This window comes from Apostichopus japonicus, chromosome 6 (genome assembly GCF_037975245.1).
Source record: "Apostichopus japonicus isolate 1M-3 chromosome 6, ASM3797524v1, whole genome shotgun sequence".
NCBI classification, from domain to species: domain Eukaryota; kingdom Metazoa; phylum Echinodermata; class Holothuroidea; order Aspidochirotida; family Stichopodidae; genus Apostichopus; species Apostichopus japonicus.
In genome coordinates this window covers 8,415,729-8,529,644 of record NC_092566.1, presented here as the reverse complement: position 1 = coordinate 8,529,644, position 113,916 = coordinate 8,415,729, and the positions used below count along the sequence as shown (strand labels likewise).

The 113,916-nt window shown below is 37.8% G+C and overlaps 4 protein-coding genes and 2 long non-coding RNA genes across 14 annotated transcripts; 2 read left to right on the top strand and 4 right to left on the bottom strand.

The window, feature by feature from the left end:
* Positions 1-6,978: 6,978 nt before the first annotated feature.
* Positions 6,979-17,527, bottom strand: LOC139968889 (uncharacterized). Of its 2 annotated transcripts, none has more exons than XM_071973500.1 (3): positions 16,699-17,527; positions 12,580-12,928; positions 6,979-11,900 (listed from the first exon to the last, which is right to left on the bottom strand). In XM_071973500.1, the coding sequence occupies exons 2-3, from the start codon at positions 12,582-12,584 to the stop codon at positions 9,782-9,784; spliced, it is 2,124 nt and encodes a 707-aa protein (XP_071829601.1). In that variant the 5' UTR covers positions 12,585-12,928; positions 16,699-17,527; the 3' UTR covers positions 6,979-9,781. The 2 variants fall into 2 exon arrangements, with proteins under 2 accessions (XP_071829601.1, XP_071829600.1); XM_071973499.1 differs by lacking the exon at positions 16,699-17,527 and adding an exon at positions 16,398-16,691.
* Positions 17,528-17,657: 130 nt separating this feature from the next.
* LOC139968893 (heparan sulfate 2-O-sulfotransferase 1-like) lies at positions 17,658-78,920 on the bottom strand. 6 transcript variants are annotated; one of them, XM_071973507.1, is made up of 5 exons: positions 78,906-78,920; positions 78,552-78,662; positions 77,959-78,330; positions 62,075-62,369; positions 17,658-19,277 (listed from the first exon to the last, which is right to left on the bottom strand). In XM_071973507.1, exon 5 carries the CDS (start codon positions 19,203-19,205, stop codon positions 18,216-18,218), a length of 990 nt encoding a protein of 329 aa, XP_071829608.1. In that variant the 5' UTR covers positions 19,206-19,277; positions 62,075-62,369; positions 77,959-78,330; positions 78,552-78,662; positions 78,906-78,920; the 3' UTR covers positions 17,658-18,215. The 6 variants fall into 6 exon arrangements, with proteins under 6 accessions (XP_071829608.1, XP_071829607.1, XP_071829609.1 ...); XM_071973506.1 differs by lacking the exon at positions 78,906-78,920 and having other exon boundaries at positions 78,552-78,820; XM_071973512.1 differs by lacking the exons at positions 17,658-19,277; positions 78,906-78,920 and adding an exon at positions 53,466-55,055 and having other exon boundaries at positions 78,552-78,820.
* On the top strand, positions 21,839-25,930 carry LOC139968900 (uncharacterized). The gene is made up of 2 exons (XR_011793573.1): positions 21,839-22,449; positions 23,383-25,930. It is a non-coding gene; the product is annotated as an uncharacterized lncRNA (long non-coding RNA).
* On the top strand, positions 35,399-45,114 carry LOC139968901 (uncharacterized). The gene is made up of 3 exons (XR_011793574.1): positions 35,399-36,065; positions 36,870-37,084; positions 39,007-45,114. It is a non-coding gene; the product is annotated as an uncharacterized lncRNA (long non-coding RNA).
* On the bottom strand, positions 44,854-53,250 carry LOC139968878 (uncharacterized). 2 transcript variants are annotated; one of them, XM_071973482.1, is made up of 3 exons: positions 52,435-53,250; positions 48,319-48,667; positions 44,854-47,639 (listed from the first exon to the last, which is right to left on the bottom strand). In XM_071973482.1, exons 2-3 carry the CDS (start codon positions 48,646-48,648, stop codon positions 45,480-45,482), a joined length of 2,490 nt encoding a protein of 829 aa, XP_071829583.1. In that variant the 5' UTR covers positions 48,649-48,667; positions 52,435-53,250; the 3' UTR covers positions 44,854-45,479. The 2 variants fall into 2 exon arrangements, with proteins under 2 accessions (XP_071829583.1, XP_071829582.1); XM_071973481.1 differs by lacking the exon at positions 52,435-53,250 and adding an exon at positions 52,130-52,357.
* A 10,691-nt stretch (positions 78,921-89,611) lies between the features above and the next one.
* On the bottom strand, positions 89,612-107,283 carry LOC139968879 (uncharacterized). 2 transcript variants are annotated; one of them, XM_071973483.1, is made up of 3 exons: positions 107,142-107,283; positions 92,942-93,290; positions 89,612-92,348 (listed from the first exon to the last, which is right to left on the bottom strand). In XM_071973483.1, exons 2-3 carry the CDS (start codon positions 93,269-93,271, stop codon positions 90,246-90,248), a joined length of 2,433 nt encoding a protein of 810 aa, XP_071829584.1. In that variant the 5' UTR covers positions 93,272-93,290; positions 107,142-107,283; the 3' UTR covers positions 89,612-90,245. The 2 variants fall into 2 exon arrangements, with proteins under 2 accessions (XP_071829584.1, XP_071829585.1); XM_071973484.1 differs by lacking the exon at positions 107,142-107,283 and adding an exon at positions 106,829-107,088.
* Positions 107,284-113,916: the final 6,633 nt, after the last annotated feature.

Genomic DNA, 113,916 nt, shown 5'->3' with positions numbered 1-113,916 from the left:
TATTCATTGGTTATCACACATTGAACACATGAACACATGAAGCTCATCGACGAATGAATATGTAATGGTGGCGCGATTTCAAACTTAAACACAAACCCAACCGCCATCATTTGGTCTATGTGATATGTATAGATAAGTGCCAGGAACAACTTTCACAAACAGCTTATGTAATTTGGAAGATATTTTACACCTAAGAACTAAGACCCGATCAAGTCTAAATATGACCTCATCGAGTCACATGTGCTTCAGTTTTCGTATGTTTTTTTCTGTTATTTATTAAACTGTATATTTTCTGTAATGTAACATTGGGGAGAGGGGGGGGGGGTGTATAGTAAATTCTGTATCTAAATATTGAAGCACTCTACATGTTTACACCTAACCGTGAAAATATGGAGAAGAAATAAATATAAAAAAATAAAACACAAACGTTTTCAGATGATGGCACTATGACATAACAGGCTTATATATACAATATAATAACTTCCCTGCAGATAGAATCTCTCAAAAATACGGAACGGAGCAAATCGTTTCTTAGCTGTTTGGGGAATTTTCTTCACAGTAATCTTTATCATACAAACTAAAAATGGTGTTAGGGTTTGTGTCTCCTATAATAATTCAAAGTCGTTCGAGATAACCCGTTAGCTCGCTAAACATATCAATTACTTGAACCACGCCCCCCCCCCCCCTCCCCCGATGTATTTTAGAGAGCTGCGGCAATTGGATACGAAAGATTATGAACATCCGTTTATGTTTTTTCCACCAACAACACTTGGCAAGGATGCGAGGAGTACATCGTGAAGTCGTCCCCTGCCCCCCCCCCCCCTACCTGGCCTCTCCAACTAAGACGAAAGGTGGACAGTTGTTTGACACAATTTAAACCAAGTTTTTTACTTTAACGTTACTTTATTTATCATTTCAAAAGGTAAAATTTGAAAGTTTTTGTTATCAATATCAAAATATCCAACCAAGCAGAATACCATTTTTTTCCTCCTTTCTAGGAAATATTGCATGCGTGTGTAATAGTATGATAAATTCCTGCTAAGAGGAACTTCATGCATCACAGACGCTAGTTACCCAAGCTATTCGTTCATCTTTCATGCACGAATGCAGGTTTTCCCTGACTGATTCGTAAAATAATAACTGTCCGACTCCATCAGTCAGGTTTAACAGATCATCCCTTCTACGAAAACTGATTGAATCAGTCAAAATGACGCCCACACGCCTATATAGCAAAATAAATTACTTATTATTTTGTTTTCTTCTACAGATGGTTACCTCATTTCTCTCTTGTCTTTCTGTCTCAGAGCTGGTTGCATTTAGTCATTAAGTTTTGCTAAAATGTAACGAATTTCAACTACTATCTGGAATTTTCACGAATTTCACAAATCTCCTCTTCAAAATGGTTCAACTAATGCTACGGAATTTCGTCGACCTGATAATTGTTTATGTTAGGAACATACGCTACATTCATAAAGACAAACTGATCTGGCGAAAAGCAGATTATGCGCTTAACTTTAATCCTCTTCAAATCCGACTGGAACAAAACTACCTTATGAGCTTTTAGGAAGCTGTTGCTGGTTCGGTTCCATCAACTTTACTGGTATAGTTCTAAAATTCTAGTCTTAGATAAACGGGAATTGTTTAACATTTTTTGTTGTTGTAAATATCAATCTTTCAATTATTGATTTCAATTTTACAGTAAACAAAATAAAGAGGTTTGTTGCATGACAGGTTGTTTGGTTAAGGGTCAAAGGTCGTCTCCTCAGTGTGTGATGTACATGCAGGCTATACATAGGGAAGAGGAATAGCAAAACTTAGCGGCGCTATGGAGGGACAGAGGTTTGAAGGGACGGAGAATGGGGGTGCAGGAAGGAGGTTAAATTGTGAAAACTTAACCAGACGAAGTTGTGGGTACGAGGAAAATATAGAAGCCTATTCATCCATACATGCGCAAACACCTGTGGGGATGTATATGTTGATCCATTTTTGTCGTTTTGTGTAAGTTTTTTTTGGGTATGATCACATATAGGAATGTAGAGAAAAGGTGTTTCGACTCATACCAATCTATACGTGACAGGTTAAAGCGTGAAACGTTGGCAATTGTCTCAAATAATGAGATATGAAGAAAAAGCCACCCCCCCAACGCCATCCAAAAGAAAATATAATAATAATCCGACATATGCTTAAATCAATCAGGGAGAGGATTACTTCATGTAAATCTAGGTTATTGTTTTATATGACTAACGTATTTGATGGCTTAGGAAACACATGCATGTGAAAACCAGATGCTTCGGGTAGCTTCCATGACGTCCGTATTATTTAGCGTTGTATTATCTAAATGTGTCACGTGTTGTTTTTTCTTCTTCGTTTTTTGAAAAGGAAACCGTGAGAGGCATTCTTGTAATTATACTTTTCCAGGAAAAAACGTGAATTATTGCAGAATTATAGTTCTGATAACTTGATCTCATCGCTTTCCTTCCTGATAGTTTATTTGGTCGGATGCTTCTATTAGGCCTATTAAGTTTGATATTTATTTAATCGCGAAGGTATCTTGCCGTATTTTATCCAAAAAGAAAACTTGATCTTGATCTTGAATTACAACAATATACTATGATGGGATATTCCCTTTGCGAAGAAAAAAAAGGGTCTAACAGTGGTTGAGATATGTTTCTCTATATTCAATCATGACATTATGCTATAAGATTGACACTCGATTTAATTTTTTTTTTTTTACATTTTCAGAAAGTTGAAAGATTGAACACACATGTTTTACCATTGTTATCAAATAAGATATAAGTCACTGCGTATCAACGTAAGTCATTATTGGATAAGAATGTTTTCGTGATCTGATGTGATACATGACTGTTGTCTATATATAACAGTCGTAATGTACCGTGTTAGTATACAATGTACGAAAGAAACAGAAATCGGACTCCCCCCCCCCCCTCGGTGTCATAACTATGGAAACTTTAACGTGCCATCGAAATGTTAAATATTTATATTGGCAGTTTTGAGTAAAGGAATGAATCGGTGACTCATTTGCCAACCGACACTTTACTCGTTGAATATAATTGCTGCATGGCTACAGTTTAACATTTGGAGGAGGGAGAGGGGGGGGGGGGGCAATAAATGACAAGTTAATTGCTAATTTTCGGGTACTATGCAATTTAAATAATTCCTGCAAAACATTCACGTAATAATTCAGTTAAAATTGTAACCGAATATTAGATCAATTCCAGTCAAATTTTCAAGGTGACTTGAGGAAAGAAAAAAAAAATTGGTAGACACTGGTGCTATCAGGCTTGGTTGTATTTTCTTAATTAACTTTTCATAATGACTACCCTTTAAACACCTGAGGTTCATCAATTAAAGATGAAGTCAGGCAGACGTTTAGTCTTGATACATCATAATCCAGAAGAAAGAAAAGAGAAAGTTGTGTTAATAGTTTTGCTATAGCTACTCCGGTGTTCAAGACACCCCCATCCCCGCCCCACCATTAAAATATGTTAAATCTTTGGAATACTCCTTTAATCATCAATAATGATGACGTCAGCTCATCAGTGTATAGCCTAAATGTTAAAAAGTTAATCCACTGTTTTTTAATAAATTCTTATAACTTAACTTAAACATGTTTTTTTAAACTTCATATAAATAACAGACAACCATTGGATGGCATACAACACCAACTGTCCGTGAGCAATTATTATGGAATGCATTATTAAATTGTCTACGAAGCCATACCATTCTTATGCTTCCCTCCATTGTATTTTATGATGCATCAGAGAAACTAAGCTGGTGGTCTGTATATAATACTAGGCTGTTAATCCCAGTCAATTAAAATTAAAAGTTCCCTGCTCTTTAATGGAATTAATCCTAAAGAAAAGGAAAAATAATATTAGAAAGACATTAAAACTTGTATTGATAGCCGAGTTTTTATTAAATAGTCTACAACTTATGAAAATTAAGTTTGTGCGTGTAGTCATCTGTTATAACTGAACCAATGGGTGTAGCACACTTACCGTTACAATAGTTACTCATGCAGATATACACAACACAACACTCAATGACAGGCGCGTAGCCAGAAATTTGCCAAGGGAGGGGCGAAACTGTAGATTCCGCATTGCAAACTATCTAAGCGTAGCGCCACCATAATTGGCGCAAAGCGTACAAGAAAATTTTGGCTGATAATGCCTCCCAGATCGCTGGAAATGGCACTTCCCAGGCCTTGTAAGTTGCATCTATAGCATTTTCTCTTTTGAAAATAGTAGCGATATCATAAAAACATTAAAAAATATGCTCAAGGGGGGGGGGGCGGCTGCCCCCTTCGCCCCCCCCCTTGGCTACGCACCTGCTCAATGAAAGCAAAGGAGAAGACTTTTGGCAGCTCAAAAAAGCATGTTTACTATTCGTTACATATTTTCCAAGGGTACATACCTATTGTTGTGTGACACCCAACAATCTATAAAACGTTGGGCAAATATTTTAGCCAATATAACACTGCAGGGTACCAATATATCCAATTATAAACTTGGGTAAAGTTGCGCCCCAGAACATACAATTCGGAAAGATTAACCAATTTAATTTGCAAAAACTGATAAAAGTGGAATTTCAGTATGTTGATTGACGATTTTAATTTACGTTATTGCTAAACTTTCAAGAAATTGGCAAATAATTTGCGTATGGTTGGAAATGTTCCATATCTATAGCTGCATGAGTATTAATCAAAACAGAATCGTAACTGATCAAATTAAGACAAGATATTTTTCACGAAAATAAGACGCATTATTATTGATTCTAATCAATTCCCAACATTTCATCGCCCAGAAACCTTTTTCATGTTATCATTAACCTAATCACATTGGCAAGTTAGAAAGAATATATACTTCATTTAAAATCAAATAAAAAACTACGAAGCTCGATTGACCACGTTAATTGACAATTCACTGAGAGGGATTCTGCATCAAACAACATAGTAAAAATAGAACGTTCAAAATCTGCTTAGTTTGAGAAGCTGTTTGAAATAAAGAGAAAGCGCGCGAGAGGTGGAGAGATAACATATATGAGCATTCGCTAACGAATATGCAAATACACTTCACATACCTCCAAAGTAATTTACTCGCTTATATCGACACAAGATATAACACCAAATCTATCAATAATTTCAGCCCATATAAGCTATCGCGGGGGAAAGCTCATGTTGAATCGATCTTATGTACTTGTTTGGTTTCTTATATAATCCCAGGGTTTTCAAGTCGAAGGGAAAAGAGTGAATCATATACCTAAAAAAACAAACAATAACGGGAAGGAAACGTCAATGTCAAAATTCTTGGTAGAATACAGATAATCTATGACTCACTTGATATTTAGTAATGTTGCTTAAAATGGAAACAATCACGCCATTCTTCAAATCCAGAGGTTTGTGGGAAAGCTTATACCTTGTATAGTTCCTTTGAGATCATATCCCTTCATATACTCCAGCGGTAAATGTCATTATGGCTGGCTGGTGAAAGTCCGTCGTGGCGTTTTTGATACTTAGAGGTAACAACATATAAGGACTTATATAATATAAGGATAGTCATGAGGGGTATAAAAAAAATTGACCGACGAAATGGGAACAAATCCTGGTGAAATTTGCAGTCATTTCCTCCGCAACCTAAATGTACTCCCTGGTCCACCGCCTCTATATTTATAGTTTCGCTTTCATTTCTGGGAGTGACTTGCTTGATTTCGTACCTTGTAGGATTCTAGCCTAAGGGGAGTGTTTGGGTGTGTGTGTGGGGGGGGGGGGGGGGTAGTGGGGGAGTTCAACAGCTATTTCTGTTCAAATCGTGATATTTATAAGATTGTATGTGATCAAACTAAAACACGTTGCTCAATTTCTTCACCGAAGAGAATGTTACTGCACGAGTACTTAATAAATTTAATTCCCACCCTTAATAGTTCGTCGCCCGGAAACCTTTGTAAATTGGCTGTATTGGCGACGTGTTAATGGTTCATTGAAGCTAAAGCATCGTTAATGACGTAATTTTAGCCTAAAATGACTTCCATTTATGCAGGAATGTAATATTACAAGCTTCGAAATATTTCTGAAACTAATCCCATCCGCACCCCACTCAACCCCCCCCCCCCCCCAAAAAAAAAAAAAAAACGAAGAAAAAACAAGAAAGAAAGAAAGAAGATGGAAATAGAAATAGAAAAGAAAAAAGGAGAACAGGAAACGGATAAGAAAGGTTAAGGAAGAAGAAAAATATTCATAATAGATGGCGCTGTCTGTAAATACACAACTACTGTATTGGATTGGCCAGGGGTTGGTGTTAAATCTGTACAGTTAATATCTTTCATGATTCAGGACAGAGTTAGTCAACATCGAAATAATGAAGGTATATACGAGTGTTTGTTAAGTCTGACTGAAGGAGAAGGAGAAGGAGAATGAGAAGGAGAAGGAGAATGAGAAGGAGAAGGAGAAGGAGAAGGAGAAGGAGAAGGAGAAGGAGAAGGAGAAGGAGAAGGACTGTTTAAGTATATGGCGCTATGTTTAAATATGCAACTACTATAATATTAAATTGGCCAGGGATTACTTTTAAATATGGACCATTATAGAGTTTTCTTCATTCAGGACAGACATAGTCAACAACGAAGAATGAAGGTTTATACGAGTGTTTTTAAGTCTGACCAGGGATTTATAAGTCTCTTAAAACCCCCGATCTGATATATATATGTACTGAAATCGATCTAGTCTATAGTACAAGATTTGACATATTAAAATTAACAAATTAACCTGAACTGACTAATTAAACTTATCGGAAGGTCATTCTGGGGGAAAACATTATGTGAACTGAAACAGAAAGTACACTTGCCGGTCAATTACGTAAGTGCTTTGGGTACAAAACGATGATTTTCAAGTTAACACGGAAAGCCTTTTTCAAATGTACATAGCGCCATCATTTTTCTGTTTTCCAAAAGCAAACTGTTTACAATCTCATTTAATTGCTACAATTGAATATGCTGGTCTGTTTGCAATGTAGTCCAATAGAACCGAATCTTTGCCCTCTGAAGCCAGAAACAAAAGCCGAGTGAAAAGACATCAAGTCAGAAAATTCCGAGTTCATGAACAGTGATTTGGTCGAGTACATTGATAAGCGTACCAAGAACTTTCGCAAAATGTAAAGGCATTTTGGGATGCGAGTACCGAGTGTCAATGTTCGAGTACAGCTTCGGAAATCTAGTAGGACTCTTTCATCCGAATGCGAGTACTTTCTATTTATTCACTGTACAAGAACCTAATGTTTATTTTTGGTCTGTGATAGTCCCTGATATTACAATTGAATTTGACGACATTAATCGGATCTTGTTATTGTTCGCCGAATTCAGAATTCAGTCTCAATTTTATCAGATATCAGTTTATTATATTTACGGCACAAAAGTGATTGTGTCATGTTGTATAGACTGCTATCACTACTGTACTTCAATAACCCGTTTAACTTGTGAGAAATTACCCTTTAAAGAATAGGAGATTCACCAATTAGACCGGCTGGGCTACTTAGTCTAACATGTACGCATACCATTAGCCTTTGCCCCCGGCGACGAAATAGCTAGCTATACAGGAATCGCCACCAAACTAAGGGCTAGATATACTTCTATTGGTAGAGTGCTTACACTCTCTGGCACTCTGGCTCCATATTATCTCTCAGAACTCATTATTCCGGCGACATCAACTTACTCTACTCGATCCTCGTATGACAAACTCCTTCTCTTTATTCCAAAGACACGTATAGTAAACGATGATCTAGCTTTCAGATAGTTGTACCACGACGCTTTTGGAATGATCTTCCATGAAACATCATGGGAAGCCAAATCCATTCAAATATTCAATTCCCATCATAAAACTCACCTTCACCTTGATCATTTGTATATTTAGGATTCTACGCATATTAGGTGTGTATGTATTCTCAATGTCGTAGTATATCAATGTTCTTATTTTTGTATTGTGTATTTTAATTCGGTTTTTCTTGTATACAGCGCTGTGTTCTCTGATACGGCGCTAAAGAAATGCATGTTGGGTATTGTAATTGGTATCGAGCACTGGGTTTGTAATCCAGATGCCACTGGTTCGAATGCCGTTAATTCTAACCGTAAATTTCTATGCTCTTTGCCATTGTTTATAACTTCCCTTTCAGTTTTCCGTTGTTCATTTTACTTATGTCATACATTACATTTATTTATATTATATAAATAAATTATTTAATATGTGTACTGTTATGATGCAGCATGTTACTTTAAAGGTTTGCTACGCTAATTGCTGTTATATACGACTTAAATGGTTATGTATTATTATTATGGTAATTTGTACACGTAGAGCACAATCAGTGCAGTTCCAAGTTACGGTCGAGTAACCTTAGAGAATGTTATATAAATTAGTTTGCAAGGAGTGGCTCGCTCTCTTCTCCCAGTGGCACCAGCCTGCACGTCACGCCACGTAAAACAACTATGTCTGCCTAGCACTTACAAAGACCCACCTTTCCGTTCCGACCTTTCTGCACCATGCCAAGCAATCTGTGCCAAGCAATACTGTTTTGGACACCACCATGTTCGCGTTTTCTTCTGGAACTATTATTTACCTTACATGGTACTGATCTCTTAAGAGAATTCCGGAATTCCGGAACTGATATTTACTTAAAGCGCCTTCCTGAAGCTTCCAGACATAACCGCCCTGTCACTTGAGCGAACACCGACTTCCCTGGGACGTGACACCCCGACGAAGAGCCCAGCGGTAGCCGAGGTACCTTTGTCTTTAAGCTAACTTTAAGTATACCGGTATGTAATGCATTTATGCTAAGTTATATGTTTTTTACCAAGAGACACGGATTAGATTCATTTTAAAGACGATACCTCCCTTATCTTCTTTATAGTGTTCGTTTCCCCAATCCATAATATCTGGACTTCGTAACAATACATATATTATACATTAGGTCAGTTACTCAGTTACTCAGATACAACCTTACTAACTCAATAGGAAAACATATAACTTGTATGACCACAAATAGTATCTTTACGGCAATGCATTACATTCACTTGTTTAAGAATTTAAAACAATAGATTAAAGTTACCATTTAAACTTGCAAGAACCGACGTCATTTATTGAGCCTTAAAGGAGCATTCCAGAGTTTTAGCATAATATTAAAGGTGAAAATCTTAAAAACCAGATGGGCAATAGAAAAGTTACTAGAACTCAAATAATCTTTTTTCTTGGCATATTACATATCAAGAAACAGATTTTGCCTCAAGCCAATCTTTAATCTAGTCTTAACGTTTAGCCCTTAGTTGAAAACCATAATATTTGAAACATTTCTGATGACATTGTGTCATTTCAGTTAACGTAACTCGATTATACAATGTACCGAAAGTTACTTCTCAAGTTAATTTAAAGGGATATGCTGGTGGCAGAAAATGTAATTTAAAAGATTACAGGGCAGACGCTCGTCAAAATTTCACTGGCTTTGCTGTCAATGTTTCTTGCAGATTTTTTGGTTGTTATCATTTTTAGCTCAGGATCTCATTATGGTACCGAGAAACACAAACTGCTCAATTCGTCATAGTTACATCCGTCACCATATCGTTGTCAGATACATTCACAACGTATTACCAAATTTGAAAATATTATTTTCGCCGTAAAGAAATTAATGTTATGATGATTTTGGTTTTAACCTTCAGATGTACATACAAAACTTTAAGCAATTTGTTTAAGTATTGAAATTTAGCCTTTCGAATTTCCCTTTAAACTTTACAGGATCGGATCGGATCTTATTGACGAAGGCAGAACTTCGTACCGTGTAATAACGTTTTCTTCAACCAGGTAATCCATGAACTTCCTGTGTTCCCATTTATGACCCCTTCGTCCATTTCTGATCCCCCGTGCTATTCCAACTTTAAAATTTATCCCTAACGGATCGACTGACGTTGGAGCTGTCTTATGTAAGAATTCATCCAAATCAAGCAAGAAAACATCTTGTTCTTCTTTAGGCCACGTGACGTAAAATATCTGAGCTAGAGCACGCGAAAGTGTTCCTGCTACGTCTTGGTATCCATGCCACCTTGAGGTGATATTCCAGACCAGTGGTCCACCATACGGATCAATGTAAACCACGGCTTTCTTTTCATTACCTTTGTAACTCCAGAAGTCAACTAACGTTACTGCACCTTTAGATCCATTCTCTGCGTTGGCAGTTCCAAGACCTTCAGACCGCTTGGCAACACTACTTACTTTGTAATTGACATCGATGCTCCAAGAATCACAAGCCTCTTCTACCGCTCTTGCCAAAAATTGTGTCATTTTATGATAAGTGTCATGTAGAATTATTGCCACATCGTTCCAATTGATACCATGAACATCCCCTCCACCAATGGAACGCAAGATGTTCTTCAGTCTATGGACACCAACGCAACGGCAGCCGTAAAGCGACAAAGGGTCTTCGCCGGTTCGAAGACATTCGCAGGATGTTAATTCGTACCATATTGGGATTGGTCCATCAATGGCGTTACCGGGTTTTGTGATACTAAAAAGCCCATCACCTTTGAACTTTCTCACAGCCTGCACTAGCTTAAAGCCATTCCTTGATGTCCTCATACATTGCGTGAGGATACTTTTCTCGAATGAACCTGGAAGATGTTCATATAAACATGAGAAATCTTCACCCTTTTTCAACGCATATGAACAACATGAGATAGTCATCCACACAGTCATGGATGTATTGTCCTCGAGGAACGCTTCCAGATGATTCCAACCACCTTTAGATTTACCAATACAAAGTGGTAATTCATCGAGTAGGAAATGGACGGTATGTGAAGGATGCCTCTGAACAGTGATCCTAATAACTGCACACAAGAAATCCGGTGTCAGCTGAAAAGGAAGCTCTGGAAATTTAATACTTTCGCGGCTTTCAATGTCCTTAATGTGTTTGAGAAAGCATGTGATGTGTATCTCATTTTCCGCTCCTGTTCCGTCTTTACTCAACATATCTTTTAGAAAGTCCACACAGTTGTCCTCCTCTTCTCGTACCTTTCCAGTGCCATCAGAAACGGCTGCAAACGATATGACGTATACAATACCAGAGCTTGCCAAACTCTTGGCCTTCTTGATCACTAGTAGAGATTTCCCGGTTCCGAAGTCTCCAAGAAGAATGTTTAATGGCGGTGCATTTGTTAATATTTCTTCCTGTTCTGCAGTAAGCTTCAATTTGCTTACTTTGGATCCCACTTTACTGATGGCGTCTGAGCGTGTGCGATATTTAGCAGAAGAAGCGGGGCCAATATATCGACCAAAGAGGTCTCGATACTGTGAAGTTGTCATCGCAGGGTCTTCTCTTTGTAAATGTTCTTGTACATTGCTCATCCACCATTTGCTGAATGAATCGTCATTAGCTATTTGATCACTTCTTAAAATGATGCTATCATGTTCCGCACAGACATCAATAAGACATCCATTCGACAAATTTGGAACCGCAATAAACTTTAGCATTGGTAGCGATTCAACGAAAAGTAAATCCCGGTTCATTGTTTTCATGGCATGTATATCTTTGACTACTTGTTTGAAAGCACGTTTAAGTTGCGTGTGTTGCGTTGTTCGTTCAGACGATTCAGGTACTGATTTCACCTGAAAGAAAATTACGCCTAACTTTATGTTTATGACGACAATATCATGCTCACCATTGACGTCACATATTTCTTTACGTTCTAATGCCTCATATCTAGTATCTTCTTTTTTCTTCTTCTTCACGTGTTTCAAAAAGGAAGTAAACTTGAATTCACTCAAAACTAACATTGGTTCTTTAACTCTTTCCCCATAAACTAATAGCACGAGCAATCTTCTCCACTGCCTCTTTCTGACTTCTATCTGACAGAATCTAGAAGATAAACAAATAAATTGAATAATTAACTTTAGGAAATTAATAGTACTGACGAAGTCTCCCATTTCAAATGTCTTTCTTTTAATTCTGTGAGTTCTGTAATTTTTACATATTACTTTAGCTATAATGAATTAATGAATTTATTGCTTTTGAAACGCTCCTCTGAAGTAGAACATGAAAAGGTTTTCTGTTCAATAGGAAAACTAATATCCAAACCTGAAATAAATGGAATACAGTTAATCTATTAAAACAAAACGTGTGGTCAGATTGCCATCCCACTCCCTTGTGTCTTTCTTCTACTTTGAAATTCCTTTCCTTCCATTTATTTAGCAATGTCTTTTTCATAATTTTTTTTGCTGTCTGTGATCATTGAAAAAAATCAACTGCATCAAATTAGGGAAGGAATATGAGCTGTTTCATTCTATCATCTTTTTATTAGCGAATACCCATTTCCATTGTTGCCATCAGTAGAGTAGTTTCATTCACTATTTCTGCCCTCGAGGTGGGTCTAAATATTGGATACTTTTGGTTTGAAAGGGTTAGAAATACTGCATTACGTGTAATACACAATTATCCCTACCCATTACCCATCTCTCCCTAACCCACTCTCTCGCAGAATATATAGTTCAAGACTGATTACGATGATAATAACATTATCGCAATATTTTTACTACACCTCATCGGGGCTATTATGTCCCTTCAGACTCTGTTGAATCTCTTTTGACAGGTTTGGAACTTGTTCATCAACCACATAGTCCAGTCGTTCATCCTGTTGGTAAACAAATGCTGATGGAACCTTATAAGTATCGGTCTCCAGATTTGGGAAATGCTCGTCGATGTATCCTCGTGTAGCTTGGTCGAAAGATACATATTTTCCAGCTACTTCAACTACACATTCCGATAGTTTTATGGTTGGTAGTCTATTAATGTCGGACTCTAAGGGTGTTTTCGTTGCCGCACATAATATACACTTTCGACCAGGGTCAGCAACAACAGATGCAGCCATCTTGTAGAAATCCCCAAATCTATAAACAGACAAAGAAGAGGGAGGACAGGAGAATACAAACGCTTTGTTCTAGTTTAGTCTATGGTAATTCCCAGACAAGTTTGGAACAACCTACCGACGTCACTCAAAGAAGCTAAGTCTAAAACATCTTTTAAACGTAATGTAAAGAAATACCTTATCCAAATTAATGATATATACCTTAAATTTGTCAACCTGAGAGTATGTGTGTGTATGGACGGGGGGGGGGGGGGGCTGGTGTTATGGTTATATTTGTAAAGATAACTCCTCAACCATCTTCTTAATGTATTGCCATCATTTTTAATGTACATTGTCTATTGGTGCTGTCTCAGCTGCCGCGCGGGTGCTGCTTCGTGCAGCTTAATATCACCGTTTTTTTATCTCCATAAATTATTCGAGTTTTCATGAACATCGTGGATGTTGCCATTGGAGTCGAAACTTTGCTCGTTGTACTTCTTTGTGATTTCTCGTGTTTGTTTCACACATCATTTGATGTTTTTTCTGTTGTGGTTTCGTCTATTAGTGTGTTTCTGTACCATCGTTTCTATGACAATCCACGGAGACACTATTGTGTACAGTAGAACTAAGCTGCTGAAGTAGTAGGTCAAGGGTCTCTCCTTTGTGTCTTACAGGAGAACGGATTACTACGCTTTCGTGGTAAGCAATGCAGTTCTCATACCAAACGTGATGACAATACTATCTACCATAGTCAAATGCCTATTCAACTTGGTCTACCGAACTGCCGATCTGTCAGAAATAAACAACCACAATTTATGATTTTATTACAGACAGTTCCCATGACATAGCCGTCTTCACGGAGACATGGTTACAAGAAAGTGACTCTGTAATTGTAAACGAGATAACACCCTTTTTCAATTTTTAAACTATCCCGTTTCTGTAGAAGCTTTCGAGGTGGTGGGGTCGCCGTAGTCTGTTCCGCGGACTTAAGTCCAGTAATTGAACCATCTACTGCATACGTTGTGGGGGTGGGTTGTACTTTCAGATTGTATTCTATTTACCGTCCTGCCCCATCTCGGAACTTACGGTCTCACATTATCACTATTCCAACAAAGAATTTCACTATCTTCTCGAAAATATTTGCACAACAGAGGATACTATACTAATTTGTGGGGACTTCAATTTTCACGTCGAGAACCTCCAAGACTCGTCGGCTGCTAATTTTCTCCAAACTCTTAAGACATTCGATCTTCTACAAAATGTTGTTGATCCGACACATGTTGGTGGTCATTCACTTGACCTTCTTATCAATAGAAATGATCAAAATTTAATCAGTGGGATTTCAGTGCATGATTTCAATATCAGTGACCATCATGCTGTGCTTTTCCGACATTGGATTTATCCAAGCCCTCACCGAAAGAGACCTACATCATTTCTCGACGTTTTCGCAACTTTCCTATGGATGCCTTCAAATCCGAGCTCTTTTACCGTTCTCACTCCCGATAATGAGACATTGACAGTGAGGTTGTATACTATAACAATTCACTGAGTAAGCTCTTGGATAGTTATGCTCCATTCAAGAGACGCAGGATTGGTCGTCACCCCCCCCCCCCCTACCCCTCACCTCCTCCTACGGCCGTGTATCTGACGTAATAGTCTCCGAACGGAAATATGCTTTCCTGACAATGTACCAGAAACGGACTTACCGGAACAGTTTTGCTCATTACTTTGAGAAGAAAGTCGAATGTATCCGGGCGAATATTAGACCATCTTACTCTGGTTCTCACCACCATGGCAGTACTGCAGCTGAAGGTTTCTCTAACTTTCGTGAACTTTCTACAGACGAGGTGGTGAAAATAATTTCGGGACTTTCATCTAAACATTGTTGTCTTGACCCTGTATACCAACATGGTTGGTTAAGGATAGTAAATCTGAAATGATGTCTCTCCTTTGTTCAATTGTAAACAGATCCCTGGCCAGTGATGTTTTTCCTAGTCCATGCAAACAAGCTAGATATAGATAGATACCGGTATTAATTCATATACCTTGCATTATTTTCTTCTTCTCTTCTTATTTATTTGTTTGTTTTCTTTATTTTTTTTTTCACTCGGGAGTGATCGTTCTACTAGTTAAGCCTAATAAGGTTTTTTAGATCACTTCCTTCTCATTGTACAATGATTTTTGTTAATCAGTATTACTTTGTCACTATTTAAATTATGTTTTGTATACTGAGAAAAAAAAAACATGAATCATATGAAATGAAATGTTGTTCAATTTGACCCATCAGTGTCCAGGACTCTTGTCATGTCCGAAACAGAGTGACGTAATACGTGGTTGACAACACGTTAATGAGGAAGGTTTTAGTCATGGTTTTTCGTTTTTTTTTTAAACAAATTTGGTAAAGTAATTTTCAGTTTAACATTTGAAAAGGTTTCATTTCGAATTGGAAAGCCAGTATAAGTGTTTGCTAAATAAACATATTTTCAACGACAATATGCAGCTCAATTTATTGTATAATATTCGTATATATATATATATATATATATATATATATATATATCTATACAAGCACTGTACTGTGTACATACAACTTCCTTATATTGTAGACGTTTGAATACTGGTAATGTATATGAGACGGTGTTTTATCCAGGAATTCCCACACGTATTGCGCAGTACTGAGGCGACCGGACGTGACCTATCTGCATGAAATCCATATGTGAAAGTAAGAACGTTTATGGGCGTGGCTTATCGTTGGATAATTAGCCATTTTGTTGACGAAAATGTTCATCCTGTTTGCTTAAATGTGTAAGATTCGAGACGCTTTTTTTTTGGGCTCAAAGATAGGCTATGTTTGGTACATGTTTTGGAGTAGCGTAAGGATCACAATGCAGGCGTCACTTTCGGATGAGACTTAAACGCAACATTTCAATGAAATACTAAATATAAGAGAACCGTGAAAGCTGAGCGGCAAACATTCCACATGTAACTAGTTTGAATTCCAAATCAACAACGCATGTTATAGAAGGAACCTGAACGTTTTGAAGAACATTTGCCGATTTATGACACCACAGACTGCCTTCACTGATGTACGTGATCCATTCCAGGAAAGAATGGATGGTTTAGCCAGTCAAAATAGGTTTCAATCAATCAATTAACCATGACTTGAGTTATGGACAAGATATTGATTCAACTAACATTGTGAAATATTTTTCTTTTCCATATAACTTGTTGCCTGCTACTGGAAAATCCCTCTAAACTGTAATTCATACGAATTCATACGAATTAAAAAATCGGTTCACTGAGCAAACATGTTTCAGTACCAGGTGATTAGAACATCGTTGAATGTGATGGCCTATTTCTTTTTTAAGTTTTTTTTTATAGGTCAAAATCACAAACGCTCGTGTAATAAAATCGGATAATAATTATATAAACATTAAATGTAAATTTTGTTATGACAGCTTCGCGAGTGCATGTGGAAACACTACAACATATTGAACTAACGACATACATACCGTTATAGTATCATTTATATTGTAAAGCCGTCTATACGAAAGTAGTTCGTATCCGCCACTAACTGCTCAGTGTACGCCTAGCTTTCGAACTGACGTCAGCAGCAATTGAGTATCACGTTATATAGTCAAATGATGCGGAAACATTGACATTTCCCAAGAAAATCTCCGTTTTCCTCGTGGAAGCATAAATTTTGTTCACTTACTGGTACGAACAATATGAATAATTCTAAGCACCACAACAGTGTATATAGACCAATACGGACGTATGGATATAGAGATATTTAAATAGTTATTTACTCACCAAATAAAGACACTTGAGCTTTGCAAATAAAGGACGTTAGCGTCCAATGTAAACATATCATAAATGTATTGACAATGTATCGCGCCAACACAGCATATCTTATGACAATCTTATGACAAATGTCGCGTTAGTTGACCAGAATTCATTATGAGTGTATTGCCAGGAAATGGGATATCTTTTAACAGATTAATGTACAAACTTGACAGCAACGTCGATGCAACAAGGTGGCACCAGCAAGTTAGATTTTAAGGCATATTAAGCTTCCTTAACCGAACGAGGGTGTGACGGAGGGGCGGGGTGGTGTAGACATTTTCAATTTGATTTTGGTAGAAAGAAATCTGAGGGCGTTTTGTGGGGATATTGTGCGCCTATCTTGTTTGTTAATGTCCGTTGTAAAACACGAAATTTTGAGGTCAGCCATAATAATGTGTACAGTGCACAGTGATGGTAGCCTAACACTATATTAATGCTCCTTATGATACCTCGATTGATCGTTCTAGTGCATAACCATCTGAACTAAGCACATGACCGGAGTGTCCGCGTTTTCTCTTATAACTCCCCCCCCCCAACTACTCAGATGGAAATAACTGGTGCTCAAAGTCCAAGATAAGTTCGAATATATTGCTAACAGGCATAGCTGTAGAAATGTTGTATACGAAAACTCAAAAGATTTTTTGCATGACATATGACGACTAAACTCCTGCCTAAAATGTCACCCTTTGATTGTTACAGTAATATAACAAATACACGAGAAGAAATAGTATTTCAAACCGACTCGTATCGATGACAATGTACGATATCGTTGCATATACATATATAGTTATATATATATATATTTATATATATATACTTATATATATATAATTATATATATATAAATATAAATATATATATATAGATACATATAAATAAATATATATAAATATTAATATATATATATGTATATATGTATATACGTATATACGTATTTATATATATTTTAGAATACAAATATATCTTCATTTAAAATTTGGGAAATGAAGAATTTCATATTGTGTATTTACAATAACTACAATTTCCATGGAGCAAAATGGCATATGATCATGCAACGATATGTTTATCTCAGTTTAGAAAAAGAAAGAGAAGAACAGATTAGAAAAAGTAAAGTCGAATGTATATTTAGGCCTATAGATGTATGTCTATGGTCTGTTACCTAATTTAATCTGCGCTATTTGTATCCACTGATAGATTACATTCACTGCTATCAGGTAGTTGACAATTCCTTTCTACAACATACTCGGTTAATGCATGTAATGCAGGTCTTACGATGGGGGGGGGGGGGGTAACATTAAGGGGATATAGCTCGGGGGTCGGGTTCAACTACGGGGCCGGGAATATAGGATATAGAATTATACAGAACAATAATAATTTGTTTTTTATTAAGGAGTGATGAAGACTTCCAAGTGGTGGCGGGGGAAGGGGGGGGTGCGTTATATATTTGTCCTCGGGGTTCATACTGGCTCCCGACAACCCTGATGTCAAGCAGTAATACCCAACTTTTGCTTCAGATTTTCAAATTCCTGTTTGATAAAGTCGTAAAGTTCGTACTCCAAGTGGAGCTCCGCTCGAAGAGCCCTTTTAACCGCCTCTGACGGTCCAGTTTTATTTAATGTCTTTGTCAGTTTCCAGTAACTTCTACGTTTAAAATTTCGGTAAAATGCTGTAGCGCCATGAAACATATCTGGCAACAGTTTTTCTAAAACTTGGAGAAATCCGTCGTAATCCTCCGTGGTTCCGACAAACAAGTATTTGTCTTTAATATTCCGTTTAGCTCGCTGTAGACACGTTTTCATGGAAGGGTATGGATGCCCAGGTGGGACTCCGCAAAACTGTTGGACATTCTTCGATAAGACTGACTTGTCCACACAAATTCCACGTTTACTGTAGCAAGCGTCAAAGGGTTCCTTAGTGTAATTCATTTTCTCCATTTCTTCGCGGTACCTACTTTGGCCGGTAGAGTCCCCATAAACCTTAAAGTAATATAGCGACACCAATCTTTCTACTGGATCTCTTACTATGCTAAGTAATACCGGTTTACGTTGTAGTATATCGTAATACGGTAAATGAGAATAGATAAAGGTAGGTGTTGTATCGTTAAGAACACGTTCGATCTTATGTCGAACAGTCTCGTTTTCAAGAGCCATTGTGTTCTCCACTCTCATACCGTGATTAGTCGCGATATTAAGAGCCACGGTATTCAATGTTCTGCTACCAGTCTTAGGCAATGCGTTAAAAAGCACGTGCCTATTCCCCGTTATGGGTTGCTTTTCGTCGATATAAATACTGCCAGAGTTTTCCGAACTCTTGGATTGGTCGTGTTGCTGCCCTCTATTTGTTACTGTTTTTAGTCGATGTTCCCAAACCAATGCGAAGGAAGATAAGTTGATTAATTGATGAATTATAGTAGCGATTGATGCAAAGATGAGGAGAATCTGACAGAGTCTTCGCAGTGAGTTTGAAGCCATCATTTTGCCCCTCCTCACGTAGTCTTAGAGATTCATCTGTTTGAACACGAGGAGAAGGTTTGCCTACCGCCCGATCTAGGTATAAAGATATTGAGAAAGAAAAAAAAAACACTACGTTAAAAGACTGAATTAATTTTGATATCTTAAAGCGAGATTGCTTCCTAATCCAATAATGCCGAGTCCGGCTGCCTAAGTCGGAACTGAACCGAGTCAGACCAAAAGACATCAGGCTTGTGTCCGGAGCCGATAAAAGTCATTTCTGACAAAGGTATAAGAAAGAAAGAAAAAAAAAGAGGGGTGTGAGGATGTTATGCTGCACATGTATACCAAGGAGACAACTTGGACATCACAACAGTCTTTACAACAGTATTTCCAAAAAACAGGAATTGTCAGAACCATGTCATGATCAGGACGAACGGAGTGAAGGAGGGGGCGGTGTAGGGTCGGGGGGAGGGGTTATGGGGTGTGGAGGATATCCCAATAATTTTAGAGTTGTAATGTTGCATGTGATCAAGTCATGATTCGATAAATCATTCCAAATAAGATATTAACATCTTTGTAATCACTACCGGTTCTTCCCTTGTTAGCTAATAAGCCATGTATTGTACAGAACGTGTGTGCCTCATAAAATTAATGTATTAATGCATTGTTTTGTTTAATTTACAGAATGTTTCCATCTAATTTAATCGTTCCTGGTGTGATTTATGGGAATATTTATCAGTGATATGCTACTTTAATACGTGGATATATGGAATCAAATATGTATCAAATCAATTCCAATTAAAAATACAGGATTTAAATTCCGTCATATGCTTAAGCCTTGGTTTGTTTGATTTTGTTTTCCCCTATACGCCACCACATAAGCTTAGAGACCCATTATTGTGTCGCGATTCATTGCAGTGGAAAGCAAAAGTTTGCAGGCCACGTTCTGGTTATTATTCTTCTTTCTAACTTTTTTTTATCAACAAGAGGAGTATATCTAATTACATTGTTCTTTAATTAAATTTTCAACAGAAGTTACGGTAACTTTTTTATTGCAATAATAGAAAAGGAGAGTTGTCACTAACAAAAAGGGTCATTTTATGAGAAGGGCAACCTTTGAGGTTTATTTTCACGAAAATGGATAGGAAATTAGGAACTGTTCACATTTGCATACACAAGCATGATAAAAAAGGATTGTATATAGAGAAGTAGAATATTGTTCCAACTGGTCTTATTAATGGTCTAGTCATGTGATAGTCATGTGATAGTGTTATACGCGTAAGGGTATATATAAGAGATGTATACACGAAAAATATGCGAATGTCGAACTGAGCGTTACTCTCCGTATATTGTATTCACTATTCCATATTGTATCCGCTTCCAATCGTGCACCGCATTTATCTCTCTGCCCTCTGTTCTGACCGTTTAAATGCGGCAGATACAAAACAGATATTAAAGATACAAAGAGACATTTAAAGAATGCATAAAAACAACTGTAAGCAGGCAGATTGCATGAGAAGAGTTATATACCACTGATGAATGGCTGTAGATTCAACTTGTAACTATAGAATTAAATTATATTCCATTCCTGCTATTAAACATGGGCGTTTTTTTTTGGGGGGGGGCGGTTGCAAATTGATTAATGTACACTGAAAAAATAAACTAGTCAATATTGCCACGGACTAACGTTAAATTAGTCTGTAACGTTAGTTAATGCACACGGACTAGCAAAAATCTTCGTTTCATCGCTGCTTCTTAGTCAGTTTACACTGACTAAGGAAAATATAATCGCAGCTTGGTCGGTGGCGACGGACTAAGGTATTTTAACCCATGGACTAAGAACGATACGGACACCCGATTTACGCCATAATGGTAGCTTAGTCGGTGTCGACGGACTAATGTATTTTTACCCAATTCGATTCACTTCAATTTGGAAACCGAGAGGCAACGGCAGCTTGCTGGACTTGGCATAGTTTCATACGATCACTCTAAGCAACTTTCAACCGTAAATCACCCAAGAAGGTCTTTAGAAGAATGGAGGTATTAACTGCCATCATCGGCCTACCTGTTATTCCTTTAACTTGAAGGTAAAATTAAAGTTAATTGTTAGGCCACTGGCACTAGTACTGTATTATGGTTAGTGTAACGCTAACGTTGTCACGCTGGCGTTTCGCAATACACAAGTGCAATGACAGTGAGTAGCCTATAGGCTTCTACTGGGTACTGCAGTGCATTCTCAACACTAAAGTGTGCATTCTAAACACCAATTAACAATGTGTTATGTGTGTATTGGGCTAGATTGAACAGTGGCACATAATCTTCTTATTTATTCCCAAACAAATGCTGGAACTATAAGTCTCGATAGTTTATTTGAAGTCTACACTCATTTGGTAAAGATTTCCTGTAATTTCCCATGTGAATCTAAATGGTTAGGCTTTGTGATATTGAATAAGCAAGGCTAGACCTTCAAACGTACAGTCACAGTAGGCTGAACAAATTATGTTGGCTAGTCAACGGTATTATATGTTGCGAGCAGTCAGGATGCACGCTTCAGTTCTATTTAACCTTTTCATTTATCATTTTTTAGTATTTAATTTCCGGTCACGCCCAGTAAACAATTGCGACATTCCTTCACGGTCGACTTGTTTACTGTAAGAAGTATTAACCGTTTTTTCTCAGGAAAGCTTGATAGTCTGAAGTTATTATAACATCAGGGATGTAAGTCTTCCGTATTTTTACAGTAATCCGGGTTTTTTTTAATTCCAATAAAGTTCCACAAAATTGTACAAATATCAAAGACACAGCGCGGCAAAAATGCCTGGCCCGTTGCAGCAAGCTAACTTCAATTTTCACTCATCGATCAAGCAAAATACCATTTCCTGTTACACATCGCATTGCACTGTACAACATTGTGTGTGCCATGTGAACATCGTTGCGTACGTGCGAACTTCAAATCGCCATAGCTCATTTCTGTCGTTGAAAAACCTTGCCTAATTCACGTTGATTCGTAACTGCTGGTGCTCGACATAAGTTTCGGAATTAACGCTTGTGATATTTGTGAGCGGCTAAATCTACGGGATACGCATATGATAGTCGATATTCGTGATCGCTTTCAAATGTGAGACTGTTTTTTATTCCGGATTTCGCTGCGACGTATTCGTTACTTGGAGCTAGCCTAACATAACGATAGTGTGTAAGTAGTCAGAACAAGGGATAGGATGTGTTAGCGCTAATACTTTTGAGCTAGCCAACATAACGATAGTGCGTAAGTATTCAGAGCTAGGAGTAGGATGTGTTAGGACGGCATTCCCCCGGTTTCTCCGAATAGTTTTCCGGGGTTTTATTTTGGCTGCACTTACATCCCTGTAACATGTGCTTTTAGTATACTGCCAAAAGAGTAAGTTGTTGTATTTGTATTGATATTTTATGTAGAAGTAACGGAAAATTTAGTATGTTTAGTTTGGTCTAATTGCACGTTTTTTTCTGTCCAATGTAGTGCAGGGTTCACTTGCGCGAATTCAAATTATTCTGTTTATGTATATGTATATGCATCGATTCGTAGATTATGATGTTTTTTTGACATTTATTTGTAATTCAAGCATATCTGTTTAGTAGCAAAGTTTAAAGGTTAAGATTAATTAGTTTTTTTCTTTTCGGATCCTAGATTGAATGAAACTCATTGACGTAAATAATAGATCAGATGATACAGTTTAACGCAGTTGCTAAAACTCTGGGTATTCTCTAGTCTTCGCCGGTCCATTATATACTTTAGTACAACTAGTAAGACTAAATCAAACGACCGAAAGACAAACTTAGTGTAACAAAGTACTGATTCTCCTCTAGCCTAGGTCTAAACAGGCTTGTTATGTGAGCAAGCAAAATAACAACTAAAAACGATTAGGCCTATAAATAAGTTGGCTCAGTGCATTTCTGTTTCTAAAATTTTATACTTTTAAAGATCATAAAAACAAACAAAGATTTAGCCCATGTTTTATTATCTCTGTATTCTGGGCATTTGATTCTGGTTGCAATGGTGATGACACTCTCGTTCAAATTTTCAGCTTTATACAGTCTGCTTTAAACTTTGGGATTGTTTTTTTGAGACTATAGTGGAAGCAAATCTCACATAACTTTGTGGTGACAACTTTATTTAATTTTTTTTTCAAATGATGAATACTTTGCTGTTTCTTTATTCCAGCAGGAATTGAAAAGCCAAATATCTAAGTCAAGGGTGAGGTTTCCTGTGATGTACGACACCAGTGTGGAGGAAACAACAGAAGAGGAGAACTGTGTTATATATGGCTTAAAGACATGTTTTAAGATGATATATTGGTACCCTTCGCAGAACAAAAGAGTTTATCCAAGAGTCCAAAAAGCAAAGGAACAAGTACCATAGAGAAAAAAGATGGAAGAGTGAGTTTAACTTTTGTACCCAACTGTTTAATGATATTAAAGATACTTTTCATAACCTGTTTTAAAAAAAAAAACAGTCTAGTATATCATTTACGTGCAAGCTTCATAAGTTTGGTCAAATTTTCACTGATCTGTAGAGCGGGAGTCCAGAGGGTTTGGTTAGCTGGGAAGGTAACCAATTGCCTGGTACATCACAATGTTCACAATGCATTCCTGTATATGAAACCTGACGACTGGCAAACCGACTGTGGTGGGTGTGGCTGGGAGAGCAATTTTAAAGTCACCTAATAGCTAACCTAGATCAGCTTTCATGGTAACCACATCAAAGTAAGAACAATGTGTCAGGTATGGCCCCAAGAGCAACAAATGGCCATCGCCAGTAATTATTGGTGGTGGGTTACCCCTGCCAGTGATCAACAATTGACCCCTCACGGCTGACCTAGGTCAGCTCATGAGGTAACCACTTGAAACCTACTGGAAAATGTTGGTTAGGACTTCAGATACAACTGATGGGCATTGCCAGTAATTTTTATTGGTGGGGTACCCCTGCCAGTAGACCCCCAAAATGCCCATCCCCCATTGACCTAGATGAGCTCATGATGTAACCAGTTGAAAACTAATCTGGGTAAATGCTACGCTATTGGGCATTTGGGCCATATTTGGGGGCGTCTGGCGGGCCTTTAGCAGCAGAAAATTTGTCTGGCATAGGCCATTCAGTACTTTGTGGCATTCATGCATTAAGTTGACATTGGTTTCAAGTGGTACCTCGTTCGTTTGATCAGATGCATTTTTGGGCCCCCTTTAACCGGCCCCAGGGGCCACATGCAGCAGAGCGACCACGGCAGACATCCACTTTTGGATATACTGGGTTTTTCCACAAATGTTCCAATACTCAGATATTGGTACCTCGTTCGTTTGATCAAAGTGCACTGGGCTGCCGGTCTAGTAGGCTTCATTGTTATATTGTTCAATAGATCATGCTAGCTAGGCCTACTACTACGAGTACTACAAACTAAGGCAACTAATACACCGAGAGACATAGGCTAGTACAGTAGTAGTATAGTCAGTTTTGCGAAGTTTGGAACACTGCGAAGTTCAACACCCCTAAGAAATACGCGATTTCACGATGAGACAACCTAAAGCAAGTGCCAATTGCACGAAAAACTACGAAGCTACAGTTATTTTCTCTCCAAAATGACCCAACCATATCAAGTATAGTTTCAGGTGATTTATACCATGAGATATAGTTTTGGGGTGCATTCAGTGCGTTATGTATCCTTCTCCTTTCTGTAGTATTTAGCATTGATTTGCATGTTCATTCATAGTGTAAGTAAACTACATAATTGATGTCATCAAAGTTACAACTGTGTCATATTAAATAAGTAAATGATTGAAATATTGGTTTCACTACATACTTGATTGTACACTATTTGGCTTTCCATGATAGCAATATCTGATCTTTTTAATTACTGTAGCTTGTTCAGTCATACCAGTAGTTCTAATGTGACATTGATCTTGGGATATTTATTGTTGGTACAGAATAACTTGTCTTTATTTTGTATTGTGTGAGATCAATTTAACATAACATATATTGTGATGTCATAGAGTGTTGAAGAGGTACTCTAACTTGCAGCTAGTAGTGATAAAACAGTTCATTCAGTGCTCTCATGATAACCCCAGTTGGGCCCAGTGGCAGATGGAGATAGTGGCAGATGGAGATGTTTGAAATGCAGGGGACATTATAGGGTCTTTTGAAGTTTTGGCAAAGTTCTTTTGCATGTAAAGCTGCTATACTTATCATGGAGAAGTTCCACAATGGAGGCATGGCGTCTCCTAGCCTTATTTGGGTATATGTCCTTGCATTCCGTATTTGGAACACTGCCCTACTATTGTTTGTATTGCTTATTCTAAAGTTAGGTAAGTCAGTATTGTAACATGTTTTTATTTTTAACACATTGATTGCATCTGTACAGTTCTTACATTGAGTTCAACTATATAAAATAACCATGAGCAGGGAAAACTTACCACTATCTCACTTGCATTTCTTAATGTTCAAGTGACCATATTCATACTTTAACCAAAGCATTTCTTCCATATTAGATAGTGTTTATCCAGAGTAGGTTACAGGATATTTTCAAGGTGGGCTATGTAGTATTGTCCCCAGTTTAGCATGCTATAATTGCTAGAATATTTAATATGTTGCTAGAGGTCTTTACTTTCCAAATTGTTCTAAGGCATTCTAATTGAAAGCATAAGATGCCTGAATGTCCCAGTGAGGTAAATTTCCTGGAAGGTGGTAATAAAACCAGTTTCAAAACTTTGACCAAAGGTAACCATATTTGAATATCTGGTTTATTTGGGGCCAATACAGCATACTCTGGTCGAGAGTTGGCGTGGAAGCCACCATATGTTTGTAGTAATGCAGTAAAATGTAGTAAAGGCAGCAGGAGGAGTCCAGTTTACCCCTGCGCCGAAGGTCATTCATCTTTTAGGTTTCTTGGAGAACACTTTAACCTTCCCAACCACAGAGCTCCCAACTGACCCACAATTCGCGGGTTGGACCTACTACTCAATTTGTTGATGTTACACACAAGAAAATGCATATTTCTCAGAAAATTGTGGGTGACAAAAGCCTTTCTAGGTGCCACCATTTTACATGTAGGCATCACCAGGATTCCAAAAAAAAAATAAAAAAAGGGGAGGGAGACACCCCCCATATACCCCTCCCCCAGGACGGCAATTCGTGGCATGGATCAGCATTTGCCTTCTCAAGAGTTGGGAGCTATGCAACCATACCATTAACGACATGTGTCTATAGGCCCAGGGGATTGAATCCTTAGGTAGCCGTCCTGAGCTAATGCGAATCAGCAGAGAAAGGTTGTGGATGCCTTCGCACCATTCAACCTCATGGGCTCAACATTCAGAAAGGACATGACTAACTTTTCTTCATTCCCTCTCCTTCTCCCCTTGCCCCCCCCCCTCCCCTATTACTCCTTTTCTCATAGCTTTTTCCACTCCTTTCTTTCTCCACACTTTTCTGTCGTTGTCCTTCTCCAGTTTATTCCCTACCCCTTCCCTTAATCCTCTCTTTGTCCCTCCACTGTTTATCTCCTACCTATCCTCTTCCCCTGTTGGTTTTATCTTTCATTCTTCTCTCCATCCCTTGTCTACTTATCCCCTCTTTGTGTTCACCATGCTCATTAACCTGTCTGTATTATGTGCGTGTTTTTTCTACACAGGCTCTCTAGTGGATAAGCTGTTTGCTCACTGTTTTTTTTTTTTTTTTTTAACTCAAATATTGAAGAACGTTAGGCCAGAAGCAAGTCGTTTCGTCAAATAACAGTACATAAGCAGCACACATTCAGTCACATGTTTATAGAGAATTACACGACGAAACTATTCGCATTTTATTTCTTCAGCAATTTCTCCAACAAAAGTCGGCAGCACGAGATCATACGGGCCCATATGACTTTCCATAACAACTACAGGCTGCTACGAGCTGGTATAGCGTTTTCCCAGCAGTACAATATGCACTGTTCCATATAGCAAATCGAAAAATTGCGAAACTCGAACAGCAGCACACAGTACAATTACACAGTGTGCCTATAGGTTACGCAACACTGAGAGGCAGATTAGAATCTCGGAAATCTGATACCTTCGCGGTAACGGTACCCATTTGCGTATGCTGTTTATAGCTAAGGATGAGAATGCCATATTAAAGAAATGAATATGTTGCCGCTGTGAGAAGAGGGCAGCATTGTTTTTATTTTTTAATCGGGGAATACGTTGAGACAAGATTTTTGATTTTAGCAATTTCCTAGCTGAGAGTGTGCCTTTAAACGATCAGATGGGCAGATAGTGATTAAACTTTCCAACCTGGCAATCTCATTTACTAGATGGTATTCATACCTGTTACGCTCTTTCGCACGAATGGAAGAATAACGCATACTAATAGAACGGATGTTCACATTAACAGCTTCCCACTGAAGGGAATCATTCAAATAGGAATCACACGAAGCAGTTCTGTTAATAATATCAATAATAGAATCAGAATAGCACAATTCTTCTAAGAGTGAAACATTTAACTTCCAGTAGCCACGGCCCCTTGGCTCAATCTTACAATTAATAGTAAGAGTAACGCTAGAATGGTCGGACCTAAATAAAGAAACAATGTCAGCTGCACTCACAGTTTGAACAATGTGTCTAGAACACCAAAAGAAATCAAGTCGACAGTGAATAGAATTATCAGAAGAATGCCAGCTGAAAAGCCGGGCGTTAGGATTACGATCACGCCAAACATCAACGAGATCAAGATTTTCTGCTATCTGAAGCATAATTTGGCGGGCATTAAAATTAGTTCTTTGCAACCCTCCAAATTTATCATGAGTTAAATTACCTACAAAATTAATCACCACCCCAAATAATCGATGTACAATCAAATGCTGTCAAATGTTGTGCAATATTACTAAAGAAAAATGGGTCATCCTTGTTTGGACCATAAACATTAATTACAGTATAAATCTGATCGTAAACATTTAAATCAATATTAATATACCTTCCATTTTCATCGACCCTAGATCGTATAATAGTGATATTGAGTTTCGGGTTGAAAAATAAACCAACACCTCTACTGTTATTATCCCCATGGGAAAGAAAAAGATTACCACCCCATTCTTTTGACCAAGAGTTCACATCACAAGGAACAGAGTAGTACCTACTTGAACGGATCTCTATGGACAACGCAGAAATGTTCACCATAATTGAGACTGAGGTGAATTTGAAACTCGATATTAAGAATCTGAAATTCGTTACAACAATTTGACAATTTCTTCAATATGTTAAGTTTGCTTCAATTCCTTATTTCATTTTGGAGATATTACGGATTTAATGGTCGTTCACAGACAAGGTAGAAGTCTAAATATGACATCAAATCTACATGTGCTTCATTTTCTATGTAATTTTCTGTAATCAGGGGATTGGATTTTGCAAACGTTGACTATAAAATATTAACAAATACTGTTAACATTCCACGTTGAAAAATGTGAAAAACAATAGAAAAATTATTCAGATCGTAGTGGCACTATTACATCACAGACTTTACAAAGTGACGCGCATATACGACACCTGTGTCGGAGTTAAATATTAGTTAAAAAAGTAAACGTACCTTATACGATTAAGAGTGTGGCCGGCTGCCAAAGGCAAATATGTTGTTCTTCCATACGACACTGAGATATAATGGCTAGCGCACTATCAAACTAGAAGACAATTGTGAAAAGAAACTGTTCCAACTGATAATCACATGCACACGCAAAGAACGAGCAAAACGATATCCACAAAAGGAAGTCAATGAGATTATTGTATAAATACTTTTTTGTTAAAGGGACACGGTCATCCTGTTTCTCATGGTGTATACATATGTCACCGAGACGACGCTCAATGATGCTGAACAAGTAGTCGGAGGTTTTAACCCGTTTATTTGCACACGTGGCTCAACAGGAACACGGTGAAAACTATAAAGTAAAAGTATTAAACATTAATATACAAACGTTGGTGAAAAAAAAACACTTGAATTAGCACAAATCAATAATAACATAATACAGCATTGTTTTTCCCCCTTATTAATAATGCACAAAAGGAAGAAGTATAACAAATAACAGTTGGTAACATGAAACAAAATATAGAGTAAGATTGACAACAATTACATTCTTGATAATTATAACACCCAACTTACAATCGTTGCCGGGCAAACTAAACGCACGACAAACTGCATGCGGTGTACACTGAGGGGCTTACGATGCATGGCTTTCCGGGGTTTACTGCGGCTTTCTGTGGTTTACGGCGGCTCTCTGAAGAATGTATAAATATACGAACAAAATGATATCCTAAGGAGAATACTTAACAAAGACGATACTTTAAGTCAAGGTACTCTAACAAATAAGCAAATAAGCAAAACAACAAATACGCAAAAGGCAACGATCATAACAGGCACAAGCATATAGCAAAATCACATTAAAAGCAAATCTCAAGAATGTGATATTACAAATAAGTATACCTAGCCCCTTAATGCCTATATAAACATATATACTTACATTATTACTATGGATGTCTGATATGAGAGCACATGCGACGCCACTCTGAACCAGGAGAGGAATAAAGCATGTAACTCACATAATACGTAAGTATGCATCGATTACGTAAGTATGCAAAGCAAGGAGGCGGTTATAAAGGTCACACCCTAAACACCATTGGGTGAGGGCAGCATTGACCGTTACCCGACCTCGACCAAGCGGAAGTTTCCCTTTTGTCACGCTAAGGATAAAACACACATCGGCACCGATGACAATATGAAATACATACTAAAGAGTATTGATTACATCTTAAATACATATGCCGGAATGGGTACAATTTTTCAAATAGGGATGTACTCAACGGCAGTGAATATTGGTATAAGCATACATTGTCCCAGGCAATAAAGTTTTGCAGCACTTCATATACACTTACATTATTAACGTTATATTGTATTGATGGTTCGAGGTCATCATCAATAGCAACGCAACGTTAGTATATATTGTACATATAGATCTTTGAAAGAAACCAACATTCTTTTATTTGTGTGTGCTTCAATTTTATCAAACCAGAATTGCAATAGTACAGTATTATTCTACCCGTTTCTAAGTAATCAATATGCATTAGGGTATAAGCAAATTGTACATCTTTATCTTTCAAAGAAACTACTCTCAGCTATTGTGCTAATGTTGGAAGGTTGTTTGGGAGAGACTTTGTTGAAAGTAGCGGAATACATATTTTATGTGCATGAAGGAGAATTTAAGCCAATGGAAAAGTAACTATAGTGAGATGGCACAGTGGGTAGAGTTGTGGACTGGTAACCTCGTTGTTCCGGGCTCGAATCCATCTACAGTTCCTTTATGCAATACTTCTTTCACCCTTTCGCTTACTCATCTCTGACATAATTATATTAATTCAAACATTTATATATATATATATTACCAGCTGACGTGGTGGCCAACGTGATAGAGACTTGCTAAAGACCCAAGTCTTGTTGGTTTCAGGTAAATCGTGCTAGGGTTCAAGGCACACCGGAGTTCACAACGCTCCGGTGGTGGTATGGCACTTTTTGTGGCCTAGGATCCCGTGTCATATCTCCCTTGATGTCGCGAAAGAACCCGGGAGGATGCGAAGAGGGTCGGTCAAAAGTCGACCAGATTGCATGGCGTGCGTGAATCGTCGCCTCTTGCCAGAGGGTCAAAACACTCCCTTTTTGACCGGCATGTATGCAGCCACCGTCCACTGAATACGTGGCCTGATGAGGCGCTATTCTCTTTGCACGGATGCCTTTAAAAGACATAATAGTATTTCATGTAACAATAGCGTTGAGTTTTAAGCTAGCGCCATCACATTTCATGAAGCGTTGACACAGTGTATAGGTGGATTCAATGCAATTGAAAGGCATCCTTCATTGCTGGCTAAGCAAAAAGCAATAAAACTTTCACGGGTGCACAGGGATCTCCAGGAAGCTGATTAATATAATTTATAGTTGACTATTTTAATCCATAGAATACAACTAGTAGAAGGTTTATTGAGATTCCTTTATTAACTTCCTTTACAATAGTTTAATTAGAACAGTAAAACTCTCTGTCGATCAGATTGAGGGTTGTATATATTTTCGTAAGTATGCAGTCGACCTGTTGTTGTGCAGTGATGAAACCTTGATAATGACAGAATGTCCGCACTGAGTTCTGGTTTGCCATTGTATTATACCTACTCAAGTCAATGTGCATACATTCCGATAACCAAGGAAACGTTACCATTAATTGGAATGTCAATTGGCCCCGGTTATATAGCCAATACATAATGGGGCTCCAACACTCTTCGTCTGAAGAGTTTGATTATTAATTGGTATTTTATTCATTGCCACCTTTTCTTCAAACTGGAGAATTGAAGCAATGTATAACTAAAATGTTAGATTTTTACGAACGAGGTCGATTTCCTGTCATATCAAGTCATATTGTTCAGACGTGGCACCCGATACTCAATAGCTAGTACGGTAACTACTGTTCATGTTCCACAACCGTGCATCAGTAACTGCAAAGTTGTTACACTTTGAACTACGAGTCTGACAGGTGAAAATTTGCAGTAATTTAAAAAAAAAATTAAATAATTTTTTTTAATTTAAAATTTTTAAATTAAGTTTTTTTTTTTAATCTGCAGTAAGAAAAAACTTGCAGTAATTACTGTGCCACCTGTAACACATTTTACTGTGTTACGAACACAGCGCAGTAGTTACTGATGCACGGTTGTGGAACATGAACAGTATAGTTACTGTACTAGCTATGAGTATCAGGTGGACATGTACGACTGGAGTTTTTCGCTACGAGTTCTCCAAAACTCACACAGAAACGTTTACGTTAAAATGGCCTTCGGTAAGACTTTCCAATGTTGGCGAGAATTCAGGCAATAAACTTGGACATATTTAGTGCTTCTTTATTTGTAAGTTACTTTGTTCGAATATATTTACTTCTATTTGCTTAACAACTGCCAATTGTGTTGAATTTCTCGAAATGCAGCGATGCAAAATCCGGCCTCCGATGTCCCTAAAACATTACCGTGCCATGTAAATACGGATTAGTTAAAGTCTCAATAATGTGTGTTTGCCAAATTTTAACTTCGACCTTCCATCTTACTGCACTAAAAGCTCAGTGAAATTAACACCGTTCTATGCAATTTTCATATTAATAATCATTATTTTTATTGAGTTATATTTCGTTAACAATTTTGAGTTGAATCAAATTCGCCAGAATTTTTAAATATATAATCATAAAGGAATATAATCATAAAGGTATGCCTTTGATTCTATTCGATATTTTATTGCCCATACATTTTCAAATACAGTAGTATTAATTACACGTACAAAGCATATTTACAAAGTTTCTAAGTTTTCGTCTTGTTTTCTTAACTATTAGAAACAAAACATTTGCATCGGTTTGTTATGTTGCAGGTATTAAATAGTTTGAGAAATGCACCATAATCGACGCAAACTTTAAGGATGTCAATGTCTTTATCTGAGACCCTTCATTTTTCTTCTTTCCATAGTTTATGAAGGGCGAAAACACTTGGAGCATAGAACAAATATTTAAACTTCCTCTGCAGGATAGAGTTGTTTACTTTGCACCTTCATTATAGCGTTACCAAAACATTTAGTACCATTTCAATGGGTAATATATATATATATTTATGAACATATATATACATATACTCACGTGTAGAACAAACAGGCGTGTCCAATCACTGTAACTTGATCACCTATAGGCCATATTGATCGGTATCAATCGACTTCAAGCAGTTTATTAAATTAGGTCGTTTTTTTATTCATTCAAATATTTAACCCATACCGGTCCCATCAGATAGGCGACGCCCATAGTGTTTCATCTATATCTTGTCTGTGTCGTCAAGAATCTTATATATACATCTTATATATACATAGGCGTAGGAGCCTAATTTGACTTGGGGGGGGGGGGGGCTGTAACGACTTGCCCGAAAAATGTAACCAAAATTTTTCGCAAGCTCCGCGCGCGTTCAACATGTTAATGTGCATATCGTATAGGCATTGATCGGTTATTACATCACATGCCAATAACATACAATCATTCCATATTGGTTAGAATTATTGGGGAAAGTCGTTACAACAATAATGATCATAATAATATCAGTTAAACCATTGAAAAACACATTGCAAATTATTCTTCTTTCAGTAGGTGCCCGAAAAATTCTCAGCATGTTGCCCGAATTTTCACAAAAAAAAATTGAAAAACACATTGCAAATTATTCTTCTTTCAGTATAGGTGCCCGAAAATTCTCAGCATGTCGCCCGAATTTTCACCAAAAAAATGGTTGGGGGCTGCAGCCCCCCAGCCCCCTCCCCCGCCTCCTACGCCTATGTTGGTGTATATCTCGGTGCTATGCTAAAATCCCATTACCATGGAACATTCGACTGATCACACAATGAAAAAAAAAATGGAAAAATATCCGCCATTTTTTTTTAACCGTGGGAACGTTTTACAAAGTGATTACTAGACCTGTAATTCGTCGCTTATTAATTCTCAATTGCTGATTTTTTGTGTGTGTAAATATGTAACATACATCCACCATAGTAGCTCTCTGGTGTGTTCAATTGTAATATGATTTTTAGGTAAAACCCCATAGATTTTGGAAACCTGTCGAAACAAAATCGTCAAAAACTGCTTCAAAACAAGAGTCTTTTGTCAAATATTTTAACTTCCCCCTCTTCCTTCCTTTCCAATCCTTCCTATGATTCACATTATGAAAATAAACCAGTCCGGAGCTTTGTTACCTTTTGTGCACGAACAGTACTATAATGCATCGGAACATTTCGTTGCATGAAGAAATAAGTCTAACAATAGAAATCCTCCAAAAGACGAGAAGTGCACGGGTTATAACATTTTTTCAGCCGTTTTTGTTTAATTGGTACCGTAAAGAGGCACCAAAGTTACAAGAAAATCACATTAATCTTGTTTTTTTTTAATGCCGCAGTTTTTTATTTTTATTTTATTTTAAAGAAATTTTCGATAAAATCAATATTAAAGCCACGTGATTGAGGATAATCAAATTAGTATAACGCATTAAAACTGAATTAAGTAATAAATATTGACATTAAACATGATATAATAAATATATTCACAACAAAAGCAGAGCGGTATTAACTTAACAGCAGTAACATTTTCTCCCAGCAGAATAGCAACCATTTATTGAGACGCCTATATTTTCCGTGTCGCGAAACTAGTATATGGTATTAAACGTTGAACAAGGCTCAGATCTGTCGCAATGTTTGGAGCCAAATGAAAAAAGATCCTTAATATATAGCCCAGCTTAAACGCAATTTAGTTCAATGTGGTTGATAACAAGGTAAATGAACAATAGTTGATGAATTTTAACAATATTCTGCAACATTGGTAATAGTTTGTGTTATTATTGACACAATAATATCAATTGTAGTAAATCGATTTCCAAAGCAAACCCTAAATATAGAGCGAAAACAAACGAAAACATAATCAACGATTAATATCGTATATAGTCTAAGTATGTAGATCATAAATACGTTTTAATAAACATTTATGAATTCAAAGGCTTCAAGGTGGAATATTTGTAAACTATTTTCATCTCTAGTTCCCTCATGCAAACTACTGTCCCCTCCACCCCCCCCCCACCATGTGTACAAACGCTTACATGACATGAGTACTGTCCCCTACTTGAAGTGTTGGTGCACCCTCCCCCCCCCTCCCCCATCCTCTCCCTAAAACTCGGCATCCTGGCTATTCGAGCCGGATGTTTCCAAGCCATCTACACTGAAAAAATAAACTAGTCAATATTGCCACGGACTAACGTTAAATTAGTCTGTAACGTTAGTCAATGCACACGGACTAGCAAAAATCTTCGTTTCATCGCTGCTTCTTAGTTAGTTTACACTGACTAAGGAAAATATAATCGCAGCTTAGTCGGTGGCGACGGACTAAGGTATTTTAACCCATGGACTAAGAACGATACGGACACCCGATTTACGCCATAATCGTAGCTTAGTCGGTCTCGACAGACTAATGTATTTTAACCCAATTCGATTCACCTCCAATTTGGAAACCGAGAGGCAACGGCAGCTTGCTGGGCTTGGCATAGTTTCATACGATCACTCTAAGCAACTTTCAACCGTAAATCACCCAAGAAGGTCTTTAGAAGAATGGAGGTATTAACTGCATCATCGGCCTACCTGGTATTCCGTTAATTTGAAGGTAAAATTAAAGTTAATTGTTAGGCCACTGGCACTAGTACTGTATTATGGTTAGTGTAACGCTACCGTTGTCACGTTGGCGTTTCGCAATACACAAGTGCAATGACAGTGAGTAGCCTATAGGCTTCTACTGGGTACTGCAGTGCATTCTCAACACTAAAGTGTGCATCCTAAACACCAATTAACAATGTGTTATGTGTGTATTGGGCTAGATTGAACAGTGGCACATAATCTTCTTATTTATTCCCAAACAAATGCTGGAACTATAAGGCTCAATAGTTTATTTGAAGTCTACACTCATTTGGTAAAGATTTCCTGTAATTTCCCATGTGAATCTAAATGGGTAGGCTTTGTGATATTGAATAAGCAAGGCTAGACCTTCAAACGTACAGTCACAGTAGGCTGAACAAATTATGTTGGCTAGTCAACGGTATTATATGTTGCGAGCAGTCAGGATGCACGCTTCAGTTCTATTTAACCTTTTCATTTATCATTTTTTAGTATTTAATTTCCGGTCACGCCCAGGAAACAATTGCGACATTCCTTCACGGTCGACTTGCTTACTGTAAGAAGTATTAACCGTTTTTTCTCAGGAAAGCTTGATAGTCTGAAGTTATTATAACATGTGCTTTTAGTATACTGCCAAAAGAGTAAGTTGTTGTATTTGCATTGATATTTTATGTAGAAGTAACGGAAAATTGAGTATGTTTAGTTTGGTCTAATTGCACGTTTTTTTTTCTGTCCAATGTAGTGCAGGGTTCACTTGCGCGAATTCAAATTATTCTGTTTATGTATATGTACAGTATATGCATCGATTCTTAGATTATGATGTTTTTTTGACATTTATTTGTAATTCAACCATATCTGTTTAGTAGCAAAGTTTAAAGGTTAAGATTAATTAGTTTTCTCTTTTTGATCCTAGATTGAATGAAACTCATTGGCGTAAATAATAGATCAGATGATACAGTTTAACGCAGTTGCTAAAACTCTGGGTATTCTCTAGTCTTCGCCGGTCCATTATATACTTTAGTACTACTAGTAGACTATATCAAAACGACCGAAGACAAACTTAGTGTAACAAAGTACTGATTCTCCTCTAGCCTAGGTCTAAACAGGCTTGTTATGTGAGCAAGCAAAATAACAATTAAAAACGATTAGGCCTATAAATAAGTTGGCTCAGTGCATTTCTGTTTCTAAAATTTTATAATTTTAAAGATCATAAAAACAAACAAAGATTTAGCCCATGTTTTATTATCTCTGTATTCTGGGCATTTGATTCTGGTTGTAATGGTGATGACACTCTCGTTCAAATTTTCAGCTTTATACAGTCTGCTTCAAACTTTGGGATTGTTTTTTGAGACTATAGTGGAAGCAAATCTCACATAACTTTGTGGTGACAACTATATATATATTTTTTTTCAAATGATGAATACTTTGCTGTTTCTTTCTTCCAGCAGGAATTGAAAAGCCAAATATCTAAGTCAAGGGTGAGCTTTCCTGTGATGTACGACACCAGGGTGGAGGCAACAACAGAAGAGGAGAACTGTGTTATATATGGCTTAAAGACATGTTTTAAGATGATATATTGGTACCCTTCGCAGAACAAAAGAGTTTATCCAAGAGTCCAAAAAGCAAAGGAACAAGTACCATAGAGAAAAAAGATGGAAGAGTGAGTTTAACTATTGTACCCAACTGTTTAATGATATTTAAGATACTTTTCATAACCTGTTTTAAAAAAAACCCAGTCTAGTATATCATTAACGTGCAAGCTTCATAAGTTTGGTCAAATTTTCACTGATCTGTAGAGCGGGAGTCCAGAGGGTTTGGTTAGCTGGGAAGGTAACCAATTGCCTGGTACATCACAATGTTCACAATGCATTCCTGTATATGAAACCTGATGACTGGCAAACCGACTGTGGTGGATGTGGCTGGGAGAGCAATTTTAAAGTCACCTAATAGCTAACCTAGAGCAGCTTTCATGGTAACCACATCAAAGTAAGAACAATGTGTCAGGTATGGCCCCAAGAGCAACAAATGGCCATTGCCAGTAATTATTGGTGGTGGGGTACCCCTGCCAGTGATCTATAATTGACCCCTCACGGCTAACCTAGGTCAGCTCATGAGGTAACCACTTGAAACCTACTGGAAAATGTTGGTTAGGACTTCAGATACAAGGGATGGGCATTGCCAGTAAATTTTATTGGTGGGGTACCCCTGCTAGTAGACCCCCAATATGCCCATCCCCTCATTGACCTAGGTGAGCTCATGATTTGACCAGTTGAAACCTACAGGAAAATGATAGGTATCACTTCATATGTAAGGATGGGCATTTCCAGTATTTTATATTGGTGGGCCACCACTGCCAGAGTCCGCCCATCCCTTACATATAGAATCCTGTCAATAATTTTCCAGTAGTTTTCAACTGGTTAAATCATGAGCTGACCTAGATCAATGAGGGGGGGGGGGCTTTTTGGGGGTCTACTGGCAGGGGTACCCCACTAATATAAATTACTGGAAATGCCCATCCCTTACATATATATAGAGTCCTGCCAATCATTTTCCAGTAGCTTTCAACTGGTTACCTCATGAGCTAATCTAGGTCAATGGGGGATGGGCATTTTGGGGGTCTACTGACAGGGTTACCCCACCAATGTAAATGACTGGAAATGCCCATCCCTTACATATGAAGTGATACCTATCATTTTCCAGTAATTTTTCAACTGGTTATCTCATGAGCTGACCTAAGTCAATGAGGGAATGGGCATTTTGGGGGTCTACTGGCAGGGGTACCCCCCCCCCAATATAAATTACTGGAAATTCCCATCCCTTACATATGAAGTGATACCATTTTCCAGTAGTTTTCAACTGGTTACATCATGAGCTCATCTAGGTCAATGGGGGATGGGCATTTTGGGGGTCTACTGGCAGGGGTACCCCACCAATAAAAATTACTGGCAATACCCATCAGTTGTATCTGAAGTCCTAACCAACATTTTCCAGTAGGTTTCAAGTGGTTACCTCATGAGCTGACCTAGGTCAGCCTTGAGGGGTCAATTATAGATCACTGGCAGGGGTACCCCACCACCAATAATTACTGGCAATGGCCATTTGTTGCTCTTGGGGCCATACCTGACATATTGTACTTACTTTGATGTGTTACCATGAAAACTGATCTAGGTTAGCTATCAGGTGACTTTAAAATTGCTCTCCCAGCCACACCCACCACAGTCGGTTTGCCAGTCGTCAGGTTTCATATACAGGAATGCACTGTGAACATTGTGATGTACAAGGCAATTGGTTACCTTCCCAGCTAGCCAAACCCTCTGGGATCCCGGTCTATTGGGATCATTATTAACATGATTAACATAATTATTAAGCTTTGAGAAATAACTTGGTGTTATGCTGTGCAAAGCTAATAATAATTTGGTAAAGCTGCTATTCCTGGCTTATAATTTGAGGGACCTAGATTTAAATGTATAACTCCCAATATGTTATAAAATTTTAATGTAAATGTATGTTTATGATAATGTGAGTTACCATGTGCTATATCTGTATCTGTGCTTACACGTATATCATATTTTCTGTTCACAGGTCAATAATGGTGCAGATTTTGGCTTCCTGAAGACAAGTGGGAGGCCATTTGTAGTTAAGAGAAACACTCTTTGTTCGTGAAGACTTAACTGGTGTCGATTTGGGGTACCACTTTAAAACGAAAGTCATGAGGAACCCTTGCCCAAGACTCAACTTTGCATTATTGTGCAGTGCTATACTTTTGCGATTCATGTTTGATCCATTAACTTGTCTTAACTTTGTTGGAAAAAAAATCAGATTTTCAGATTTTATTTACAGTGATTTCTTCTCTATCTGTCGAAAGTCAGCCTTTTGTAGACATCAGAAGTTTTATCAGAAATAAATACTGCCAACGTACACAATATTTGTGTTTCTTCTGCTCTCTTTTCTTTCAGTGATACTAGTCAGTGAAACTAGTCGGGTTTAATTCTTTCAGTGAATCTAGTCAGTGCAACTAGTCAGTCGATACCGACTAAGAAAGGTTAGTCGGGAGAGGCACCATCCTGACTAATGTAAAACCTGCTATAAACTAGTCGGTGGCTCATATAAATTAGTCGGTAAAGACCGACTAATGTCACCAACTAATGTAACTGACTAATAAACATTTACCGACTAAAAAATTGTTGATCGACTAAGCTGACGGACTAAGATGACCGACTAAGAAATCCAACTGACTACGGAATAAATTAGTCGGTATAGCAACTGACTAAGGCTATGTTCATCGGGAGAGGCACCAGATGGACTAACGTTTTGTTAGTCGGTGAACCAATTTAAGTTTTCAGTGTAATAGTTTCACATATTATTGGGTATGGCCCTTATTCTAAGTAAGACATTTACGTGCTTACTGTAATATGTCTATTCAGAAATTCTTGGACACTGTTTACTCATTATACTCTTACCGAAAGCTTTTGTCCTCACAAATTTGACTTAATGTTTTATATTTTATTCACAAACATGTGAATTCTTTGATGGGGTCAATTTCATCATTTCTATATAGTGATGTGATTCTGGTCAGCCGATTCTCATGGCTTTATCAGTTTAAACTGTTAACGATGAGTATACCCGTTAATCAGTTGAAACAGATGTGTGACATAATTTCTTAACATGTGTTACAATTATGACCAGTTGCTACCAAGGAACAGAAAATACTAAACACACAACAATAAACATAATGATTGACTGGACTAACCAGACTATACTCTAATGGTTTCGCCAATAATTTCGTCCATATTTTTAAAGAAAGTGTGTGACACTTCACTGCAAACACATAAAATGAACAATTTGAACCATCTTTACCAGGTATAGGCCTACTTACTATATAGTCAAACATAGGGACAGTGGTTTGGACTCAGCCATTAGTTGAAACAACCTTTGAGTAATATTTCCACAGTAGCATATATGCTGACAGGTCTGACATGTGCTACGGTGTTATAAATAAATTATTTATTATGTATACTGTTATGATGCAGCATGTTACTTTAAAGGTTTGCTACGCTAATTGATGTTATACACGTCTTAAATGGTTATGTATTATTATTATTATGGTAATTTGTAAACGTAGAGCACAATCGGTGCAGTTCCAAGTTACGGTCGTACGAAGATCTAGAGAGGACATGGTTAAAAAAAATATATATTACGTACGTACGTAATAATACTACGTACGTACGTAATAATTATCACGTACGTACGTGGTAATACTACGTACGTACGTAATAATATCACGTACGTACGTGATATGTTTTACGTACGTACGTGATAATTACTACGTGCGTACGTAGTGTTATTACGTACGTACGTAATAATTACTACGTACTTATGTAGTGATTATCACGTACGTATTTAATCATTGTAAAGAATGAAGGCCTACACTCTAAAAACAACCTGGTGAAATTTCACCAGTTCCTTGTGAAATTTTCACCAGGAGTTGCGTTTATATGCTACCCTATATATCCTGGTTGTTTTCACCAAATTACCTGGTGAATGAGATTTTAACAAAATCCAAAGCCTGGTTAAATTTCGTGGTGAAATTTTGACACTGTCCTGGTTAATATCAATGGGTATTCACCTCATTCTTGGTGATATTAACCAACATTTCCTGGTTGATGCTAATACTGTCCTGGTTAATATCAATGGGTATTCACCTCATTCCTTGTGATATTAACCAACATTTCCTGGTTGATGCTAATACTATCCTGGTTAATATCATGAAATATTTCACCTCTTTCCTGGTTAAATTAACCAACATTCCTGATTGGTGCTAATGCTATCCTGGTTAATATCATAAAATGTTCCACCTCTTTCCTGGTTAAATTAACCAACATTTCCTGGTTGAAGCTTATACTATCCTGGTTAATATCATGAAATATTTCACCTCTTTCCTGGTTAAATTAACCAACATTCCTGGTTGGTGCTAATGCTATCCTGGTTAATATTGCAGAATGTTCCACCCCTTTCTGGTTAAATTAAACAACAATTCCTGGTTGATGTCACCATTATCCTGGTTAATATTAAATTGATTTTCCACCTCATTCCTGGTTAAATCACCCCTTTCCTTGTTAATATGCCACCTTATTCTCCATTTAAGTTGCAATGCATTCAAATTGAGAAAAAGCAAACATAAATTATAAAACAACATCATCAATGGTACTGATAGCTAACTTTATTTGCATCTCCTTTACTTTCGAATTTTGAGTAATAAGTGAACTTTTGCAATGTAGTTTAATTAATTCCTCAAATAATAATACAATGAATTAATATAAGAAATGCAATACTGAAATCAAAATTTTGAGGACATATTTACAGCATAAACATCGTTACATGCTGAAGCTCTGATTGCTCGACATCAACTGTGAAATATAACAGGGATACCAAGACCTTGATCAGCACTTTTGCACACGGATACAACTTGGAAATCACTTGAACAGTTTTCAGTACAGAACAAGAAATGGACCCTATACCTCTTACTTGAAATACTTGATCAAAGCCTCTCTTCCAATAACCTTTGTTACGACAAATTCAGCCCCGTGTCAGTAGCTTCTTTTCTTTAAAGGTATGCTGTATTAGGCCCAAATATGCTAGATATTCAAATGTGATCACCTTTGGTCCGAATTCTTAAACTGTTTTTATTACAACCTTTGAGGAAATTTTCCTATTCAGTCATCTTGTGTGTCCTTAAAAATGTCTGAGAACAATTGGAAGGTACTTTTTGAAAACTTCTTGCCATTATAGCGTGCTATTATTTGGGGCATATACGTTAACTAGATAGGAAGGTCTTAGAAGATCTTTGTTCACATTGTTAACGATAGGGATGACCTAATACCAAATTGATTTGTTTAATTTAATTATTCACTTATTGGTAATTAATTCATATTTTATTTAATTACAATTATATTTTACCACTTTGCACAGGCAAACCGAACATCTGCAAGACAATACTTAGGCTTCCAACGATACCATTAATGTTTTAGTAATAAGCTCATCCTTGGACCTCACATACTTGTGCAAATTATTTTAACTCCAATAGAAAGTGGTAATTAAGTTAAGCGTATTATAATCACAAGAAAGATTAATTTGAAAAGATTTTGAGCTAACAGTTAAGTAGTTAAAGTATAAACCAAAGTGTCCTTGAACATGAAATTTCTGATACTCCGAGCCCGAATGACCATAATTATGATCACGTTTTGCATACATCCACATGTCCGTCCGTGGACTCAGGAAGAAGCGTTTCCAAACAATTAACTAAACCGACGTCTAAATGACCTTTGACATAAAATTCCTGAGCACTTCCACAAGTCTCTTCATCACAGGCCATCTCTATGCAAGTTTCATTGAAGTTGTACCAACAGGTATTATCAATTGTGGACAGAGAGATGAATTGAAATGCAAAACATCAAATTGTTTCTCATAAAAACAGCTACAATCACATTCTTGATGTGCATCCTCCAAGCCAAAGACATCCTTCTACTATTGCAAAGCTGCGTTACTTGGTAGCCTCTCTCAATTTCTCATTTTCCAGTTTGTACCAATCTAGGAAAGGAATGAAACAATTAAAGTATTAAATGGTGTGTTAACGAACTAGAATAAAAAGAAGATTAATCGCTTTCTTCAGTCTAATAGTTTGTGCCATGCTTTTTGAAAACCTAACCCTAAACCTAACCCTAATTTAATCTTGGAATAATTCTCTGAGTTGGTCAGTCTTATTTCTGTTTGGGTTTGTTTTCCACAGGGCATTTTATGTGGTTTTTAACCCTAGGCTCCTTTGACGTTTAGTAACCTGTTAAGTTAGGTTTGTGTGTAAAGTAGGCTAACCTTATAATAATACTAGCTGATACCATGTAGTGATTTGAGATTAGCAACTAACCTTAATTGAATTGTATTGGACGTGGTAGTTATTATAATAAACGGGCTAGCTGTTGATACAGGAGGGCTACACAATATGATTATCAACATACAATTCCACGTTTATACTTTTAAAATCAACTTCAAGGCTACAAATAAACCTCAAACAATTATCTGTAGTGTAGGGTAGTCCTGTCCTACCCTTACCTAGCCTATAAAATGTGAGTTCAATCAGGGAGTTGTTCTAACAAATACCTTGTACTGTATCGTTCGCCCATCTATTAGTATTACCCTGGCTGTGTGTGCATAGGCTGGGGAGTATCTACCAGGGAGTTGCCGTAACATCATCTTGGATCGACAGCGGCAATAGACACTACACAGGCCTTATCACTGGCCTAGCTAGCCCATGACCTATCGACGTGAGATTCAATGAACACAAGCTTAACGTGAGGCCTAGGTCTAACTTACACCAGACCTATTGATGCATTAATTGAGCCTAGGACTAATGATCCGGCAATGAGTTCCAGCACAAAATTGTGGCGGCTAAAGTACAGGCATACCTGTGGTGTTTCTGTTAGTCGAACGAACGTACCTTAATTATCTGTCTCCGGCATTTTTGAGTATAACTAGTCTCTAGGCTGCATAAGCTTGACTTCTTGCATGTAGACAAATGTGTTACAGTCTATACGTACCGCGTACCGCCACTTCTTACTATCTTCGGTATAGAACGTAAAATTATCACGTACGTACGTAATAAATATTACGTACGTACGTAATATATATATTTTTTTACCATGTCCTCTCTAGGTCTTCGTACGGTCGAGTAACCTTACAGAATGTTATATAAATTAGTTTGCAAGGAGTGGCTCGCTCTCTTCTCCCAGTGGCACCAGCCTGTACGTCACGCCACGTAAAACAACTATGTCTGCCTAGCACTTACAAAAACCCATCTTTCCGTTCCGGCCTTTCTGCACCATGCCAAGCAATCTGTGCCAAGCAATTCTCTTTTGGACACCACCATGTTCGCGTTTTCTTCTGGAACTATTATTTACCTTACATGGTCCTGTTCTCTTCCGGAACTGTTATTTACTTAAAGCGCCTTCCTGAAGCTTCCAGACATAACCGCCGTGTTACTTGAGCGAACACCGACTTCCCTGGAACGTGACACCCCGACGAAGAGCCCAGCGGTAGCCGAGGTACCTTTGTCTTTAAGCTAACTTTAAGTATACCGGTATGTAATGCATTTATGCTAAGTAATATGTTTTTTTTGAACCAAGAGACACGGATTAGATTCATTTTAAAGACGATACCTCCCTTATCTTCTTTATAGTGTTCGTTTCCCCAATCCATAATATCTGGACTTCGTAACAATACATATATTATACATTAGGTCACTTCCTCAGATACAACCTTACTAACTCAATAGGAAAACATATAACTTGTATGACCACAAGTAGTATCTTTACGGCAATGCATTACATTCACTTGTTTAAGAATTTAAAACAATAGATTAAAGTTACCATTTAAACATGCAAGAACCGAGTACATCATTTATTGAGCCTTGAAGGAGCATTCCAGAGTTTTAGCATAATATTAAAGGTGAAAATCTTAAAAACCAGATGGGCTATAGAAAAGTTACTAGCACTTAAATAATCTTTTTTCTTGGCCTATTACATATCAAGAAACAGTTTCTGCCTCAAGCCCATCTTTAATCTAGTCTTAACGTTTAGCCCTTAGTTGAAAACCATAATATTTGAAACATTTCTGATGACATTGTGTTATTTCAGTTAACGTAACTCGATTATACAATGTACCGAAAGTTACTTCTCAAGTTTATTTAAAGGGATATGCTGGTGGCAGAAAATGTAATTTAAAAGATTAAAGGGCAGACGCTCGTCAAAATTTCACTGGCTTTGCTGTCAATGTTCCTTGCAGATTTTTTGGTTGTTATCATTTTTGGCTCAGGATCTCATTATGGTACCGAGAAACACAAACTGCTCAATTCGTCATAGTTACATCCGTCACCATATCGTTGTCAGATACATTCACAACGTATTACCAAATTTGAAAATATTATTTTCGCCGTAACGAAATTAAAGTTATGATGATTTTGGTTTTAACCTTCAGATGTACATACAAAACTTTAAGCAATTTGTTTAAGTATTGAAATTTAGCCTCTCGAATTTCCCTTTAAACTTTACAGGATCGGATCGGATCTTATTGACGAAGGGCAGAACTTCGTACCGTGTAATAACTTTTTCTTCAACCAGGTAATCCATGAACTTCCTATGTTCCCATTTATGACCCCTTCGTCCATTTCTGATCCCCCGTGCTATTCCAACTTTAAAATTTATCCCTAACGGATCGACTGACGTTGGAGCTGTCTTATGTAAGAATTCATCCAAATCAAGCAAGAAAACATCTTGTTCTTCTTTAGGCCACGTGACGTAAAATATCTGAGCTAGAGCACGCGAAAGTGTTCCTGCTACGTCTTGGTATCCATGCCACCTTGAGGTGATATTCCAGACCAGTGGTCCACCATACGGATCAATGTAAACCACGGCTTTCTTTTCATTACCTTTGTAACTCCAGAAGTCAACTAACGTTACTGCACCTTTAGATCCATTCTCTGCGTTGGCAGTTCCAAGACCTTCAGACCGCTTGGCAACACTACTTACTTTGTAATTGACATTGATGCTCAAAGAATCACAAGCCTCTTCTACCGCCCTTGCCAAAAATTGTGTCATTTTATGATAAGTGTCATGTAGAATTATTGCCACATCGTTCCAATTGATACCATGAACATCCCCTCCCCTAATGGAACGCAAGATGTTCTTCAGTCTATGGACACCAACGCAACGGCAGCCGTAAAGCGACAAAGGGTCTTCGCCGGTTCGAAGACATTCGCAGGATGTTAATTCGTACCATATGTGGATTGGTCCATCAATGACGTTACCGGATTTTGTGATATTAAAAAGCCCATCACCTTTGAACTTTCTCACAGCCTGCACTAGCTTAAAGCCATTCCTTGATGTCCTCATACATTGCGTGAGGATATTTTTCTCGAATGAACCTGGAAGATGTTCATATAAACATGAGAAATCTTCACCCTTTTTCAACGCATATGAACAACATGAGATAGTCATCCACACAGTCATGGATGTATTGTACTTGAGGAACGCTTCCAGTTGATTCCAACCACCTTTAGATTTACCAATACAAAGTGGTAATTCATCGAGTAGGAAATGGACGGTATGTGTAGGATGCCTCTGAACAGTGATCCTAATAACTGCACACAAGAAATCCGGTGTCAGCTGAAAAGGAAGCTCTGGAAATTTAATACTTTCGCGGCTTTCAATGTCCTTAATGTGTTTGAGAAAGCTTGTGATGTGTATCTCATTCTCCGCTCCTGTTCCGTCTTTACTCAACATATCTTTTAGAAAGTCCACACAGTTGTCCTCCTCTTCTCGTACCTTTCCAGTGCCATCAGAAACGGCTGCAAACGATATGACGTATACAATACCAGAGCTTGCCAAACTCTTGGCCTTCTTGATCACTAGTAGAGATTTCCCGGTTCCGAAGTCTCCAAGAAGAATGTTTAATGGCGGTGCTTTTGTTAATATTTCTTCCTGTTCTTCAGTAAGCTTCAATTTGCCTACTTTGGATCCCACTTTACTGATGGCGTCTGGGAGGTTGCGATATTTAACAGGAGAAGCGAGGCCAATATATCGACCACAGAGGTCTCGATACTGTGAAGTTGTCATCGCATAGTCTTCTTTTTGTAAACATTCTTGTACATTGCTCATCCACCATTTACTGAACGAGTCGTCATTAGCTATTTGATCACTTCTTAAAATGATGCTATCATGTTCCGCACAGACATCAATAAGACATCCATTCGACAAATTTGGAACCGCAATAAACTTTAGCATTGGTAGCGATTCAACGAAAAGTAAATCCCGGTTCATTGTTTTCATGGCATGTATATCTTTGACTACTTGTTTGAAAGCACGTTTAAGTTGCGTGTGTTGCGTTGTTCGTCCAGACGATTCAGGTACTGATTTCACCTGAAAGAAAATTACGCCTAACTTCATGTTTATGACGACAATATCATGCTCACCATTAACGTCACATATTTCTTTACGTTCTAATGCTTCATATTTAGTATCTTCTTTTTTCTTCCTCACGTGTTTCAAAAAGGAAGCAAACTTGAATTCACTCAAAACTAAAATTGGTTCTTTATTCCTCTTTCCCCATAAATTGATAGCACGAGCAATCTTCTCCACTGCCTCTTTCTGACTTCTATCTGACAGAATCTAGAAGATAAACAAATAAATTGAATAATTAACTTTAGGAAATTAATAGTACTGACGAAGTCTCCCATTTCAAATGTCTTTCTTTTAATTCTGTGAGTTCTGTAATATTTACATATTACTTTAGCTATAATGAATTAATGAATTTATTGCTTTTGAAACGCTCCTCTGAAGTAGAACATGAAAAGGTTTTCTGTTCAATAGGAAAACTAATATCCAAACCTGAAATAAATGGAATACAGTTAATCTCTTAAAACAAAACGTGTGGTCAGATTGCCATCCCGCTCCCTTGTGTCTTTCTTCTACTTTGAAATTCCTTTCCTTCCATTTATTTAGCAATGTCTTTTTCATAATTTTTTTTGCTGTCTGTGATCATTGAAAAAAATCAACTGCATCAAATTAGGGAAGGAATATGAGCTGTTTCATTCTATCATCTTTTCATTAGCAAATACCCATTTCCATTGTTGCCATCAGTAGAGTAGTTTCATTCACTATTTCTGCCCTCGAGGTCGGCCTAAATATTGGATCCTTTTGGTTTGAAAGGGTTAGAAATACTGCATTACGTGTAATACACAATTATCCCTACCCATTACCCTCCTCTCCCTAACCCACTCTCTCGCAGAATATATAGTTCAAGACTGATTACGATGATAATAATATTATCGCAATAATTTTACTACACCTCATCGGGGCTTTTATGTCCCTTCAGACTCTGTTGAATCCCTTTTGGCAGGTTTGGAACTTGTTCATCAACCACATAGTCCAGTCGTTCATCCTGTTGGTAAACAAATGCTGATGGAACCTTATAAGTATCGGTCTCCAGATTTGGGAAATGCTCGTCGATGTATCCTCGTGTAGCTTGGTCGAAAGATACATATTTTCCAGCTACTTCAACTACACATTCCGATAGTTTTATGGTTGGTAGTCTATTAATGTCGGACTCTAAGGGTGTTTTCGTAGCCGCACATAATGTACACTTTCGACCAGGGTCAGCAACAACAGATGCAGCCATCTTATAGAAATCCCCAAATCTATAAACAGACAAAGAAGAGGGAGGACAGGAGAATACAAACGCTTTGTTCTAGTTTAGTCTATGGTAATTCCCAGACAAGTTTGGAACAACCTACCGACGTCACTCAAAGAAGCTAAGTCTAAAACATCTTTTAAACGTAATGTAAAGAAATACCTTATCCAAATTAATGATATATACCTTAAATTTGTCAACCTGAGAGTATGTGTGTGTATGGACGGGGGGGGGGGGCTGGTGTTATGGTTATATTTGTAAAGATAACTCCTCAACCATCTTCTTAATGTATTGCCATCATTTTTAATGTACTTTGTCTATTGGTGCTGTCTCAGCTGCCGCGCGGGTGCTGCTTCGTGCAGCTTAATATCACCGTTTTTTTATCTCCATAATTTATTCGAGTTTTCATGAACATCGTGGATGTTGCCATTGGAGTCGAAACTTTGCTCGTTGTACTTCTTTGTGATTTCTCGTGTTTGTTTCACACATCATTTGATGTTTTTTCTGTTGTGGTTTCGTCTATTAGTGTGTTTCTGTACCATCGTTTCTATGACAATCCACGGAGACACTATTGTGTACAGTAGAACTAAGCTGCTGAAGTAGTAGGTCAAGTGTCTCTCCTTTGTGACTTACAGGAGAACGGATTACTACGCTTTCGTGGTAAGCAATGCAGTTCTCATACCAAACGTGATGACAATACTATCTACCATAGCCAAATGCCTATTAAACTTGGTCTACCGAACTGCCGATCTGTCAGAAATAAACAACTACAATTTATGATTTTATTACAGACAGTTCCCATGCCGTCTTCACGGAGACATGGTTACAAGAAAGTGACACTGTAATTGTAAACGAGATAACACCCTTTTTCAATTTTTAAACTATCCTGTTTCTGTAGAAGCTTTCGAGGTGGTGGGGTCGCCGTAGTCTGTTCCGCAGACTTAAGTCCAGTAATTGAACCATCTGCTGCATACGTTGTGGGGTGGGTTGTACTTTCAGATTGTATTCTATTTACCGTCCTGCCCCATCTCGGAATTTACGGTCTCACATTATCACTATTCCAACAAAGAACTTCACTATCTTCTCGAAAATATTTGCACAACAGAGGATACTATACTAATTTGTGGGACTTCAATTTTCACGTCGAGAACCTCCAAGACTCGTCGGCTGCTAATTTTCTCCAAACTCTTAAGACATTCGATCTTCTACAAAATGTTGTTGATCCGACACATGTTGGTGGTCATTCACTTGACCTTCTTATCAATAGAAATGATCAAAATTTAATCAGTGGGATTTCAGTGCATGATTTCAATATCAGTGACCATCATGCTGTGCTTGAGACATTGGATTTATCCAAGCCCTCACAGAAAGAGACCTACATCATTTCTCGACGTTTTCGCAACTTTCCTATGGATGCCTTCAAATCCGAGCTCCTTTACCGTTCTCACTCCCGATAATGAGACATTGACAGTGAGGTTGTATAGTTACTATAACAATTCACTGAGTAAGCTCTTGGATAGTTATGCTCCATTCAAGAGACGCAGGATTGGTCGTCACCCCCCCCCCCTACGCCTCACCTCCTCCTACGGCGGTGTATCTGACGTAATAGTCTCCGAACGGAAATATGCTTTCCTGACAATGTACCAGAAACGTAATTACCGGAACAGTTTTGCTCATTACTTTGAGAAGAAAGTCGAATGTATCCGGGCGAATATTAGACCATCTTACTCTGGTTCTCACCACCATGGCAGTACTGCAGCTGAAGGTTTCTCTAACTTTCGTGAACTTTCTACAGACGAGGTGGTGAAAATAATTTCGGGACTTTCATCTAAACATTGTTGTCTTGACCCTGTATACCAACATGGTTGGTTAAGGATAGTAAATCTGAAATGATGTCTCTCCTTTGTTCAATTGTAAACAGATCCCTGGCCAGTGATGTTTTTCCTAGTCCATGCAAACAAGCTAGATATAGATAGATACCGGTATTAATTCATATACCTTGCATCATTTTCTTCTTCTCTTCTTATTTATTTCTTTTTTTTCTTTTTTTTTCTCACTCGGGAGTGATCGTTCTACTAGTTAAGCCTACTAAGGTTTTGTAGATCACTTCCTTCTCATTGTACAATGATTATTTTTTAATCAGCATTACTTTGTCACTATTTAAATTATGTTTTGTATACTGAGAAAAAAAAACATGAATCATATGAAATGAAATGTTGTTCAATTTGACCAATCAGTGTCCAGGACTCTGTCATGTCCGAAACAGAGTGACGTAATACGTGGTTGACAACACGTTAATGAGGAAGGTTTTAGTCATGGTTTTTCGTTTTTATTGCAAATTTGGTAAAGTAATTTTCAATTTTACATTTGAAAAGGTTTCATTTCGAATTGGAAAGCCAGTATAAGTGTTGCTAAATAAACATATTTTCAACGACAATATGCAGCTCAATGTATTGTATAATATTCGTATATATATATATATATATATATATATATATCTATATCTATATCTATATAAGCACTGTACTGTGTACATACAACTTCCTTATATTGTAGACGTTTGAATACTGGTAATGTATATGAGACAATGTTTAATCCAGGAATTCCCACACGTATTGCGCAGTACTGAGGCGACCCGACGTGACCTATCTGCATCGGAAATCCATATGTGATAGTAGGAACGTATATGGGCGTGGCTTATTAGCCATTTTGTTAACGAAAATGTTCATCCTGTTTGCTTAAATGTGTAAGATTCGAGACGCTTTTTTTTTGGGCTCAAGATATGTTTGGTACATGTTTTGGAGTAGCGTAAGGATCACAATGCAGGCGTCACTTTGGGATGAGATTTAAACGCAACATTCCAATGAAATACTAAATACAAGAGAACCGTGAAAGCTGAGCGGCAAACATTCCACATGTAACTAGTTTGAATTCCAAATCAACAAAGCATGTTATAGAAGGAACCCGAACGTTTTGAAGGACATTTGCTAATTTATGACACTACAGACTGCCTTCACTGTACGTGATCCATTCCAGGAAAGAATCGATGGTTTAGTCAGTCAAAATAGGTTTCAATCAATAAATTAACCATGACTTGAGTTAGGGACAAGATATTGATTCAACTAACAGTGTGAAATATTTTTCTTTTCCATATAAGTGTTGCCCGCTACTGGAAAATCCCTCGAAACTGTAATTCATACGAATTCATACGAATGAAAAAAATGGGTTCACCGAGCAAACATGTTTCAGTACAAGGTGATTAGAACATCGTTGACTAATGTGATGGCCTATTTCTTTTTAAAGTTTTTTTTTGATAGGTCAAAATCACAAACGCTCGTATAGTGTAATGAAATCGGATAATAATTATATAAACATTAAATGTAAATTTTGTTATGACAGCTTCGCGAGTGCATGTGGAAACACCACAACAAGTCTCCTATACTGTGTATTGAACTAACGACATACATACCGTTATAGTATCATTTATATTGTAAAGCCGTCTATACGAAAGTAGTTCGTATCCGCCACCAACTGCTCAGTGTACGCCTAGCTTTCGAACTGACGTCAGCAGCAATTGAGTATCACGTTATACAGTCAAATGATGCGGAAACAGTGACATTTCCCAAGAAAATCTCCGTTTTCCTCGTGGAAGCATAAATTTTGTTCACATACTATATAGCACGAACAATATGTATAATTCTAAGCACCACAACAGTGTATATAGACCAATACGGACGTATGGATATAGAGATATTTAAATAGTTATTTACTCACCAAATAAAGACACTTGAGCTTTGCAAATAAAGGACGTTAGCGTCCAATGTAAACATATCATAAATGTATTGACAATGTATCGCGCCAACACAGCATATCTTATGACAATCTTATGACAAATGTCGCGTTAGTTGACCAGAATTCATTATGAGTGTATTGTCAGGAAATGGGATATCTTTTAACAGATTAATGTACAAACTTGACAGGAACGTCGGTGCAACAAGGTGGCACCAGCAAGTTAGATTTTAAGTGATATTAAGCTTCCTTAACCGAACGAGGGTGTGACGGAGGGGCGGGGGGGGGGGTATAGACATTTAAATTTGATTTTGGTAGAAATTAATCTGAGGGCGTTTTGTGGGGAAATTGTGCGCCTATCTTGTTTGTTAATGTCCGTTGTAAAACACGAAATTTTGAGGTCAGCCATTATAATGTGTACAGTGCACAGTGATAGTAGCCTAACACAATATTAATGCTCCTTATGATACCTAGATTGATCGTTCTAGTGCATAACCAAGTTGAACTAAGCACATGACCGGAGTGTCCGCGTTTCTCTTATAACTTCTCGCCCACCCCCTCAGATGGAAATAACTGGTGCTCAATGTCCAAGATAAGTTCGAATATATTGCTAACAGGAATAGCTGTAGAAATGTTGTATACGAAAACTCGAATGGTTTCTTTTGCATTGTGTATATGACATATGACGCCTAAATCCTGCCTAAAATTTCACCCTTTGATTGTTACAGTATTATAATATAACAATTACATGAGAAGAAATAGTATTTCAAACCGATGACAATGTACGATATCGTTGCATGTATATATATATATATATTTATATATATATATAAATATATATATATATATATATATGTATATGATGTATATATATATATATATATATATATATATATATATATATATATATGTATATATGTATATATGTATATATATATATATATATACATATATATATATATATATATATATATATATATATATATATATATATATATATATATATATATATATATATAGTTTAGAATACAAATATATCTTTATCTCAAATTTGGGAAATGACGAATTACATATTGTTTATAAACAATAACTATACCACTTCCATGGAGCTACCATATGATGCAACGATATGTTTATCTCAGTTTAGAAAAGAAAGAGAAAGTAACAGAGTAGAAAAAGAAAAGTCGAATGTATATTTAGACCTATAGATGTATGTCTATGGTCTGTTACCTAATAACATCTGCGCTATTTGTATCCACCGATAGTTTACATTCACTGCTATCAGGTTTTAGACAATTCCTTTCTAGAACATACTCGATTAATGCACGCAGGTTTGACGATGGGTGCGGGGGGGGGGGGGTACATGAGGGGCACATAGCCCGGGGGTCGGGTTCAACTACGGGGCCGGGAAATATAGGATATAGAATTATTCAGAACAATAATAATTTTTTGATAAGGTGTGATGAAGACTTCTAAGTGGTGGCGGGGGAGGGGGTTGCGTTATATATTTGTCCAAGGGTTCGTACTGGCTCTCGACAACCCTGATTTCAAGCAGTAATACCCAACTTTTGCTTCAGATTTTCAAATTCCTGTTTGATAAAGTCGTAAAGTTCGTACTCCAAGTGGAGCTCCGCTCGAAGAGCCCTTTTAACCGTCTCTGACGGTCCAGTTTTATTTAATGTCTCTGTCAGTTTCCAGTAACTTCTACGTTTTAAATTTCGGTAAAATACTGTAGCGCCATGAAACATATCTGGCAACAGTTTTTCTAAAACTTGGAGAAATCCGTCGTAATCCTCCGTGGTTCCGACAAACAAGTAATTGTCTTTAATATTCTGTTTAGCTCGCTTTGGCCCCTTTTTCCTGGAAGGGTACGGATGCCCAGGTGGGACTCCGCAAAACTGTTGGACATTCTTCGATAAGACTGACTTGTCCACACAAATTCCACGTTTACTGTAGCAAGCGTCAAAGGGTTCCTTAGTGTAATTCATTTTCTCCATTTCTTCGCGGTACCTACTTGGTCCGGTGGAGTCCCCATAAACCTTAAAGTAATATAGCGACACTAATCTTTCTACTGGATCTCTTACTATGCTAAGTAATACCGGTTTACGTTGTAGTATATCGTAATACGGTAAATGAGAATAGATAAAGGTAGGTGTTGTATCGTTAAGAACACGTTCGATCTTATGGCGGACAGTCTCGTTTTCAAGAGCCATTGTGTTCTCCACTCTCATACCGTGATTAGTCGCGATATTGAGAGCCACGGTATTCAATGTTCTGCTACCAGTCTTAGGCAATGCGTTAAAAAGCACGTGCCTATTCCCTGCTATGGGTTGCTTTTCGTCGATATAAATACTGCCAGAGTTTTCCGAACTCTTGGATTGGTCGTGTTGCTGCCCTCTATTTGTTACTGTTTTTAGCCGATTTTTCCGAACCAATGCGGAGGAAGATAAGTTGATTAATTGATGAATGGTAGCGATTGATGCAAAGATGACGAGAAATTGACGGAGTCTTCGCAGTGAGTTTGAAGCCATCATTTTGCCCCTCCTCACGTCGTCTTAGAGTTTCATCTGTTTGAACACGAAGAGAAGGTTTGCCTACCGCCCGATCTAGGTATAAAGATAATGAGAAAGAAAAAAAAACACTACGTTATAAAAGACTGAATTAATTTTGATATCTTAAAGCGAGATGACTCCCTAATCCAATAATGCTGGGTCCGGCTGCCTAAGTCGGAACTGAACCGAGCCAGACCAAAAGACATCAGGCTTGTGTCCGGAGCCGATAAAAGTCATTTCTGACAAAGGTATAAGAAACTAAGAAAAAAGAGGGGTGTGAGGATGTTATGCTGCACATGTATACCAAAGAGACAACTTGAACATCACAACAGTCTTTACAACAGTATTTAAAAAAAAAAACAGGAATTGTCAGAACCATGTCATGATCAGGACGAACGGAGTGAAGGAGGGGGCGGGGTAGGGTCGGGGGGTATGGGGTGTGGAGGATATCCCAATAATTTTAGACTTGTAATGTTGCATGTGATCGAGCTAAGATTCGATAAATCATTCCAAATAAGATATTAACATCTTTGTAATCACTGTCGGTTCCTCCCTTGTTAGCTAATATGCCGTGTATTGTACAGAACGTGTGTGCCAAATAAAATTAGTGTATTATTGCATTGTTTTGTTTAATTTACAGAATGTTTCCATCTAATTTAATCGTTCCTGGTGTGATTTATGGTAATATTTATCAGTGATATGCTACTTTAATACGTGGATATATGGTATCAAATATGCATCAAATAAAATCTAATTAAAAATACAGAATTTAAATTCCGTCATATTCTAAGGCCCTGGTTTGTTTTGATTTTGTTTTCCGCTATCCGCCACCACATAAGCTTAGAGACCCATTATTGCGTCGCGATTCATAGCTTGGAAAGCGAAAGTTTGTAGGCCACTATTGGTTATTATTCTTCTTTCTAACTTTTTTTCAACAAGTGGAGTATATCTAATTACATTGTTGTTTAAAATTTTCAAGAGAAGTTAACTAAAAGAGCACTTTTTTATTGCAATAATGGAAAAGGGTAGTTTTCACTAAGAAAAAAAGGTGATTTAATGAAAAGGGCAACCTTTAAGGTTTTTCACGAAAACGGATAGGAACTGTTCATATTTGCATACACAAGCATGATACGAAAGGATTGTATATAGAGAAGTAGAATATTGTTCCAATTGGCGTTATTAATGGTCAAGTCATGTGACAGTCATGTGGTAGTCATGTGATAATGTTATATACGCGTACGGGGATATATAAGGGAAGTATACACGAAATATAAGAGAAGTCGAACTGCATGAGCGTTACTCTTCGTATATTGCATTCCGCATTGTGTCCGCTTCCAACCATTCACCGCTTGTCTCTGCCAGACGCCCCCCCCCCCCCTCACCCGTGAGCATATTTTATGTAATAATAATAATAATAATAATAATAATAATAAATGAACTTATAAAGCGCTAAAATCTACGAAGTATTCAATAGCGCTGTACAACCCTAATAGAAAGCCAACTTAAAAAAATGAGTCTTCAAGCAAGACTTGAACTGACTGAGAGTGGGAGAACTCCGCACAGATATGGGCAGACCATTCCAGAGCTTGGGCCCGGCTGATGTAAAGGCACGGTCGCCATATGTTTTCAGTTTAGTTCTGGGAACAGTGAGAGTGAGTGTATTGCTAGAACGCAAGGTATAACGAGTATTGACCTGGAAGGACAGATCGTCCGACAAATAGGCGGGTGCTATTCCATGAATGCACTTATACACCAGGAACAGTACTTTGAACTTAATTCTGAATTCAATTTATGTATTTATTTATTATGTATTTATTTTATGATATTGCTAGTAATTTCAAAATAGAAAATGCTTAGATGCAACTTACAAGGCATGGGAAGTGCCATTTCCAGCGATCTGGGAGGCATTTTTGGCCAATTTTTTTTTTCTTTTACGCTTCGCGCCACTCCTGGTAGCGCCACGCTTAGATAGTTTTCCTACAAGCTTCGCCCTCCCGCGGTAAATTCCTCGCTACGTGACTGCTCTCTGCCTTCTGTTATTACCATGTATATGGGGCAGATACAAAACAGACATCAAAGATACAAAGAGACATTTAAAGAATGCAGTGGCGTAGGAAGGTACTTTTGAGTGGGGGGGCTGAAGAGTGATGGCCGGCCTGGGGGAGGGGTCTTTTTTTTTTCCAGGTGGCCCCAGATGCAATTTGGTGCAATATAGCACACTTCAACCCACCCACTCCATTTTGTATATAATTTTGCATTTGCACCTGGCCTTAGATGCAATTTGGTGCTCCAAATGAGATTTTTTTCTCATCTGGAAATAAAAAGGGGTTTTCTGACCTGCGAAGCGGGGGGGGGGGGCGGAATGATACTTCCGCCCCTCCACATTTTTCACCGGGGGGCTGGCGCCCCCAGCCCCCCCGGTTCCTACGCCCTTGAAAGAATGCATACAAACCAAAGGAAAGCAGGCAGATTGCATGAGAAGGGTTACATACCATTAATGAATGGCTGTAGATTCAACCTGTAACTATAGAATTGAATTATATTCCATTCCTGCTAATAAACATGGGCGTTTTTTTTTGCGGTTGCAAATTGTTTAAGGTAACAGTAGCCAAATACTGTTCTAACGAGAATGATTAATAATAATAATAATAATAATAATAATAACAACAACAATAATAATAATAATAATAATAATAATAATAATAATAATAATAATAATAATAATATTTTTTTATTTTTTTTTTAAAATTTTTATTTGCATCCATCTCTTCTGCACAACATATTAAGTTGAAAAGAAAGAAAAAAATCGCTTTATGACACCAAAAGGACATTTCCTTTATCAATAATGCAAAGAATCCCTTAGCAGTTTAATTTCTTTGTGCTTTTTGTTATTGATAAGTATATACATTTCAACACTAAAGAAAAATGAAAGCTTATGCTTGAAAATATCATAACTTGGAACGCTTTTGTTAATTCTGCAAAGGTAAATATAATATTTGGCATAAAACATTGTCAGGCTATACCATTTCATTTTGTTCTCGTAATCATAACCAAAACACACGTGTTCGTACTCAACTTCAACTTTTGAATTAAAGATTTCAAGATATATTTTGTTCCAAATATCTCCAACTGCGCTACAGCGCCAGTAAAGGTGGTCTAAAGTTTCAGTAGACTCGCCACAAAAACTGCAACTTGGGTCGTCAATAATGTTAATTTTACTAAGAAAACTATTTGTAGTAATGATACGATGGATAAACTTGTACTGAAAGCTTCTTAATTTAGTATCTCTAATCTTGCTACAAGAACCAAAAATTTCACTCCAGTTTAAAGTGGTGCCTTTAAAATCATTGTCCCATTTTAAACAACCACGTGGTTGCTCAATACAACGGCTGTTAAAATTATTATAAGCATATTGACAAATCTTAGTAGTACCATATAGTTGCGCTAACATAACCTGCTGACTACATGGTTGCTTCGGCAGCTGCAATGAATATCTGGATGGTACCCACGTACGTGGGATAGAATGTATAATCCCATTCAGCTTAGTAAAGGGGAAGCTTGGACAATTAAATTTAGCAATAAAAGCAGTATACGATAGAGGCCTGCCAGACATGTCATAAAAATCCCGGACATAAAGCACATTTGAATTAAAACACTTCCTGTACCAAACTACTTCATTATTAATCTTGATAAAACTGTTGTTCCAGATAATCTGATCACCGTAATTCGCCACCGGGGTTTCAAAGGTGAGATCGCTCCAAGCACAACAGCAGTTGCGAAGAAACTCGTGTTTAACCTTGTTAAAAATATCATTTCCCTTGAAATTACAGCTAAAAAGAAAATCCTTACCAACGCTTTTCAAAAAATAGTCGAAAAGGACTTTCCAATGGCCAAAATTATGATCTGTATATCTTTTAATCCAAGTGATTTTCATACTTTTCATGAAATCATGCACGTTAATCATATTCAAGCCGCCTTCTTCCTGTGGCTGCATTAAAATTTTCCTCTTTATTTTGTCGCCCTTTCCTCTCCAAATAAAGTTAAACAGTAAACTATTTAGTTCCTTTAAAAATGATTCTGGAGGGTTAGGCAGAACAGAGAAGAGGAAAACAAGTTGTGACAGAGCAAAACTCTTTATGATAACAATTTTACCATAGGGAGTCAGATCACGAGGAGACCACATATTTAGGACACTTTTCAAACGTGAAAGTTTTGGCAAATAGTTTAAGGGAAAGAGGTCACTTCTATTATTCGTAAGTGTAATACCAAGAACCTTAATAGGACCATCTGTAAAGGGAATATTATAAGCACTCTGACCATTACCATTCTCATTATTATCGCCGATAGGAAGAATGTTAGACTTTTCGAAGTTGATCTTCAGACCAGAAGCTTGTTTAAACTCTGTTAGTATCTCAACAACTCTCTGTAAAGAACGATCGATATTGTCCAGAAAAATAGTTGTGTCATCAGCATACATAGACACTTTAATGTTAACATTGCCTACTGGAAAACCGACATACATACGGTCAGCTCGTAATTTCAAAGCCAAAATTTCTGCACACAACACAAAAAGGTATGGGCTTAAGGGGCAGCCTTGGCGCATCCCCCTTTTAACAGGAAAAAAGCCAGAGGAAACCCCGTTATTCAAAACGCAAGCCGTACAATTTGCATAAAAGGTCTTAACCCAACGAATAATGCTATCCCCAAAATTGAAAAGTTGAAGTGTATGGTACAAAAAATTCCAATTAACACTGTCGAAGGCTTTTTCAAAGTCAACGAAAAGAATGTAACCTGGCACATTTTTATCCTGTGCATACTGTATAACATCTAGGATCAGTCGAATATTTTCTCCTATATATCGGTTTTTAAGGAAGCCGGTTTGATCATGATGGATAACATGCGGCAAGACCTCTTTGAGTCTTGCAGAAATACAAGAAGCAGCAATTTTGTAGTCTACATTTAAAAGTGAGATTGGCCTCCAATTACTAATTTTCTTAATGTCTTTACCATCTTTAGGAAGTAAAGTAATAACAATAATAATAATAATAATAATAATAATAACAACAATAATAATAATAATAATAATAATAATAATAAAAATAATAATAATAATAATAATAATAATAATAATAATAATAATAATAATAATAATAATAATAATAATAATAATAATAATAATAATAATAATAATAAAAAAACGATTTTCCAGGATTTATACTTGATAATTGTTAGGCTTATTCATGACATACAGATGAAAGCAAAAGGCTTGATAGATTATTACTAAGGGATTCTTACGTTGAAAACATATTGGGCACTGTGTGAATGTCTTTAAGAATTGAGAGAATATACAGGGCACACGTTGTCAACTTGTATACCCAACATCAGACTGCTATAAATTATTAATTGCGGCAAATAATTATTTGACAGTTAAATCTCTATATCTCCAATTCACTACGACCATCCCCCACCCAAACCCCACCCCAGACGTATAGGGGTATATCCACACAATTTGATTCCAGGTGTTAACGAGGTTGCATTTATTAACTTACTTTATGTGTTTATTTATTTATGTTTCTTCCTCTCTCTCCCCTTTTGAAATATCATAACTGTCACGAATATGCTTGACACAAGTGAATGAATATTCATTAGTTTTCTGTTTTGCTCACGAAGTTCGCATTAGCAACATTCGATTTTGGATTTGTGTAAGTCTTTGTTTAGATTTCTTTGCATATAATGCAGGTAAAAGGCCAGTATGAATAGGCCGGGTAAGCAGGTTATGGCGTTTTGTACTACAAGGGTGCTGGGTGCCCCAGAGCAGTTACTCGTTGCAGTTGGACGCCATGTCCGTTGGGCGACGTTAGCCCGCAGTAGTTTACTATTAGAGTCGTTGGTGACCTTCTATAGGGTAACTTTAGTTCCCGACTGGTGAATTTTATGCATAACTTGAGGACATCTGTCTTAAAGGACCTGCAAATATCTGTAAAAAGCCGGAAACTGACCGAATTCCGTAAGTGTATCATTTTCGTATGTGTTCTAAGTCAAACTTACTTTTTCTTACTTAAGTCTTACTTTGCAGTAGAGGGAACGCAATGAGTTAGTCGTATTCTTGTTTCTTATTTGAGTAAAAGTGAGGCCGGTATGTTGAAAGGTTGAAAAGCACGTATAAACATATATTTACGAGAAGTTTGTTAGTATCGAATATCTGTGCAGGGAAGGGTATATTGTTAATAGATGATAATAATGATAATAATAATAACTCTTATATGGTGCTCATTATTGCACGTAAACATACATTCAATGGCACCTTACAAAATTTCAACCCTGGTCATTGGTAACTTGACACACCTACACACCAAAGTGTGCACAATTCAATCAATTTCTCCTGGGACACCACAGTGCACCACAACCACGTGTCCCCCAGGGGACTTCCCATAGGGTGCAGCCACAAACCGGCGCACACAACTATATTTACAAGTTACCTCGCAGGTCCCAATTTATTCACCTGGGTGAAGAGAGGCAATGGAGATAAACCGCCTTGCCCAAGGACACAACGCAATGATCTGGTCAGGGCTCGAACCTGTAATCCTTCGATCACAAGTCCACTGCCTTAACCCCTTGACGACAACGCCCTCTTAGTGGTAAGAAGGTGTAAAATATCTCGGATACTACAGCGAGATCAATATATGTTTGATACGTTTCCTTTTGCCGATGTAACGTCATGTTTGTGTGAAATATTTGTGTATACAATGCGTACATTTTACGTATTGTTTCAGGGTTTTGTTTTGGTGCGAAATTTTTAAATAAAACCACCAACTTATCAAAGACACACGTCACTCGAGAATTTTGGTGTTTTCTAGTCGAATCGTTTCACCTTACACGTGACAATAACACATGAATTAAGAAAAAAACAACAACAGAATACACATAACACTACATCCTAGGTATCACCCAAGCTTTACATATAAATTACCTCGCCACATCCTAACGGTGATATTCCGTATAAACGTTTCTGAAAATTTATAAGTTGCAATTATATGGAATTTAAAAATGGAAGGAAACCTTAAAAAACGTACCAGTAAGAATGTTGCCAGACAGAATATAAGTGTGCGTTTAAGTCAATTGGATTGCGTCAACTTGGGAGTTCCCTGCTTGGACGTACCGGTTATAATACACAACTGTATACCGAACCATCCATATTGTCGATATTGTGCATGTAGTCGCTTAACTAAAGTGATTAGAAACTTCGACAAGTATTACTATAAGTTTATGAAACAGGTCTGTATTTACTCTGGGCAGTTTTTTTCTTCATTTAGCTGCAGGAAGTAGATATAATAAAAGTGGAACTGCGACAAGCTGAAGAGTGCAATACTGTAATAAAACAGACGAAAGAGAAACAGGAAAAGAAAGCATATATCAACAAGATATGCTATTAAAGGACATCTTTACATCCGGTCTGTACTTTAAAGACTTCCGGTAGAAATGATCATACAAACGATGGTGCTAACAACTTCGGTCGACGGAGTCGGGAGATGGGTTGATATCATATTTAGGCTTGATCAAGTCTTCAACCTTACAGGTGTCCGTGATGTTTCCCAAAAGGAATTATATATTTCTTGGCTGTTCGGGCAGATATTCTTTTAGTTATTTCGATCATGGATCAATAATGACCTTTGGGCCTGTGTCTCCATTAATGATATAGTGTAAATCCATTTGATCAGGTATTTCGACCTGGCCGCAACGTCAGTCGATTATTACATATATATATATATATATATATATATATATTAAAAAACCGAAAACACCACAGACTTTAACTTATACATCTATTTACTGAAATTAATACAAAAAGAACGACATGTTTCGAAAGTAGCGACTTTCATCATCAGGTTACAAACGCAAAATGAACAAGTAATAGCAAACAAATGTACACTAGCAATAACATACAAGGACGAGTAGATTAACTCAACAAAGATAACACTGGACAGTCAAGCTGTTTGTTGAGATTAGGTTTATCCCAATTGATATGTAGGCTTTCTTTGATCCTAAGCTGGATGATCCTAAGTTCAGTGGGAGCTGAGTCGATAATTTTGCATGAGTTGTTGTCACATAGCCGCATACAGTTGGGAAATTTAGCTACGTGTTTGTAAATAAGTGAATTCTTATCGGTTTTTTGATGCTCAGAAGTCCGTGTAGAAAGGTGCCTATGGGTTTCCCCTATCAGAGTTGGGGACTCGAGTCAGGGACTCGGACTTGAGTCCGACTCGAGTCGCAAATTTTAGGACTTGAGACTCGACTCGAGACTCGGCTGTCAGAGACTTGGGACTTGACTTGAGACTTGCCCAAAAAGTTAGCAAAGACTTGGGACTTGACTTGAGACTTGCCTTCAAAAGACTCGGTTTTTCTACTAGAGACTTGTTTGTATTTCACAATTTTCTAATCATTAAATAACTTCATAAGTTGATATCGATAATAAATAATTATGGTTTCGTGTACGCAGGGCCGTCTTAAGTGATCACCGGGCCCTGGGCCCGGCAATGGAGCGGGGCCCATCAATCAAGTGAGTTCGAAAAAAGTTGCGTGAAAAATTGACATCCTTGACAATCGCTCAAGCATAGACATGCCTGCATTTACCACCCCTCCCTATGTCGCGCATAAAGCATAAAACTTTAGCTGAATAGCATACGTGATATATCTAAAAAATGAAATACATTATAGAAGAGAAATCTTCCAGTTGCCCTCCATCCCTTCCCTAACAATACTGGACTTACCATTTGTAACACCCTTGTGTTGAGTCTTTCAACTGAGAGGGAGGTGTAGGCGGTTTTACACTATCTAACGGAACGTAGTCGCCAAGAACATGAAATATTTTAAGGGAGGGCCCGAAAACATGAACTTATAGCATGCTCCTCATGGTGAAACATAATTGCACCTATTAGGTGAATTGAGTGTACTGTTAATAGTAGTGTAATATTGTGACGAGCCCGGCTCCTCCGATAGTAAAACTATATCGGGACTCGCGATAGAAAGGTACTGGGATATCTTGATGCCGTATTTATGCTTCTTCAGATGTCTCGAACGGGCGAAAACAATGAGTTCACATAAAAACAATTTGACGAGATAGGATTTGATTAATGATTCGGTATAATTTCTTCTCTGTCGATTCTCTTTACAAATAAAACTAAATTACAATGATTTGACTTGACTTGACTCCGTCAATTAAACAATTAGGAGTGATGAACTTTCGGCGGAGTGATAAATTTGCTGATCAAGTGAGTAAACTTTCGGCCCCCTTTTCCTTTTATACCTTACTTCTATAAAATTCCACTGCGCATAATCAGTAGGCAGCCAATAACCTGACCATCCTGTATTAACTTAACGATATAAAAATAAGTGCGCTGGCACTGATCTGCCCTGATTGGTTGGGAGTTTGGAAGTCCATCCCCTTTCTATGGAAACTTCCATACCACGTGAGAGAACCTTCTCGAATGTTCCACAGACATAATGGAATCTATTTTGGGAAAAGGCCCTGTACCAAGATTCAATAAGATAGTTAAAAACTTCTCGAGGGAAAACTGAATCCATGACCTAGATAAATACATAAGAGGCCTGTCAGGTGTCTCGATGGAGTGTTTCGGTAACATCAAAGAGATGGTATCACTATTTCATAACATCCCCCTCAATCTTTTAAAATTTTTGGATACTCCAAAATTTTAACATCATACTGCTTTAACTTATCATTATCTCAAAAAGGTAGAGTACTGTAAGCACATTCACTAATATTCATTGACTTCAATAAATGTTCTTCATATATCTCTCAAAGGTTAACATCTTGGTTACGAATATTAAAATGATCATATGTTATATACATTGACACTATTCTCCATAAAAAAAAATGTGTGTACCTCTTCAATATTGATGACATCATATGATGTAATCTAAAAAAAAAAAAAATATATCATTAAGATATCTTAAAGTTACATGACACAGCAAAATATGCAGTATCTCTTACAAAATACATTTATGCATTTCATACATCAATAATACATTTATATCAAAAGTGAAATCATGCCGTGATTGGGGAGAGATCAGAGAATACTAGACTTAGTTATCTTTTAACTGAACAGAACACCTCAGCGTTCCATAAAAAAATCGTATTTTAAAAAAGAACCTTACAATATTACAAACTCATTTACAAAACCTCGTCTTTAATGAAGGCAAACAGTAGTTTCAAAACTGCTCTGATACCTTGTGAATCATATACATCCACTTCAAGAAATCAACAAAATGTGACTCGATAGCATGGTGACCCTAGGTATGCACTCCGAAATGATCTAGTAAAGTACCAAAGTACTAGATATTCGATACCATTAAAGAGACTCCATAGACTATGACATCAACAAATCTTTCTTTAAATTTACATAATACTTAACATCTTGTCTTTTAAACTTTTGAATGAATATTTGAGGAAAAGAAAATATATACATAACTTCCTCAAAAGATCTATACTTTCATTTGCTTTGATAACTGTTGCTGTAAGCAAAAGTTGCACATTACCAATGCTGTCTCTGAATAGCCTTCAATATAACATAAATGATGCAATGTAAATATCCTTAAAATATTTTCTCAATATATGAAAACCCATGTTGCTAATATTCCGGATATGTTCTAATTGCCGGGTAAACGTTTGAACGAATTCATAAGGAGAAATAAGGTATACTCATTACACATTTGTTATAAAAGATGAAACTAGGTCACTTGGTGGTGGTTTTAAACAATAAAGCTTATATTGTTACACCATACAGTACAATGACTTCCACTTAATAGGTATGCAGGTAATTGCCATGACGCATTCCATTCATACAATCGTGGGTAAAACACCTGTTCATCTGAACTTAAAGTAATATGCAGTTACACATACTAACCGTATAATGTTTGCAACATCCTGCCTGGATTGCCTGTAATGTTCAATCCCTTTTCATGGAGAAAATTCATTATTTCCTCTGTGTTGGAATATTTTCCTACATTCCACCAAAAATCATGACTCTTAAAGCCTGATGGAAAACATGGTGTCTGATAGGTGACCAGAACCTGTAATTCACCCAATTTGTATCGAGCACGTTGGACTTTCATGTCTCCTTGTGGAGCATTTGCAAAAACTTTCTTTTGCCTTAATATGCTATCTTTCATGGAAGGATATGGAAGTGCTAATCCTTCATTATGTGCTCTATTCTCTAAAAAGGATGCAACATTCATTGGCTTAGTGCTCATAAGACACATGACATGATCTGAAGTTACCCCTGGCAAAATGTTACCAAACTCATCATGAAACTCAATATGTGCATCTTGCATGACATTAACATTTTCTGCATTAGAAGTGTTACTACTCAAAACATTTCGCATTCGTGCAACCTTTTCACTTGATGAACCCTTTGTTTTCAAGACATTCCGCAATTTCTGAATGTTGGTGATATTCTTAGTTTCAGAAGATGCTCTTACAAAACATGGTTTAAGCCTGTTATAATTGAATACATCACTAAGAATTTCTCCTTTGAGAGTGGCCAACAAATAATGAGTCCTATCTAAAACTTGATGGATCACTAGTGGTCCACACCATTCTGCAGCAAATTTGCGAGAGTTTGCAGTCAAGGAAGAAGACGTTGGCTTATACAGATACACTAATTGACCCGTTGAATAAATTGCACCTTTGTCCAGTTTTGCACTTATCTTAACATTTTGAGCATCTTGTTGCTTCTTTTGTAAGACTAACATTACCCTTGACAAATGATCAAATCGTTTCTTTAACAATGTAGCATATTCTCCATGAGATTGTGATAATCCTGCCATTGGATTGAATGATAAATTTGTAAGATTCGGTGGCTTACGTCCAAATGCAAGTTCAAATGGGCTATAGCTACCTAACTGAGGAGAGGAAAATGTGTTATATGCATAGGCTGATGTAGGACAAATCGTACCCAGTCCGTACCAAACTGATTTAAGTTCACTTTGAGGAAATTTGAAAGAGTCTGAATGTGTCTTTCAACCTGTAAGCTTCCATGATTGCTTACACTGATGAACTTTTGTTGAATGCCTAAAGCTTTACTTAAGAGCTCCACTAATTTTCCTGTAAGAGAAGCTGCCGCATCACTTATGATACAAGACGGTGGACCAAAAGTTGTGACTACCCTCTGCAATAATGCTTCACATATTGTTTCAGCATCAAGAGTCTTAAGAGAAACACATACAACAAATCTAGTGATCTCATCACAAACAACCATCAAATGTTTAAATCCTGTAGCCGTTGTGGGCATAGTCTTGAAATCCAGACTAAGTCTGTCAAAAGGACGATAAGAATCAGGAATGCGAGCATGATATTGTCTCAATTTGTCTGGTTTCTTACGGAATTCTTGACAACGGAGACATGCCTGAATATAATTACTGATGCGTTGAAACATATTGCGCAGATAGAAATGCTGTCTAATGGTCAAATATGTACGCATTACACCTTGATGATTACTTAACAAGTCATCGTGATATCGAGATATTATTTGTTCTACCATAGTCTCAGGTACGACTAACTGAAGAGTCATCTTAGCATCGTTAGTCTCATGCAAAAATATCCTGAATAACAAACTATTACATAACAAATAATCCTCTGCTTGAGAACGAACAGTTCTAGCATGCTTAACACTACTTGGAATGATGTCATGTGCAAGAAAATCATAAATTGGTTTGTAGTAAGGACAAGTTTGTTGTTGAATTTGCAACTCTTTTACATCAAATTGCAGATCATAGTTTTTGATCAGCTTTCCTTGAATTGCCTTCATGACTTTATTCAATTCCTTTTGTTTTGGAATGTGCCCTGTAACCAAATGATCAATGTTTGTTATGACTGGCTTCGGCTGAACAAATAATTCTGGAGGTGGTTCTCTGATTACCTCTTGTACCCTTTGTCTACTCTGATCCACTAATCTTGGCTCTGAAGGTTGAGAAACACTTGTAAAATTTGGCACAACTAATATGTCAGGGCTATATGTATGTCTATTTTCACTAGGCATAGAAATAGTAGGCCTTCAATTTCAATTCAATTTCAATTTCTTTATTCCAGTATAAATGATAATATTTATAAATAGGACACATAAAAGATGATACATAAAAGACGTAAACATGTACAAAAATGAAAGCATGAAACAAAAACAAGAAATAAGATAGAGGAATAGAAGTTTTAAAAGATTAAAGATTAAAAGGATTATAACAGAGATTCTAAGAACCCATTTTGAATATAAATGGCTGCTCTGTAGATAAATGAGTTCTTAAAAAGCATAATTCTAAAAGATGGCAAGATAGTAGGATTACGTAGATTGTACTTGCTGGTTCTATTGCACAGAGAGATCAACTCGGAGTGAAGTGGGTGATCTTTAGAACTATGTATATTCTTAGCTAGTCTTATGAATTCATTTTTAGCAGCAGTGTTTACTTTACCAACAAGGCTTTCATAGTCGAGATTAAATATTTTGGAGCAGTATTTCAAGAAACTTCTAATTCTTTTCTTGTCCTTTTCAAGTAGAAAGTGATACCAGACAGGAACTGCATACACAATCACTGGCAGAATTGATGAGCTGAAAACCTTATCTCTTACATTAGAATGAAAATAAGGAGTAATGTATGCCAACGTTGATACAATATAATACACCTTAGACATCGATTTAGATATATGTTTAGTAAAGGTTAACTTGGCGTCAATATCAACCCCTAAGTACATAGTATGAGACACCCGCTCAACAATGGAGCCTTGAACATAAGTTTTCTGATCCCTGGTCTGAATGAGACCTTGATGTTTAATGTTAATGTTTTCAAAAATTATTTCTTTAGATTTCTTTGGATTAAGTAAGAGGTTCTTCTGCTCACACAAATTGACCATATTATCAATACAGTATTTATAGTCATTTTGATTTTCAAGGTGTGTCCGCTTTGAAATGTTACAGGATATGGCTGTATCATCAGCGTACTTAATTACATCACACCCCATTGAAGAACGTATATCATCTGTGTATATTGTAAAAAGTAACGCAGATAGAGGACCTCCCTGGGGGACTCCCACTGTAATATTTGATTCCTCTGAATAACCTTTCTGTAGCTTGACTTGTCGAGACCATCCATGTAAAAAATTAGCCAACCAATGTATAAGCCAAGGCTCATTGATAAAACTACACAAACTTTGGATTAACCGATTTGGTAAAACCGTATTAAAAGCACTTGAAAAATCTAAGAATAAAACTTTAGTGACTGTTGTGTCACTCTGATTTAAACCAGAAACAACACAATGTACGAGCTTGAGTATAGCATCTGTGCAGGACACGCCTTTTTTGTAGGCAAACTGATTTTTATCACCGTGTGATACGATGGCCTGCGTCAAGTATGGAAATAATAATTTTTGCATACAGTTAAAACCAATACTGGACATATCAATTGGTCTAAAATCGTTTACAGATGTTGGAATAGAGATTTTAGGCACAGGTGATGTTTTAGCATGCTTCCATAGAGACGGAATTGAATTCTCATTTAAACTTACATTATATAAATTAGTGAATATGCCAGCTAATTCTTCAGAGCAATACTTGTACACCCACCAGGGAATTTGATCAAAACCAGACGCAATTCCTATCTTAACAAGTCCAAATTGTCTTTTTACATCTTTCTTTAGTATTACTGGTGGTTCAGCAGTTGATAGGTCTGGTAGTATAAATGAAATATCTTTGCTCGAAGCATCATTAAAACGTCCGAAGTGTTGACTTAATTTTTGGCCAAACTCATCAGTTACCAAGTTTCTTTGCTGTTCATCTGGTTTCCGTATTGATTTGAGTAGATCCCACAGAGACTGTTTGTCTGTTGTTACCTTTTGAAAGTATTCATTCCTCCTCTTGAACACATGTTTGTTTATTTGCCTCTGTAACCTGTTCCGTAGAGTAGTGTCACCATCATCAATTGCTTCCTTTTTCTCTTTCTCCAACTGCTTGATCTTATCATCGGCTGGCAATCTTTTCATAACTTCTGAGTGTGACATTGTCCTATAAGGAATGCAGATATCAGTTGTAAAATTGATGTAAGATGATACTACTTGTGTCAATTTATCTAAGGTGTCACACGTATCTGTAAAAACCCTCCAATCTGTTGAATCCAACATCACTCGTAAATTGTCAACATTACTCTTCCTGGTGTCTCTTTCCTTTGGTCTTGGTATCTTTTGAACTTCTCGATAACGTTCTGTGTATCGTGGCATAATTAGAACACTGAAATGATCTGATGTAGCTATAGGATGCATTTTCTTGGCAGTGAAGTAACTCCAACCTTTGACTATATGTATCTCTCTTATCAGTAGAAATAACTGGTGTAGTCGTCTTTTGTGACTCAGATTGTGGTCTCTGCTTAACATGATCATTGGAATGTGTTGCCTTAGGAATGGATGTCCTTTCAACTCTATTTGTTGATTCTTTGGCTGGGGAATCCTGCTTGGACTCCTTAGTGACTTTATTCGGAAATAAATCTGGAACTTTGACTCCCATTGACCTTGCCTTTGACCTTGTCATGATTGGATTAAATGTCTCCTTAGGTGGAGTTGAAAAATCCTCATAAGAACTGACCTCTTGAGCAACCTGATCTATTTCAGAGTGGCATTCCTGTGGTGCTCTAGACAAATAATCTGCCAAAACCAATTCTGAACCTTTCTTATAACCAACCTGAAATGTATATTCTGACAATTTGAACAGAAGTTTACGTAAGCGTGAAGTTGCTGGTTCTTGTTTCGATTTAAACAATTCAACAATGGCAGAGTGATCAACATATGCCTCAAATTCTACATTTTGCAATAAATGTTTGAATGCTGTCACATTAATAAATAGACCCATCATTTCTAATTCAGTTACGCTATACCTCTGACATGCTGGTGGTAATATCTTAGAGTAATATGCAATAATATTCTCTTTGCCATTAACTCTTTGTGTCAGGTATGATCCTGTTGCTACTCGTGATGTGTCGCTATATAATACAAAACGACCATATTTCTGTGGCATATGCAATATAGGTGGATTACACAACAACTCTTTAATACTTAGAAATGCACACTGATGTTCCTCTGTCCATTTAAATACCTTTCTCTTACGACTCAACTGATGTAATGGTCTCAATAGTGCTTGAATATTTGGGAAAAACGAAGCCACATAATTAACTGCACCTACAAATCGTCTTACTGACTTAACATTGTGTGGTTTCGGTGTGTTCCCAATCGCTGCACATCTGTCATGTAAAGGTTGGATACAAGCCTCACCTTCTGGGTTTATTGAGAGCAAATGTCCCATATATCGGACTGAATTTTGGGAAATGCTACACTTTTTCGGAGAGATTTTCAATCCGTTGTCCATTAAAACCTTAAAAATTGCCTGTAGGTGTTGTTTGTGAGATCGTTTGTCTGCACTGTACACAATAATATCGTCATGATGAGCAATACAGAACTTATTTGAATTTGGGATCGTTGCCAAAATATCATTAATTTGCGACTGAAAGATCGCTGGAGATAAATTCAATCCCTGTGGTAAGCGTTTATAATAATAATGCTTTCCTCCATGAAATGAAGCAATACCTGTATATTGTTGTGCATGATCACTAAGTGGCAGACAGAAGAATGCAGACTTTAAATCAAGAACACCCAAAATTTTGGCTCCAGAGTACCCTATGGTACGGATAGTCTCATTCAGTAATGGAAATGGGTGATTGAGACGTTTTATTCTACTGTTCAAGTAGCGAAAATCTGTGACAACCCTTTTGTCTTCCGTTCCCTTCTTTGGAATGAGGAAAACCGGTGAGGTATAAGACTGATGTCCTACCGCTAAGATTCCTAATCGCACTAATTTGTCAAGCTCACTGGCGACAATGACTTTGTCCTCATCTGAAAGTCTATAGGGACGTATGTAAAATGGCTCATCATTAGTAAGAGCAATATCAGCCTCATAATTTGGACAGTGAGATAATTCACCATAAAGAGAAAATGCATCTCTATGTGAGTCTAGAAATTCATATATGCTTTCTGTTTCTGAAGCATTCAGAATACTTTGTTGCAAATTAATGTTTTCTCTCATGATTTCCTGTTCGGATTTGGAAACCAGGGGATCATCGGTTGTCAAATGTGGATAACGATGTAAATTATATCGTGTAATTTCATCACGATTCTCTTTAGAGTTGGTTCGAAAAAGAGACGGTTTTTCGATGTCTCTCATGACATTGAGAAAATCTAGAGAATCGGTAGGTATGTCTTCTGTCACCGTAATGATATCTGCTAAATCTAAATGAGCCACTGTGCGAGAAGGATTCAGACAAAATTTCTGATTACCCATGTTCCTTAGTAGAATCTTTGTTCTACCTTTATGCATTTTCACTAACATTCGTGAAGGACACATACGAGATATTAGAGGAAACGGTTTAATAACCACATCTGCATTTCGTGCATATAGTGGAAGACGTCCCTGTACAGTAATGTATCTTTGCTGACCTGGGTAAATAACAAATCTCTGCACTAGCCTAAGGAAAACTTTGGCTTGTTTAATTCTAAAACCATTTGTGGTAAAGTCCAAAGAACCATTCAATTCCTTCAGAGTTTGACTACCTAATATTAAGTCAATACCTGTCAGGTTTGCAGCAATTGAAGCAGAAAGCTGAAATTCATGACCCTGAATTTTGACCTGAAATGTTATCGTGCTATACGCATGAATAAACTGACCATTACCCAACTTTAGGTTTACTACATCAACTGAGACTGGTTGTATAGAGGATAAATACTTTGAATTTTGCACTGTAGAAGAAGAAATGATAGAGCGTGTCGCTCCACTATCAAACAACAATGAAATTCCTTTACCATCATGTAAAGTACCTCTTACAAAATTACGTGTGTCCAGTTGAATATCCACATTACGGTCGTTCCCTGTATATCTAGAACTAGGAATATTACTATTCTTCCAAACATTATTTGCTTTACGTTTCGATCTTCCTTTACTTGGTACTTTGTCTGGAGTCACTGTATGATGAGTGCAATCATAAGTGCTCCCTACTGAAAATTCTGTGTTGGTACTCTGTTTACCTTAGCCTCCATTTCAAGGCTTAGGCGAATTTGGCAATATTGTGCAAAATGACCTCGATTTTGGCAGTAGTAACATGTGACTGAAGGATTAAAATATGGTAACCTTCTCCTGTTATTATTCTGACCTGTCCTAGGACCACGAGAATCACGAGAACTATATCTTTGCCTCATCTCTTTTGGATTGTCTTGCGATTCTGACCTACGTGACTGATCAAACTTGGTCTCTAATTCCTGTTCACTGACGGACATTATGCCGCATACAATCCTAGGCTAGTTACGAGTATACAACATGAGCCTTTACTTAATTGAACACACTATCGACCGCAATTAAATATAAATAACAAATATGCAATATATGGACACGATTAAAATAACTTATCGGTACACTCTGATCTCAAATAGGGGTTGGGATACAAATTGGCATGATTTCACTCACCCTTAAGTTTAACTAAGAACTGGTAGTGGAACTGCAAACGATGATTGAAGTCCCTCGGTTAGCAGTAGTAGTAGTAGTAGCAGCAGGTAGTAGCAGGTAGGTAGTAGCAGGTAGGCCTACATCTCGTAAGAACTTCAGATTCGTTCGCCGTTAACATCGGGTAGAGTCTAGGCTTTGATCGCGAAAATGTTCAGTTCTGATGTTTAGAGCTGTAGTCTTCTACGTACTAGTTGCGCGAATGTTCAAACGCGAACTGCATGCTGGGTTGATTAACGTTAGTGTACAGATCAGTGGTTCCGGCATCCGTTGTACAGACTTAGGCTAGTATAGGCTGACTTCCATCGCAGAGTGTGTATGTTAGGCAATGTCGTGAACATGCGTCGTGTTCCTCGTTAGGTCTTCGGGCCAAAAAAAATCACCTGTTCGTTATTGATCGTAACGAACGAAAGTTGTGAAAAGTTCCGTTACCGTTTTGTTCCTGAAGAAAGCAACCGATCTCCACCATGTAATATTGTGACGAGCCCGGCTCCTCCGATAGTAAAACTATATCGGGACTCGCGATAGAAAGGTACTGGGATATCTTGATGCCGTATTTATGCTTCTTCAGGAGATGTCTCGAACGGGCGAAAACAATGAGTTCACAAAAAAACAATTTGACGAGATAGGATTTGATTAATGATTCGGTATAATTTCTTCTCTGTCGATTCTCTTTACAAATAAAACTAAATTGCAATGATTTGACTTGACTTGACTCCGTCAATTAAACAATTAGGAGTGATGAACTTTCGGCGGAGTGATAAATTTGCTGATCAAGTGAGTAAACTTTCGGCCCCCTTTTCCTTTTATACCTTACTTCTATAAAATTCCACTGCGCATAATCAGTAGGCAGCCAATAACCTGACCATCCTGTATTAACTTAACGATATAAAAATAAGTGCGCTGGCACTGATCTGCCCTGATTGGTTGGGAGTTTGGAAGTCCATCCCCTTTCTATGGAAACTTCCATACCACGTGAGAGAACCTTCTCGAATGTTCCACAGACATAATGGAATCTATTTTGGGAAAAGGCCCTGTACCAAGATTCAATAAGATAGTTAAAAACTTCTCGTGGGAAAACTGAATCCATGACCTAGATAAATACATAAGAGGCCTGTAAGGTGTCTCGATGGAGTGTTTCGGTAACATCAAAGAGATGGTATCACTATTTCATAACAGTAGGAGAGACTAGCGTAGGTTCTTATGACCAACTAGACCGTTTTCTGCTTTCAAACTTCATAGGAGGAGCTTCATCAGTAGTAGCCTTTGAATATTTTATATTCGGCCTGGGCGTCTCATTCTCAAAATGCATCTATTTTCTGTGCACAAGTTTTCATGGACTCATGGTGCAGCTATAAGAGCATCTAAAAGAGCTTCGTGTGAACCTTGAGAGTCAGCTGATTCTTCGTTAGTACGAAACCTTGAGTTAACAAGTAAATCTTTGAGATTTTGGGCCCTATTGTAGGCTAGAATCGGTTCTTTTGGAAACAGTTTGGATAATTGTTGCGTGTTGCGAGATTAAGTGCCAATGTTTCTAAAGTGTTTTTTTTCAAATGCGTGGTTTTGATATGGGGTGTAAAGGTGAGCTTGAACACAAGTGGTGGTTACTTTTGTTTAGGTTTGGTAGTGAGGTATTGCCCACGGTTTTCAAATTTTATGCCTTTCGTGGCTGAGGCAATTTCCTCTTTCTTATAGTTACGGAGTAACAGTTTCTCTGTGTAAGCCTTCGGGGCATTGTATATTCCAGGGTTGCCAACTCAGATTTGAATATTTAATGTCAAACTCTCAAGTGTTTCACCAACTCTCGTCACAAGTTGTCAAGTATCGAATTCAATCAGGCATAATGGCCTATTCAATAAGTTTTCCTCCCAGATTAAGACACGGGGTTACTGTAATTGCAGGGCCCCTGACATCGCGGGGCCCTGGGCCAGGGCCCAGTGGGCCCATGCGTTAAGACGGCCCTGCGTGTACGCTCGAATTACGAGCGCCCAACGACGACTACAGACGTTTCCATAACTACCATTGGCTTGGTTAAATATTCCATCCAGGGCTGCTGTTTGGCTGAAAGTTGGCCTTTTTCAATAAAACAGTGGCTAGCAAATTTTGAGGTAATTTGTTCCGTGGCGTGTGCCCCGGTTTTGCTATTCGGCTGTTTAATTTATACCACATAATTCCTGGAACACTGTTACATTATTCGTAGCCTGCATCATTGTATTCAAACTTCAAAGACTTGAGACTTGACTTGGGACTTGCTCATAGGGACTTGAGACTTGACTCGAGACTCGACCTCCAAAGACTTGAGACTTGACTTGAGATTCGCTCAAAATTTTCAAGGTGACTTGAGACTTGACTTGAGACTTGCTGGTAAAGACTTGAGACTTGACTTGAGACTTGCAGCTAGGGACTTGTTGACAACTCTGTCCCCTATATGACAAGCATTGCAGCTTGTGCAGATGAATTTATAGACCACACGAGATTTCAGGTATGATGGAATCATGACTTTTACTACACACATATTTCGAACTTTAAATGAGATAAACACTAATTTAATATTAATGTCTGTACAATGCGATTTGATCAACTGTCTAACTTTGTTCTGAGCATGACCAGAGAATTTACCAATGTACGAGAGCTTGTAAAATCTAGTAATGTGAGAAGCCGGGTCATGATATTTTCCGGTGACACCTTGTTTTGTAAATACGATTTCACAACTTTGTCAATTATGTGAGAAAGGGAATGATTTTTGCCGAGTCTTGACATAAGTCCTTTTAGGTCTAGGTCAAACCCTTTGCAAGAGTTGTTGACCTTGTACATTCTATCCACTAGCGTTTTAATGAGACCAATTTTGTAAGAATACTGAAAAAAATGGTTAGTAACCCTGAGTACGTGGGCTTATGATAAACGGAAGTGTTGCAATGACCAATGTTCATGCTGACAAGCACATCCAAAAAAGGTAGCGTGGCCTACTGTCTTTTTGCTTCTCAATAGTGAATTTTATGTTAGGGTGCCGGGTATTGATAAATTGAAGAAATTGATGGCTTCACCCTCATTTCGGAAAAGACAGAAAATATCGTCAACATATCTGCGGTAATGATAAGGTTTAGATGAGGCAGATGAATCATTCAGAAATTGTTTCTCCAAATGACCCATGAAGAGATTTACCAACACCGGTGCTAATGGTGAACCCATTGCCACACCGTCCACTGGAGCATAGTAATTACCATTGAATAAAAAATGCGTTTGTGAGGTATAGCAAACATGAATAGTTTCTGGAGATCCCGCCTTTCAATACCAATGCCTGGATTGTTATGCATTATGGCATCGATTGCAATATCAGCAGTTTCAGAAAGTGGGATGTTGGTAAATAAACTAACTAGATCGTATGATACCATGTAATGATCAGATATGTCAATAAATGTAATTCCCTGGACAAAAGAGAAAGAATCCTGAGTGCAATAATCGAGACAAATGTTGGGTGATATAAGATCACTCAAAAACTTTGCCAAATTATAATTATAAGTACCAATACTTGAAACAATAGGATATACTTGAAACAATATAGGCTATATATATATATATATATATATCATACAAAATACACGACAGCACGCCCTCAAACTGCTAAACATTGACAGAAGACGTAAGTTTTGAATACGAATAAAGTATCAACACAAGTAAAGATGAATAATTATCAACTGTTTTTAGTGCTTCCTCAGGGCAAAATGTGCTTTAAAAATCATGTCTGAGTTAGACCACTATCCACTTGAAATAACAAAAGATAACTTGAACTATAAAGACGATAACTTAATATTGCAAAACCCCAGAAATATGCTCCTCTATCGCCATGCCAATCTGCCCCACCCCACCCCACCATCCCACACAACCCGGCTTGAGTATAGTACCTACTTGAACGGATCTCTGTGGACAACGCAGAAATGTTCACCATAATTGAGACTGAGGTGAATTTGAAACTCGATATTAAGAATCTGAAATTCGTTACAACAATTTGACAATTTCTTCAATATGTTAAGTTTTCTTCAATTCCTTATTTCATTTTGGAGATATTACGGATTTAATGGTCGTTCACAGACAAGGTTCAAGTCTAAATATGACATCACATCTACATGTGCTTCATTTTCTTATGTAATTTTCTGTAATCAGGGGATTGGATTTTGCAAACGTTGACTATAAAATATTAACAAATCCTGTTAACATTCCACGTTGAAAAATGTGAAAAACAATAGAAAAATGATTCAGATCGTAGTGGCACTATGACATCACGGACTTTACAAAGTGACGCGCGCACATACGACACCTGCCTCGGAGTTTAATATTAACAAAGTTAAAGAAAGTAAACGTACCTTTACATGCGATTAAGGGGTTGGCCGTCTGTCAAAGGCAAATATGTTGTTCTTCCATACGACACTGAGATATAACGGCTAGCTGACTATCATATAACTAGAAGACAATTGTGGAAAAGTAACTGTTCCAACTGATAATCCAATGCACACGCATGAACGAGCAAAACGATACCACAAAAGAACTTCTTATCTCTACAGGAAGTCAATGAGATTATTGTATAAATACTTTTGTTTTGTTAAAGGGACATGGCCATCCTGTTTCTCATGGTGTATACATATGTCACCGAGACGACCCTCGATGATGCTGAAAAAGTAGTCGGAGGTTTTAACCCGTTTATTTGCACAAGTGGCTCAACAGGAACACGGTGAAAACTATAAAGTAAAAGTATTAAACATTAATATACAAACATTGGTGAAAAAAAAACACTTGAATTTGCACAAATCAATGATAACATAATACAGCATTATATTTCCCCCTTATTAATAATGCACAAAAGGAAGAAGTATAACAAATAACATTAGGTAACATGAATCAAAATATAGAGTAAGATTGACAACAATTACATTCTTGATAATTATAACACCCAACTTACAATCGTTGCCGGGCAAACTAAACGCACGACAAACTGCGGTGTACACTGAGGGGCTTACGATGCATGGCTTTCCGGGGTTTACTGCGGCTTTCTGTGGTTTACGGCGGCTTTCTGAAGAATGTATAAATATACGAACAAAATGATATCCTAAGGAGAATACTTAACAAAGACGATACTTTAAGTCAAGGTACTCTAACAAATAAGCAAATAAGCAAAACAACAAATACGCAAAAGGCAACGATCATAACAGGCACAAGCATATAGCAAAACCACATTAAAATCAAATCTCAAGAATGTGATATTACAAATAAGTATACCTAGCACATTAATGCCTATATAACCATATATACTTACATTATTACTATGGATGTCTGATATGAGAGCACATGCGACGCCACTCTGAACCAGGAGAGGAATTAAGCATGTAACTCACATAATACGTAAGTATGCATCGATTACGTAAGTATGCAAAGCAAGGAGGCCGCGGTTATAAAAGGTCACACTTTAAACACCATTGGGTGAGGGCAGCATTGACCGTTACCCGACCTCGACCAAGCGGAAGTTTCCCTTTTGTCACGCTAAGGATAAAACACACATCGGCACCTTTGTCACGCTAAGGAAAAAACACACATCGGCACCGATGACAATATGAAATACATACTAAAGAGTATTGATTACATCTTAAATACATATGCCGGAATGGGTAAAATTTTCCAAATAGGGATGCACTCAACGGCAGTGAATATTGGTATAAGCATACATTGTCCCAGGCAATAAAGTTTTGCAGCACTTCATACATGCACTAACATTATTAACGTTATATTGTATTGATGGTTCGAGGTCATCATCAATAGCAACGCAACGTTACTATATATTGTACATATAGATCTTTGAAAGAAACCAACATTCTTGTAATTGTGTGATGTGCTTCAATTTTATCAAACCAGAATTGCAATAGTACAGTATTATTCTACCCGTTTCTAGGTTAACAATATGCATTAAAGTATAAGCAAATTGTACATCTTTATCTTTCAAAGGAACTACTCTCAGCTATTGTGCTAATGTTGGAAGGTTGTTTGGGAGAGACTTTGTTGAAAGTAGCGGAATACATATTTTATGTGCATGAAAGAGAATTTAAGCCAATAGAAAAGTAACTATAGTGAGATGGTTCAGTGGGTAGAGTTGTGGACTGGTAACCTCGTTGTTCCGGGCTCGCATCCATCTACAGTTCCTTTATGCAATACTTCTTTCACCCTTTCGCTTACTCCTCTCTGACATAATTATATTAATTCAAACATTTATGTATATATATTACCAGCTGACGTGGTGGCCAACGTGATAGAGACTTGCTAAAGACCCAAGTCTTGTTGGTTTCAGGTAAATCGTGCTAGGGTTCAAGGCATACCGGAGTTCACAACGCTCCGGTGGTGGTATGGCACTTTTTGTGGCCTAGGATCCCGTGTCATAAAAGAATAATAAAAGAATGTCGCGAAAGAACCCGGGAGGATGCGAAGAGGGTCGGTCAAAAGTCGACCAGATTGCATGGCGTGCGTGAATCGTCGCCTCTTGCCAGAGGGTCAAAACACTCCCTTTTTGACCGGCATGTATGCAGCCACCGTCCACTGAATACGTGGCCTGATGAGGCGCTATTCTCTTTGCACGGATGCCTTTAAAAGACATAATAGTATTTCATGTAACAATAGCGTTGAGTTTTTAGCTAGCGCCATCACATTTCATGAAGCGTTGACACAGTGTATAGGTGGATTCAATGCAATTGAAGGGCATCCTTCATTGCTGGCTAAGCAAAAAGCAATAAAACTTTCACGGGTGCACAGGGATCTCCAGGAACCTGATTAATATAATTTATAGTTGACTATTTTAATCCATAGAATACAACTAGTAGAAGGTTTATTGCGATTCCTTTATTAACTTCCTTTAAAAGAGTTTAATTAGAACAGTAAAACTCTCTGTAGATCAGATTGAGGGTTGTATTTATTTTCCTAAGTACGCAGTCGACCTGTTGTTATGCAGTGATAAAACCTTGATACTGAATACAGAATGTCATGAGTTCTGGTTTGCCATTGTATTATACCTACTCAAGTCAATGTGCATACATTCCGATAACCAAGGAAACGTTACCATTAATTGGAATGTCAATTGGCCCCGGTTATATAGCCAATACATAATGGGGCTCCAACACTCTTCGTCTGAAGAGTTTGATAATTAATTGGTATTTTATTCATTGCCACCTTTTCTTCAAACTGGAGAATTAAAGCAATGTATAACTAAAATGTTAGATCTTTACGAACGAGGTCGATTTCCTGTCATATCAAGTCATATTGTTCAGACGTGGCACCCGATACTCAATAGCTAGTACGGTAACTACTGTCCATGTTCCACAACCGTGCATCAGTAACTGCAAAGTTGTTACACGTTGAACTACGAGTCTGACAGGTGAAAATTTGCAGTAATTTAAAAAAAAAAATGAAATAATTTTTTTTTAATTTAAATTTTTTAAATTAAGTTTTTTTTTTAAATCTGCAGTAAGAAAAAACTTGCAGTAATTACTGTGCCACCTGTAACACATGTTACTGTGTTACGAGCACAGCGCAGTAGTTACTGATGCACGGTTGTGGAACATGAACAGTATAGTTACTGTACTAACTATGAGTATCAGGTGGACATGTACGACTGGAGTTTTTCGCTACGAGTTCTCCAAAACTCACACAGAAACGTTTACGTTAAAATGGCCTTCGGTAAAACTTTCCAATGTTGGCGAGAATTCAGGCAATAAACTTGGACATATTTAGTGCTTCTTTTTTTGTAAGTTACTTTGTTCGAATATATTTACATCTATTTGTGTTGATTTTCTCGAAATGCAGCGATCAAAATCCGGCCTCCGATGACCCTAAAACATTACCGTACCATGTAAATACGGATTAGATAAAGGCTCAATGTGTGTTTGCCAAATTTTTAACTTCGACCTTCCAGCTTACTGCCCTAAAACCTCAGTGAAAATAAGATCGTTCTATGTAATTTTCATATTAATAATCTTTATTCTTATTGAGTTATCTGTCGTTAAAAATTTTGAGGTGAATAAAATTCGCCATATTTTTTAAGCGAGTCCGTAGATTCTACAAACTTAAATCAAACGTTACAAGCCCCGCCCAACAGATCATGCGCCAATTAAATCTCTCTGTTTTGTAACGACCGCTAGACCTGTGTGCTAGTCTGTGTTAGGTCCATACTTGAATAGTATCTTTCATTCAGTCTTACCGATGTAGCTTGCGAAATTGTGTCATTTCCTTCCATTGCAAGGAATAAACAGGTGTTTTCAGACGTTTCTTCTGTGAAATTGGGTAAAGAAAGTGAACGATACTATATATTTGTTACATTTGTGTAACGATAATGCTGATATGGGCGGTCGCAGTGATTTGACGTCAAATCGTTCGCGCCATATAAGGGCAAGTTGGCAACAGAAAATGAATTCTTCTTTCGATTGCGACAGCTTTTCTCAATTAAACCCACCTGGCCAGAGTGCATTTAGAATAAGAAACATTGAATCTGCTTCGGACGTTTGTTTTCCGAAATTCATCAGCAAACACTCATTGAGACTTCAAGATTGCAAAAGTTATTCCCCCCTTTTCAAAATGGAGATGCTCATTTACTATGTCACTATCGCCCTATTTCTATACTTTGCCTTGTCTTGCTAAAATTCTGGAAAGTTTATCGTGAAATCGTCTAAAATTTTCCCTGAATAAGCATAAATATTTAAACTTCCTTTGCAGGATATACGGTTGTTTACATTGCACCTTACTAGCGTTACCAAAACATTTAGTACCATTTCGATGGGTAATATATATATTTATGAACATATACATATATATACACTCACGTGTAGAACAAAGAGGCGTGTCCAATCACTGTAACTTGATCACCTATAGGCCCATATTGATCGGTATCAATCGACTTTAAGCAGTTTATTTACTTAGGTCGTTTTTTTATTCATTCAAATATTTAACCAATACCGGTCCCATTAGATAGGGCGACGCCTGGTGTTTCATCTATATCTTGTCTGTGTTGTCAAGAATCTTATATATACCGTTATACTTCCTCCATTAGTTTATTACCGTCACTGCCTACTGCATTTATGACACTTTCCTTGACACATTCAAACATTTCAAGCGACTCATTCTGTTGGTCTTGGTGTACATAGGCGTAGGAGCCTAATTTGACTTGCGGCAGGGGGGGGGGGCGTTCAACATGTTAATGTGCATATCGTATAGGCATTGCTCGGTTATTACATCACATGCCAATAACATACAATCATTCCATATTGGTTAGAATTATTGGGGAACGTCGTTACAACAATAATGATCATAATAATATCAGTTTAACCATTTGAAAAACACATTGCAAATTATTCTTCTTTCAGTAGGTGCCCGAAAAATTCTCAGCATGTTGCCCGAATTTTCACCCAAAAAATTGAAAAACACATTGCAAATTATTCTTCTTTCAGTAGGTGCCCGAAAATTCTCAGCATGTTGCCCGAATTTTCACCAAAAAAAAGGTTGGGGGCTGCATCCCCCAGCCCCCTCCCCCGCCTCCTATACGCCTATGTTGGTGTATATCTCGGTGCTATGCTAAAATCCCATTACCATGGAACATTCGACTGATCACACAATGAAAAAAAAATGAAAAAACTCGCCATTTATTTTTAACCGTGGGAACGTTTTACAAAGTGATTACTAGACCTGTAATTCGTCGCTTATTAATTCTCAATTGCTGATTTTTTGTGTGTAAATATGTAACATACATCCACCATAGTAGCTCTCTGGTGTGTTCAATTGTAATCTGATTTTTAGGTAAAACCCCATAGATTTTGGAAACCTGTCCAAACAAAATCGTCAAAAACTGCTTTAAAACAAGAGTCTTTTGTCAAATATTTTAACTTCCCCCTCTTCCTTCCTTTCCAATCCTTCCTATGATTCACATTATGAAAATAAACCAGTCCGGAGCTTTGTTACCTTTTGTGCACGAACAGTACTATAATGCATGGGAACATTTCGTTGCATGAAGAAATAAGTCTAACAATGAAATCCTCCAAAAGACGAGAAGTGCACGGGTTGTAACACTTTTTTCAGCCGTTTTTTTTAATTGGTACCGTAAAGAGGCACCAAAGTTACAAGAAATTCACATTAATCTTGTTTTTTTTTAATGCCGCAGTTTTTTATTTTTATTTTATTTTAAAGAAATTTTCGATAAAATCAATATTAAAGTCACGTGATTGAGGATAATCAAATTAGTATAACACATTAAAAATGAATTAAGTAATAAATATTGACATTAAACATGAAATAATAAATATATTCACAACAAAAGCAGAGCGGTATTAACTTAACAGCAGTAACATTTTCTCCCAGCAGAATAGCAACCATTTATTGAGACGCCTATATTTTCCGTGTCGCGAAACTAGTATATGGTATTAAACGTTGAACAAGGCTCAGATCTGTCGCAATGTTTGGAGCCAAATGAAAAAAGATCCTTAATATATAGCCCAGCTTAAACGCAAGTTAGTTCAATGTGGTTGATAACAAGGTAAATGAACAATAGTTGATGAATTTTAACAATATTCTGCAACATTGGTAATAGTTTGTGTTATTATTGACACAATAATATCAATTGTAGCAAATCGATTTCCAAAGCAAACCCTAAATATAGAGCGAAAACAAACGAAAACATAATCAACGATTAATATCATATATAGTCTAAGTATGTAGATCATAAATACGTTTTAATAAACATTTATGAATTCAAAGGCTTCAAGGTGGAATATTTGTAAACTATTTTCATCTCTAGTTCCCTCATGCAAACTACTGCCCCCTCCACCCCACCCCCACCATGTGTACAAACGCTTACATGACATGAGTACTGTCCCCTACTTGAAGTGTTGGTGCACCCTCCCCCCTCCCCAATCCTCTCCCTAAAACTCGGCATCCTGGCTATTCGAGCCGGATGTTTTCAAGCCATCTAATAGTTTCACATATTATTGGGTATGGCCCTTATTCTAAGTAAGACATTTACGTGCTTACTGTAATATGTCTATTCAGAAATTCTTGGACACTGTTTACTCATTATACTCTTACCGAAAGCTTTTGTCCTCACAAATTTGACTTAATGTTTTATATTTTATTCACAAACATGTGAATTCTTTGATGGGGTCAATTTCATCATTTCTATATAGTGATGTGATTCTGGTCAGCCGATTCTCAGTATACCCGTTAATCAGTTGAAACAGATGTGTGACATAATTTCTTAACATGTGTTACAATTATGACCAGTTGCTACCAAGGAACAGAAAATACTAAACACACAACAATAAACATAATGATTGACTGGACTAACCAGACTATACTCTAATGGTTTCGCCAATAATTTCGTCCATATTTTAAAAGAAAGTGTGTGACACTTCACTGCAAACACATAAAATGAACCATTTGAACCATCTTTACCAGGTATAGGCCTACTTACTATATAGTCAAACATAGGGACTGTGGTTTGGACTCAGCCATTAGTTGAAACAACCTTTGAGTAATATTTCCACAGTAGCATATATGCTGACAGGTCTGACATGTGCTGCGGTGTTATAATAAATTATTTATTATGTATACTGTTATGATGCAGCATGTTACTTTAAAAGTTTGCTACGCTAATTGCTGTTATACACGTCTTAAATGGTTATGTATTATTATTATTATGGTAATTTGTAAACGTAGAGTACAATCGGTGCAGTTCCAAGTTACGGTCGTACGAAGATCTAGAGAGGACATGGTTAAAAAAATATATATTACGTACGTACGTAGTATTACCACGTACGTACGTGATAATTATTACGTACGTACGTAATAATATCACGTACGTACGTGATATGTTTTACGTACGTACGTGATAATTACTACGTACGTACGTAGTATTATTACGTACGTACGTAATAATTACTACGTACTTATGTAGTGATAATCACGTACGTATTTAATCATTGTAACGAATGAAGGCCTACACTCTAAAAACAACCTGGTGAAATTTCACCAGTTCCTTGTGAAATTTTCACCAGGAGTTGCGTTTATATGCTACCCTATATATCCTGGTTGTTTTCACCAAATTGCCTGGTGAATGAGATTTTAACAAAATCCAAAGCCTGGTTAAATTTCGTGGTGAAATTTTGACACTGTCCTGGTTAATATCAATGGGTATTCACCTCATTCTTGGTGATATTAACCAACATTTCCTGGTTGATGCTAATACTGTCCCGGTTAATATCAATGGGTATTCACCTCATTCCTTGTGATATTAACCAACATTTCCTGGTTGATGCTAATACTATCCTGGTTAATATCATGAAATATATCACCTCTTTCCTGGTTAAATTAACCAACATTCCTGATTGGTGCTAATGCTATCCTGGTTAATATCATAAAATGTTCCACCTCTTTCCTGGTTAAATTAACCAACATTTCCTGGTTGATGCTTATACTATCCTGGTTAATATCATGAAATATTTCACCTCTTTCCTGGTTGAATTAACCAACATTCCTGGTTGGTGCTAATGCTATCCTGGTTAATATTGCAGAATGTTCCACCCCTTTCTGGTTAAATTAAACAACAATTCCTGGTTGATGTATCCATTATCCTGGTTAATATTAAATTGATTTTCCACCTCATTCCTGGTTAAATCACCCCTATCCTTGTTAATATGCCACCCTATTCTCCATTTAAGTTGCAATGCATTCAAATTGAGAAAAAGCAAACATAAATTATAAAACAACATCATCAATGTTACTGATAGCTAACTTTATTTGTATCTCCTTTACTTTCGAATTTTGAGTAATAAGTGAACTTTTGCAATTTAGTTTAATTAATTCCTCAAATAATAATACAATGAATTAATATAAGAAATGCAATACTGAAATCAAAATTTTGAGGACATATTTACAGCATAAACATCGTTACATGCTGAAGCTCTGATTGCTCGACATCAACTGTGAAATATAACAGGGATACCAATACCTTGATCAGCACTTTTGCACAAGGATACAACTTGGAAATCACTTGAACAGTTTTCAGTACAGAACAAGAAATGGACCCTATACCTCTTACTTGAAATACTTGATCAAAGCCTCTCTTCCAATAACCTTTGTTACGACAAATTCAGCCCCGTGTCAGTAGCTTCTTTTCTTTAAAGGTATGCTGTATTAGGCCCAAATATGCTAGATATTCAAATGTGATCACCTTTGGTCCGAATTCTTAAACTGTTTTTATTACAACCTTTGAGGAAATTTTCCTATTCAGTCATTTTGTGTGTCCTTAAAAATGTCTGAGAAGAATTGGAAGGTACTTTTTGAAAACTTCTTGCCATTATAGCGTGCTATAATTTGGGGCATATACGTTAACTAGATAGGAAGGTCTTAGAAGATCTTTGTTCACATTGTTAACGATAGGGATGACCTAATACCAAATTGATTTGTTTAATTTAATTATTCACTTATTGGTAATTAATTCATATTTTATTTAATTACAATTATATTTTACCACTTTGCACAGGCAAACCGAACATCTGCAAGACAATACTTAGGCTTCCAACGATACCATTAATGTTTTAGTAATAAGCTCATCCTTGGACCTCACATACTTGTGCAAATTATTTTAACTCCAATAGAAAGTGGTAATTAAGTTAAGCGTATTATAATCACAAGAAAGATTAATTTGAAAAGATTTTGAGCTAACAGTTAAGTAGTTAAAGTATAAACCAAAGTGTCCTTGAACATGAAATTTCTGATACTCCGAGCCCGAATGACCATAATTATGATCACGTTTTGCATACATCCACATGTCCGTCCGTGGACTCAGGAAGAAGCGTTTCCAAACAATTAACTAAACCGACCCCTAAATGACCTTTGACATAAAATTCCTGAGCACTTCCACAAGTCTCTTCATCACAGGCCATCTCTATGCAAGTTTCATTGAAGTTGTACTAACAGGTATTATCAATTGTGGACAGAGAGATGAATTGAAATGCAAAACATCAAATTGTTTCTCATAAAAACAGCTACAATCACATTCTTGATGTGCATCCTCCAAGAAAAAGACATCCTTCTACTATTGCAAAGCTGCGTTACTTGGTAGCCTCTCTCAATTTCTCATTTTCCAGTTTGTACCAATCTAGGAAAGGAATGAAACAATTAAAGTATTAAATGGTGTGTTAACGAACTAGAATAAAAAGAAGATTAATCGCTTTCTTCAGTCTAATAGTTTGTGCCATGCTTTTTGAAAACCTGACCCTAAACCTAACCCTAATTTAATCTTGGAATAATTTTCTGAGTTGGTCAGTCTTATTTCTGTTTGGGTTTGTTTTCCACAGGGCATTTTATGTGGTTTTTAACCCTAGGCTCCTTTGACGTTTAGTAACCTGTTAAGTTAGGTTTGTGTGTAAAGTAGGCTAACCTTATAATAATACTAGCTGATACCATGTAGTGATTTGAGATTAGCAACTAACCTTAATTGAATTGTATTGGACGTGGTAGTTATTATAATAAACGGGCTAGCTGTTGACAACAGGAGGGCTACACAATATGATTATCAACATACAATTCCACGTTTATACTTTTAAAATCAACTTCAAGGCTACAAATAAACCTCAAACAATTATCAGTAGTGTAGGGTAGTCCTGTCCTACCCTTACCTAGCCTATAAAATGTGAGTTCAATCAGGGAGTTGTTCTAACAAATACCTTGTACTGTATCGTTCGCCCATCTATTAGTATTACCCTGGCTGTGTGTGCATAGACTGGGGAGTATCTACCAGGGAGTTGCCGTAACATCATCTTGGATCGACAACGGCAATAGACACTACACAGGCCTTATCACTGGCCTAGCTAGCCCATGACCTATCCACGTGAGATTCAATGAACACAAACTTAACGTGAGGCCTAGGTCTAACTTACACCAGACCTATTGATGCATTAATTGAGCCTAGGACTAATGATCCGGGAATGAGTTCCAGCACAAAATTGTGGCGGCTAAAGTACAGGCATACCTGTGGTGTTTCTGTTAGTCGAACGAACGTACCTTAATTATCTGTCTCCGGCATTTTTGAGTATAACTAGTCTCTAGGCTGCATAAGCTTGACTTCTTGCATGTAGACAAATGTGTTACAGTATATACGTACCGCGTACCGCCACTTCTTACTATCTTCGGTATAGAACGTAAAATTATCACGTACGTACGTAATAAATATTACGTACGTACGTAATATATATATTTTTTTACCATGTCCTCTCTAGGTCTTCGTACGGTCGAGTAACCTTACAGAATGTTATATAAATTAGTTTGCAAGGAGTGGCTCGCTCTCTTCTCCCAGTGGCACCAGCCTGTACGTCACGCCACGTAAAACAACTATGTCTGCCTAGCACTTACAAAAACCCATCTTTCCGTTCCGGCCTTTCTGCACCATGCCAAGCAATCTGTGCCAAGCAATTCTCTTTTGGACACCACCATGTTCGCGTTTTCTTCTGGAACTATTATTTACCTTACATGGTCCTGTTCTCTTCCGGAACTGTTATTTACTTAAAGCGCCTTCCTGAAGCTTCCAGACATAACCGCCGTGTTACTTGAGCGAACACCGACTTCCCTGGGACGTGACACCCCGACGAAGAGCCCAGCGGTAGCCGAGGTACCTTTGTCTTTAAGCTAACTTTAAGTATACCGGTATGTAATGCATTTATGCTAAGTAATATGTTTTTTTTACCAAGAGACACGGATTAGATTCATTTTAAAGACGATACCTCCCTTATCTTCTTTATAGTGCTCGTTTCCCCAATCCATAATATCTGGACTTCGTAACAATACATATGTTATACATTAGGTCAGTTCCTCAGATACAACCTTACTAACTCAATAGGAAAACATATAACTTGTATGACCACAAGTAGTATCTTTACGGCAATGCATTACATTCACTTGTTTAAGAATTTAAAACAATAGATTAAAGTTACCATTTAAACATGCAAGAACCGAGTACATCATTTATTGAGCCTTGAAGGGGCATTCCAGAGTTTTAGCATAATATTAAAGGTGAAAATCTTAAAACCCAGATGAGCTATAGAAAAGTTACTAGCACTCAAATAATCTTTTTTCTTGGCCTATTACATATCAAGAAACAGTTTCTGCCTCAAGCCCACTTTTAATCTAGTCTTAACGTTTCGCCCTTAGTTGAAAACCATAATATATAAAACATTTCTGATGACATTGTGTCATTTAAGTTAACGTAATTCGATTATAAAATGTACCGAAAGTTACTTCTCAAGTTTATTTAAAGGAATATTCTGATGGTATAAAATGTAATTTAAAAGATAAAAGGGCAGACGCTCATCAAAATTTTGCTGGCTTAGCTGTCAATGTCCTTTGCAGATTTTGTTTATGTCATTTTTAACCTCAGGATCTCATTTTGATTCCGAGAAACAAAAACTGCTCAAATCGTCATAGTTACATCCGTCACCATGTCGTTGTCAGATACGTTCACAACGTATTACTAAATTTGAAAATAGTATCTTCGCCGTAAAGAAAGTAATGTTATGATGATTTTGGTTTTATTCTAGCCTCCCGAATTTCCCTTAAAACAGTACAGGATCGGATCGGATCATATTGACGAAGGCAGAACTTCGTACCGTGTAATAACGTTTTCCTCAACCAGGTAATCCATGAACTTCCTATGTTCCCATTTATGACCCCTTCGTCCATTTCGAATCCCCCGTGCTATTCCAACTTTAAAATTGATTCCTAACGGATCGGCTGACGTTGGAGCTGTCTTATGTAAGATCTCAGCCAAATCTAGCAAGAAAACATCTTGTTCTTCTTTAGGCCACGTGACGTAAAATATCTGAGCTAGAGCACGCGAAAGTGTTCCTGCTACGTCTTGGTATCCATGCCACCTTGAGGTGATATTCCAGACCAGTGGTCCACCATACGGATCAATGTAAACCACGGCTTTCTTTTCATTACCTTTGTAACTCCAGAAGTCAACTAACGTTACTGCACCTTTAGATCCATCCTCTGCGTTGGCAGTTCCAAGACCTTCAGACCGCTTGGCAACACTACTTACTTTGTAATTGACATCGATGCTCAAAGAATCACAAGCCTCTTCTACCGCTCTTGCCAAAAATTGTGTCATTTTATTATAGGTGTCATGTAGTATTATTGCCACATCGTTCAAATTGATACCATGAACCTCCCCTGACATTATGGAACACAGGATGTTCTTCAGTCTATGGACACCAACGCAACGGCAGCAGTAAAGCGACAAAGGGTCTTCGGTTCGAGGACATTCGCAGGTTGTTAATTCGTACCATATTGGGATTGGTCCATCAATGGCGTTACCGGGTTTTGTGATACTAAAAAGCCCATCACCTTTGAACTTTCTCACAGCCTGCACTAGCTTAAAGCCATTCCTTGATGTTCTCATACATTGCGTGAGGATACTTTTCTTGAATGAACCTGGAAGATGTTCATATAAACATGAGAATTCTTCACCCTTTTTCAACGCATATGAACAACATGAGATAGTCATCCACACAGTCATGGATGTATTGTCCTTGAGGAACGCTTCCAGTTGATTCCAACCACCTTTACATTTACCAATACAAAGTGGTAATTCATCGAGTAGGAAATGGACGGTATGTGTAGGATGCCTCTGAACAGTGATTCTAATAACTGCACACAAGAAATCCGGTGTCAGCTGAAAAGGAAGCTCTGGAAATGTAATACTTTCGCGGCTTTCAATGACCTTAATGTGTTTGAGAAAGCTTGTGATGTGTATCTCATTCTCCGCTCTTGTTCCGTCTTTACTCAACATATCTTTTAGAAAGTCCACACAGTTGTCCTCCTCTTCTTGTACCTTTCCAGTACCATCGGAAACTGCTGCAAACGATATGATGTATACAATACCAGAGCTTGCCAAACTCTTGGCCTTCTTGATCAGTAATAGAGATTTCCCGGTTCCGAAGTCTCCAAGAAGAATGTTTAAAGACGGTGCTTTTGTTAATATTTCTTTCTGTTCTTCAGTAAGCTTCAATTTGCCTACTTTGGATCCCATTTTACTGATGGCGTCTGAGAGTGTGCGATATTTAACAGAAGAAGCGGGGCCAATATATCGACCAAAGAGGTCTTTATACTGTGAAGTTGTCATCGCATAGTCTTCTTTTTGTAAAGATTCTTGTACATTGCTCATCCACCATTTACTGAACGAGTCGTCATTAGCTATTTGATCACTTCTTAAAATGATACTATCATGTTCCGCACAGACATCAATAAGACATCCATTCGACAAATTTGGAACCGCAATAAACTCTAGCATTGGTAGCGATTCAACGAAAAGTAAATCCCGGTTCATTGTTTTCATGGCATGTATATCTTTGACTACTTGTTTCAAAGCACGTTTAAGTTGCGTGTGTTGCGTTGTTCGTTCAGACGATTCAGATACTGATTTCACCTGAAAGAAAATTACGCCTAACTTCATGTTTATGACGGCAATATCATGCTCACCATTGACGTCACATATTTCTTTACGTTCTAATGCTTCATATTTAGTATCTTCTTTTTTCTTTTTCTTCTTCACGTGATTCAAAAAGGAAGTAAACTTGAATTCACTCAAAACTAACATTGGTTCTTTATTCCTCTTTCCCCATAAATCGATAGCACGAGCAATCTTCTCCACTGCCTCTTTCTGAATTCTATCTGACAGAATCTAGAAAGTAAACAAGTAAATTGAATAATTAACTTTAGGAAATAAATAGTACTGACGAAGTCTCTCATTTCAAATGTCTTTGTTTTGATTCCAAGAATTCTATAAATGACATTAGCAAATGAATGAATGAATTTATTGCTTTCGAAACGCTCCTCTGAAGTAGAACATGGAATCGTTTTATGGTCAATAGCCAAACTGATATCCAAACCTGAAAGTCTTTCTTCTACTTTCCTTTTCTTGCATTTATTTTGCAATTTCATTTTAATTACACATTTTTTGTTTGTGATCATTGAAAAAATCAACTGCATCAAATAAGGGAAGGAATATGAGCTGTTTCTTTCTATCATCTTCTAATTAGCAAATACACATTTCCATTGTTGCCATCGGTAGAGTAGTTTCATTCACTATTTCTGCCATCTGGGTGGGCCTAAAAATTGGATCCTTTTGTTTGAAAGGGTTAGCAATACTGCATACGTGTAGTACATAATTATCCCTATTACCCTCCTCTCCCTAACCCAATCTCTCGCAGAATATATGTGAAGTTCAAGACTGATTACGATGAATATAAGAATATTGCATAAATTTTACGAGACCTCTTCGGGGCTTTTATGTCCCTTCAGACTCCGTTGAACCCCTTTTGGCAGTTTTGGAACTTGTTCATCAACAACATAGTCCAGTCGTTCATCCTGTTGGTAAACAAATGCTGATGGAACCTTATAAGTATCGGTCTCCAGATTTGGGAAATGCTCGTCGATGTATCCTCGTGTAGCTTGGTCGAAAGATACATATTTTCCAGCTACTTCAACTACACATTCCGATAGTTTTATGGTTGGTAGTCTATTAATGTCGGACTCTAAGGGTGTTTTCGTAGCCGCACATAATATACACTTTCGACCAGGGTCAGCAACAACAGATGCAGCCATCTTATAGAAATCCCCAAATCTATAAAAAGACAAAGAAGAGGGAGGACAGGAGAATATAAACGCTTTGTTCTAGTTTAGTCTATGGTAATTCCCAGACAAGTTTGGAACAACCTACCGACGTCACTCAAAGAAGCTAAGTCTAAAACATCTTTTAAACGTAATGTAAAGAATTACCTTATCCAAATTAATGATATATACCTTAAATTTGTCAACCTGAGAGTATGTGTGTGTATGGACGGGGGGGGGGGGGGCTGGTGTTATGGTTATATTTGTAAAGATAACTCCTCCACCATCTTCTTAATGTGTTGCCATCATTTTTAATGTACTTTGTCTATTGGTGCTGTCTCAGCTGCCGCGCGGGTGCTGCTTCGTGCAGCTTAATAATTTCACCGTTTTTTTTATCTCCATAATTTATTCGAGTTTTCATGAACATCGTGGATGTTGCCATTGAAGCCGAGACTTTGCTCGTTGTATTTCTTTGTGATTTCTCATGTTTGTTCCCACATCATTTGATATTTGTTCTGTTGTGGTTTCATCTATTAGTGTGTTTCTGTACCATCGTTTCTATGACAATCCACGGAGACACTATTGTGTACAGTAGAACTAAGCTGCTGAAGTAGTAGGTCAAGGGTCTTAAATATAAATCCCAACAGCTCTCTCCTTTGTGTTTTACAGGAGAACGGAGTACTACGCTTTCGTGGTAAGCGATCCGCTTCCCAAACAAAACGTGATGACAATATTATGTGCCATAGCCAAAGGCCTGTTAAACTTGGTCTACTGGACTGCGGGTCTGTCAGAAACTAAAACAGGCACAATTTATGATTTTATTACAAACAGGTCACATGATATAGCCGTCTTCACGGAGACATGGGTTACAAGAAAGTGACTCTGTAATTGAAAACGAGATAACACCCTCTGGATTTAAACTATTCAGTGTATGTAGAAGCTCTTGAGTAGTGCGGTCGCCGTAGTCTGTTCCGCGAACTTAAGTCCAGTAATTGAACCATCTACTGTTTTGACCTATTTGAAAGTCTGTGCATACGTGTGTAGGAGGTGGGTTGTACTTTCAGATTGTTTTCTATTTTCCGTCCTGCCCCATCTCGGAAAAACGGTCTCACATGATCACTATTCTAACAAGAATTTCACTCTCTTCTTGTAAATATTTGCACAACACAAGATACTATACTAATTTGTGGGGACTACAATTTTCACGTTGAGAATCCCCAAGACTCGTCGGCAGCTAATTTCTCAACTCTTGAGCCATTCGATCTTCGACAAAATGTTGTTGATCCGACACATGTTGCAATGGTGGTCATACACTTATCAATATAAATGATCAAAATTTAATCAGTGGGATTTCAGTGCATGATTTCAATATCAGTGACCATCATGACATTGGATTTATCCAAGCCCTCACCGAAAGAGACCTACCGGTACATCATGTCTCGAAGTTTTCGCAACTTTCCTATGGATGCCTTTAAATCCGAGCTCTTTTACCGTTCTCACTCCCGATAATGAGACATTGACACTGAGTTTGGTTACAGTTCACAGAGTAAGCTCTTGGATAGTTATGCTCCATTTAAGAGACGCAGGATTGGTCGTCACCCCCCCTCTACCCCTCACCTCCTCCTACACCATGTATCTGACGTAATAGTCTCCGAACGGAAAATATGGAGAAAGCTCGAAAATAAGTACCGTAAGTCCAAAGTAACAATTGACAAAGAAATCTATAAGGTCCAATGTAGGAAAGTTGCTTCCTTAATTGTTCAGTCATTTTTTTTTTTTTTGTGAAAAGAAGTTCTGAGTGCAGTCACAACTCAATAGCACTTTTTGCTATAATTTTAAATTAGAGAACTTACAGGTGAATCTACATCATCACTAAAGTAATGCTTTCCTGACAATGTACCAGAAACGGAATTACCGGAACAGCTTTCCTCATTACTTTGAGAAGAAAGTCGAATGTATCCGGGCGAATATTAGACCATCGTACTCTGGTTCTCACCACCATGGAACATTCGGCAGTACTGCAGCTGAAGGTTTCTCTAACTTTGGTGAACTTTCTACAGACGGGGTGGTGAAAATAATTTCGGGACTTTCATCTAAACATTGTTGTCTTGACCCTGTACCAACATGGTTGGTTAAGGATTGTAAATCTGAAATGATGTCTCTCCTTTGTAAACATCTCTGGCTAGTGGTGTTTTTCCTAGTCCATGCAAACAAGCAGTTGTAATACAAGTTCTATAAAAGAACAAATTAGTTATTAAAGACAGACCAGTGTCTAACTAAAGTTATTGAAATGGCTCTTCTTGATCAAGTTGCAGCACATATTGAGAATACTAACTGCCTTGATCCCTTCTAGACTGCATACCGATGAGGTTTTTATCACAGAGACAGCTCTACTTACAGTTCGAAATGATATCCTCTCTGCAATTGACAACAGGAAGTGTGTACTATTGGTTTTACTAGATTTGTCCGCAGCTTTCGACATGGTAGACCATAGTATTCTACTTCATAAATTGGGGGTTCATTTCGGCTTCCGCGGAGTCGCTTTGAGTTGGTTTAGATCCTACATGAAAGTCGATCACAATTTATCCAAGTGTCACGCAATATGTCTAATACACATGATATTCACCATGGGGTTCCTCAAGGGTTCAATTCTTGGTCGTGTTCTTTCTCTATAAACCTCTTCGCTAGTAAACATTATTAGTTCTTATTGTATCACCTATATGTTGTATGCTGACGACACAAACCTTTATGTTGCCTTTGATCCAGAACATCTTAAATTAGCTGTATCTAAGATGGAGTCATGCATTCAGGAAGTCAGGCTATGGATGTCCAATAACTATCTTAAGTTAAGCGATGAAAAAACTGAGGTACTTGTTTTTTCGAAACAGGTATGATGATGTATTGGGATAAAATCAGATTCCTTTAAGATTGGTGACAAGGTCAAAAGCTCTGTTCCGGTAGTCCGCAATCTCGGTGTGCATATTGACACTCACCTTGCTAATGGATCAGCAAGTCAACCACATATGTAAGCCTACAATGTTTCATATTAGGCGGGTGGGGCAATTTTGGAAATATCTCGACAGGCCTGCGACTGAGAAACTTATTCATGCTGTAATCTCGAGTAGGATTGATCATGGCAAATTTCTTCTATTTGGTGTAGCTACCTCCCAACTATCGAAATTGCATATGATCCAAAACACGGCTGCTCGAATCGTCGATAGGGCGAACAGGTTTACCCCCATCACTCCTATATATACTATTCAATAAGACTCCGTATTGACTATAAAATCCTCATTCTATTCTTTCATGCCATTAAAACTGGTACCCCAACCTATCTTAATGTTCTCTTACATCAGCAAGCTAACTGTAGACCAATACGTTCGCATTATCAATTTCAACTTCAGGTTCCAATGTCACGTACAAGATCTTTCGGTGACCGTAGCTTTCTGAATTCTGCACCATTTTCATGGAACTCCCTCTCGGTTGAAATTAGGTCTTTAGATTATATTATTCAACTCTATTAGTTTTTTATATTCAGTACCCGTAAAGCGCATTGAACAACCTTTGTTGGAGTCTGCGCAATTATTATTATTATTATTATTGGTTGAATAAAGGTCAAGTCGATTTGAATTAAATTTATTTGAAATGTTACATTTTTGTTTATCCAACCACGGTGGCGTCGAAGGGACATTGTCAATGAAATAGATGGTAAAGTCGGAATCTCGAATTTATGAATTTTCATATCGAAGGTTTGCACCTTGTTATCGGAGATTCATTATTTACTTCGAGGTAAATGTCAACATTTCGAGATATGAATCCTAATTCCGATATAAAGTCGAACTTCCGCTACACATTTGAAAAATTCATACATACGCTGCATGTTCCACTGTGCCAACAAGTATATGTCATGACTAAAATATGTTTAATTTTAGGTTCTACTTGATATTTGTGAGGTTTCTAATAAGTGTTCTACAATCTTGCTTAGTGGACAGGACTCTAAGCAAATCACGCACAAGACTAAGGGCCACATCACTTGCACAACATCTAATGCCATCTATCTGATCTCTTGTAGAGTGTGCGGCATCCAGAATGTTAGCGAAACCAAAACCATACTCATTTGCAAAATTCATACATACGCTGCATGTTCCACTGTGCTTACAAGTATTATGTCATGACTAAAATGTGTTTAATTTTAGGTGCTACTTGATATTTGTGAGGTTTCTAGTAAGTGTTCTACAATCTTGCTTGCTGGACAGGACTCTAAGCAAGTCACACACAAGACTAAGGGTCACATCGCTTGCACAACCTCTAATGTCATCTATATGATCTCTTGTAGAGTGTGCGGCATCCAGTATGTTGGTGAAACCAAAACCACACTCAAGAAGCGGTTCTATGGTCACAGATCCACAGTCAACACCATGAAGACTGAGACCCCGGTTGGAGAACACTTTAACCTTATCAACCGTGCCATTTATGACATGTCCCTACATGGGATTGAACCCTTAGGTAGCCGTCCTGACCTATATGTAGTACGAATCAGCAGAGAGAGACTGTGGATGCAACGCCTTCGCACCATATTTGGCTCAACATTCAGGAAGGATATGACCAGTGTTCGATTTTTCCGGTATCGCATCGCAAAATGCGATCCAAAACGACAAACTTGCGAGACGTTTCCAAATCAGCATCGCACATTGTGCCGATTTGTGCGATACAAATTCCTAGTCAGATTTGGGAGCAAACACTTAAACCTTAACTTACGAACTGTCGATCACAATGTAGAAGTTATAATTTATTGAGTTTATACTCAATGTACAACTTATTCACTTGACCGTATAGAGAAAAAAAACCCTGAAAAATAATATCCTACCATAGTTAAGTGTAAAGCAAATAGCCTAACCACCTCGGCGGTTACGGATCTCACGTAACTAAAAGGTTCTCTGGCAACGTGCCAGAAAAATGTTAACAAACAGGTGTTACACAGGGGATGAGCTCACAGTTGTTGGGAAGGTACCTGGGCAAATTCGCAGCACATGTACCGTGGTACAGTAGTTGGGTATAGGGTTAAACACTGCAGTTGTAAAAATGTACGCATAGTGCACGCTATTCATTGTTAGGCAGTCTAGAAACGGGGCTTTGCTGAACGTTGTTTGTTTCATAATATCGGAAGTTTTGTAAGTTGCACTTTTTAAAGATTGAAAGACAGATTAAATCTCTTTTCATTTTACAACATAATATAGCTACTTTAACTTGTCATTTGAAAATTTTCATCAGTTTCGTGACAATTTAAATAAAAAAAGTTGTCAGTATTTTGCATCCTCAACTGGGAATTTTTTCATCGCCAGACATCGCAAAAAATGACAATTTTCGGGGGCTTTCGCCCCCAGGATCCCCACGAGGGGTTCTACCCCATGACCCCACCATAGCCCTAAGACGGGCCCCTGGACACCACGCCTTTATGCTCGCAAGTTACGCGTGCTAGGCAGGCGAACACCAGCGGGAAATCGGCAGTGTGTTCGCGGGAAATTGAACAAGGTTTTTTCAACACTGCTGAACTGTGCAGTTACTGTATGCATCATGTTCAAGGTTTTCACGGAGGCCTTTGAGGAAATGAATGGTTAGTACAGTGTATATATGCTGCACTAATGCTGTGTGTAGGCCAAGGTTCACGAAGGTCATTGGTTATATTCGCGCGCCGTATACTGTTTTTAGATGTTACGGAGAGTCAGGTTTCCATGGATATTAATCGAAAATGAATCTGAGTTTAACTGACGCTAAAGAAATGGATCGTCTTGGGCAGATTAACAAATCATTGCAAGTATAAATAAGTACAGGTAGCTCTGCTGTTAAAAAGAAAAGTTCAATATCGGTTTGCTGTTATCGGCAATTAGGCAAAATTTTAACGATACGGATATGCTGCCGATATTGCAAATATCGGCCGATACCGATATTGAAAACGATTATCGTAGCAACACTAGTATAAATAATAATAATAAACAAACATTTTCTAGTTAATACATTGATCGCCAACATTTGGTCCGTTTTGTGGTAATTTCAAAACTGCTATTCAATATTGGGGAACTGCTATGCAACAAAAATATTGTATAGCAATTGTCGAAATTTGTTGCTATGCAATTTTTTGGCCATAAGTCGAACACTGGATATGACTAACCTTTCTACTGCTCCCCCTTCCATCTCCCCTTGTTACCCTTCTGTCATTCCTCTTCTCGTAGCTCTCTTCTACCTTTTTTCTCCACATTTTTCGTCTTTGTCCTTCTGTAGTTTATTCCCTATACCCTCTTCCCTTAATCCTCTCTTTGTTCCTCTATATATATAGTTTATCTCCTACCGCTCCTCTTACCCCTGTTGGTTTCTTTCTTCTCTCCATCTACTAATTCTCTTACTTATACCTCTTTGGTGTGCACCCTGCTAATGAACCAGTCTGTTTAAGGGGTTGTATTGGCCCTTCTGTTACTGATACTGGTCATTCAGCCTCTGATGAAGATCCTGCTAGGATCGAAATGTGAGGTCTACTTACTTTTACACAAACTTTCTCTTAATCTAAATGACAAATTATATAGTATTCAACAATAAATAAATAACCAGCGGTTATTTTTACGACGCTTAAGGGACCACAAATGTTGGAAAAGCCCGCAGGGGCTTATGGATACAATTTACACCTCGGGTGGCTTCCAATTCAACATTTTAACTCAAATTTGCGATCTTTCCAATACACAGATTTAGAAAGTCATTCCAGATGGGAAAACCTTACATTGGATGAAAAACCCTCCTTACTACGACTCGGCCGGGAATCGAACCCGGAACCTCCCGATTGCTAAGCCTCATTAAGTCAAATGCAACCGCCTTGATCCACTCGGTCACAGCACCGGTTATAAAAAGTAATAATAGTAGGATGCCTATTGCCAAAGAACTATTAATCGTTTTAAACCTATAGTATATATTCGAGGACTTTCTTACATTCAATAAAGACGTACACAACTATAATACTAGACAGGCTGGCAATACCTGTAAAGTGTAAACCAAGACTTAGAACTAAATTCGTTGCACACAGCGAACGCTATCGTACAAATTTCAACTGGATGATCTGGCAAACTCTTATCAAATCACATGTCTCGCCACTTTCATTCAAAAAGAATCTACGTAAGGTATATATAGATCAGGGGTGGGCAACCTTTTGAATGAATGGGCCAGATATAACGAGTGAAAAATTAACTGGGCCGCACCTATCCAACGACCTGCTGTTGATATCAAACCTCTGATTCCTAGGACTTTCAAGCAATAGGTGTGTGTACTTAATCCGTATTCACAAAAACATAATGTCAATACAGTACAGTTGATAATTAATGGTGATAATAGGCCTACCTGACAGCATCATTGGTGCAGACAAATTCTAAGCAGTTAGCTCGTTTTTTGTGATGATGTAAAATAGATTGAATTTTTTTCTTTTTCTTGAGACATCTCGGGCCGCAAAAAATCACCGACGGGGCGCATGTGGCCCGCGGGCCGTAGGTTGCCCACCCCTGATATATAGATATATATTAATTCATATACTTTGCATTGTTTTCTTCTTCCCTTCTTATTTATTTGTTTGTTTTCTTTATTATTTTTCCTCGGGAGTGACCTTTCTAACTAGTTAAGCCTACTAAGGTTTTATAAGATCACTTCCTTCTCATTGTACAATGACTTTTGTTAATTAGTACAACTTTGTCACTATTTAAATTATGTTTTGTATACTTAGAAAGAAACATGAATTATAGGACTCTGTCATGTCCGAAACAGAGTGACGTTAAACGTAATAGACAACACGTTAATGGGGAAGGTTTTGGTCATGATTTTTCGTTTTTATTGCAAATTTGGTAAAGTTATTTTCAGTTTTACAATTGAAAGGGTTTCATTTCGCATTGGACATATTTTGAACGACAATATGCAGTTCAATTTATTGTATAATGTTCGTCTAGTTTATTCAGCCTTTTTGTAGAACAGTAACTTTTTGTGACCAGCTATCAAATAGTATAACCTGCTATGGTCGATGCTGGTAGCGCTATTTAGAATCATGCGATAATAATTGTCAGTACACAACATCCCTCCCTTTTTCAGAATACAGAATTTATGATGTAATTGTAAGATCAGAATTGTTTTTCCTTACCTCCATTCAGTTTTAACAAACAGTGATTATAATCAATTTACGTGACTGTGTTATGCTTAATGAACATATTTACAAATATATCTTTTCTTGCAAACTGAACAGAATTTTGTTGTCTTTTTTGTGTGTAATAAACAACTTAGTAACATAAATACAAACACTTCATGTGTTCCTGTCTGGCTTGCAACAATATAAGTTACATAATCCTCTAAATATTTAGGTGGTTTCTTAACTCTAACTATTCTTGGACTAGAACATCTTTGTTCCTGACATTCATTACCAGTTGACTCACTTTGACAATTTTCAGTATCACTATGTTGATATGGCGTATTTTCCTCTATGTATTTCTTCAAGTGAGAGGCATTTCTTCTATACCTAACACCTTGAGGAGATTGGTCTGTCACTTGAGTGTGATACTTATCTACAACCTCAAATGGTTCAGGGTTGTATGGTGGTGATAACTTGTTCTGTTTCGCCTGTCTAACAAGTACTCTGTCTCCTAGGCTAGTTTCATTATCCCTTGCATTCCTTTTAAGTCACTGTAGTCTTAGACTTTTGCTTCATTTCTGCATCTCTATCAGAAACTAAAACATTCTCTCTGACTCCACTTAATTCTGGTAACTTTGTACGAATCTTACGATTAAACATGAGCTCTGCCGGACTCACTCCAGTCGTACTGTGAGGAGTAGAATGGTAAGCCATCAAAAAATGGTTTAATTCACTTCTCCAATCATTCTTTTCTACCTGGGCAATTTTGAGGGCTTTGAGGAGGGAGCGATTTTGTCGTTCCACCTCACCATTGGCTTGGGGCCAAAGTGGTGTCGTTGTCCTATGACTTATGCCACAAGTTTCCAGAAAGGATTCAAACTCAGCGGAAACAAAATTTGAACCGTTGTCTGTTTTCAGCGTTTCAGGGTAACCGTACCTACTGAATATTGGTCCTAGTGATTTTATCAACTTTGCAGAAGTAATTACTTTCATCACATCTACTGCAAAGTATCTACTGAAATAATGCACAACCACAAATAGGTATGAACCATCTGGTAATGGTCCCATTAAGTCAGCTGCTATGTGCTGCCATGGCATAGTGGTTAGTGGTGTGGTCTGTATTGGATCAGGATTTGATGCTAAACCCACTACTTGATATCCATGACATGTGTTACATTTCGACTCAATATCTCTATCAGCACCTGGACACCAAACTTTCGTTCGGAGCCGTTGCTTACTCTTCACTATCCCCTGATGGCCTTCGTGGGTCAGTTCAACGACCTGCGCATGAAGCACTTTTGGAATGACGATTCTATTGCCTCTGAGAACCAAATATCCCACGACTGCTAATTCATTTCTGACCATTGTATATGGACTAGGCAATTCTGACCACTTATCTTTTTGTATGCAATCCCTGAGAAGTGACAATTCTTCATCCATACTACTTTCATATTCAATTTTCTTGATTGGAATTGCTACTGGTGCAGCGTTTTGAGCAACAAATCTGATATGCTCTTTACCTATGTTGACCCTATTTCCTACTTTGCCTGTGGTAAGCCTAGACAATGCATCTGCAATGTTCTCTTTACCAGGAATATACTTGACTGTGAAGTTATAGGACTGTAACCTGAGCACCCATCTTTCGATTCGTGCTGATGGTTTTGACCGTTTGGAATAAATACTTTAGTGGTTTGTGATCAGTTAGCAAATCAAAATCTGTCCCATACAAATAAATATGGAATCTCTCACAAGCCCATACCAGACCCAGCGATTCTTTCTCGGTCTGAGAATAACGACGCTCAACATCAGTTAAGCTCCTACTGGGGTACCCGATGATGCGCGCTTCACCATTTTGAATTTGAACTAAGATAGCACCTAGTCCAACTTGACTTGCATCGCTTATTACTTGTGTTTTGGCATTTTTATCAAAATATGCTAGTGTGTCAGCTTTAGTAAACACATTTTTCAGATTTGAAATGATTGCTCAGATGCTCTTTTCCCCAACTGAATGTTTCCCCCTTTTGGTTAGCCGTCTTAATGGCTCAGATATCGTTGCCAAAGTTGGGATAAATCTAGAACAATATTGTACCAGACCGAGAAAGCTGCACACTTCTGAGGCTGAGGTGGGCTGTCTAGCATCTTTAATTTGCCTCAACTTTCTCATCACTTGGGCAGATTCCATCGCTGGACAGTTTATTTCCCATAAAAACAAGTTCAGTCATTCAGAATTCACATTTCCGTTTGTTCAGTGTTAATCCAGCCTCTTGGATCCTCTGCAGAACCTTATCCAGTCTTTGGTCGTGTTCCTCCACATCCTTGCCGTGTACGATAATATTATCGGATATGTTATGGGTGCCATCACATCCACTCACAACTTGCTGAATAATATGCTGGTATAGCTCTGGTGCTGAGCTGGTGCCGAGCATCAACCGTTTATAGCGGTATAGTCCTGTGTGCGTAACAAATGTAGTGATTGCACGTGACTCCTCGCTTAGCCCGATCTGATGAAATCCCATATTCAGATCTAGCTTACTGAATATCGAGCTGTCGTTCATGTTGTGTATGATCTACTTTTTAGTTGGAATTGGATACCGTTCACGGATTACAGCTTGATTAGCCAATCTCATGTCGACACAGAGTCTTATGTCTCCTGACGACTTGGGTACAACTACCACGGGGCTTACCCATGGGGTCGGTCCCACCACTTTATGCGGAGAGCTGTTTGGTCGCTTTTTCCGATTTGCACTTGACATTATTTGCTTTGAGATACTCCCATGTCCCTGAACTCCAATGACGTTGCATGTCGCTCCCGAGTCGATCAGTAATGAAATTGGAACACCCCCTACATTGACTTCAACAAGTCCTGATCCGGTTTGATCCGTCACAATAAATACATATTCATTATCAGACTGTACCTTGTTCACTTTATCGCTACTTGGGCTGCGTTCCTTTTGAATTCTTTCTGGCTTGGTTTTACACAGTTTCGAGTAATGCCACTTTAGTTATACATTTATTACAAGTGGCATCTCTGGCAAAGCAGTTTGCATCTCTTGCGATGTGACCTGTATTGCCACAACGAAAGCATGTCCCTGTAGGCCTATTTTGATTGGGTCTATCTCTGTTCTGTCCCTTCCCGCCTTTGGGGCCTGTTCTCTTACCGTGGAATTGTTTGTTATCCACACTGTTGACTTGAGCAGCAGCTTGATTTGGAGTAACATTCTCCATTTGCCTGACCTGTGTATCCACTGCTTCAATCGATCGTGCTATTTTCTGCAGTTCTGCCAGTGTTAATGTTGACCCTTTCAGCAGTAACTTACGTCTCAGTTCATTTTTGTGACATTTGTCGATGACTTGGTCTCTAATCTGTTCGGATTGGTTTTCAAATCCACAATTATGTGCTTGTCGCCGAAGTCTATCAACGTACTGGTCCACCGTTTCACTTTTGTCCTGACTCATCTGTCTGAATACGTGGCGCTCAAACGGAATATTAATTTGTGGTTTGAAATAGTTGTCTAGTGTCCTCAATGTCTTTTCGTACTCGTCTGCTGTGTCTGTAACACCCGAGGCCACTCCTGGATCAGTTAAAGTCTCGAATACCTCTTGCACGTCCATGCCGGCTGTATGTAACAATAACGCTTTCTTCTGTTTTGGGTCGGTGATTCCTTTCCCACAACATAGTATAGTCAGTATTGCGAAGTTCGGCATGCTGCCAAGTTCGGACACCCTAAGAAATACACAATTTCACCATGAAAACCTACAGGAAGAGCCAAATTTCACCAAAAAGTACAAAGCTACAGTTATTTTCTCTCCAAAATGACCCGTGTGCAAGAAATTACTTACATATTTGTCAATAAAATGACGAAGATCAATGAAGTCTGTTATAATTACTGAAAGAGCAACTGCGCCACCAATTTTATCACCAATGCCACACTGCGGGTTGCGTGTCCGAACTTGGTAATACTCTAGTAAAGAAATACCAGTTCCCAGGCGCGGCGAAACGGGAAAATTATGGGGGGCTAATGTGTGGAGACTATCTAAGCGGAGCGCCACCATCGGTTGGCGCGGAGCGTACAAGAAAATTTTGGGTTTTCAAACCCCCAGATGGCCAGAAACGGCACTTCCCGAGTGTTTTATGCTGCGAATACCTAGCCCTAAAATATGGGTATCACGCCTGCAATTTCTCAGATTGCACGTAAAAATCTGCAAAAACATTGTAATTTGTATATTCGATGGTGTTTTAAGAGAGTAGCTATTACTCGTAGTGTACTCGCAAAGACGTTTTTGAGTGTAGTAAATTACTACTTGCAATTAAATGCAATAATTAAATAAATGTCATAAGAAAAACAGAAAGCATTTCTTAATGTCAACAAATGGGTAATTCCAAAACCATGTGCAGTTACCAACAAATTTCTATGAACCAAGCACTGTCACGAATGCATGCACCCTATACAGTACACGTGAAATGCTAATATTGTTTTTTTGTTCGTTTAATAATCCTTCAGGGGATGTTGGAGAACTGGCTGAAATGAGGCAAGTCATTGGCCTAAGACGAAATTGTGTTGCGCTTACCGGTACTCACACTCACTGCTCTCACTTTTCACTGGGCGTGAAGACGCGGTTGGGGTGACAATGTGGTCTATAGCCAGGGGACGGGCCGAGGGTTCTCCCAGCATTTACTAAAATTATTACACCTATATAGTATACTTGTGTGCATCGGACAGATCGACAAGCATGCATTGAAAAATGGGCAGATGCACGTTTCGGAGCCTTGGTAAATATTGGGGGGCTTATCATGCATTTGCCCCCTCAACTTTTTCATTGGGGGGGCTGAGCCCCCCCAAGCCCCCCCCCCCCCGGTTCCGCCGCCACTGCCAGTTCCACAATATAACCTGCTATGGTCGATGCTGGTGGCGCTATTTAGAATCATGCGATAATAATTGTCAGTACACAACAGTGTACATACAACTTCCTTATATTGTAGACGTTTGTATACTGGTAATGTATATGAGACGGTGTATAATCCAGGATTTCCACACGTATTGCGCAGTACTGAGGCGACCCGACGTGACCTATCAGCAAGAAATCCTGCCTATGTGATAGTAAGAACGTTTATGGGCGTGGCTTATCGTTGGATAATTAGCCATTTTGTTGACGAAAACGTTCATCCTGTTTGCTTAAATGTGTAAGGTTCGAGACGCTTCTTTTGGCTCAAGATATGTTTGGTACATGTTTTGGAGTAGCGTAAGGATCACAATCAAATCGGAAAATAATTACCGTATATATATAAACATTAAATGTAAATTTTGCTATGACAGCTTCGCGAGTGCATGTGGAAACACTACAACAAGTATCTTATATGAACTGCAATACTGTGTATAAAACTACAGTAACGACATACGTACCGGTATATATAGTACCATTTATATTGCAAAGCCTCCAATACGAAAGTAGTTCGTATCCGCCACCAACTGCTCAGTATACGCCTAGCTTTCGAAGTGTTGTCAGCAGCATATGAGCATCACGTTATACAGTCAAATGATGCGGAAACAGTGACATTTTCCCAAGAAAATCTCCGTTTCCTCGTGGAAGCATAAATTTTGTTCACATACTATAGTACGAACAATAGGCCTATGTATAATTCTAAGCACCACAACAGTGTATATAGACCTATACGGCCTTATGGATATAGCGATATTTAAATAGTTATTTACTCACCAAATAAAGAAAAAAATCACTCGCAGTTAGACACTTGAGCTTTGCAAATAAAGGAGGTTAGCGTCCAATGTAAACATATCATAAATGTATTGACAATGTATATTGACGTGACAATGTATCGCGCCAACACAGCATATCTTATGACAATCTTATACCGGTGTGAAGTTAGATATTTATTATTCCCCGTTCCTCGTTCGATATTCGCGAATGAGTAACTGAGCTACCTATTCAGTTACGTATTCGACAATGGTATCGACGTAACACCTCTGGCAAGACAAAAGCTTTCTTACAAGATGTTCAACATTTGGTCGTGGAAAGAGGTTTATCTATGGCCCATGGGTCATGTGAACTCTAATGCATGACTATGTAGAAGGGTACCATAATGCATCTTGCCCGGTCCAAATAGTTCTTGACCAACTAAAATGACCAGTACTTCATCAGTTCTTAAATTAATGTAAAAAAAAAATACTTTAGGCCCCAATCAAGACTAGCACGCCTTGGACCACCTTACCAATGGGTCATATGAATTTTTAACACATTGTAGAAGAGTACCATAACTCTTACCCGGTCCAAAGAGTGCTTGACCAATTAAAATGACCATTAAATCAACTTTTTTTAAATAAATGTAACGGGAACTGAATAAAAACATTTGGGCCCTAATCAAAACCAGCACGCCTTGGACCGCCCAACCAATGGGTCATAGGAAGTCTAAGGACATTGTAGAATGGTAACATAATGCGTCTTGCACGGTCCAAAGAGTGCTTGACCAATTAAAATGACCACTAATTCATTACTTTTTTAATGAGTGTAACGGGACCACGAAAAAGCTTTGGGCCCTAATCCATGCATCACGCCTTGGATCACCAAACCGATGGTTAACATGAACTCTAAGGACATTGAAGAAGAGTACCATAATGCGTCTTGCCCGGTCCAAAGAGTGCTTGACCAATTTAAATGACCATTAAATCATTACTTATTTAATGTGTGAAACGGAACCACGAAAAAGCTTTGGGCCCTCATCCATGCAGCACGCCTTGGATCACCAAACCGATGGTTAACATGAACTCTAAGGACATTGAAGTAGAGTACAATAATGCGTCTTGCACGGTCCAAAGAGTGCTTGACCAATTTAAATGACCACTAAATCATTACTTATTTAATGAGTGTAACTGGACCACGAAAAAGCTTTGGTCTCTAATCCATGCCGCACGCCTTGGACCACCCAACCAATGTGTCGTAGGAAGTCCAAGGACATTGTAGAAGGGTTCCATAATGCGTCTTGCCCGGTCCAAAGAGTGCTTGACTAATTAAAAAGACCACTAAATCATCACTACGTTAATGTATGTAAATGGACCTGCAAAAATCTTTGGGCCCAGTCAAGACCAGCACGCCTTGGACCACCTAATCAATGGGTCATATGAACGCTAATGACATTGTACAAGGGTATCATAATGCGCCTTGCCCGGTCCAAAGAGTGCTTGACCAATTAAACGGACCACTAATTCATCACTGCGTTAATGTATGTAAATGGACCTGCAAAAATCTTTAGGCCCCAGTCAAGACCAGCACGCCTTGTACCACCTATCCAATGGGTCATAGGAAGTCCAAGGACATTGTAGAAGGGTACCATAATGCGTCTTGTCCGGTCCAATGAGTGCTTGACCAATTTAAATGACCACTTAATAATTACTTCTTCAATGACTGTAATGGGACCACGAAAACCCTTTGGGCCCTCGTCCATGCAGCACGCCTTGGACCACCCAACCAATGGGTCATATGAACGCTAATGACAATGTAGAAGGGTTGCTCCCTTGTGTCGAACCATTAACATTCTAAAGTGATAGATAAATGGAAAGAATCTGCAGCATGATGAAAGTTTAACTGCATTTTCTCATTTGTATTCCCAAATGAATTAAATATCGGAAATAGTCACAATTTTCTTTGTTTCTGTTTGAACGTCACTGCATGTGCCATTAATGCATGTTAGGCCTAGGGGATTGTTCATTACTTTGATTGTTTGTCTGGCTTTAAGCTTCATTTGAGCTTTTATGACAGTGCATGCCTGCTACAAGCCTGCCACAAGCCTGCCACAAGCCTGCCACAAGCCTGCCACAAACCTGCCACAAGCCTGCTACAAGCCTGTTACAGCCTTGCTTTAGCCCTGGTAAGATGCTGTCGCTTTATGCCACTGTGTTCATATAACTCCCACATTGCAATTTTCCTCTTTGATTAGGCCTGAAACTTCGTAAGTGATTTGCGCAAGTTGAAGTGTTATATATGCTGACATATCAATGAATTCGGAAGTCATTTAGAGGTAACGTTCTAAAATTTTAAAAGCTTTCCTACAGAATTTGGCCATATATAGACATGCGGCCAGGGACGTCGCTAGAGGGGGGGGTGTAGGGGGTGTCTCACCCCCCCCCCCAATCTTGGTAAAACTGACGATAGTTGGAAAATTTGAGTGCGACAGTCGGAATTTCCTACTGTCGCACTCTAATTTTTCCGACTGTCGCACTCTAATTTTCATATATTCTTGTAATTTGTGAGTGGCCTAAAACTTTCGGTCAAAATTGACCTTTAATTAGTCATATTTATTACGTTTTCCTTGTCAAATTGAAAAATTGTATCTCGTGATCCTTATACTCCATCATACAAAACTTCGCATGATTTTGAATACTGTAAAAAAAATGCCTAATAGAATTACTGTACATCGTATAGAATTAAAACGCTCAATACGAATCTACGGAAGCTTAAAAGAGCCATCAACATAAGAAACACTTTGCCCTATAAGGTGAAATTTTTCAGTAAATTGTTCAGAGTACAAGATAAAATCTTATCAAAAAACAGAAAAATGTTGGATTGCTCAGTTGCTTTAACTGAGCAATTGAACAACTTATCATATCTCGTGTATTGGACGTTTTGCTGCAAAATGTTCAATTGTTCACTTCATTTCATCTGAGCAACTGAAAAATTTTCTGCAAAATGTTTAATTGACAACTTACCTTATGTCGTCAAATGGACATTTTTTTGGCAAAATGTTCAATTGTTCACTTCATTCCAACTGAGCAATTGAAATATTTTTGGGCAAAATGTATAATTGACAAGTTATCGTATCTCGTCAACTTAACATTTTTCTGCGAAACTTTTAATTGTTCATTTCATTCCAAATGCTCCAAATTCCAAATCCTTTTTTCATGTGAGTGATAAATAGTCTCACCCCCCCCCCCCAACCCAAGAAAATAATATTAAGCGCGCTAGGATAAAGCACTGTATTTTGGGGTAATTTCACTATGTCGTCGAATATAATTTGTTGAAAATTTGTTGTTTCACTCTTTGTTAGCTTTTGTAGTTAGTAGTCTATGTAGCCTATCAAGCAGATAACTTATACTCAGTTGCTTACTCGCTTAACCAGAGTGATTAATAAGTTTGTGAAGTGAGGGCAAGGGGTAAAACAGTACCGAAAAAAAGTTCGGAACAAAAGTGCAGTCGCGAAAGATAGGGTGTCTGACTGACACTGACCGTATCGTTGATGAGTAGTGCTGGGGGAGGGGTACAAGGCAGCAGTCGGAATTTTCCGGCTCCAAAACCCATCCAGTTGGAATTTCAGCCACTACACTCCCCCCCCCCATTCATCAGGCCTTACATAACCCCCTGCATGCGGCCATGAATAAGAATTCATATGACCCAATGGTTGGGTGGTCCAAGGCGTGCTAGCCTTGATAAGTGCCTAAAGTGGTCCCGTTACACTCATTAAAGAAGTAATTATTTAGTGGTCATTTAAATTGGTCAAGCACTCTTTGGACCGGGCAAGGCGCATTATGGAACCCTTCTATATTGTCATTAGCGTTCATATGACCCATTGGATGGTTGGTCCAATGCGTGCTGCATGGATTAGGGCCCAAATCTTTTTCGTGGCCCCGTTTCAGTCATTAAAAAAGTAATGATTTAATGGTCATTTAAATTGGTCAAGCACTCTTTGGACAGGGCAAGACGCATTATGGTACTCTTTACAATGTCCTTAGAGTTAATGTTACCCATTGGTTAGGTGGTCCAAAGCGTGCTGCATGGATTAGGGCTCAAAGTTTTTTCGTGGTCCCGTTACACTCATTGAAGAAGTAATGATTTAGTGGTCATTTTAATTGGTCAAGCACTCTTTGGACCGGGCAAGACGCATTATGAAATGGGGGTGTAGGCGGTTTTACACTATCTAACGCAACGTAGTATCCAAGAACCTGAAGTATTTTTAAGGGAGGGCCCGAAGAACATGAACTTATAGCATGCTCCCCATGGTGAAACATAATTGCACCTATTAGGTGAATTGAGTGTACTTTTAATAGTAAGAAAGACTAGCGTAGGTTCTTATGACCAACTAGACCGGTTTCTGCTCTCAACTTTTATAGGAGGAGCTTCATCAGTAGTAAGCCTTTGAATTTTTTATATTCGGCATGAGCGTCTCGTTCTCAAAATGCATCTATTTTCTGTGCACGAGTTTTTTATGAACTCATAGTGCATCTATAAGAGCATCTAAAAGAGCTTCGTGTGAACCTTGAGAGTCAGCTGATTCTTCGTTAGAACGAAACCTTGAGTTAACAAGTAAATCTTTGAGATTTTGGGCCCTTTTGTAGGCAAGAATCGGTTCTTTTGGAAACAGTTTGGATAGTTCCGCGTGTTGCGAAATTAAGTGCCAATGTTTCAAAAGTGCTTTTTTCAAATGCGTGGTTTTGATGTGGGGTGTATAGGTAAGCTTGAACACCAGTGGTGGTTCCTTTTGTTTAGGATTGGTAGTGAGGTATTGCCTACGGTTTTCAAATTTTATGCCTTTAGTGGCTGTGGCAATTTCCTCTTTCTTATAGTTACGGAGTAACAGTTTCTCTGTGAACGCATTCTTTTTCTCTAAGAAATCAGTCTCGTTGTTACAGAGACGTGCGTATCGTAATATTTCCCCTTTAATGAAGCCTTTAAAAGTGGCAAGTGGGTGTGCAGAGTTTCTGTCGAGGTATTGGAAGGTTTCCGTGGGTTTGGTGTGGACTTTAGTGTCTAATAACCCATTGGTTTCGAACCTTGTACCTTTGAAGATTTTCAAATCTAGGTATGTTACCTCGGTGTTTGATATTTCTACCGTAAACTTTAAGAAACGGTGAATTTCATTCAACCTTTTTACTAGGTGTTCAAGCTCCTGATGTGTACCGTCGTAGAGCAATAGAATGTCATCTCTGTAGCGGAGCCATTTTAAGATTTTATTATCTGTCGGTAAAATCTGGTTTTCAAGTCTATGCATGACAATATCGCAGATTTCCGGAGAGGCTTGGCTACCCATGGCGCAACCGATCTTTTGTAGATAGAATTGGTTATTGAACTCAAAACAGTTTCTTGTTAAGATGAGTTCAATTAGTTTGCGCATGGATATGGAAGATATTTTATTTATTCCATATTCGCTTTGTTCCGTCTTTTCATAGACTTCTTGACATATATCTAATGCCTCCTCTTGGGGAGTATTGGTATACATGGCGACGACATCGAGTGTAGCGAGTACTATCGTTTTTTCAACACACATAAGGCGGAACGTTTTGCACTAAATGCAATTAAAAACGACCGCTCTATTATTGTCAAACCCTTCGATAAAGATAGAGGCATTGCTATATTGAATCACTTAGACTATCAAGCCGAAATTGAAAGGCAATTAGCTAGTCACCACTACGAAAAGTTAAAAAGTGATATGACGTTTCAAACTAAAAGTTTAGTCCAGGAAACACTAATTGGTATGTTCTCTGCAAAAGAGATCGACAAAAGCACCTTCGAGTACTTGTCACCATATAGCCACAAGATCCGCACACCGGTCATATATGTGCTACCAAAAATTCATAAAGCACCCCCGGCTAACTCAAAATTTGCCGGTAGACCGATAATAAGTGGAAACGGATCACCGACCGAAAAAATATCGGAATTTGTGGGCTATTTCTTGCTTCCTATTGTAATAAAACAAAGCACTTATGTGAAAGACACAAATCACATTCTGCAAATTTTGGAAGCCACCCCGTTACCAAAAACGATAGTACTCGCTACACTCGATGTCGTCGCCATGTATACCAATACTCCCCAAGAGGAGGCATTAGATATATGTCAAGAAGTCTATGAAAAGACGGAACAAAGCGAATATGGAATAAATAAAATATCTTCCATATCCATGCGCAAACTAATTGAACTCATCTTAACAAGAAACTGTTTTGAGTTCAATAACCAATTCTATCTACAAAAGATCGGTTGCGCCATGGGTAGCCAAGCCTCTCCGGAAATCTGCGATATTGTCATGCATAGACTTGAAAACCAGATTTTACCGACAGATAATAAAATCTTAAAATGGCTCCGCTACAGAGATGACATTCTATTGCTCTACGACGGTACACATCAGGAGCTTGAACACCTAGTAAAAAGGTTGAATGAAATTCACCGTTTCTTAAAGTTTACGGTAGAAATATCAAACACCGAGGTAACATACCTAGATTTGAAAATCTTCAAAGGTACAAGGTTCGAAACCAATGGGTTATTAGACACTAAAGTCCACACCAAACCCACGGAAACCTTCCAATACCTCGACAGAAACTCTGCACACCCACTTGCCACTTTTAAAGGCTTCATTAAAGGGGAAATATTACGATACGCACGTCTCTGTAACAACGAGACTGATTTCTTAGAGAAAAAGAATGCGTTCACAGAGAAACTGTTACTCCGTAACTATAAGAAAGAGGAAATTGCCACAGCCACTAAAGGCATAAAA

Bases quoted from the DNA above. Each gene is read 5' to 3' on its own strand.
- LOC139968893 (XM_071973507.1), bottom strand. From the start codon at position 19,205: ATGATGGCTTCAAACTCACTGCGAAGACTCTGTCAGATTCTCCTCATC.
- LOC139968878 (XM_071973482.1), bottom strand. From the start codon at position 48,648: ATGGCTGCATCTGTTGTTGCTGACCCTGGTCGAAAGTGTACATTATGT. The intron at 47,640-48,318 runs GTGTAGTAAAAT...TTTATCTTCTAG, and splicing joins GACATAAAAGCCCCGATGAG to ATTCTGTCAGATAGAAGTCA.
- LOC139968879 (XM_071973483.1), bottom strand. From the start codon at position 93,271: ATGGCTGCATCTGTTGTTGCTGACCCTGGTCGAAAGTGTATATTATGT. The intron at 92,349-92,941 runs GTCTCGTAAAAT...TTTACTTTCTAG, and splicing joins GACATAAAAGCCCCGAAGAG to ATTCTGTCAGATAGAATTCA.